Source organism: Homalodisca vitripennis, chromosome 3, assembly GCF_021130785.1.
Source record: "Homalodisca vitripennis isolate AUS2020 chromosome 3, UT_GWSS_2.1, whole genome shotgun sequence".
In the NCBI taxonomy this organism is placed as follows: Eukaryota; Metazoa; Arthropoda; class Insecta; order Hemiptera; family Cicadellidae; genus Homalodisca; species Homalodisca vitripennis.
The window spans coordinates 17,215,112-17,359,290 of record NC_060209.1 but is presented as its reverse complement, the minus strand read 5'-3'; the positions used below and the strand labels follow the sequence as shown (position 1 = coordinate 17,359,290).

General features: G+C 33.4%; 5 protein-coding genes across 6 annotated transcripts in view; 3 read left to right on the top strand and 2 right to left on the bottom strand.

Moving 5' to 3' along the window:
- Positions 1-7,685, top strand: part of LOC124356647 (juvenile hormone acid O-methyltransferase-like) — a 9,892-nt gene extending 2,207 nt beyond the window's left edge. The window contains exons 1-6 of one of the 2 annotated variants that reach the window (XM_046807773.1): positions 592-741; positions 1,556-1,758; positions 3,831-4,006; positions 5,163-5,295; positions 5,561-5,708; positions 7,108-7,685. In XM_046807773.1, the coding sequence (XP_046663729.1) occupies positions 1,573-1,758; positions 3,831-4,006; positions 5,163-5,295; positions 5,561-5,708; positions 7,108-7,307 (843 nt within the window). In that variant the 5' untranslated portion in view covers positions 592-741; positions 1,556-1,572 and the 3' untranslated portion in view covers positions 7,308-7,685. Of the gene's footprint in view, positions 1-591; positions 742-1,555; positions 1,759-3,830; positions 4,007-5,162; positions 5,296-5,560; positions 5,709-7,107 lie in introns of those variants that run through there. The other variant, XM_046807774.1, reaches the window with a different exon arrangement.
- Positions 7,686-14,066: 6,381 nt separating this feature from the next.
- LOC124358613 (transmembrane protein 138-like) lies at positions 14,067-19,906 on the top strand. Its single transcript, XM_046810917.1, has 4 exons — positions 14,067-14,341; positions 16,817-16,889; positions 17,008-17,182; positions 19,619-19,906. The coding sequence occupies exons 1-4, from the start codon at positions 14,211-14,213 to the stop codon at positions 19,723-19,725; spliced, it is 486 nt and encodes a 161-aa protein (XP_046666873.1). The 5' UTR covers positions 14,067-14,210; the 3' UTR covers positions 19,726-19,906.
- A 4,417-nt stretch (positions 19,907-24,323) lies between these two features.
- On the bottom strand, positions 24,324-52,319 carry LOC124356646 (equilibrative nucleoside transporter 1). The gene is made up of 11 exons (XM_046807772.1): positions 51,705-52,319; positions 46,999-47,080; positions 45,898-46,058; positions 45,084-45,178; positions 39,773-39,823; positions 36,621-36,853; positions 35,584-35,682; positions 34,066-34,180; positions 31,383-31,468; positions 28,846-29,042; positions 24,324-27,277 (listed from the first exon to the last, which is right to left on the bottom strand). The coding sequence occupies exons 1-11, from the start codon at positions 51,869-51,871 to the stop codon at positions 27,166-27,168; spliced, it is 1,398 nt and encodes a 465-aa protein (XP_046663728.1). The 5' UTR covers positions 51,872-52,319; the 3' UTR covers positions 24,324-27,165.
- Positions 52,320-54,111: 1,792 nt separating this feature from the next.
- LOC124358099 lies at positions 54,112-57,322 on the top strand. Its single transcript, XM_046810393.1, has 3 exons — positions 54,112-54,277; positions 54,593-54,828; positions 57,179-57,322. Exons 1-3 carry the CDS (start codon positions 54,112-54,114, stop codon positions 57,320-57,322), a joined length of 546 nt encoding a protein of 181 aa, XP_046666349.1.
- Positions 57,323-69,010: 11,688 nt separating this feature from the next.
- On the bottom strand, positions 69,011-126,134 carry LOC124356645 (nose resistant to fluoxetine protein 6-like). The gene is made up of 14 exons (XM_046807771.1): positions 126,045-126,134; positions 117,947-118,136; positions 112,037-112,197; positions 104,481-104,662; positions 89,291-89,382; positions 86,140-86,333; positions 85,474-85,634; positions 83,735-83,903; positions 83,288-83,481; positions 82,039-82,174; positions 80,202-80,391; positions 73,071-73,213; positions 72,025-72,130; positions 69,011-69,792 (listed from the first exon to the last, which is right to left on the bottom strand). Exons 2-14 carry the CDS (start codon positions 118,119-118,121, stop codon positions 69,707-69,709), a joined length of 1,989 nt encoding a protein of 662 aa, XP_046663727.1. The 5' UTR covers positions 118,122-118,136; positions 126,045-126,134; the 3' UTR covers positions 69,011-69,706.
- Between the last annotated feature and the right edge of the window lie 18,045 nt (positions 126,135-144,179).

The window sequence follows — 144,179 nt, the reverse complement described above, 5'->3', positions numbered from 1 at the left end:
GTATGAAAGTCAATAATGTGTTGCTATGATTTTAGATAGTACAACGGTTTAGTATCTTTTACATAACTTTAATATTATTTAAATCACTCAATTGTGAAACAAACTATAATTTAATCATTCTAAAGACTCCCACAGAGTTGAATGAGTATAAATATTATAAATTGTACATTAAAATAAGATATTGTGACCACAAATGAGAGAATAAATTATTTTAAGGTTTAATATTGCTCTTACAAAGCAGAACTGAAGGTTGCTTCAGTACAGCTAAAGTTGATCTTAAAAACCTTTAATCAATCAATGTGCAGTAGAAAAGTATCAATTTGGGTACACTAAGTAAAATAAGAATTAAGCACCTAATACAAATTTTAACAAGGATATGAACTGTGTATACCTATGAACCTTTATGTTGTAAAACAAACTCAAATCAAATAAAAACTATCCAAAATTAGAAATATTCTGTGTAAGTTTATGCACTGTACTTCCAACTTGAAGAAACTTAACACGCTGATTGCAATGCAACAGACGCCATAGTGCACCATATCTTGTTACAAGTAGTCAAGGTCATTCTATTTACAGATGCAGTAACTGCAGTTGTGTAATATAGGTATTGCAGAAAAGACCAATACGCGTTTTGTCTTGTTTTTGTGATGTGCCGTTCTGCTCGCCAGCAGTTTGTGTTTTGTTAAATGTAATGTTTTGATATTTTTTGTCACAATATTTCCACTGACGTTTTATTTTTGTGTAAGTATTTTAACATGATGTCTAGACATTGTAAGGAAACTAGTAACACAAAGGTTTTCTATAACAGAATTTTCAGGATAGTTAATCTCCTTGTTTAATTCATTCTACTGGTTTTTGGAATTCAAACTCGTGTATACATTCACTCCCAGAGCGTACATGAACTTATAGTGCTGCTTAACCTATCAGTAGACACTGGGGCTTGTAAGTCAACTTGTTACCAATTATAGCTAGATCAGTGTCAATATGTAACGCTGTGTGAACTTTGATTGTGTGAACACACGCTCAAACACTCCAATAGATTTGTTTATAATAGTGCTGAGTAGACTATTTTCACTGAATATTGTCCATAGTGAATGTCCAATGGGGAACATATGAAAACAACGCCACAAATAAATGAAGTTTTATTGCATATCAACTGTTATCTACAGTGTACAACTCCTGTAAGCTAATTTCTCAAGTTATTCAATATTTAGGTTTAATTCGTTTTATCAGTTCTGGGGGTTCAAAAGTGAATCAATATATTCGTATAATAGGTTCATCCACAGAGCTTATACAAACTTAAAATGCCACTTAATCTAAAAGTAGACATTGAGACACTTGTGAGCTAAGTTGTGAATATATATGTATTATGGCTAGATTAGTGTTAAAATAATTAACAATATAGAGGTAATGTGAACTTAAATTGAAACAACAGTAGGATTGTGAAAAAATATTTTATAGTTTTGTAAAATTATCACAACAATGATTCAAATACATTTTTTTACTAATGACAAATAACTATTGCTTTAAATTTATTACTTTTTGTTGTTAACAGTGCTGTATCATTCAGAAATGGACAATGCTGAGTTGTATGCAGTGTATAATTCAATGCAGAAGAAGGATACACAGAAAGCTCTTGCAGAGTTTATGCCCAGATTCTCCTGGTCTGAAGATGAAATGATCCTTGATGTTGGATGTGGACCAGGAGATGTTACTGCAGAAGTACTCTATCCTTATTTGCCATCTTCAGCCAGACTGGTGAGTTCCTTTGCTAACCTCAGATAGTCTGGTCAGTTCCTTTGCTATTCTTAAGTAGTCGAGTGAGTTCCCTTACCATCCTAAGCAAGTCTGGTGAGTTCCCTTGCCATCCTCAGCTAGTCTGGTGAGTTCCCTTGCCATCCTCAGCTAGTCTGTTGAGTTCCCTTGCCATCTTCAGCATACCTGGTGAGTTCCTTTGCTATTCTCAGGTAGTCTGGTGAGTTTTCTTGCCATCCTCAGCTAGTCTGGTGAGTTTCCATGCCATCCTCAGCATACCTGGTGAGTTCCTTTGCCATCCTACACTAGTCTGTTGAGTTTCCTTGCCATCCTCAACAAGCCTGGTGAGTTCCTTTGCTATCCTCAGGTAGTCTGGTGAGTTTTCTTGCCATCCTAAGCAAGTCTGGTGAGTTCCTTTTTCCATCCTCAGCTAGTCTGGTGAGTTCCGTCATAAATTCCCTCCAATCAGTGTAATTATGGAAAATTAAATGTGTTTCATCAAGTAAGAAAAGTAAACGTTTTAAATGAAATACTGTTTACCAGGTTTTTAGAGAGCAAAGGATAAAAAACCTGTAACGATTTTGATAACAATTTAATCATTTAGAATAGTAGCTATTGTAATAATGGTACAACTGAGTATACAAATTTAGGTTTAATTCATCAAGGTTAAATCCATTAAATTTCTTGAATATCTTGGTATAAAAGAGTGAATTACATTTTTCTTATGTTGGTAAAAATCAGTAATTAAGACTATAATCAGATGCTATCTCTGTGATAACTGAGATAATACTGATGGTCTGATTTTTTAAAAGATATTTGGAACATATTAAGTCAAAATATTTTACAATTTACATGTTTACAAAACACTTTACATGTACTTTTGACTATATAAAATGTTACATTTATTAAATTTTCCTCTTCTTATGACATTATATTAGTATAAAATCAGAGAAAAATTATACAAAAAGTGTAAATGTTGATCGGGTTATAAAAGAGTTAAATATTATGCACTATAACTAAACAATGTAAGCATGTGAAGAAACATATTCTTCAATAAATATACACTGCAAACAGTTTGATGTCTCTACTAACATAACTTATGCTCTAACATAACCATTGTAAGGGCATGGGAATAAAAATTATTCTCCTTGGAATATACTTAAAGGATTGGATTTCTTTACTAAGAACATAACCAATATCCAGAATCTGACAATAAAAGGTACTCTTCTAAGAATATACACTTAAGATTGTGGATTCCATGAACATATACTTCAAACAGTTGAATTTCTCAAATAATAACATAACCATTGTCAGAGTTCTTGATTGAGGAAAAGTACTTATTCAATAATATATATTATGTAACTCAAAACTTAACCAATGTCTTTTACAAAGGGACATCTTCTAAACTGATTTCATTTTACTGAGTCTGTTACATCCAAAATCGATTTATTATCACGTTCACGACAACAGCTAAATTCCGAACTTTTTTATATGCCATTGAATTTTTCAATAATAATGGCAAAAAACCATAATTGTTCTTTAAATTAAATGTCTAAGTAGAACAAGGTAAGTATGTAGGCTTCACAGTTTTTAACAAACTAATTATTTCAATATGTTTTTTCAATGTGTTTCCGTGCACCTCAAGAGGTACCTAAAAATTAAGTAATTGTGCGCCCAATAGAGTACACGATAGTCTGAGGTATTTTTAAGAGCAGAAACGAATTTAACAAACCACCAATACAGGCAAACAATAAAAACGTAATAAAGAAATACATAGTGACATGTACCTCATCGGGAGCACGACACGCTTTACGAAAGCCTGGAGTGTACCCAACCGGTTACACAATCAGCAGTTGTGAAAGATCGCATGTACCCAATGGGGCATACATCGTCGTGAATGTGTTATGGAGTTAAATTTTGAATCAGACATTCATTTCATCATTCTATGCATTTAGCATATATAAGATCATACAAAACATTATTATTTGGAGTATTTTCTTGAAAGTTAAATATTACAATTGTGTACTTTTTACAAGATGTGTTCAATTGTTGTAACAAAGCACTTGTGTTTATAGGTTGGTGTGGATATCAATCCTAAGATGGTGGAGTATGCAAACAAAAAGTATTCATCAAGGAGTATAAACTTTAAACAGTTGGATTTTTCAACGAAGAATATAACTGAAGTCTTTCATGAAAGGACATTTTCTAAACTGTTTTCTTTTTACTGCCTACACTGGATTCAGGATCAACAGTAAGTCTATTATGTTTACGTCTAGTTTCATCAAACTAACTGGATTCAGAAAAGCAAAGGAAAATTTTACTGAAATAAAATTCTCTTTTGAGGAAAAGAGATTCATTGAAGGGGAAATGTTCTATTTATCTAAATCGCTGATTTAAAACACAGGTGGTAGACCAAGAAACTAAACAAACTTATCTAACGTATTCTGAGAGCAAAGAAAAACTTTTTTGTTCCTTGTCACTTATTTGGAGGCACAGTATATATATATATGTGTGTGTGTGTGTGTGTGTGTGTGTGTGTGTGTGTTTTGTTACACTGTTTAGTTATTATTATCTTCTATAAATAATAATATAATTATTTTACTAAATGATTTTTATCCTCCTATTTTAAAGGTTAAAACACACACACACTCTAGAGAGAAAGAAATTTGTTCAGTTTTGTTCTTATTTATAAGAGAATTGGCCTTTTAGCATTCTTTAGCTTTTTGTACTCCCTACTCTGATCTGACATTAAATGGTCCATTAATTTATTACTATTCTGAAGAGTGGTGTCATTAGCATAGAGTGCCGATTTATATGACATGCCGTGTGCAGTCATTTATTGCCACAGTGAACAAGAAAGGCCCAAACACTGATCCTTGTGGCACACCCAATATAACATTACAAAGATCAGATTTATCCATCCTCTGTACCTCTAACTTATCTGCTTCCCAACAGTAAGATATGATGTAACAATTTTTAATTCAATACCTTTTACACCATAGCAGTCAAGCTTTTTCATCAGCAAGTTGTGCGGAATGCAGTCAAAAGCTAGTGAAAAATCTACTAGTGCAGCAGAAAGTATGGTTTTACTCTCAACACTTTTTAGAACTTTACTAACTACCATAGGGATTGATCTTGGGGCCACTGACGTTTTTGTGTTAATTGATGTTTTAGGCTTATTGAATTAATATAACCTAGGCTATATACCACTGAAAGCATTGACTGCAATTATATTACTAACTCATTTCTGAAAAGTCCTTATATGACTTTTTGAAAGTACAATAATAATAATAATCTTGAAATATAATAATAATCACTAGAAATTTAATTTAATTTCTGTAAATTAATTTTAAAATTTACTAATGTAGTTAAGTATTGTTATGATGTAATCACAATCAATATTCCAGACAGACCGCAAAGAACATTTGGAGCGTGTTGCAGCCTGGTGGACAATTTTTAATATTGATGTCACCTAAAAACGCAGTGTTCAAAGTGTACCAAATTATGAGTCAAATGGACAAATGGAAATCTTATATGAAGGTAATGCTGTAGAATGCAAATTCTCTAGAATTAGCATTGGTTTATTCTCTATTCATAAAGAAGATTGTGTAATTATTGTAAGTTTCTAATTTTGTGTATTTTATCAAACCATATCAATCTCATCTTTTCTTATGTTTTCCTTACACACAATTAAGGTAGATCAAAACAAAAATTTTTTAATTATAGAGGATTTGTTACACAAACATTTCTTAATTTTTGATTTTTAATAATGTAAATAAATTCAGTTTAATATTCATTTTTCCAGGACTTGGACGACTTTATCCCTTATTTCTACAATTCAGCTGACCCTTGTGAGGAGATCAAACACGTGCTGACAAGTCAGGGGCTGGATGTTCATGTGTGCGAGGAGAGATTAGGCACAGTTTCTTTTCCCAACAGGAAAATACATATGCGTAAGTTCATTCTTAATGCTTGAATAAAATATAGTTTTAAAATGTTGGTTGAGAGTTATTATATAACAACTAATTCAGATGGTCCATAAACAGTTGAGCCTTTCTGTATGCGTGTCTGAAGTATGTCTGTCCTCATGTATTTCAAGAACCATTTCAGGCAGAATTTTTTAACTTTAAAGGCATGCATGTCTTTCAAAAGGATAATTGCTAGTTATTAATGACACTATAGCATTTCAGAGAGACAGCTCATGAAAAATTTCAAATAAACTTAAAATAAAAATAAAAATAAAATAAATAATAATACAAGTGTAAAATAACAGAAAGGAACAGAAGGCTGCAAATCATGCTAAATTCTTGGGCATCTTTATTGGCAGAGATTTAAATTGGGATGCCCATATTAATTATCTTTCAACTAAGTTGTCTAGAGTAATTTATCTTCTCAGATGGCTTACATTTTGTGTTAATACAAATTATGCGACTTATTTTGCCTTTTTTCAATCCTTTATAAGGTATGGAAAATTGTAATGTGGGGCAATTTAAGTAAGATTAATTTAACATTCTTTTCCTTCAAAAAAAAGGTCTATAAGAAAATAATTACTAACTCACAGCCATTTGAACATTGTAAACCTCTTTTTACTATTTGTAAAATTCAGACCATAATAAACGTGTATCTCTTTGATCTTATGAAATACATCTTTCAAAATCCTCAATTAGTAAAGCCTAGCAGTATAAAACACTCCCACAACACCAGGAATAAAAATGCTGCATCTTATTAATTTTAATAGATTGAGCAAAACTCTTGAAAGCTATTCTGTTATTACACTAAGGGTATACAACCATTTGTGTTACACTACGTCCTAAAGTACAATAAAAAATATTTATAAATAAATATTACTTATGGCTGTTAGATAACCAATTTTATGCACTGAACGAGTTCTTCCCATTAAAAAACCTTTTATTTTAAATTCCTCAATGCCACTGGCATTAGTATTGTACTGTATTTGAGTATTGTAGTTTATGTTTGTGTAACATAAGATTTAGATAATATGAGATTTATAAGTATTTATAATGCTATATTTATAATGAAAGCTGTAATGAGACCTTTGTCAAAGATCTTTATTTTATGGCAATAAAAAATGTTGATTGATTGAACAAATAAACATCACCATTAAGACTAAATCTTTCATGATCTGAAATACTATGCCTAAATAAAATTAAATTATGAAGTAATGGTAATATAAGAAATTATAAAATAAATTTGGAATGAAATAACTTGGAATTGGAAGTTGTACTTTCGTTTATGAAAAATAAAAAATATCAGATGGCACTTTTGTAAAGTTTATCGTGATTAATAATATATTTTTTAAAGGTTACACTAATCTTTCATGATGGTTTTTAGGATCAAACGAAGCAGTGAACCCCTTTGTCAAAAGAATGAACCAAGACACTCGGGAACAGTTCATGGCAAGTTTCGAACAGGTGGTGGAAGAGAACCAACTCTTCAAGGAAACCATCTCGGGAGAGATACTGGCCGAAAATCATCTAATAGTTGTATATGGAAGGCGCCCGCTCGTGGAAACATATGCTGAACCTTTATAGCAAGAAAATGTCTTAGTTTAAGAGAAGTACTTTAGGAATTTTGTTATTAAAAGTTATTCATTTTGTTTATATTCAATTTAAAAAGCAGCCAATCTCTTGTGTGCATATTTTGTTTAACATTATATGCACTGTGATTGAGATATAATGTGATATCAATACAAATAATATTTGTTCAAGACTGATAGAATCAATTTGCCAAAGACGTATTATACTATTTACATTAACTTCAAAAGTAATCTATAGTTAATCAGTATCTAATTATTATACATGGTGTTAGTTACATTAATCTCTGTTACGATAATCTCATTATAAGCAGCAAAAACTTAAAATTACACAACATTCATATTCACTACTCAATAGATGAATGAATTATAAATGAAAAATAGTATATATATATATATATATATATATATATATATATATATATATATATATATATATATATATATATATATATATAGTTTAGCAATAAATAAACTATAAAAACACAACTTATATTGTTAATAGAATATGATTGATCATAATCATTAATTAATATAATGCATGAAAACTAATGAGAGGGGAAAAGAGCTTTATTTTCCTAACAATTGAAAATCAAAGTATTAGCCTATAGAATCTTGAGAACAAAAATAATAGAGGGAATTAAATATGAATACACCTAAGTAGCCATGGTCACAATGGACTGTTGCCTGAGTTGGCTACCTTCCAAAGATAACTGCAACATTTACTTTTTTTATTTTAATAATTCAATTCTCTATTATTTTCCGTCCATACGTCCTCACCTTTTTTAAGAATCTTCTTAGCCCACGCAATCCCTGTTCATAATATATGATAGGCATTTATAGAAATTAATAGTGTTCTTTGAAAAGATTTATATTCCAATGGATCTGCACAAGTCAGTGAAAAGTGTCCTTCAATTTTCTGAATCTGCACAGAGAACACAGTTAACTAATTCAGTGCACGCCTAAAACCCTGTAATGGACTGTAAATATATCGCAATTGTTTGATAAATATAAAGTGTGGTGAAGTTTAAGATTTTATAAGGCATACAGACTGTGATGTTGAGCATTTCTTGTTCTCTTTTCCTTGAAAAAATAAAGGAAGTGAAAACAACTGTTAGTTTGTTTTGATAAAACGATTTTGTCAATTTTCATTAAATTTTGTTATTATATATTTATAATATTTGACAGTATAATTTTAAATTTCCACCACTACAGACAGTTTATTCCAATTTATTTACAATGAATCTTTTAGTAATGTATCTATACCATTGTTAATTATTTTTGTTCATTTCTTTCTTTGTTATTATTTATCTTGTTACTTATTTTATGTTTAGTTTTATACTTCTCTTTCTTTGTTAATTCAATGCAGTTACCTTGCTAGTAGAAATAATCTTTGTTTATAATTCTCTAACAAGTAGTTTTTAAGACTAAAATAGACTACCATTATTCGTAGTAACATAACCTATACTTGATCATTAGTTATGATTTTTGGACCATACTGATTTTAAATATAATGATTTTATACTTGTTTAAAATTTAATCTGTGATTTTCTCCCTCTTTTACACTCCTTTCCACCTTCCTTTTCTCCTTTCTCTCCTACTCCCACCCAACTACCATCCCAATGGTGGCAGTGGCCAGAAGATATCCATCAAATTAAGGTCATTGTTCAAGTGGCATAAACGGATATGTAAACCACCAACTTGTCTTTTACCTCATATTACGTACCTTGTTTTGCTATTATAGTAAAATTCACATGTTTATAAAAGAGAAACAAATGTTTCAATATATCTTTTAAGTGGGACAACACAATTACATGGCTGCTGATGTTGAAATGCTGAGAGCTTAGTGTTAGGTGATTTTATCATGTAATATTAACCAGAAATGGATTTTGGTGAGGAAATAACCAGCCTTCTCGTCATTCATCAAGAATAGATTCATAAAAAAAATAAACAATAGAGAATTACCGATCTCAGGTTACATAAACATTAAATATTTATTCTAGAATCTAACCCATACTGAAGGTAGTCAAACACCCTTCCCTGATTTTCCAAAACCGACTCACATATGTTAATAAGGTTACATATTAACACACATCCACATCCACATGGACTAGCATAGGTAGTAGTTACTGCACAATCAAACTTGTCTACAATTCTAGACCTTAACTCCTGACCAATCCTGTCACGACGTTTCTCCTCTGTTAATTATGCAGATCCTACAATTGGGTGGCCTTTGCCTAGCTCCTCTTTTTCTGTCTCTAACTCATACTAACTAATCATTTGGCCTGGCTTACTCACTGGGGACTTTGACAATCAAAATGATCAGTTATGAATATCACATCTCTCTTTGTTAAATCCTTGTCTCACTTCTGAAATAAATTTTCTATACAGGAACTAGTAACTTCTTCCCCGGTAGGGTTCACTTCTGGTTGGTTTTTATCTGCCAGTTGAACCCACAGTGGGTACAGCAAAAAGCAATGTGTCACTTAAATCTGGGCAAACCTTATGGATGTCCAGGAGCGGCAGGTCTAATCTACTGCAGGAGGACTGTTGGAGTTGGTGAAGTTTATTCCCTAAGAGTCAATGGTTCTTGCCAGCCTAAACATAGGGGCATGATTTGACTGGAGAGGCTTGTTCTGAGCTGGCTTCTCCTTCTTCCGAAGGTACATGAGTTGACATTAGTGCCCTAAACTTTTCCTCATGAATCTTGACAGAAGGTGGCCCCTAATCTTTCCCATCAAAAATATCCTGTCACTCCAGAAGCAGCGCAAAGGTCCTTATAGCTCAGGTGCAATTTTCTACGCTTGTTGTCCTAAGAGAACAAAAAAACACTAGTAACGTCATAGGGGATGTTAAAATGTTCTTTGCTTCACATCATCCATCTGGCACGTCACGGTGAGGAACCAATGTTCATGCGGGAACTTGAAAGCAGCCCAATTCAACAGTACCCATCCTTATTATCTTCCATTGTTACTATCAAACCTTTCCCGAACCGAAAATCTTGCCACATTATTTCATTACAATGTAGGTTTTATGTAATGTGTCAATACGGTTACATAAGCAATAGTACAACAGTGATATACTTCTCTCTCTCTGTCTCTTCTCTCCTGATTAATAAAGCACTGTGGTACCTTAGTACCTTATTTTATCATTTATATATTTTGGTGGTCACTCCCAATAACAGTATTGACTCCTTTTTTTGATTCAGGGAAAGTTTGGTGTAGGAATACAGCCTGAATTTATGTTTTACTGTACGTTTCTACTTTACTGTCTGCATGGTGTTTAAAATGTCTACTAGTGTGTAAAGTTGCCAATACTTGTTGTAACTATCAGTGCATAAGTGGTATTTACACTGCAGGGTGTATTAAAACACTAACTGAAAAGGTCAATGGTTTCTTTAGATTCCAAATCACAAATAAATTTTACAGGCTCAAATAGATGTTATGTCCATCCATAATATCTGATGGAGAAGGTGCATTTATATTCTCATCAATAGAATCTAGGCAAGAGTTCTTACGTTTATGTATTTTACTTATCTTAGGGGTATTGGAAGGAGATGATTAATTTATATCCTCTCTGATAGGGAGGGTGAGTGTGTATCATTTGTTTCAATCTTTTGTTTAGACACTCGTTTGCTGGATGACAAGGGTGCTTTTTGTAGATAATTGTTTCCATCATTAGCAATCATTCACATTAGCAATGTGCTTACTTGAGGACTGAACTAAGATGTTATGTCACATCGCAATGGGGTGGTTGATGTTAGGTGTATGAAGAATGTCCAAGGGAACTTGACCTATTAGATCAATGATTGCTTCAAATGCTCGTGACGAACTTGGTGGAACATCAGTTACAATGTTTCCATCAAAGTAAGTAAAACCATTTAAGTATAATCCTAGATTTGTGAACAATAAATTTATACATAATCCTAGCCTCTAAAAACTATAATAAATATAACTATCGTGTCTTTGTGCTTAGAGAATAGTAATGAAAATTTGGCTTGCATTGTTGTTTCAGGTTATCATAGGTCACTAATAGATAAATCGTAATCAATGTTAAATTTCATAGGAATTCACACTTTTAGTACATGGCACCTCTCATTATATGGAATGTGTTTTAAAAATAAGAGGCAGACAAATTTGAATACCCTAAGGCAAAGGTAAGAGAACACAAACAGCATACTACGTGCAAAAATAGGTAATGAAAATAAGTATTTTTTGGCACAATTTCTCAACCAACCAAAATAAAGTTTTTTGTCTTCACTTTAAAATACAAAAATGTTTAGTTTTCTCAAGCTATTAATAGATATCATACCTTGCTATTTGATATGTTTGTTAGTTTTTAAGACTGAAATATCCTATATTTGAACTATTAAAAAAATTTTTAAATGTGCTTTTTATAAAGAGTACTTCTTGTATCCTTGGATAAAACTTGGATTTGCTAAAATGTTCAACAAGGTAATAGTAAAAAAAACCTGTGAAACATTACAACTTTGACATTTTGGACCATTCCGTATGTAAGAAGCAAAATGAATTCAAGGCTCAACCTACATACCTTTACATTAGAAAATATTTAAAAAATGATCCCTACTCCACAAATTTGGCATTATGGGGTATTCTTTGTGTTAAAAACTACTTTTCTGAATTCTTTAGGGTCAAAATATGGGGGTTTTCATTAAAAAAAGAAGGTAGGTTTCTCAGTTCAACCACTATACATCACGGACGGCTGGTCTGCTTCAATCTCTCTCTCTCTCTCACTCTCTCTCTCTCTCACTCACTCTCTCACTCTCTCTCTCTCACTCTCACTCTCTCACTCTCTCACTCTCACTCTCACTCTCTCACTCTCACTCTCTCACTCTCTCACTCACTCTCTCACTCACTCTCTCACTCTCACTCTCTCACTCTCTCACTCTCACTCCCTCTCTCTCTCTCACTCCCTCTCTCTCTCTCACTCTCTCACTCTCACTCTCTCACTCTCTCACTCACTCTCTCACTCACTCACTCTCACTCTCTCACTCTCTCTCACTCTCACTCTCTCTCTCACTCTCACTCCCCCTCTCTCTCTCACTCCCTCTCTCTCTCTCTCTCACTCCCTCTCTCTCTCTCTCACTCCCTCTCTCTCTCTCACTCTCACTCTCACTCCCTCTCTCTCACTCCCTCTCTCTCTCACTCCCCCTCTCTCTCTCACTCCCTCTCTCTCTCACTCCCTCTCTCTCTCTCACTCCCTCTCTCTCTCTCACTCTCACTCTCACTCCCTCTCTCTCTCTCACTCCCTCTCTCTCTCTCACTCCCTCTCTCTCTCACTCCCTCTCTCTCTCTCACTCCCTCTCTCTCTCTCTCTCATATATATTTGAGCCTTGATAACATGATCGAATAACTCAAAATCTTTGATAAATCAAACTATTTCAAATCCTCTTGAACTTCTCATAACAGTTACTTTTAATACCACATCCACAATTCCAATATTTTGATATAAATAACTTGACAATTAATAATTGCCACTGTCTGGAGTATTACGTTAAAACTCTGGGACTTCTAGCCATGTAAACCTCTATAAGTTTAAAATGAGAGACCTCAATAAATTGAAGTTCAGCAATTATACAAGAAGCATGCCAAACAACCTTCCATGTTGTAACACAATCTCCCACATCCTTTGCCACTGATGTAAATTCACTTGTTTACTACAGTGCTCTGTACCATGCTTTGAGATTTGCTAGTGTAATCTAATATAATTTCTCTATTTAAATCTGAGATAACTTCTTAATTTTTAATGTTGTATTTATTCTTAAAGTACTTGTTAGTGAATATATTTAATATTCTTCATTTTGATCAAAATGAATGAATGTTGAAATCAATAATAAATCTTTTATTTAATTTGTTATTGAGAGTGAAAATGTTATTCTTCTATTGACTTTTTAAAAGATAGATTATAAATTTAACCATGACAAACGATAAAAACATAAGTACAATGAGACATGGAACAACAACAGATGCTGTGTTTACAAGACATTTTGCATAATTTTATTCCAGAATTTTTATTTATTATTTGAGTTATTATAGACCTATAATTTCATGTTTATAATGACAATGAAAATGAAGTAATTATTTCGGAAATACAAGATTTTAGTTTAAATGATACTATCCAAATTATAGAAACTAATGAATGGTAATAATAAGAATGTATAAATATTGATCACTTTAATATTTACAGGTCAGTGATCATTGTAATATATGAAATTTAAAATATATTCCAAAAAATGTATTTAAAACTAATAGAAAATATAACAATTTTTCATGATAAAGAATTTCCAAAATATTATTATTTTATTAATTCACAGCCCGTTATAAGAAGTATAGTCACTTCTGTTGGCCAGTCCTGTGACTGCCTTTCCATTTTTCGTTAAATAAAAAAATCAAATTTTGTTCTTAATTACTCCTAAAACCATAATACAGTTTTGGTTTTCTCTTCAGTATAGTGATCTGTAGACTTAATTTTACTTTGTGAAAACTTTTTTTAAAGTGTGAACCCTGAGTTTGCAAAAAACTTTGATATTTTATAAAGTTAACATGGTACATAAAAATGTACTTTCAAAGATAATTTTGTAGTATACTTTTTATTCTTAGAAGGAAAAGGAACAACACAAGCATGTAATAATCAATAAAAACAACAGGAAAGAAGGTAGGAGGAAGTACAAGATGCTAATTAGCTAACAGCTGCCTGTAAACTTGCATACAATTGGTTAGGTTGGTTTCCATGACAACGCCAAACAAAAATGTAAACATAACCTCAAGTAACCCCTGGCTATTTCAGTCCCTGTTTTGTTACTAACAGTTGTTCATCCCCTTGTATATATTACTTACACTTTACTGACACACACATACTTCCAAGATGTTTGATAATCAAAATGCTAGTGACACAAATAAAATATAGTGTAGTTTTATTTTTCCAATTATCTCTTTTAGTTGCTGATCTAGTAATTAATGCTTTTGGTGATAAAATTAGATACAACAGTGGGTTACTTCTTTTACTATACATGTAAGTATAATTTTCTAAACTTACTTTAATAACTTAGAGTAAGGAATCATTAATTTTTTTATTAAAAATACCCTTAAGATAATAAAGCAGTGCAAATTTTAATTTTTTCTTATAAAACATAAGATAGGGATATTGTGTATTACCTTAAATATTCTAGAAATATACATAAAAATACATGTTGAACTTGCAATTTAAATAATACAGTGTAGGAATATAATTAAAATTAAAGTTTTGTGGTACCTGAATTGAAATTTTAAAATTTTAAACGGTGTTTAAATTAATTTAAAATGTAATAGTACTGTTACATAAGCACATTATCTTTTTACTATGAGATGTGGTTAAGGGTGAATAGTGTTAATATTAAATGTAACATGCTTTTCTATATAATACTAACATTAACTTGTTCACCACGTAAGTCGACTGCAGTCAATGATATCTTCCAATGTCCATTTAAATCGACTGTAGTCCACGACAAAATCTTTCATTGTCCATGTAAATCGACTGTAGTCCACGACAATATCTTTCATTGTCCATGTAAATCAACTGTAGTCCACGACAATATCTTTCATTGTCCACGTAAATCGACTGTAGTCCACGACAATATCTTTCATTGCCCACGTAAATCGACTGTAGTTCACAACAATATAAAAACTTTTCTGTAAGCTGGATTAGTAAACTTAAGTTCCAAGAGAGCAAAAACCCTTTTACATTAAAAATGATTTTAATTTAAATAAATATAAATATTGTTTGTATAATGTGTATAAAGTCAACTAAATCCCTTAAAAAAATGTATTTTATTGCCATGCACGTGTTTCGGTATTCAACCATCATCAGTGTACATGAACATCTAAATAAATAATAAACAACTAAATATACACATGTGGACAATTTAAACAGATCTGAAATTTATATGACACAGTTGTAATTTTGATTAGTATTCTATATTTAATATTTTAATTTTTTCAATAATTGGGTTTGTCTTATTGTACAGATTGCTATTTAAAATGTTACAAGGAACAGTTATTATAATTTAGATAGATATGTAATTCTTCTTTTGTGTTTAAGTTTTCTCCTTTCCATTTGATATCTAATATTTACATGTTCTTTTCAACATTTGTGTAGTTATGGTCAGTTTCTAATAAATGTTCAGCTAAAATTTGATTTTATTGTAGACATGTTATTTGTTTTCAAAGCTTGTATATGTACTTTAAACCTTTTATTAAAATTTCTGCCATTTCGTCCAATGTAATAGCTTTCACAGTCACTACAGTTAATTTTGTATACTCCAGATTTTTTGTATAATTCTTGTTTGTTATCATTTTGGTTCACTTTGTTTTCAATAAGTTTAAATGTATTATTTCTTGTTTGGTAACTAATGGAAAATTTTTAATTTTGAAAGGTTTTTACACATGTATATTTAGAATTTCTTTAATATTAGGATTTCTTGTTGTCTTCTTAATTCTTTATTTAGAGGTTAATATACACTGATGATTGTTGAATACCGAACATGTGTATGGCAGTAAAATAATTAAAAAAAGGGTTTTAGTTGACTATTCATTATACTAATATAAAGATAACCCGGTAATGTGGGGTTAATAACATAATAAACTGTGTGATTACTAAAGGATTTTTATTCACAGCGAAATGTTTAACACTGCACATGTTTAGTAGATTCAGTACTATCGGACGTGATAGTGAATGGGTTGAATATAACATTAGAGATATAATTAGCTATACAGTTTAATCCTTACTTTACCACAATTGGTCTGGAGGTGGATTACAGATAAATACATATTGAATTACCGGATATATCATGACCTAAAAGAAGGCTACTACGAAGGGTTATCATATCTATAATTTAAAAAGGCTAAATGACTCGATATACAACCAGAAATTCCAGAGCCTGAGAGAGTTGCAATTGAACAAAATATTCCTGAAATGTCTCGTTAACTAAAAGCCTTAATTAACCCTTGGTAAGAACAGTTAGAAATGATTTATCTGTGCAGAAAACTCTTGTATATGTGATATAAACACGATATATTGATTTCGTTGAACCAGAGTGTTTAAACTGTGTTCCACTTATATGTTTTTACTACTTTATAGGACTTTATCTGTATGGAAGATCATACATAAAGGTAGATATGATTAACAATTATATTTTCCTTTTGAGTATCACCAAATGCAATATTTTTCCCTGGCAGGTCTCAAAGACGTGATAAAAAACGTATCTGTGAGAAGGAGAACCTTCTAAAAATAATTAAAATTAACTACAGGAGCATAACAATTGTTATAAATATTGAACTGTATGTAGGTCTACAGTGATTAAAATTATTAAAAAATAGAAATAGATGCCACAATTTAAACTTTCTTTTTTAAAAGACATTTTTGGGATCTAAAATTTTAAAAAAAATTGATCTTAGTGTAGTATTAAATTATACCATGGGCATTTTCTGATTGACACATCCTCTTTTGCAGCATCCAGGACAGTCTGCAAGTTCTGTCGTTGACCGTTTTGTTTATCAGTATTTTCCAAACCAATGTCTTTCAGGTAAGTTGATGTGAGGAGTTTTTTAACGAATAACAGGAGTATTTACAAATAAAGAGTAGATATTGTTATACTCTTTTGGAATAATCAATATTTCACGTAATTTTTTAATTGGTAACAGGCAGGGTTTGTGGAGCTGTTGTACGCCCGGTTCCGAGGGGCTGTGATTACCGCAATGGTATATCTACTACTGACGATCTGTCTCCAGACCTGGGCACTGTCCGAACGATGGGACATGCCTCTTGCCTACAACTGGCCGACCTTCATGGGTGTGCTCTACACGCTACAGCGAGCCGGTATAACCTATAATTCTATCATTTGGCTTAATTCCTTACTGTTATGTACGTTCCATACTGACTCAACGTTACAAAAACACGGAAGGTCAAACAAAATAACATTTTTGCCAGATAAAATATTTGAGCTATTGACATAATGTTAAATGAAACGTTTTCAAACAATGGAAATAACAAGAAATGGTAAAAATTTTTAATTTGATTTCTTGGGAAGACAGGGTATGAACTTTTATTTCAATATACCATGTAGCATCCTCTCAAGTTCATTACATTTTGAGTACCTGGTGACTTTTTAATATTTCCTCCGTCAAAGAAATCTGCCATTTCTTGCAACCAGTCATATTCTTCCAATTTATTGTTGCAAATTATGATTCCAACTAAAAATTTTCTAGTGGAAACTCCCTCCAAGATGGTACATTCTAAGAAAGAAAAGAAAAATTCTGGGTTAAAACCGGAGATCTTCTTCTTTGTTTCTGGATATTTAAGATGAAAAATTAAATTTCTGGTACATTAAAATTTTCAACCCCCAACAGATTGAAACAAATTTAAAAACAACTTGTAAATGCCTCTTACTCAATCTGTATTTTTAAATTTAACTCTTAGTCAGCTATAAGCATTCTCCTCCACATTCACACTATAAGGACCTACAACTGTTGGGAATGGAAGAGGATTAAACTGCTATATCAACTGTTTACAGGGTGAAAAATCAGGACGCCCCCTCTATTTTTTCTAAAGTTAATATAAGAAGATATCCTTTGGTAGTGGTACAATGTAGGAAGAAAGTTTCATTTGACAATTTTTAAAAATTTTTGTCCCCCCAAAAATGCAGGATTTTGGGGGCAACTCGAAAATTTCAAATGTAAACCCCTTTCAAGTGTCCCCTCATTTTAAAGAGCATAAAGAAACAAATAAAGGTGAAAACCAGAGATCACTATCTCTTTTCCATCCAAAATAATAGCCAGTGTTACCAGAATATTATTTGTAATAACTCACCACATTTCTAAGTCAAATCAAATGTTCAAACTGAAGTCCTCCTACTATTTGAGACAAGCGTACGATGAGCTCCTCTCTCATGTTTTGAAAAATCTGAAGCGGTATTTAGTTGCAGGCCTGAACAATCCTGTTTCTGAAATCTTCAACATTTTCTTCTGGTATTTTGTAAATTATGGATTTAATTATGACCTCATAGAAAATGTCCATGGGTGTAAGGTCCTCAGACTGCGCAGGCCACTCTATTAGACTGCCTACCAATCCACTGACCACATAATTGAGTTTCCAGGAAATGTCGTACATCACGGTGATAATATGCTAGCACACCATCCTGCTAGAAGTGAACAATGTATTCATCAAATTTATGTTCATTTTCCCCTAATAACAGTAAGATTCCCATTAATAAAAAATTGGTCCTAAAATGTGATTCCTAATATCCTGGCCCAAACATTTACTTTTTTGGGGTATTGGGTGCTGGAATCACAGAAAACATGGGGATTTTCTATGCCCCAGTACCTGCAGTTGTGTTTGTTTACAGCCCCATTGACAAAAAAATTGCTTTCGTCACTGAACACGTTCAAACAACCATTCCGTAGCCATTTTTAGGCATTTATTTTAATTTAAAATTTGTTATTAGTTAAGAGGTTGAGTGGTAGAGAGGGCTAAATAGCCCTAACTCCGCCTCTTAAATAAAGGATTATTTTTTTTTTCCAACAAACAGTGGGTGAGCAGAAATTAGTGCTTCCATTACCTCACAAAATTGTAGACGATGGTCTGGATCATCTTCATTTAACTCATATACAAGCTGAATTTTATAAGGGTGAAATTTATTTTTCTTCAGTAGCTTACCATAGGCCCTTGTGAATCTTCACAAAGATTTGCTACTGATCTGGTGGACTGCTGCGGATAAACTTGTGCTAGAATTTTAAACTGTTCGTCTTTGCCTTAAGGAGGCCGACCTGAGTGTGGAGCATCTGAGATGGATCTGGATACTCAAAACTTGTTTACTAAAGTTTTTAATTATTTTCTTGTCACAGGTCTATCAGGCTTTGCAACACTTTCTTGCAACACTTTGCACTGCCTGATAGTTTTTATTCAAAGCCCCAAAAATAAATATCATTTCTACTTTATCATCGTGACTACGGGGTATTATTCCTAGTCAGTAATAATTAGCCAATAATATCAAAAAGTAAGAATGGCAAAGCAGTTAAAAATCATTAACTGTAATAATACTAAAACACAAAAATTTCTCAAAACACTTCACGAAACAGTAACTACACAATAATGATGCTACTGAAGGCCCAGATCTCGGTAAAATTATCCAAAAAAAAAAAAAAAAAAAAAACTGGTCTGAGTACAGGCCTGTACACATTGACTTACATGCAAAAATTAAATGACTAATATGACGTAAATTGTTATGCAAGAAACTTAACTGATTTGACTTTTCAGCTTCCTGCCTTCACTACTACTGCTACAAAAGATCTGTTCTGTGCCTGACTGATCCGAGGTTCTACGATGACAACTGGATCACCCAGCAGATCAGCGAGAGCAGATGAGCTTCTCAGTCAAAGAAACGAAAATCAAAACCAACCTTTGCCTCAGTGCCATTTCAATCAGAATCAAAAATATATAATAAGGTGTGATATGCAACAAGTTTGTATATGAGGATGTTACATATGGATAGTTTTATTTGCTTGTATAATAGTTGAATAAATGTTTTCCAATAGATTTACTTAACTGATATCGCTTTATTTCCAACATCGTTTTGCCTCTGTGTCAGTGCCCTTTTTAAAGTGAACCTTCAATCACTTTTGTGAGATATTAATGAATGATTTTTTAGAAAAATAAGGAAATTAGACATAACTCTTTATTGACATGATCTTATAGAACAGTAATGGCATCAAGTATTAAAGTTTTTGGTTTTGATAAAATTTAACAAACAATGAGTTAAGGTCGTGAATCGTAGAATTCTTTCTCCGTGTAGAAGAATCCCTCCTGTAGCTATTCAGTCAGTTTACAATTCTTTGTTACACCTTTAAAGTAGATTTTGTAAATCTACTATATAGTCATAAAAATCTAATTTAAGACAATGAAGAAATGAGATAGTTACGTTAACAGTTTGCACATATATTTATTGATACACAAATCTAACATACGTTTACAATAAATATCTCTGACAACCTTCAACATTTTGAGCTACAGACAAAGCGTTTGTGTCACCGTTGCACATCACAGTCTTTCATACCCTCTAACAGCCTTGTACTCGAATGGTAGTCTTGCATTCTACCAATGCATGCAAAGTAATCTACACACTAGTTTTCTAATCATGAAAATATAATGATGTTAAATTAGTAATATATTATACGAAATAAATGGTACTCAAAAAGAGTTCAGTTAACAGAAATGCTGCATCATGAAAATTATTTGACTATAATAATGAACACATTTTTAATCTAATACTTATCTATTGTTTTCCAAGAAATAATATCTCATATTTAATTGAAAAAGAACAATTAAACATTTATCTTAACACCACATTAATTAATTATTGATCCACATGCATTGATTATATTTTATAATAATTAATAACATTATGGTATGAAACAAACAATAAATATTATGGTACAAAAATTCTAAAATAATTAAATATTAATCAATTAACTAAATCTTAAACTTGTTGGTTGTTTATCTTTGTGTGCCAGATTATTTTATAATTTGAATCTCAAAAGGTTTTTCTGTACACAACTCCTCTACAGTATCAGAGTGAAATTATACTGTTTGCAATGGGTTCTTCCAAACAACTTTTAGAATCTGTAATAAAATTTTTATTTTTATTACTATAAAAATTATGCACAATTTTAATGATTGAAAAAGTTGTTTTTTTTTTAAATATATTTTTAGTTTGTATTTGTAATTTTTCATTTCCTTAAAAACTTGTAATTGTTTTCATAATCTAACAAAAGTGTACATATTAAAATAATTTTATAGTCTTACAATTTAGAGTCTTAACATTTATAAAATATTGGCAATTACACAACTTAGAATATAAACATTTCACTAACAATGTGAAGCTTACTACATTTTGTTATTTATCAATCCCAAATAAAAATAAAGATAAAATATTATATTCAACATTTTTTGGCAAAAACACCACCGAATATTTTTACTGACTCGTGAAACACTTCTTATTAAACTATGTGAAAAAATTTAAAATCAACTGACACTGTTAAAATTATATGAAAACACTACTAATAACCAAAAAAACTAACAATTATAAACAAACAAAAAAATCCCTGTGCACTATACATTTATTGTAGCAATCTAGTTACTGCGTAGTACATCAGCTGATTTTACACCCTTACAAATTAAGTTATGTCTATCAGTATATGTAAATTATGTAAAACCAATATGAGACCTATTTAAAATATCAAAAATACTGTATATCATTGCATGGCAAAGTGTTAACCCTAAAACTGGCATGCAGTTTAGCCTTAACTGTCACTGCTCCCCCACCCAGCAAACCCTCACCCCCCACCCCCCTCCCATTGCTCTGTCACCCTGTGCAGAGTCAAACAATAAATGCACTGCAAAACCGGTTACATTGCAATCTGGGAATTACAATGATTGTTGGAAAGATACCATAATTAGCTGATGATATAATTAGCAGATGATGTATAAAGCATCGCAAATTACGACTTCGCCAGTTCATGGTGGGAAAAAATGTGTTGTAAATTACGACTTTGCCAGTTCCAGTGTTAACAATTAAATACTTTTTTGTTCATGAATTTAGATTGAATCAAGCAGCAGCACTTGTATGAAGTAATAGAACATAAGCAATACATTCTATTTTAACTATAACTGGTAACATTACAAGACGATACGTTTCACTCTCGTTGAATGCTCAGGCATAATACCTTGTTTCTCAATATAACTATAAATCGGTACTTTGGGATTATACCGACCACACCCAGACATGAATCGTAATTTGACATTTTGCTTCTACTGATTACTAGATTAGCGTAGAACAATATTTCGTCAATATAAAACAGGTATCGTCTTATCGCAAACCCCTCCCCATCCTCAGACAGAGGTCAAAGTCGAGCGGTCTAGTAGATAACGTGATTGCAGAGTCTCGCCGCCCGTTCAGCTGGTGCGTCGCTTTGTTGTATTTCCGTGTTTTACCCCTACATTTCTCCAAACACAAAAATTCAACAAAAACAAACATTACCAAACAAAAACTAAACTCTTTATTGAAAAACTCACAAAACTTGTTTTTATTTTTGATTACACTCCGCCGCCCAAAATGCGAGTGCCTCCGGCCATCAGCGCGGGCTTCAGCAGCACCACCTTTGGTGCTGCTGAAGCCCGCGCTGATGTCAACGACAGAAAAACATCCCTCGAGATAGTACCTATCAATAAAATATCAAATTCTAGAGGGGCTAATCAGAAATATAAGTTGAATTGTAATGGAAAGGCAATTATGTACCGTGAAAAAACTTAAATAATCATGTGATGCCGCCCTGCCGTAATCGGGATTCTCGAGGAAGATAACAGTGAGAAAGATAAGATAACAGTGACAACAATACCCCGATCACAATACCTGGAAATGCTTGTTGATTGATGAAATGTTAGTTCTGTTACTCAACTACATCGTTTTATAACGTTGTAAGTTCATTGAAAAAAGTTTAAGCATTGGGGGTATATAACGGAATCTGACCCCATTAACAATTGATAATCGTTGTAAGTTTGTAATTAAAGAGTTGTTTTTTTCGTTCTATCATGTTTGTTTCTATAAATTTATATTTTTGTGTTCTTCATACTGGTGTGGTCGGTATAATCCCAAAGTACCTATAAATCTTCCTCTATTCCAGCGCTCAACCAGCAAACCTACTCTAATTGTAGTATAACATTTACGACAGCAATCACACAAAGTAACATCAATTTAACATCAGGAATGAATGACAGTTACTTAAGAGATCTGACTATCCAAAACAAAGTTCCAGCTCTTACTTTACCAGAGAATAGACTTCATATCTATGTGCGGCAGAATTCTTGTGCAGTAATATCAAATTTGTATATAACACCATCTTTTGGTTAGAGTTAAAATCCAGTTGAATCTTCTAGTGTTTACCTCATTTTGATTAATTAAATTTAAATACTATTTAATTTAATATTTAATACTATTTAATTAAATTTAAATAAACAAAAATACTGGGTATTTTTGTTTTGTCAAAGTTTACTCATTATACTATTTGTAATACTTAATGTATGTTTCAGCTGTTTGCTGATAAATAGCGCACAAATAGAACGTTCAACAGACTTTGAGGTTGGATAAGATTTCTTTTAATAGACTGTTACATAATAAAAGTTCCCTATTTATTATAAGTAAATTAAGAAAATTACTTTGTGCGCTGATAATTTAAATAGGTGAATAATGCCAAACAGTCTTCTATTCGACAGCTGTTTGTTGCAACGTCCATACTTCACTGAATGTGTTATATGCCTATTCTTTTTTCATTTAGCAGTTATAATAAATAGCAACTGCAGTAACATAAATACAACTGCAAAAAGTAGGCCTACACTAGAGCTGTCCACCCAAAATGTCTGTCTACTTGTTGTTGCGTAGTTGTTCTTCGTTGCTATTGTCTATAGATTTTATTTACATAATGGATCCTTTAGTCAAGTGAGATTGGTAGAGCGTAAGAAGATTTAATGTGTAGTGATGAGAAAGATGGGATATTGAAGCTGAAGATATTGAGCCGTCAGACAATATTTTAAACAACTCATCAGGAAGGACTTTTTTTTATTCTCTTAGGACAAGAAGCTTATAAACTGCATTTAGTCCTGTAAGAACCTTCACGCTGCTTCCGGAGTGATAGGATATTCAGGATGGGTAAGGTTAGGGAGTAGGGGCCGCCTCCTATCGAGATCCATGAGGAAGAATTAGGGCACTACATCTCAAAGTCATCCCGGAAGAAGTGGAGGCCAGCTCTGAACCAGCCTCTCCAGTCAAAGCAGGCAGGGGGTGGCACAACCTTGTTGAGGTTAACAAGAACCTCTGAGGTAAGGGAACAAACCCCACCAACTCCAACAGTCATCTCCCAAAGTAGATTAGACCTATCGAATTGCTCATGAACCCCAGAATCACAACATTTGCGGTTAGTGATGTGCCGCTACTGGACATCCATAAGGTTGCCCAGATTAAAGTGGCACATCGGTTTTTGCTGTGCCCAGTGGTAGGTTCAACTGGTATGTATAAACCAGCCAGAAGTGATCCCAGCTGGGTCAGGAAGGATTTTACTGTATACACATTGTATCGGCTTTCGGCAAAACAGTTTTGTAAAATTTATTTGAATGAAGGAAATGCACATGAAATGTGAAAGTGGTTTGTTATCACTAGCACACATTAACACGAGGCAGTAGGTTTCTGGATTTTGAAATTTAAGTCTCCAAAAGAGATTTGTTCCCCTCATGTTTGGATAATCAGATCTCTAGTGTATTAAGCAAAAATAACATTTGTACTAGTAAGATATATGATCAAATAAAAAATGAACACCAACATTAAAAAACTAACCATATTTTCAACTAATAAGTACACAACTCAGATGAATATTATATGAAAAAATTGTATAACACAATATTTGATGCACAGTCTATTCAATCAAAATGAAGAGTTTGATTAACAATATAGAAATTAGACTAAGTGAACATTTGTATACCATAAGTTTAAAAATGTACAACTCAAGAAATAAATGATTTCCAACAAGAAAAAGATTAAAGAGCAAAATGTTTCACTTTTTAAACATTTATTTTTAAAGATTTTTCTGTTCATAAATAATTTTTCCTGTTAAAATCTGTTTTGTAATCTTTATAATTTTAGTACTTCTTAATAGTACGTAAACGTTCTAATCTATTCCAAAATATATATAAAAAAATGTTTAATTATTGTAAAGAATAAAAATAAATTAATTACAAAACATCTTTGCACATTGATACAGTATATTAATACAATACAAGTAAAATTTTCACCGTTTGTAATCATTTTACATAAATTAAAATTGTAGTATCCAAATAATATAGCAGAAAACAATATTACACTGATAAAAAAATTAAACATACCGTACATAAAATAAAAAAATGAACACAATCATAATATAATGAAAATGGCAGGAATTAAATGAACACGACATGGAAATAATAATTAAATGCCACTTTGGACAGAAAATACATCAATTGTTAAAAACATTTACAAAATAATGGATTATCTATGATAAAATGGTGAAATGAATGATAAATTGAAAGGAGTGTGTTAGCTACACAAGAAACAACACTGGAAATGGAAAGCCTAATACACAGGCAATTTGTTCAATGAAGATTAGTACAGTGAAACCCACATATTACGTTTTCCCACTTTGACAGCCTGCATCACCGCTATAAGCGGGAATCTTTATATGCGACAGAGAGTTTTTCCAGATTAGTTTCCCATCCTGCTCCCCTGATGTAACCCCGGCGGTGGTCATGGCACCCTCGGGGGTGGGCGGCATGCTGCCATGTAACCTTCTACGTAAAACATATATAACACATAACATGCAGAGCTAAAACCAGTGATTTGCGGGAAAACATTACAGTCTTTTTTTGCACTAACATTGCCTGATTTTATCCAGTGAAACAACAAATGGACATTATAGGCAGGAAAATATTGTATGCGGAAAACTTAAGCTGGTTCCATTGTGTAGAGAATATTATCAGAAAGAATTAAGAAAAAATATAAAATTAAGGATAAATCTTACGTAAAATTGAATTGAAAAAAAATCCTTGTCATTCAGAAAATGGTAACCATTTATACTTGAAATTAAAATTGATTGAAAATTGAAGTGACGTAATAAAAACTTTGTACCCAAAACCGCTTGTAATGGAATATAACATATACAGTGAGTGGTACATATTTGATGACAACATGAAAACAGCAACAATTATTATTACAACTATAAAATAATAATTGTTTACATTCATCTTGACGGATATTATTCAATTATATAGACCTAATAAAAATATAAAATACACATGCATAAACGTTATAAAATAATATAAAAGTAACTAAGTTGTTATTTAAATTATTGATAGTGAGTAATAAATATTTGTCTTAGGAAATTACAACAATAAACATTGAACACTTAGAGCACCCTACACCAAAATAGTTTTATGGTCACCTGTGCCCGACACTGATTAATATTTATTATTGTATGATAAATTACTGATACATCTCAACATATATTGCAAACAAATATACGTACATTGGATTACGTTCAGAAAACATACAGTAAATCACACAAAGAGTATGTGACTGTACCCACATCATGGTGGGAAGATCTGGTGATCATCTGGGATATTGCAACCCAACATCGAATATCATCAGAATATTATTGTGCAGGTTAGACTGACTGATAATTCACTCTTTTAAAATAATAGAACCTTTTGTTTCTTTTAAAACAAAATAATGCAACATAAAAATTACCTTTCTGAACAGATAAGTATTAAATATTAGATTATAAAACCTAAACAATTCTGGTACAAATTATAATGAAGTATGACTGTCCTATGTTCAATATTAAAACATTTCTGCAACCAAATTAAACTACAATCACAAATCTACAGTGATTTTCAGATCTTTCTTTATAGTAAAATCAGCACTTTTCCATCAAACTCAATAAATGGCAAAAAAATTCTAAACTATATCAAGTAAATACGACTTAAATATTATTTACCTAGTTAATAACTTAAAAAATTGTACTTCTGTATAGACAGGGTGAAATATTTAACTGTTAAATATTATTTTACCTTAAAAATAAATGACAAAATTATTCCAAAAATTAAGTCAACATAAAAATTAGAATAGTCCTACAGTAATAAAATATCACAAGCATTTCAATAACATTGAAGATGAATTGAGTAGAGTAGAGATCATCTGACATGATACGTGACAATGACACATCTTCTTAGAGTAGCTTGACAAGAAACAGGCTGAGGAATGAGCCACAGGCCAGGCCCACTCCCAGGAATGCAGCCATCATCGACGATGCAGTCTCCTGCTCATATGCCTCCACAAGTCTGTAAAAATGGAGATACAATAAGACATATTATATGATGTGCTATCCTTCAACTGTCTGATCACAAATAAGAGATCAAGGCAGATAAATTAACGCTTTTAACTCCGACGTCTGTATTATACGGACGTTGTAAAAATGGTGTCAACTCCCGGCATTTGTATAGTTGCGGACATGCACTTTTTATTATTTTACTGACCACCTGTTTTACCAAATGCTTTAAAATTCTGTGCACAAAGATGTATTGCATCGAAATACATTAGTTTGTAAGGCTTTGACTTGGAATTTGTCAGTCTATGACTCAGAAATTGCAGTTCAGCTCGACTGACTGCTCACGCTTGTTGCAGACAGCTGTATTTCACATGTTGTGAATATTCTGTTTTCTTCACGGTTTTAGGTTAAAACGGTGTAACGTAGGAAGAACATCTGCCAGGAAGAAAGGAAAGGAATTGTTGTGTGTAGCATTCAAAGCACACAGTGTGGGGATAAAAGAAAAAAAGCAAGGTATTTTTGTGTACGTTACCAAAAAGGAATTCACCCCAGTTGTTTCGGTGACCACAAGTGCTAAAACATTTTGTAGTGGTGTAAATATTGTTCAAACTTTTTAAAAAATTTAGGTTACAAATAGTTTTAATTATATTGCCAGAAGTAATTTGGTTCTATGTTTATTTTAAGTACTGTGAATTTCAAAGCTTGTATTACATTGACTTGGCCAGAAATTACAAAAAGGAAAAATGACATGTCTTTACAAAAATGGATTGTTACTCCACTTGTAAATAAAGTGGCCTATAATTTTTGTTTCCTTATATTAAGGATTAAATTTAACATAAAATAAATGGGTATTTTTGTGTCAAATATTTTTTGGCTATACGGTTTTCATCCTCAAACTTGAAATTAAATTTTTTTAGAATATTTTATTTATGTATATGTATTTAAAAAATGTAATTTTCAAGATATTACTCGTATTTTTATATTTCTGTAAACTATATTTATTAAGAAGTAAAACATAAAAATAGAACTAGCTTGATATCTTAAAATATAGCTGAGATGAGTTTTTAAAAAACCTTACATTTTGTCTAAAATGGCTTGGAATCTCTGGCACCTTACTTGATATAATAGCCAGGGTTAAAAGGATTAATCATACTGTAAATGACCCGAACACAGTATTAATGCGTAATGTGTACACTCTTGCTTCCCAATTTGCTTTTGAAATGGTAGAAGTTATAGATAGCAATTAGAAACATCTTTGTAGTTTGGCATATTCATCTCTTTTTGAGTTTTTAATGAGTATTAACTTCCAAACAATATTTTAAAAGAATGTCTTCTTGTCTAACAATTTTTGGCAGGACTGCATAAAGTTTCTTGAAACTTAAATTTTCACAGTCATTAAAAATGGTTCAGGCATCTTGAAATGAATTTTGTAAAAAAAAATTGTATTCCTTATTTTAAAAATAGGCAATTTCAGTACTGTGCAATCGATCAACTACAGTTACATTCACTGGGATGATGGATTCCATGCCTCTTTAACCATGATTTTACAATTACCATAAGAATATGAGCACTGATACTTACTTTGGTGCACTGATCATGGTGGTGTTGACCATGTAGCCGTTTGTGAATCCAAAGACAACCACGATCAAGATGAACCAGTAGTCTGCGTGTATGAGGACAGGGAGGTGATGCCTGGGCTGTGCGTTACACAGCAAGAGCAGAGGGAAGAAAATGATCCGCAAGAAACTGAGCAAGCTCACCAACCACCCTTGTTTTGGCTGAAAAACCACCCACAAATACATTGAACTCTACGTATAACATTGTCTTGGATGAAACAGAAGATGTGGATAAGCCATTTCTATTTTGTGGTTAGTTTCTTCTTCATTTTTATAAACAATATAACACATAAAAAAGGGTGTCTAACTTTGCCTTTAAACCCTAGTAGTGGCAGTGATTCAATTGTAATGGCAGGCCGGTTTTGTGTATTTTCCTTTTTATTAAAAAAAAAATACATATATAACAGCAAATATGATGTATTATACATTGTTTTTCTTTTTTTGCTGATAAGAGTGGAGAATAACATTCTGTTCAGATAACTTGAATTTATAATGGGTGTATTTTTGTAATATATTATAATTTACCTTAATTTTTGGATTTTTTTACATTAATTGCATGGGATCATGGTTTGAAAATATTTTAAATCCCAGAACTTATAACTTCAAGATAGTCAAAAGTTGTAAAACATTATATGCGTATATTTATGTTTTTTTTTTAATATAGGTTTTTTGGAATATATACAAAGAAACTGAAAATATATGTGTGAAAATTTGAAAACCTGTCTAAAACCCAACTATACAAAACAGCAACTATCAATTTGAAATGTAGTAACCAAAAGCGTAATTGTTTTGAACCATAGTAAAAAGAAACTTATTAGAAAGGAAGAATAAAGTAAAAAAAATTATATTTACCCTGAGAAAATAAGTCAATTGTTAGATTGTTTATTGTTTGTAATGGTTCTATTTATGACTTGGGCTAAAACAAAACTAGATATGCATCTAAATTTAGTAAACAAGTATATTATTGTTAGTATTATTTATTAAAACTAGTAACAAAAAACATTACAGCATCATAATAAGCGCCAAGAGCCAATATATAGGCTCACCTGTTAAGTCACAAGACGCCAAGAGCCTTTATTTAGGCTCTCAACACTTTCATGCAGTACACAACCATTTATTGACTAATATCAATAAAATTAGTACTGATTTATGCATTTTATGTAAAACGTACAATAGCAAGTAGCACTGCATTCATAGATATTCATATAATATTCAAACAAAATACACATGAGACACATGCGTTTTTAAGGTAAAGGTCAGTTTTGTATTTTGTTTACTAATAAATATAAAAATTTGTAAATTGTGAGTATTAGTTTACCAATTTTTCACAGGTCTTTCTCATTTAAATATATTACACTATAATACAGAGGTTTGTTGAGTAAATATTTTTGTTAGGCATTTATTGAGCTCTTAATTTACACAAAAAAAGTATCAAACTTTTAACCCATTACGGATCGTATTGTTTTGGCGCGCGGGCACCAGCGGGCGCGAATTAATTCACGGGCAGCGGCCGCACGAACAGCAATGGTGCGCCACATCGTTTCGCTCGCTATTGTATACTAGATAATTCAGCTGCGAAGGTATTCGTTCAGATGGAACATGGGCCTGCTGGTGTATCCGTGATGTAGGAACGATAACACGCGAGCAAGGTTACGGCGTGGCAGGGATGATGTCTGAATCATAGTCTAAATAAAGCGGCTCGGGCGAATCGATTGCAACATCCGGGCCATTGTCTAGACTAAACCCACCAACATGAACATTTGCGTCGTTTAGTTGTGTCACTATCCTCAAAAGTATTATAATAACAAATGAGGAAAACACCCGATCAGAAGCGCTAAAAAGCAGAGAGTAAACTCATATGAATGATTTTTCAACTTCAACATACAACTGCGATCTGTAGGATATTTATAAAACTTTTGAAAACTCTAAACGTAGACCGTTGTTAAACACTCTTAGTAGACAAGTGAAGACGGTCGCCCGATCTATCAGACATTAACAGAACTATTTGGAGGGAAATTTAAAAGCAGACCGCTTTTGCGACCTGAGCTCGTCACCGTGCCGTTAGGCCCGGCCGCTGCGTGACGAGCCCAGCTCGTCAGTGATCCGCAATGGATTAAAGGTATACAATTTTAACAGATCAACATTTCATAAATTCCATTATACGTCATTGTTCTCCTATTAGTAACAAAAAAATGAGATAAAAATCATTAGTTTATCAGAAAATTTAGCGAAATGAGAACAATTTATATGTATGTATGCCATAATTCGTAAAATTGCTCTGGCGTGACGGTGAAACACCCAGCAGCTATGCCGCAGCGCCCGATGGGACAGCCCACACCAGTAACTAACTCTGGCGTTATGTGACGCGACCTGCCCAATATGCTTGGTGCTAAAAGGGTTAAATTATTAGCACATTTAAACAAGTAGACGAAATAAAAAATAAAAAGCAATAGGCCTACTTCATTCCAGCTACCCGATTATTTATTTGTTGTAATCACTCACCCATTCCAAGAGCCCAGAAAAGATTCTGCCCAAATAGTCCATGACGCTCAGCAACAGGTACGCCACTACAGGCACAAAATAGATCTCTGGGAACATACAACATGGACCCATGTAACTAATTGAGAAATAGTGCAGTATAATATTATTAATATAGACGCTTATTGTGATTGTTCAAATTCTGTTATAACGTCAATATTACTTTACCAAGTTTTGATTATATTTCTATGTGTCATCATGGAAACAATTATTAAAAACCTATAAACTATTTCCAAGCTATACTTTATTTATGTATTAACTAAATATTACAAGTATAAAAATCTCCCAGCAGAGATTAACTGAATGTAGGTCGATGTGAACAGTTGTTGATATCATGTATAACAAGTTTGACTATAACATAATTACTTTTTCTCCTAAAGTATGATAGTAAGAATAGTTGAAATTTTTCTTTTATCCATTAATATCATAATACTTTTATTTCGTTAGTTAATAGAGAAGAAAAAAAAATAATTAGTGAGTAAATATGCACATCTTAAATTGATATTATACTTGAGTTACAAATAATTTTCATCAAAAATATATAACAGTATATGTGATGTAGATAAAAATTTAAATACGTACTTAGATAATTAATAATACAATTCACTATCAAAGGCTAAGTTAGTTTATTGAGGAAAAATGCAGTACTTTGCGATTTTAAAAATGTATTGTTATTTACAAATTTAATAATATATTTAGTAATGGCCATTTGATATGAGAAAACCAATTTAAATTTAGATACTGAAATTATTGATTAAACCAATGGTATCAAACAACTTGAAATTTATTTATCAAAACATATGTTGCCACTTTAATCTAAATGCTTTAAGAAATGCTTTGTAATAAATAATATTTAAAAACTATCAATTATATTAAGTGTAACTAAGAACAACAGTTCCATTCGTTTGGCTTGTATTGTGTTATGTTAATTTAATTCACACCCATGGAAATGTCAACTGTTACCACATATATTATTTTATCAAATACAAGGGTTATCTAGGAAAAAATTCTCCATTTAAAAATAAAAAGTATTCAGTAATGACACAACAATTTTATTATACACATCTGAAAATCTCTGAATCTTGTGGCCCAAACTGGCCATATATTTATACAACAATCTGTCATAACTGTACAGCTACCATAACTATTTATAATTGAGTCTTCAGCTCTCACAAAGATTAACAAGCCACACGAATGTCAGGCCAAGTTTTATTGCAATTAAGTCAAGCTCTATTTTTGTTAATTTAAAGTTGGGTCACATTTTGTTTCCATCATGTTTTACAACTTTTTATTTTGGTTACTGGCTGGAATTCTAGATTACTGTTAAGTTCGACCACAAATTAGCTAGTACCATGTCCGAAAATATTTATTTAGTAATACATTCCACTCAAAAATAATGCCTGCACAAAGAATTATTTTAAGTTAACACTGTGTTAACCCATTGGCTTATACATATTTTTACTATCAGCTCAACTGGAGTTATCCTATTAAAAATGCTAAAAACGTAAGAGTTTTGTTATATGTTTATAAAAAATTTATTTTTCAAGTTATTTGGTTATATTTTATATCTTTTTGGATTAACATGAAATGGGCTTTAATAATAAATAGATAGTAATATATTTGGTTCATAATTTAAAAATAATAATGCTGTACAAACTAAATAGTTTTAGAATTTTTTAAATTAAAAAATTTATTTTTTTTTTTACTCAAATAATATAAAATTAAAATACCCCATTGTTGCTTTTATTTTATTTGAAATGTATTTCTCTACCTAGCAATACTAGAATATGTGTTATATATATATATATATATAGTTTGTCAGAATAAATGTTTTTTCTAAATACTGAAAATTCCAAGAATATTGATTTTTTTCTCTTGTGGTACACTAATATGCTTATAGTAACTTATCATTCATTTAAATTTCAATTAATTGTAGTATTGCAATTTTTCTTATGTGTTACAACAATATTAGTCTAATTTATACTAACATTTGGTTGAAAAAGTAGTAAAAAAAATTATTTAGATGGCGCTGTACTTGTCACGGAACGGTTCCGTGATATAAATTTTGAGCCCAGACTAGCTGTCACGGAACCGTTCCGTGATACAAGGCCAATGGGTTAAGTTACATTTCTCTATAGTTTTAAGATCTATATTTACTATGCTAAAAATTCAAATTGCCAATACCTAATGTCAATAGTGTCATTACATTCCTAGACAAATTTAGAGTTTTGTTATTTATAACATTAGTCACATTCTGATGTGAACCTACGTTTATTTTAAACAGATTTATTATAATTTATAGTGTCTTGTACATGCAAGAAAAATGTTTGCCTAGACATCCAAAAAACATTGGAAATATAAAAGTTAATTTCAATGAAAAACCTTCAGTACAACATACAAAATTTGTTAAAAAAAAAAATACTTTTTGAAAACCAACCACAATAATAATACATTTCTAAAATTCCATAAATATTATGAAAATCTTTGTATTTATGACAAACATAGTTCATTATGTTATGTGGGCTATTCATAATTTATCCTCGTTTTGGGGAAAAAAAACACTGCCTATTCAATTGACATTTGGTTGACAATGCCCTACACCTGGATAGTTGATATTCAGTAAAAACAAAACAATAAAGTAACTTACGATTCCAATCAGAGTTGCAGTCCTCAAACTCGGGGGTGACTAGAGCAGTGATGGCCGGGTAGAGCGAGAGAGTCACCACGAAACAGAACCACACCGACATGCCTTGCACCCAGATCTGGAACACGTAGCGTAAGCTAAACTTAAAAAAAACAAGTTAATGGGATTTTTCTTCCTATATTATTTGAAGCAAATATAAATCTGTAATAAAAAGTGATTTGCTTGATATTGCGATCAGCTCTGAAACGGCAAGCTATTGACCACATAATTTTCCTAACATTTGAAAGCACTGAATTCTGAGTCAGGGAAAAGTTGTGTGACTGTTTGAAAATTCGGAAAACACGTACACGTTTTTATAGTTTAACTAAGAATTAAGTGCACAGATTTCCAATGTTTATTAGCATTGTATAGCTTATCTTTTAAATGTTTATTACCACCTTGATCCGTTTAAGTGGTGGATTTAAAACAATTAATTCCGATTTTCCTTCTATAGGACAGCCAGCACTCCCATGAGTACCAGTGTTTTATGGAATTTTGTTAATTATGGTGGTTTGATACACTAACATAAATTGTTATTATAGTATTATATTATAGTATATTATACTATACTATATTATAGTATACAGAAATGTGTGATGAGAGAGTCCTTTGGCCTTTAGTTTATTGGTCTGTGGGCAATCATCTTGCCCTTTAAGTAGGCCTATCAAACTGGACATACTGGTAGAATATACAATCCATCTGGTTCTCGAACATTGTTTATTTATATATTTGTTTATTTTCACATTGTAACTAACAATAAATTAATTATATCCAGTAATTTGAATAATCTTTACTAGTGGTTATTATTCAATGTTATTACCATAAAGTAAATTTATAGTTTTAACTGTGGATTTTTAACTTCTTTTATTAAAATTGAATTTTGTGACATTTTTTACTTGATTTCTTTGAATAACAAATTATAAAAAAGTGAAAAAAATTATATTGGAACTACTCAGAATTCAACGTTTTAACACTTTCATAGAATAATACATTAATGGTACACAACAGACATTCTGCATTGTTTATCTCAAATGCTTCCAGTTTTAGACAGAACTTGCAAGCATTTCGAGCATGTTACATTTGGAAACAAACAATATTATGATGTTGAAGGAGAAACAGTGTCTTCTTATTAGAAAATCTACTGTAATAAAATAAAAACACAACTGTCCAATCATTTTTAACTTTAACCATGAGGTCCTTTCAACATAAAAAAATGCCAAATTGTAAGAATTTTTATAACTTTTCAAATTGTTTGAATTAGCACCTGACTATAGCATCTTTGAATTTTGAAAGGCCTCATGGATTAAAAATTATTGGATAATTTTGTGTGTGTGTGTGTGTGTGTTTTTATTTTACTACAATGGTACTAGGATGGTTCAAAAATATTTTGTCATGATGGAATTTGTTTTACATATACTCTATGTGTATATATAGTTTTGAACATCTTCTGGTTGAATATAAGAAAATATTGTAGTCAGTTACCTTTTTGAGTATAGCCCCATAGTTGAGTTGTCTAACAATTGGAGGTTCATTGACAGGACCATAGTCCACAGAGTCCATAAGATAATACTTGAAGAATACCTGGAAACAAAATTTAAATGTCAGTTTCAACAAACTAAAACAAAAATTACAACAATACAGTTTACACGAAACTCTACAAACATTCTTAAACTTACTTATTCCACTAGGCTACATGTTTACAGGGCCAATGTATATGTTTGAGTTTTTATTTTTGAAAAATTTTATTTTACAGCACTTTTTATATGTAACCTAATAACTTAAAGAATCATCTCTGATTGGTTCAGCTTCTTAAAAGTTTAAAACCAAGTTTCTTTTCCTAATATAAGGGGCACAATCATAATTCCACAGTAAAAGTGTACAGTGTCTTGCAGAATCTCCTTGTAGAATCTCCCACCAGATGGTGTAAGCATCAAGTTTGGCTCAACACTATTAACTACTGACATGTCCATTTCAAAAATTAAATGATCTAAAACTGGACACACTGAATCTAGGTCAATGAGAAAAACAAACAACAATAATAGATATTACACTCCACTCATAGTAATATAGAAGCAGAGGATTTGCTCAGTTGTCACTGTCAATTTTTACAACTGTTTTTACTGAGTCTAAGAAGATGGCACAGGTACTATTAGTCAGATGTATATCTACCGTGGTGTCAGAGTGTATAAATCTTCAACATTTCATCTCTTCAATATTTCATCTTTGATGTGCTGTATGAATCAAGATTTAACAAATAACACACTTTTAAAATGATTGCTCATAAATGTTTTGATAACTAATTAAATAACTAAGAGTGATCTGATAAAGGAAAAGTTTTATTTATTTTTATTTCACCTACTTAGTTGTTTTCTACCACTGCACATAAATTTGCTGATAACTATTTGACTTTTAAATAAATACGAGTGATCTAAAATAGGAAAAATTGCATTTAGGTTTTTATATTGGATTTTCACCTATTTGGATGTTTTCTACCAATCACCAGCTGACTGAGGACTTACTGTCTTAGAGACGAGCAGGTAGCCAAACATAGCGATAAGGATGAACGTGTCAGCCATGACGAAGTAGACTAGAGCACTTCTGACGGGCGAAGCGCCCACCCAGAGCGACACGATCTCAGCCAGTGCTGCCAACACGCCACCCAGTGCCTGTCCACTCACAGTGGCAGTGATGTAGCGTGCGGGGAACCGTCCCACGATGCCGAACAGTGCACTTTGTAGGATGGCACTGGCAACTGTAACATTCATCAGATATTAATTAACTGCGGTTGTTCAGTGTTCCTATAACAAGTATGAATTAAAAACGCATTAATCCTTCTCACTCTGCAGACGCGTATATTAGAATGGTAGACTTTGACCAAAACAACAAATACAGTTATAACCGATATTATAGATTATGTCTCATGGAGAGATTTTAGTTAAAAAAAAGGCTTTCGAAATGACCAGTGCATGCTTCGCTTTGTGCTTATCGTGGTTGCCAAGGAAGTATTTATAAATGACCTTCACTCTGCGGCAGGGGGAGGGGAGTGCCCTTTGTCTACTTCCGACCACCTGCTTGTCAGTTCTGTGTCTCCTACAAAGCCATAACCAAACATATCCGTGGCGTGTATTACTGCTTTCATGGTTGTCACGAGAGCGCATCTACTACATATAAGTGCATCTCTCGTTATAGTTCTTCATTGTGTGGTAGTGTTGTGATTAGTTTGAAATATTTATCTTGTTTTATTGTAAAATGTAATTAAACTTTTAAACATTTTACAATGAAATTAAAATTTATTTGAAATAAATGGTTCTTTTTTACTTTTATCAATAAATACACTAATTTTAAGTAAAATACCCTGTTTATACTTTTTTAGCTTTTATATTTTATAGTTTACAGTAGTTATAAGAAATATTAGCTTTGAACTTAAAGAAATACAATTTTTTTGCTTGTCTTGGCGTTATAGAAAAGTTAATGGATTTATTAGTGGCGTGCGAAGGGTTAATATACTTCAGTATTTGCAATAAAACATTTATCCTTCCAAGCACGCAATCAGAAGCCTCATGCTTCTCATCAATAGAATCCAATGAAGTTTTGAATTTTCCATGAGTCATTTAATGTTAATAGCTACACTTCAAAAATAGTAAGAATTAGTCTCTAAAATCAGGTTAAGTCAAGGCATGTCATCACACAACCCCATTTGTACTATATATATTGTATATAATATGTAATATATTCATAATTATATTTATTTAATTATAACACTCACAAACAATACATTAATCCACGTTGGTTTGGAACATTCACTGGCTGAAAAAATCTCACACATCGCACAGCAAAAACACAAACTCACACATGGACATAAAGTTTTAAAACTGTTTCTTGCACTAACATAAAATTATAAACTTGAAAAAAAAACACCATATTTTGAAGTACCAAATATTATGAACTAGTGACAGATATCATTAGAGACTGACACAGCTGGTCCTTCTTTTACTGGTGATGGGGGTGTGAAAAGTTTTTTTTTTTGTAAAAGCTAAAATATTTTAATTTTCATTAATCAACCATTTTTTTTAATTTCCAAGCCATAAGATCAAACATTAATTAGAATGTTGGTATTATTTAACAGGTGCCAGTATGTTATTAATTAATTATTGTTTTAAACTACTTGTGCAACAGCGTACTTTCCTCTCATTAATTTTAATATTACAACTAATCTGTAACACATGCTTATCTCTGTAAAATCAATAATTTTTCGTATTTTATATGTTTTTAATGAGTGAAAACCCATCTATTGGAACTATACATCTAAATGTTTTCCAAAAAAACAAACCAAAAGAGATTTTCATTGTCTAACTTATGCAGGGTTATGGTTTCATGATTAATACTGAATTCAATTGAATTTATTCCAACAGCAACATGTTCAGTTATTATCAAGATACAATCTTTAAAAAGGTTGACCACTTTTACAAGTAGTGTGGCCAGTGAGAGTACTTAAATCACAAGTATCTTATCTGTGTTCAGATAAAGGTTCCATTGTTTCAGCTGGGCTGCTCTTTCTGTGGCTTGTCCACATCAGGCACATCTGATAAGGCTTACCACTACTATTGCTCTAAAACACTACTAACTTAAACTTAAAACTGAACTAAACTCTTCTTGAAGTACAACTTACTACCTTTCATTCTAAAAATACTTTTATTTATTTACACACTACTAAATTTCCTTTATATGTAACAAAAAATATGTTTCTCTGTTGAAAATAAACTAAAAATAAAACATGGTTAGCATTTTAAATGTAATTAAAATAAACTTTATACACAAAAATAATTAGTACAAGATTAAAAATAATAATACTAAAATAAATTACACAACACTACAACAAACTTAAAATATAACACTTGTTTATTTACATGGTTTTAGTTAGTTTTACTTATTTATTCTTTATTTTTACAAGTAATTTGAGTTGAAAAAGAACAAACAATCCTCTATTGACAGTAAAAACTCTCTTAATTTCCTATAACAAAACTCAACGCAACGGCAATTTTCAAATCATATGGCAATTTATTGAGAAGTTTCAGACTATTATACATAAAAGACTGCTTTAGGATTGATTTATTCACTTTTGGCAGTCGAAACATTCTCTGGACTATACTACTAGTACCGTAATTTAGGCCTGTTGTTCTTAAATTACCACTTTTAATGTAAAAATAGCCTAAGTACCTTAAATATGAATAGATGCTGCAAAGGTAGTATTTTAAGTTTGGCAAAAATTGGCAAAGAACTGTCACGTCTTATTGTTTGTGAGAAATAATTCTTATAAAATGGTTTTGTACAACTTTTAATTTCTCTTATCTAGCCACTTTTACATAATTTTGATGTAGACGGCACAATATATTCTGCTTCCTGAAAATAAGCATTGATAGGCAACAATGTGAGATTTCTCAAAAACTTATTCTTTTCTGCCTTTGGGAAATATCTAATAAGTGAACATCAGTATTTAAACAGCACCATCTCTTCAGCCAATACTGATACCTCTCTTCTTAACCACGATATAACACCGAAGTGACAATGACATGCAACATTATTTTATGTACATTTTTATACAAAGACCACCAAAATTATAAGCACATCAGTTTGTTAACACTTGAGTTGGTTAGTTAACTTGGGTACTTACTATTAAGAAGAACCACAATAACAATGGTCAGCAAGAAAAACGTGTCTTGCCCTGAAACAGAAAATATCATCTTAACATTGTTTTTTAAGACGAATAACAGTCTTAACAATCTTGTTTAGAGCCTTCTACATGGCCAATGTTAGTGGTTCGGAAACTATGCTTAACCTTGACCAGCTGTAAAACAATCCAATTGCTGTTGGATCAAGTCTTGTTACTAATCAGCATTTTACTATGAAATATTGCTCCAAATTCATATAAACACGCAATAGAAGGACAAAGAAACCAATTTCGTATTTTGTGAATGATTAATTCTAGAGTCGTATTATAAATAATTGTAACAAAAACTTTTTACTCAATTTCTATAGGACGGTAGGTGTACAAGCAACTGTCGTCTATGTCTTTTCTCTTAGCAAAATAGGCTATGTGTTTTGGTTATGACATTATTCCAGTGGCTGTAGTACTAAAATGGTTTATAATTAAGTTAATATAATTATGTAACAGTAATTTTATGACCAAATCATCCATCTTTTATCTAACCTATCTTTTTTAGGCATACCACTGATAAATTATCTGCTTGAGATATCAAAATAAAGATGAATCTCAAGGCATATAAATGAATAAACGATGAAAGAGTGATGGGTAAATGACATGCAACTTAGATACTAGTCAAGATATCTCTTTCTTAGATATATGTTTCTACCAAATATTGTTGATATAATAGTTCAGTAAACAACAGCAGTTAAGGAAATCCTACAGTAGTAAATATATTATAAACTAGGGAGATCAACAATGGTAAATAACATACAACTTAGATACTAGCCAAGATCTACTGTTTCTACCAAATATTTAGTGCAGTCATTGAAGCATTATTGCTCCGAATTTTTTTTACTGTGAACCGAATTGCAAACAAGTTTGGAATTAGGTCAATCTTACCCTTAACTTCAAAAGTGAAAATGATTTGAACTCCGCAACCACCCTGGAGGGTGGTTGCCACCCCTTCTCGGGGGTGAATTTATTTTTTAAAAAATAACCTCGGATATCGATATAAGGCCTAATTTTAAGCAAAAAATTCATCTATAATGTTTTTCGAAAAATCCAATATTTTTCAAGTTATTGGCAATTGAAAATGCGCAATTTTTTCACGTTTTTCATCGGTTTTTTCCAAATATCTCCAAAAATATACGTTTTATCGAAAATTTTTATAAAGAACATAATTGTAGCAGGTAAAACAATGAAACCATTTGGTTTTTTATAAAGTACTGTAAGTGCAATATTAAGCTAGATATTAAAAATCAAAGCCGTTTTTTATTTTGTTTGAAATTTAATCGATGTGGTGAATGCCATCTAGCGGCGAGCAGATGCATTTTAGGCATTCTAATAAAAAAGATTTTTATAGTGCTTGAAATAAGCTTTAAAATGAGCACTATTATAAGTCTTTTGCACGTAAAATAAGTGAGCTGTATTGCAAATAAGAAGAGCATCTAATGTTTTTTCTTTTAAATCAATGGGTTTCATAAGTGCCATTTCCACCAAAATTAAAATTAATAGTATTCCGCCAAGAATCAACTTTATTAAGAAGAGTTTGATAGATTGTATCAGTTTGGCTGCTTCAGGACACATATTTTTCAAAAAAAGTCACGATTAAAAAAAAATTCAAATTAAAAAAAAAACCACACTTTTTTCATAGTATCTCAGAAATGACGACATATACGTATAAAAGTGTAGGGATAAAAAATTTAGGTATATTTCTGACAAACAATTTGGATTTTTTGATTTTTCTTTCAAACGAAAATTGACGGATATATGATTGTTTACAGAGCGCGTGGCAGCGCAATCGCAGCCTCTCTAAGCCCTTTTAACCCTTCACCGTTTGAGAAAAAGGTTTTTTACTATGTATTGCAAATAAAGGATGTTGTAGCTCTCTTAATTACCTTTACAATGGTTTTTGATAAATTGTGATAGCATGAAAATTGAAGGAGTTATGGTCAAAAAAAACTTATCATATTTTTTCTGCTTAGTAACTGAAAATTTCGGACTGTGAATATTTGGAGCAATGTGAAAAGTACGCAGTATAATAGAGATTCCAAAACTATTGTAATGTGTATATATATATACATAATATGGCTCATATATTTTTGAAACGTAGGCATGAATACATACCAACGTTCCTATATGTAATATATAACACATTTGAGTGAATTTTATATAATTTGTAACTATTTTATTCAATAAATGGACATTTTTTACTCTAAATTAAATTATTTTTAAATATGTAAATCATATATATTTACTGTTTTAATTTAGAGGTAGTTTTAAAGGTAGAAAAGCTTAAGAATATGATAATCATTTTCGAGAGTGTGTAATAATATTTAAATCCCTTTTCATTTTATCAAAACAATTTTTTAACAATTTTTTTTATCAAGAGGTAGATTTAAAGGGTTGAAGGGGGGTTAAAAATTTGATAATTATTATAGAGAATACAAAATATTACTTACTCTATTACTTACATCTTTTTATGTCATACCAAAGTATTTTTTGTGATTTTTTTCATGTTAGGGGTTGTTTGCAGGGGTTGTAAGATTTTCAAGGGTTGAAAATGATTTTAATATGAGGTAATTGTGTTAGAAAACACTTTACAATTTCACCACTTATAAAAAAAAAAAACGTTATAAAAAACGTTATAGTACTATTAAACAAGTTTTCTAGCGATAAAATGGCTCAATGTCGATTTTTCCATTAACCCATTGCGGATCGTGAAAACGGCGCGCGCGCGGGCCTTAGAGTACGAATTAATCCGTATTACAACGCAGCACCCGCAGTGTTTGCACGTCTACCTGCCTGCTTAGCGCGCTCGCTAATTATACATGTTTTGTTTGTTTATGTTGTTATTTATGTTATATAAAAATTATACAGATCATATTATACTAGAATAAAAATGTAAAAAAAATACAGGTACGTAACATTTTTACTAACGTTTTTTGCGTGTTGTAGCTGCTTGATGTAGGACGGATCAAATGTTTTACACAATAAAAAAATGTTCTAATAAAACTGTCACTTCAAGAAACAACTAATCTAATATTTACTAAATATTTACACTGTACTGAGACTGTCTTTTGTCTTAGTAGTGGATTTTGGTGTGATAGTCAATATTAGTATCCGCGTATTTATGAAAACGTGGACAAATACGCGTGATAGAAACCGTCTCCATCCTCAATAACATTATCGGTATCACTTTCATCACTTCCATTTTCTAATAATAGTCTATCTAATTCAGATGATCGTAAATTGTCACCTATTTTATTTACGTACACGCACACGAGGCAAAGGAAAATCGAACGCCACGACTGTAAACTTTAGACAAAAAACAATTTGTCGCAAATAATAACGTTATTGACGATAACGAGGGGGAGTATTTGTGGACGGTTACCAGAGATAAGATAGGAAGCCAGTCCAGGAAAACGGACTATAAATATCTCCGAGGCTTATAACAGCGATAAGCGCTCAAAACAAATGAGTCATCCGTACCATGTCATCCGCGTGAGGGTCACGTCATTGTGCTTTTGGTCCACGCCTCGCTCCGCGTCACCCTCACGTCGTTGATCCCGCAATGGGTTAAGGGGTAGTTTAACACACCTTAAAAATATAGGCGGAGTTCAGATCATTTTCACTTTAGAAGTTAAGGGGTAAGATGAGCCTAATTCCAAAATTTCATGCAAATCGGTTCACAGTAAAAAAAATTCGGAGGTAAGACCGTATTTTTCGCTTCAATGACTGCACTAATTGTTGATTTAATGGTTCAGTAAACAAAAGTTCAATTAAGGAACTCCTACAGTTTGTAGTATATATTATAAAACATGGATGTGAATATATTGGTTATATTGGTGAATTGATTAAATCAAATTTTCAAACGCTAAATTCCAATTCAACAATATTCATGAGTGTCCGGTCAACTATGCAATATTCCATGTCATTGAACTGTTCAACTCGCACAGAAAACCTGCTTCTTATTGAGACTAAGAAACATTTTTCCTAATCTGAGACCATATTCAAAACCCAAACTTCAAGTATTTGAAAAATAGGACCTTTCAGAATCTGGATTAGAGACACTTCGTGTCATAAGACTTTCAAGTATATTATAGGACCTCCAAGTAAGTATCTAGTAAGTTCTTCAAAAGTATGTGAATTGTAGAACCTTAAAGTACCTGCATTATAGGACCCTATAGCAACTTTATTATAAGTCAGGTATTTAAATTAGAGAACCATAAATTATCTGTATACAACGGTTGTTTTTTGCAACCTCCAATCTCACGCCATGACGGCCAGACACATGGCAGGACTGCGGTGTGGGCAGTAGTCGATTGTGCATCTTCCCCGCTACAACACTTTGTCACTACCGAGTTCAAGAAGCTAGTTTGCGCAGAGCTGCAGTCACATAAACATGGCTACCTCTACTGATTCTCCCGCCAAATTTGAATTGAGGAGCTTTTTTTTGCAAGCAGAAGGGAATAGTGCAGCGGAAATTCATCGGAGAATGTTCTGTGTTTTACGAAGAAAACATTATGAGTAATATTGTACGTGATTGGTGTAGAAAGCCAAAGATGTTGACTGACACCCACAAAAATCACCAAATGGCTTCTTCAGCTTTGACATTTCTCGAATTGATCCTTGAATTTGACATTCGGCCATCTTTAAACTTTTCACATGATTCAGAATCAGAAATCTTTATTGTCATTGACATTTTACAAAATGCATGACAGTCGTCAATTTGCAACTTAAATATAAACTTAAGGAAATAGTGCAAACCATGCACAGCGGCCATGTTCATGGGCCTGCAGCTCATTGCAAACTGACTACTTGAATTCAACAGTGACAAATGTAGTGGGGAAGACGCATGATCAATTACTGCGTACACCGCAGATCTTTCACGTGTCTGGTTGTCATGGCGTGAGATCGAAGGCTGAATTAAAAACCAACCCTCGTGTATTACATAAAATTCAGGAACAAGTTTCAGTTGATGAACTAAATACAAGATCATCTCATTTTCCTTCAATTTTTTGTTTGCGTTCTCAAAATACTAAAAAAATGATTGGCATGGTAACCCATGTAGCATACTTTTTGCTATTAAAAAACCTCACAACACTCAACAACTGTAAGGCACCGTAGCGAATGAATTACACAATTCTGAAAGCAAAATCACACAAAATATTGTTTACAATCTCTAGATAAAGCAGGAGAGGATGATAACTTTGATTCATTCAAGAGCTTGTTTTAGAGCCAAAAAAGTATCGTGAAAAATGGATGTACGACTTACATTGGTCAGTGTTGATTTCCACAAAAACTGTGGTCACGATGAAGAAAACCAACAAAGAGGCGAATGACCCAACCATCCGTACATTCAATGGAATTCTGAAACAGTATGAAATTATATATACAACTATCTATATCTATGCAGGTTTTCAAACTTCAACTATTTATTATTTCTCATACAGTACTTTCTTATTGTAGTAGTAAGACAATCATTGAATTAGATGAAATATTAAATTGATCTCAATACTTTCCATTCTACTTTTTATTTTCTGATTTTCATTATCATTTTGTCTCAATGTGTATATAAAAATTAAGACAACAGTTCTGAAAAAAATGTCACAGTACTATTTTTCCAGTACCTAAATTAACTTTGTTAGCTTTATTTGTGTTATATTTTATATAATATATGACTTGTATTTAATAACTGATGTTGTTTTTTAAACTCCCATAATAAGCACAACATAAGTCCACCTCTGATAAAAAAAATTTAATGTAAGTAACAAGGTTTCCAACATAATAATTAATTTAATATAATTTAGTTTTTGTACATAACATTTTTATTGTGAAAGACACAGTTTATATCACACGAAAAACTACAATTTCCTTATTTTAACCTTTATTTCTATAACTGTACAAATTATACAAAACTCCTTCCATTTTCTAATGTAATCACTGGCCTTTCGTCAGTAATTCAAGGCTTTCCAGATTACACAACCACTTTTATATAACAACATTTTTCTATAATTAATTCATGACTCATAATCACATGAGCTATGATTTGCCTATAAAGTGCACTTAGCTATAATCGGTTCACTAACTTGTGACTGCACATCGGGTAAATGATGAGAAATATTGTGCTCGGCACTGTAGAAGCTATGCTGATATAGGAGTTGAAGGATGCTTGGAGGTCGGTTTTTTCTTCTGTTCCTATGATTGATGTAAGATTTCCTGGTAATTTGCGGAATTTGTACATCCAGTACTAAAACAAAAACAATGAATTATTTACTCTCTTTGCTTTCTCTCTATGAATACACAAATACCATCAATCTTGAAATGCAATATTTACAGAAACCTATGAATTTCATATCTCGTGGATTCAAATAAAGTGTCTAATACATTTCTGATTCAGTAATTAATATTTGATTAGGCTATATTTATTATAATCACAGATCACCCAGCTTTTTACAAGTTTTATTTCTTTTCTATACCACAGTCATTCAGACATAGCCACCAGTGGAGCTTGATAAGATAGTGATCAAAAAGTGTTTGGATAGTTAATTTCAATCCAAGTTCTAAAAGAGTAATAAAATAAATTAGTGTATATCCACTGAAAAGTTCTGTAATTGATTTTATGTCTGATAAACAGATTTTATTATAATTCATTGTTAAAACCCATTATTAATTTAGAAAAATGCTGTAACATAACACCTCAATATAACAGTAAGATCAAAAATAAGATTCCCTATGTACAAAGCTTGTTTGTAGTATTGATGCTTTACCTTTATACTATAATCTGGTTCTGCTAATTACTGTTCTTGCATATAAAGAATTTTCATTGATAACTTTAAAATCTATTTTCAGTGAATGTAACTATCAAATAAATAATTATTGTATTTTGCTGGAGTTCTTAAGCACTGTTTGTTAAAAGTGCTTTTCCTTGACCTACCACAAAAAAACTCAATCCTATGAGTGAGATCTTTAATGCCAGAGTACCAGACCTCAAACTAGATGAGATTAGCAAACTAATGAATAAAAAATGCTTTCTTAATTAGAAATATATGTGAAATTTATTTGCTCATGCAATTTTATATTATCAACAGCAACTTTACTAGCAGTTTGATCAATATTTCTGTAACGAGTAGTAATGTTATAGAATTATGTGTTAAATACAATAAATATAACCAATACTCATAACTTACCTCTTCTGCTGTAATAAAGAAAAACCATGGCAATAAAACTGTAGTCCCAAGTAGATAAAATGTTATGTAGACTGCATTGAATCTGAAAACAGAAAAGTTTAAATCACCTTTAATATTAAAAAGCACAATTTATTTCTTACTGCTGTGTAGTGATTTCAAAATAAAAACGTTCTTTGTGTTTTGACATCACCATTAGCCATTTCGTATTTGGGTTTTCTTCAGTTTGGAAGATTCTATATAGAACAATGGAGTTACCTTCTACAAGTAGTGAAAAGGTACAACCTGTGAATTATATGTGCAGTGGTTGTTCCGTCAAGTATTAGATTGCGTTCCAATGAACAATTTGGAAATTGTGTCTTTTTAAGACCTAAATGGAGTTTTAAACGCGTTTTCCTTCTTTGTTCTAGCTGAGGATAAACTGTTGTTTTATTGTTTTAGGCGGGTCGGCCTCTTCATTAAATATTCTGTAAGTTTCTGTTATTTTTATTTCTTTATTATTTTCTTAAAATCTAAATATGATTGAAATATTATGACTTTAATTCTTGTGTTGGCTGGTTGGCCCATGGGTGGGTCACTTTTTTGACATATAATCACGTTGAACAAACTTTGGGTAGGGTGGAAACGAGCATTCACGGGATCTGAGCTCGAATTTAGGTACCATCTCGAGTATGTTTTGGTAATTCTAAGCAATATATGGGTCAACCTCGATTTTTCACATATTACAATATAATGTTACAATAGTCAATTAGAAAAGGAAATGACTAGAATTTCTTGCCGGAAAGCAGTTATAGGGAGCAGGCAACTCATATTACAATATAATGTTCCAATAGTCAATTAGAAAAGGAAATGACTAGAATTTCTTGCTGGACAGCAGTTATAAGGAGCAGGCAACCGCGAGAATTACCTATTAGTGATCAGGGGCACTGACGTGATCTGGGCTTCAAATTTGGAACTACTCGAGTTAATTTTTTTTCTAGAAGAGCAAGCAGCGCGAAGCGCTGCGCAGCGGGCAAGCATCGTGCGTGATCTTCGTATATACTGAATTGATTCAGGCCAAAGGAATGACACAGATTCCTTTACCAGATTTTTACGGAGATTTTGTATTGGGCGGATTATATTGGTTTACTTTGCTTTCCAGCATGTAATTATGTGTTTAAAATTGTTTTACATACATTACCAGCATTATATTGTAATATGTAATAACAATGTATCAGACATTTTTAATAAAAATAAGGATCACTCACGATGCCTGCCCGCTGCGCAGCACTTCGCGCTGCTTGCTCTTTTAGAAAAAAAAATTAACTCGAGTAGTTCCAAATTTGAAGCCCAGATCACGTCAGTGCCCCTGATCACTAATAGGTAACTCTAAGCAATATATGACCGTCTGGCGGTTGCCTGCTCCCTATAACTGCTTTCCGGCAAGAAATTCTAGTCATTTCCTTTTCTAATTGACTATTGTAACATTATATTGTAATATGAGAAAAATCGAGGTTGACCCATATATTGCTTAGAATTACCGATGTTTTTTTGCTAGGAGTGCGGGGTGAAAGGTTCTACTGAAGCCCACACTTATAGCCAGAGGCATTTCTAATATAATTTCAGTTATTATTTATTTAGTCTTTCCTCCCTTTTATGGTTAATATTTACTTTAGCCACTTCACACTATTTGTTAAAATTTCAACTCAAAATAAGAAAATAAAATATGTAAAAGAGAGTAGTGCAATAGATACAAAAGGGAGGAAAGTCTAAATAATAACTGAAATTATGTCGGAAATGCCCCTGGCCATCAGTGCGAGCTTCGGTGGTGTCTGGCACCACCCTACACTTCTGGCAAAAATAAAGAATAACATTCTCGAGATAGTACTTAAATTCAAGTTCAAATCACGTTAGAAAGCCTAAACCGAAATGCCCCTGGTTATCAGACAGGGATCAGCGCCACCCTGCACTCCTGGTAAAAAAAATGTCCCCATAGATAGCCTCAGGGTGCACATACTGGACACAGGTCTATCAGACCATAAAACATAACTCTGTGTGCTGGACAGTCTGTACTTCGGAGCAATCTAGACAGATATCCCAAATCAGAAGACAAATAAATGTTAACAATCTCGACGTGGATTGAAGTCTACTCAAAAATGTCAGCTGATGGGGCTTATACAATTTTTGAAATCCCCTGACAATGGAAATAAATGCTGCATGCCCATTAAAGAAAATTAGGCAGAGAAAAAAACAAAAGCCTTACAAACTACAATGACAGGAAGTTAACCAACTAAAGCAATACTCTCTACAGTTGCTTCAGAGGTATGAATTAGAGCTTAAGAGAGACAGGTTCATTAATAAAAAAAAGAAGCAATATGGCCTAATATTGAGAAAATTAAGACAAGAGAGTGCTGAAAAAGATATACAGCAATCCAGCAACAAATCAAAAGCAGATTGGGAGATAGTGAACAGCAAGAAGGCTATAAAAAGAGGGGAGAATAAGAATCCATCCATAATATCAATTACTGAAAGAAAACCTATATAGGAACCTGAAGACATTGCCGAAGAATTCAACAACTATTTTTCAAATATAGCAGGGGACACATTAAGAGCAGCTAGCAACCTAAACCCACAAACTAATAGTCACAAAACCCAGACTAACACAGACTGATAAAGCTTATCTTAACAAATACAATTGTGCAGGAAGTTGAAGAGATTATCTCCTCCTTTAAGAGTACAGCCTCCAGTGGTCTAGATGAAATCTCTGCTAAGCTAGTAAAACACTGTGCTGAAACTATCATTGCTCCTCTTGTGGATATTATCAATAAATACATCAGAATCAGCATCTTCCCATCCGCACTCAAAGTATCAATAGTATACCCAAACTGACGAAAGGTGTCTCCACCAAACTCAGTAACTATCATCCCATTTCCTTCATTCTCACCTGTTCCAAAATCTTTGAGAAAATTATACTTAAAAGGCTCATAGACCACTTAACTCAACTCTACCTTCTCACTGACTGCCAACATGGTTGTCTAAAAGGTAGATTTACAGCTACAGCTCTAAAAGACCTGGTGGAATTTATTATTGATCACATTGGCAAAGACAAATACACCACTGCTGTTCTCTTTGACAGCGTTTTATTGCCTTAGCGATGATATTATTCTTGACAAGTTAGAGGCACTAGAAGTCCCGCAAACCGCTAACTGGTCTGAAAGCTATCTCAAAGGACGGAGTCAACTGGTAGAGCTCAATTATATTGAAAATGGTGTTACTCAAACAGTAAAGTCAAAATTACATTCAACTGTAATAGGAGTACCACAAGGATTGGTGCTTGGGCCTGTACATCATACACAAGTCAGCTATAAGATCATTAAAGTACGAAACAGTTGCAAAGAAGAATGTAAAACCTCAAAATTAAAACAGTAATATCAATTCACGTACAGGCAGTCATACTCCATGTTGATAAATTAGGACTCCAAAAAGAAACAAGACTACATAGACACACATCAAGAATTCCCGTTGCAAAATACTACTAAGCTTTACAACCATCTCCCTGCTGACTTCCAACGTGATCTGATGTCGGAGAAGTTGGGATACTCTGGGACGTGATCTGAAGTCGGAAAAATACCGATCAGAAATGCCCCTGGCCATCAGTGCGGGCTTCGATGGTGCCCTGCACTTCTGGAGAAACAAGAAACACATCCCTCGAGATAATACTTTCAGATCAGGTGAATGCTTGTTAAGGTTATCTTAAACTTTTTATATTTATAATACATACAGCCTAATAACCTATGTATAGCCTAATAACAAATAGTAGAGGGACATCTTAGTACCCAATAATTGTGTCGTATAGGCCCTAGTCAAAATTAAATTTATTAGTTTATCAGTCTATGTTACATTGTAGAGAGTTAGTTCAAGTTTTGTAAACTAACATGCTACCACGGTAACAGGTCACAGGAATGTAATACCTCAACATGTTATTTTGTAAAGTATTGACAAATAATAGTATATCCCGTCTTTAGCAGCCAATACTCAAATACTACACACATGGTTTAACTTTGTTTCACTTACTTTGGAACAATAATGCTGAACTGAATTACGTTATTGACTTTTAAAATTGTAATATAGTGAAGCTATAGTTTTATATGTTCCAGAAATATATTCATTTTAGATTATATAAAACAATACAACTTTCTTTAGAATAAGTTTGGTCAGTTACAATTACTTACCAGGGTAAACAAACATGTCTGACAGCATTTAAATCGTTCTAATTGATGATTCGATATTATCAATCACTTGAGTGTTGAACGCTTATTATACTGCAGCCTCCTAATCGATATTTGATTCCATTCAAGTGTTGGACACTTATCATACTGCAGCCATTGTTTTCTTCAGGAGGATTATAGCAATAGGTTAACAACGCGGAACTTGTCTTTTGCCACATTAAGCACACAATTATTAAATTAGGTATTACCAGCCATTAAGCACACAATTGTTAAATTAGGTAGCCTATTAAAAATAAACTGCTAGGGCAGAATAAAATTTATGTGTAGCCTAATCAATGCTTGTTTTTATAAATAAAACAAAAGTAGGCGCTACGCTAATACATAAAAGAACATTGACATAGAACACCAGCAATTGATAATTAAGTTTGCAACTCCACCTTACATTGCTATTTTTAAAACTAAACCAAAATCCATTTCAATTTAGTATTGTTGCCAGCTTACCTGTCATTTGGTTCCCTTGATTTGAATAAAGGCTTTGTATCCTTTGTAACTACAACCACTTCACTGTCTAAATTTTCAAGAGACCTGTCAACTTGTAAATCATCTTCAAAATCACTGTCCGTTTCACTTTGTTGAAGTAAAGGCCTAGTATTTGTTGCAGTGTCCATTGTGCTTCCTGAATAAATGTCAACCAAGTTTATAATACAACCGTTGGGAGTATGACCTTGTAAAGAAAAATGTGTGACTAACAACAAGATTGACTGGTTTTTCTCTCTACACCTATCTTTACTTGTGTATTTGTTACGTAACTAAAAAGGCATCTCCATACTCTCTTAATAAAGAATACAATGCATATTAATGAATGAATAAGACTCTTGAATCATCAAATGCTTCCTCGAGTTACTCAAAGCTTCATTATTTTACTTTCACGGAACATAAATTCAGACATGACATGAACCACAAACTCATTCTTTGTGTTTACAGTACTTTGTTTGACAACAGGAGCTAGTCGATTCGTAAAATTGAACTACACTGCTGTCTGCTAACAAAAGAAGACGAGATTCAGAGACAAACAAGACATTCAGAGAATTAATCCATCTGTTCGTCAACAGCGTACTCAATCGTTGCTAAAACAGCTGATTGAGAATTAGCATAATTACCATAGAGTAAACGTGAAAAGTCGCTCAGTGAACCATGTGAATAATATTGTAGATGTAGACATCTTATTTTGTATTATTTGAAACGTATAAAGAAGAAATGAGAAAAGATAGTTTATTAATTTCATATAATATATATGTACAAAAAACAGTACATCTAAGTTATACTTTGTTCCATTTTTTTCTTTGTACACTTACAAAATAATTTATTGAGGTGCCTAGATTCAAACCCTGCCACATCTTCTGTTTGTCAAAATTGAGTTATACATCCTATCCTATGGTAGTTGCAAACACACCAAATTCAAATAAACCATTATTTTGTGGCTAAACCCACCTCATCCCACTTTAAAATAATGTTGAAAATGTGGCTTAATTTCAAACCCATCACATCCATTGCCGCAACGAGAGTACTCGGTTTAGTTATGTGACTTACCAGCAGGTGGATGGTAAATTGAACCCTGTATAAGTCCCTCACATTTTTGAATGAGATTTTTCAGCTGTGATTGCGACGGATACTAGTGTTTTATGACTGTTTTGTAATGGAGGATACTGTACGAACCAATCTCACCCCTGGACCTGGAAAGCAAGCAAGAAAGAAAACCCCAAACAAGCAGGAATTGAAACGTAAGAAAAAAAATGCAAACTTCAAAGTATTTTGCATGTATTGCTTTTCTAAATTATCTCACATTCTTAATGCCCGGTTTATTAATACATGTTTAATTTCGGAGCCAAATGCTTCAAAGGGGCCTTAGGTTTTAATGAATCCTGACTCTTATACATTCACTGTTTTACAGAATGATATTTGGTCACTTAATCTCCTGGGATGCCATGTAGCAACCATAAAAAAGAAAATGCATACAGATGTAACAGTCTCTCTCTGATGGACATTTTGAAGTTTAATTATGTATTTTACTTATCTAAGGATCAAATACAACAAGATCTCATTATTCTCAAACATACTTGGTCAGATCCAGAGAAAAATACACACTTTTTAAAACGAAGCTTTTTTGAAAACTCTAGGTTTGAATAAAGACATCATAGAAGTGGGGAGAAACTCGCCAACCAAACTAAATGAGGAGACAGAAAATTGGAATAGTTTACTGAAAAAAGCTAGCTTTATGGCTTATGTTCAAAACTGAAGGTACTTGAATCATATTACAATAGACATAGAGCAACTTCACAGAAAATACCTGTCGTCTGGCTTAAGCATTAAGATGTTATGTGAAATGCTCACAGATCACAGTGCTCTTTTGACTACTGTACTCTTGCCTGACTCCTGTACCAGTGCGCAGAATGTGCGTTTGTTGAGGAATTTTAATAACCATAACCTTGACATTTTTGAACAATCTCTTGGACGCATAAACTGGGAAGAAGAATTTCAGCAAAATTTCAGTAAGTTTGATATTTTTTTCTACTTATTCATAGAAAAAATGGACAAATGTTTTCCTTTTAAGACTGTTAAATTCAGTGGTCATACGCATAAGAAATCGGTTCCTAAAATTTGGTATACTGTTGAACTCTTTATGAAGAAAAGACATGTAGAAATGTGCTATGACATCTACTTATGGGCCCAACGTTACAATATTTACATTGAAGCTACAAGACGTTCGTATCTCAATGCGAAGAATGACTATAAAAAATGTGTTCTTCAGACAAAGTTTAAGGCAAATGCAGATTCTATCGCTGCTGCTCCAAATCAGTGTAAAAGAGCTTGGGAATTAATATCCAATTCTCAACATAGAAGAAAGCCAATGTCGCCTGAAGTCGACCAGCTAACTCCTGAGATCTTCAGCAATTTCTTTGCGTCTTCGGTGGAAGAGGTCCGCAGCTCCACTGGTTCATCTGTTACAACTGCTATGCTCTACCTACCTCGAACTGTTTCAGCTAATTTCAAGCTAAAGAAAGTGTCTTGTGATGGTGTGATAAAAATAGTAAAAAATCTTAAGCCTAGCAAGTGTAGAGATATCTTTGATATCAGCTGTGATCTTGTAAAAAAAGTACTGTTAGTAATAGTACAGCCTTTGACAGTCTGTATAAACGATTGTCTAGATAAGGGATTATTCCCCGATGTACTTAAGTTATCCAGAGTTGTCCCTATTTTTAAGAAAGGCGACCCGTCTAGTCCTTCCAGTTATCGACCGATCTCTGTGGTGTCTGTTTTCTCCAAAATTATTGAGAAAGTGGTGATACACCAGGTTAATCACTATTTTGAGTCTAACCGATTGTTTTCAGAATCTCAATTTGGCTTCAGGGGTGGCTTGTCGACAGTGGATGCGGTCGGGGGTCTGATGGAGGCCGTCCTTGGTGGATTTGAAAATCGCGCGGGTACGGTCGCCACCATGTGTGATCTGACAAAGGCCTTCGATTGTGTTCCGCATGACATTCTTCTCATGAAGCTAGAACATTATGGGGTTGATGGTGCCGAGCTTAACTTATTTCGTAGCTACATTAAAAATCGCACTCAGCAAGTTAGCTTTGGAAACAAACTTTCTGAGGTGGCAGGCGTAGTGAGTGGAGTACCACAGGGCTCGGTCCTGGGCCCTTTTCTCTTTCTAGTCGTGATAAACGACCTCCCAAAAAACATTTCTATATGTAAGTCAATTATGTATGCTAACGATACAACATTGTTTTGTAGTAATTCTAATGTAAGTACTCTTTTTAACCAAATTGACAACAGTCTTAAGGAATGTGAAAACTGGTTTGATAGTAATGGCCTTTTGTTAAATGGTAATAAAACGCAATCTGTTCTTTTCACTCTTAGCTCTCTAGAACTTGGTTCACAAGATATAGGCTTTAGCGATAATGTCAAGCTATTAGGAATCAACATTGATTCAAAACTCTCATGGGGTACTCACATTCAGGGTGTGTGTAGCAGGCTTTCTAGAGTAATATATATCTTTTGCGTAATTTGAAAAAGTATATCCCAAAAATATATTTGAGAATGGCCTATTTTTCCTTTTTTCATTGTATAATCTCTTATGGTATACTGCTCTGGGGTTGTAGTACCAGTACAAAAAACATTCTATTACTCCAAAAAAAAGGAATCAGAATAATTACTTACTCTAATTATAGAGCTCACTGTAGACCATTGTTTATAAGTGAACAAATACCCACAGTCTTTAATTTGTACATATTTCATTGTCTAGTTAGAGTTAAGTTGAGGATTGATTCTTCCTTGTGTAGGAATGACATTCACAACTACAACACCAGATACAGAGATTTACTTGATTTACCTCATGTAAGGCTTAGCAAGACACAAAACTCTTATTCTTACGTAGGCTTAAATATGTTCAACAAACTTCCTAGAAATGCTTGTGATATTGATTTTAAATGTTTTAAACCAAAATTGTACAGTTGGCTACTGAGGAATCCTTTTTACAGTGTAAATGAGTTTTTAGATCCTTCAACCATTGACATTAGCTTTAATTGATGACCTTGCCTTATCTGTGATATTACTGTTTTAACTATTTTGAATTCTGTGTATATAACTCTTTTTTACTTTTTATTATCATTGTGTAATTAGTTTTATCCTTCAAATATTGACTAACTTCAATTGTTGTACTCCGCTTTATCTATGCTACCATTTGTTTATTGTTAGTTTTAATTTTATGTGAAGAATTGATTTTATTACTTGAACTCTATTCTAAATCTAAGTGACGACGTACCAGTAAAGAAATAAGTAGTATTAACTATTATTTGTTGTGTAATGCCTTGTGGCAACTTGACGTCAACTGTATGAGTTACCAACTTGTTTTTTGTTGCCATAAAGACTTTGACTTTGACTTGGAATGTTGACCTGGAAGTCAAAATGAAAACACCATTTTCAAGTAATCAATACACACTTTAACTTTGGTTTTGGTTCACTAAGAACAAATTCTTCAGTTTGTATCTGGGCGAACAGTTAATAATCGAAAAAGGCGAGAAAAAGCAAATGTTGGAAACTCTAAAACAAGTACACAAGTTAAAAGCTAATGCCTGTTATGGAATTTTTAGACTACTGATGACATTGCCATAGTTTTAAAATTTGACTGGCAAAATAATTTACTAAATTGTCTAAAGTACCATATCAACTGGCTTATTCTAGAAGGCAATATTCATTTTACAACTTCACTGCTGTTCTCAATGGCCACTATAAAACCAATTCAACAACAGAAAATGTCCACTGCTACACGTAGTGTGAGAGTGAGTTCCCCATAAACTCCACTTCAATCAACTCATGTCTCTATCACCACTTGTTACAAGAACATTTTGATAGAGAAACAAACGTTAAATGTTTTGCGGATGGTTATGGTTATGGTGGCCAAAATAAAACACCATTCTTATTGTTATTCTAGTGAAATGGTTGATGTCTGATTCCCGTGAATAAATTTCAAGCATCGAGATAACCTTCCCTATGGTGGGGCACTGTTTTCTTCCACCTGATAGGGTGTTTGGGTTTATTGAAAATCATTGAAATAAGGATAATATTTTGAAACCTGAGTATGATAGGATCCTAGCAGAACATGGAACTGTTTACAAAGTAGGAGTGACAGTCTGTGATTTTAAAAGAGAATCTGAAAAAGCACCAAGGAAAACCAGGCAGTTAACACTTTAGGTTCAATACCTGCAAACGAATGATTTAAAAAAATACATAACTGCTGCTCTGGTAAAAAGCGAAGTCGCTTATAGGACAGCCACCATAACATGACAGACACCGTTCAGGCAAGTAACTAAACCAAATTACATGTATAAAAATATGATGTTGATTGAGATGGAAAAGATAGTGAGTCTAAAGGCCTTGAAAATTAGCGATACTGTAACTGCTCTCAAAACACTTAGGAGATGATTGGAGAAAACTCGAGTCTTCAATTTTACTTCCAAATGGAGAAAAATCAAAATGGAAATACAGAAGAAACTCTAGAAGAGGACGATGATGGTGAATTAGAAGAGAACATTGAAGACGAAAATCTTGAAGTAGTTTAGTGAAAAACAGTAATCAGAGTTTGTACTAAGAAATGTTAAAATTTTGGAATTTATTGGTAAAAAAGTATGTTTGTAATGTGGAGGGTCTGTTTGTTATAGTTTTAGCCTCTTTGCCAAAAAATGCAAGTTGATGCGGCGGCGTTTGATTCCACGCGTCTCAATTACACCATTTTCAAATGGTATGCGAGTTTAAAACAAGTAGCACTTTTTGTATTTTTGATAATTCTGTTTTACTTTCTACGGAGTCAATCAATATACAACAAACATAAATTAAAGCAAAAGTAAAAAGACCATTAAACTATGGCATTACCATATTGATGAAAGAAACATTTTTAATACTGATACAAATTTTGCAGCACAAGATATTACGATTAACCTAAGTACAATAACACTAAACCAAGTTGAGCGTAGTCCAACAAAACAATAAAAACAGCATAATAAAACTAAAAAAATAAATATATCATATTTTACCATTATTTCAACATTGTATAGCTGATACTTTAATAATATAACAATGATTAAAAATATTAGTATAACAGTAATACAACCGAAAAATTCGTGCTACAGACAATTTGCAAGAAATCACAAAGGACACGACAGTGCAACAAATAACAAATTAGCAATAACAGAAAATACAATACCAGTCTGAGACATGTTAATTATCTCCAAGGTAACATAGGTGTATATTTTAATGTGGAAAACATTTTATATACATTATATATAAAATGAACGCTAAGTGAATTTTTAGCGTGTGAGAGGTTGCTGAGAACCGGCACCGGCAGGAATCTTCTTTAGAAAAACAAACTGTAACTAAATAAATCTAACACATTTCTCTTGAGCAGTGAGTCGGATAGACAGAAAATGTCAACAAAATCAGTGGTTAGAGCATTTTCAAGGCGTTGGAGGAATTGCACCGTGATACACATACTGAGTACTTTTGACCCTCCTCCCGAAGAAAAGGAAAGATCTAATTGATTAGGCACACCGACGATCAATATGACCTTGCAACTCCAATGGATGAGGTCGACACAGTTTTAAGAAATAAAACGACAGCAACATGTCGTCTAGACATAACGTAGCTCTGGTAGGAAGGGTTAATTCAATTTGAATGTTGAGTTTAGCTCCAGTTCACCTTTCTTTTTATTGCAGTGTCTTGTATCTGATGCTCTCTCAGACTTGACTCCTGGAATCTGGAGTCATGTTCGTCTGAAGAGATCAAAGGAAGTCAGCGGCGAAGAAGCTCAAAGCGAACCTTAACATCACTTCGACATCAGAGACACCTATGAATATGTGAAGTGGCAGTCTCATTGTGTCATCAGGTGCATAATTGGGTACACTTCGATGTTCTGACACGATCTCTAAGCACAGTGTATCAACCGAGTTTACTACACATAACGTAGTTATGGTAAAAAGGGTCAATTCAATTTGTCAATTCAATGTTGAGTTTAAGTCCAGTTCATACCAACCATTGCAAACCGTTCACCACAACTCAACTTTGAAGATGAAAGCTCAGAACGGTCACAGCAGTACACTTTATAATTATGAAATCCAAATTCCGCATACTAAATATCCGCCGTTAAGTTGATTTCCACCCGAACAACTTCATCAAAATCATTTATAGAGAGGGAGTTTCTCATTACATGCAGCTTACTTCTCATAGCATTCAAAATTTTCAAATATATACAATAGGCTGGAACCCTTCTCTACAGCTACTCGATTTTTGGATTGCGCTTGACAATAGAAGAGACACCGTATATGTACTTTATAGTCAAGCTCTTTTCAACGTTCTCAGCACGTCCTCTAACTCGCTTGTGAACTGAAATAAGTATTGTCTTTCTTTCGGGTTCCTACCTCATGAGATGGAAACATTGTGCAATGAAGCATCAACTTCGAGGCAACTAACTCTTTAGATAGCCTACTTGCAAATAATCTTGCTTCATCAACGGAATTATAAATACAACTTTCAGAGGACAGGTTTTCCCCTCAAAGCCTTGCCAATCCTGAGTAATTTTGGATTGACAATTTAGATACTGCCATCAACTGCAAAGCCATGTTATGTTTAAGTCATATTTGAGTCATACGCCTATCTTTCTTTTAGAATTATATGTTGGCTTTCATTAAAGTTATACGTTATAATATTAGTGGGACGCGGTGTACGGTCGTTTATCTCACTAATTATAACCTCAAGTAAACAAACCCCTCATCTGATACATTATTAATTTCAAAGAGTTGATTCTCTAACGCAGATATTTTAACTTCCGTTGCAGCCACATTTGGTTCAAAAGAAGACATTCCACTCTATATCGTTAATTCTAATTTGATTTGAATAATACCGTTAGAAGTCTCCTCAATCTTATTCACTATGACAAGCAACGCATCGAGCTTAGACAACATGGACGTAATCTGGTAAGAAATCAATGGAATTTGATGTTGCTTGGAAGTAGGGCAGTCAGTTCTTCCACGATGTCATTTGTGATTGTTATTTCCACTAATCAGGGGTTCATAACGCATGCCGGGGGAGGTGGACGAACGGGCCCTATCCTCCCCCCAAAAGTATTTTATTTAAAACAAAATCAGTTGCCTAACTGTCAACTTTAAAATCAATTATAATGAAATATAACTTTGTAACTATTTCAATTTACTAAAAACACGAAATTTATGACATAATAGTTAATTTTTTTTTCAAAACGCTATATATTTTAATTTCACCGCCACGCAGCGACTACGAAAGTGAGGTTAGTTCTTACTATTTCTTGCGACTACTACCTATACCCGGTACTTTTAGTTTCCGAGTACACAATTTACCCTTACTGATATAAAATCATGCGTTTCAAAATACTCCTAAATCGGTACAGGTACACATGTTCCATCTCCTGTTACTCCAGTAATGGCGGTATAAAGTTATCTGTATCGTAAAAGTATCTGTAAATAACCTGTACTGGATACTTTTGGTTTGCGGTAATTTATATTCACAGGGTAGGCGAGTACCCGGTACAAAGTACCTGTTACAGTAGTCCCGACGTGAGCAGTTGTCACATTAGTGAGTGAGTTGCCAGGCTCTTAAGTAGTTCTGTACTGTGTTAGTTTGTTGTCACCACGAAGCAACACCGCCCTGGGCATTCTGGCGATTTGCGCGTTAAAACGAACAGTTCTCGGTTACGTAAACTAACAAAACCTGATCAATGTACCTGTTATAAAAATTAAACGTTTTAAATAGTGTTGTACAAAATTACTTGCTCAAGATAGAGCTCAAAATTACACCAAGAGCTCCATAACATGATCATGCCGAATTTTGTGACTACCCGGTCAAGATAAGAATTTATTAACAACTTTATTTTCGTAATATTTTAAAATCCAAAAACTGCATACTCCATTACAGTACACAAGTGACTGTCTTGTATAAAACATTAGGTCTAAACTGGATCAGAAGGTTCTGAGTTATAATTGAAATCTGCAGTTTGGTTGAAAAGCACCAAAAACCGGTACTTTTCGTTGATAACGATATACGAGTAAACAATGGAAGTTAATTTAAGTAAACAGTTTTATATGTAGAACCGTAGAAATAAACGAGCTAAATTTTAATATAATTCCCGTTATTGTGGCTCTATTACTTAGATTTTGGTCAACTTTCAAATTTGGACATCTATATATTTTTAACCCAAAGTAGATATCAAGATTTAGCGTTGGTCTTCATTTGTGATTAAAACTTAACTATTTTGTTCAATGTTTTGTTATAGTTGTGATTAAATTCGAAATCGACAGAAAGTGGCGAGAACAATGTGAGACAACAGATTCTCCAAGTGTTTTGGCTTGGTTTCATGACTTTTCAGCATTTGAAGCCTTTGAATGTAACCTATTTTTTGAAATGTGAAATTTTACATTGGTATCCCTTAAAGTTCGAGTGATGTATTAATAAATAAATAAATACATTTTGCATCTAAATCTGCATTTTACCTTTGATTTCAATGCAATCGCAGTCTATTTTTGGTAGACTATACATCAAGAAGAAAAATTATAATAATTAAAAAATCTTAAATTATTTCTTAGTGGATTTCGATTTTAACTTGAATAACCTGCATGCGACCACATCCTATAATAATATGAATGTGAAAGTGCCTTTGTTTGTTTGTTTTGTTTTCACGAGTGTTTTCAACATGGGCATTCTTACGGTCCCTGGTAACAATACAGACCTATTCTTATTTAGAAAATCACTCCGAGCCTTTAAAGTAGTAAATAATCCCATCTTGGTCTCTAAAGTTGCAAAATATTAATTGAAAGAGCCTTTAAAATGTAATCAACTGTTCTGTGTAAACATTATATTATGACATCATAACCATATGTTTAAGTAATTTAACCACTATTTTCAATTTGTTTACAATTATAGTGTGTATTCTCTAAGGAGTAACATTATTTTCCTTGCCGTTTTTAAATTACAGCGATTAGGTAAGTACTCTACCCTAGAAATCTACCATCGAAAATTTCATAAGACATTAGAGGTCAGAATTTGACTCCGATGTCTATGCTAGATGCAAGTTCGGTGGTCTGTGCGTTTGAATTAACGTAAACGTACTGATTCCAGCTCTAAATGTTGTAAAATATTAATAATATTTCTCAGTTTTGTAAAGAAAAAAACACGTAAATAATGTCATTGTTACTGTTTTGAACTGCACATTTTTAGCAAGTAGGCTATTAAGTATTATATATAAAAGACAAAGTTAATATTTTTTACTATAAATTTAAAGACTGTTATAAAAACCAACTTAGTTGTATTTTGACAGAAGCAGGCTTCTTTGATCTGTGGTATATACTTTTTTTGGCCGGGAAACAAGGCAAAATAAACTATCGAACAAAAAATACTGAGAACGAAATAAATTGCAATGGCTAATAATATAGCTCGTACATCATTTTTCGTGTTTTCTTGATTGTGGCAACAAGGCAAACTCAACATTAGCGTCCGAAATATAATTCACTCGAATCAGCAGTGATCATACATAATAAATTGCGTACAAAGCAGAGGGTAACTGCTAGCAGTTATGAAGACAAAGTAGTGTATTACTATACATAATATAAAAACTGTTATGAAATGTATCTTAGTTGTCTTTTAAATGAAGTAAGCTTCTCAGAACTGTGTATGTATATACAGGGTGAGGCAGACCACCCGTACAGTACGTATAGCGGCCAGACCAAACGAGGTAGATTATTCGTAACAACTTAAACCCCCCTATTTCCACCCCAAAGAATTTGGAGAAATTATTTTGAAATCTCTAAAACTCCCCAAAAGGGTAGTTTTTGGGTGGTAGGGGTGGTTTTTGGAAAATTTTCAAATGTAAAGATATGTTGAGTTATACCTCATCTTAAAGGTATTTCTTCACTGATTATTTTCATGCAAAATGTTTGAACCTATCTTGCCGCTTATGTACAGGGTACACCAAAACGTTAAAAAATCAGGGGTTTGTGGGTAAATTTATTGCAACTACCTGCACAAATGTAGAGAGACGATATTTTTATTCAAAACTAATGATGAGATGGCTTATCAAAATATATCATCAAATGCCACCCTACCCCAAAATTTACACATTTTAAAAATACATAGAATTTTGAAATACTTAACAGCCCCAATCTAAAAAAACTCAAATAGCAACCTAGGTTGTGTTGTACATCATTAGAAAGGTATTTAAAAAAGAAACATTTTCTACATTTAAAGTTTGTCTCTATCTCCAATGGTTTCAAAACTGTAGTACAAAAATAGATTTTTAAATAATTTTACTAAGTTAGTTTGAATTTTGTTATTAAAACCCAATGAAAAAATGGAAAAAAGTTGGACTTTTAAGTTTAATTTGTTTTTAAATAATGTAATAAAAAACAGGATTTCTATCAGTGTAACATGTTTCAAAAGCAATCTAACCATGGTGTTCATGTTTTAATAATCGCAAATACACGAGTTGCCCCTGGAAGAATTTTGGAACCAATTCCTTGGTCTCTTATCTAATCTCTGTTATTATCGTCTCCCTATTCAGTTGTTCTTGTGACCACGTGGTATGAGGTAGATATTAGTTAAAAAATCTTTAAAGTACGTAGTGTAAGTTTTGTTTGTTGTAATATGCCATTCTCAAATGAGGAGGGATTCCAGATGCTTATGGTATTAGGGGGATGTTTCCAAAATTACTCAGCTGCCGCTCTTCTTTATACCCAACGTTACCCAGACCGCGAACATCACTCCAGGAACGTTTTTCAAAGACTTGCTAGTCGAGTTCGTGAAACAGGTCATGTTCAACCTGACCACAACAAAGGAAAGGAACTCGCTAGACCCGTGAGAAGTGATAGGGCACCCGAAGTTTTGGCAGCCTTTGAACTGAATCCGCATGATTCTACACGAAGAGTAGTTCTTGATTCTGGTATGAGTCAAAGATCCGTTTTAAGAATTGTTCACGATCATAAAATGCACCCATATAGGATGTCATTACATCAAGAACTCCATGGAGATGACTTCCTTCATAGAATGAACTTTTGTTTGTGGGCTCGAGAAAAACTACAACAAAATCAAAACTTTCACCGTAACATTCTGTGGTGTGACGAGGCTACGTTTAGGAGTAATCGAGAAGTGAACCGTCACAATATGAGATACTGGGTGTTTGAAAACCCACACTGGATGCAAGAAGTGGACAACCAAAGGTACTGGACCCTAAATACCTGGTGCGGTATTATCGGTGACAAAATTGTAGGGCCAGTCTTCTTTGACGATCGCCTAGACCGAGTAGTTTATATCAACTTTCTAATCGAAATCCCTGAGAAAGTCTTACAACGTATGTGGTTTATGCACGATGGGGCACCAGCACACTACGCCGAAGATTCTCGATTAATTCTAAACGAGCAATACCATGACAGATGGATTGGAAGAGGCGGCCCTGTGAACTACCCAGCGAGATCTCCTGATTTATCGTGTATGGACTTTTACTTGTGGGGTAGACTAAAAGACGACCTAGTGTATAAACGAAGACCAACAACTAGAGAGGACATGATGTGGCAGATAAGGGAGGCTATAAACACGATCAGTAGAGAAGAGATAATGAGAGCTGTAGATAGCTTCACCTCAAGGATTGAACTCTGTCTGGAAAACAATGGGTTGCAGTTTGAGCACCGGTTTTAACTCTTCTTGAGGTCAGTTACTAGGTTATTGTTAGTTTTAGTTTGATAATTGATAATTATTGTCATATTGATAATTTACCATGATGCTGCTGTAACATGGTAGATTTGTTTTCAAAACCAGTTTTAAGTGTTTATCTTTTTTAATAATGACAGGATACTCCCTCCTTCCATGGCACTCACATCAATGAATTAATAACAACAGGTTTTCTCCTATAGATTTTGAGTAATTTAAGTGTAAAACTTTTTATAATTCAAAATGTACTAATTTAATAACTGGGTAATTTTTCTGTTTCATGAGAGAACTCAGCACTTATCGTAAGACATTTTAGTTTACGGTGTTCCAATACCTTTTTAAATTTTAAAAGACTTTTAAAAATTGGGTACAGTACTTTTTTTCAATCATAAACATAAGAGACCAGTTTACTGTTGGAACTTTTTTTTACTTGCACATTGCACTGACTTTTATAATAAATACATTGAGTAAAATTATTAAAAAATCTATTTTTGTACTACAGTTTTGAAACCATTGGAGATAGAGACAAACTTTAAATGTAGAAAATCGCAATACGGTTTTAGCTTATGAATATGTTTGAATTACACTAGAAAATATCAGTTTGAAACTCCAAGAACTGAAACTGTCGCAAAAGTTAGTTTTACGCTTTCGACTCGTGAGATATAATATTCATTAACTAAGAGATTAGAGATTTGGTACCATTGAAACTACCTAGGGTAGCGTGGTACGGCAAAGTAGCTAAGTCCGGAGTTGACATCATATCCTGGGCTAATACACACAAACTGACTTGCTAACTTTCCTGGTTGGAGAGAGGGCAAACTCAGTGGGCCCCACATTCCCGACTCTGATCAAAGCAAAGTTAGCGGGAAATTGCTACAACTTGGTTGGATATTAACTGTCTATTAACCGTAAATAGTTAATAACACGACTGGCTCCTACTATTTTGTTGGCTACTCCCGTATGAACACAAGGTCCCAATATAACCACTTTACGTTCTCGTGCAATCAAAGTTGCTTGGTTTTAATCGAAATTCAAACACAAATAAAAATGTTACTTCAACTTAGAAACTAAAAAGCAACAATATCTTTATTTTGAAAAACGAAACGTTATTCAAAGCCAATATCATCAAACCTTAATACCTTTGCAGAAATTATGTAGCAAATTTAATGCTGTTTTTACTAGGTATGCGTGAATGGATGTGGATATGTATGTATATGTATGTGTATATACATGTATATGTATATATATATATATATATATATATATATGTATATTTCATCTATTTATTCATTATATTGATTTATTTATGTAACATAAGTCTTTTTTATATTATTTAACGTTAATTATTTAATTTTAGTTTTTGAATTGTATTACTAGAATACTTTTGTATGTTTTATATGAATTAGATAATATACAAATGCTACATTTGTTATCATTTCAATGTAAAGATTTATTTTGTATTTCATCTCTTTTTGTGTGTGGAAATAAACGTGATTTGATTTTTTTTGACCTTTGAAGGCGGCTCCAAATTTTAAGAAAAATATATTACAGAAAATTAATTCCAAAGTTATTATTACTTTAAATGTTTGTAGGCCTTATGATTATACAGGCTGTTCAGTAATGATGTTCCAACACTTTGGGATATTGTTATACACATACAAATGAGTAAAACAGTTCATATGAAGGTATGTTCTAAAACCTTTTTTCGTCTTCTGTCTGTATGTGTTGTTTATAAAAACATTATATATTTTGAACCAGTTAAGATAAAGTTATGAAACCTGAGAATTGTATTAACCTTTGGTAAAAGTTTTTGAAAATGAAATATTAACAACATCCTATGACCTGTTTCAAAATGGCGTACGTTTAAATTATTCCATCAAAATAACTCAAAACCGATTAACGTTCGCCATTTTGAAACGGATAAAACGATTTTGTTAAATTTTATTTTCAAAAAGGTTCACCAAAGGTTAATACAATTCTCAAGTTTTATAGCTTTACCTTGACCGGTTCAAAAGATATAATTTTGTTTATAAAAACGCGTACAGACAGATAGCCGGAAAACTAAAGGTTTTAGGACATACCTTCATATGAAATGTTTTGTTCATTTTTATGTGTAGAACACAATCCCGAAGTGTTGGAACACTTTTATTGAACACCCTGAATATAACTCGACAATGCCGGCGGTTTCGTTCTCGTTGATGCCCTTAAATGACTGTCAATGACCATTAAAAAGTAATTGAAGTAATGAAGTTCAAATACATAGGTAATCTAGTGTGACATCTCTGTACGAAAAATTAATAATATAAATAACCAACAATCTTAATTTAACACTGATTTATTTATTTTCAATTATAGTTTTATTTCAAACAGTCAAAAGCAATAAAAACAGGAATTTGGGATTGCGCACTAAAAATGTTTAAAGTATGGACATAAATGGATTAATCTTTAAAAAAACTCAAGGCAGAATATTATTCTAGGATGCTACTGTATAGTATATTATATGTTTTTCTTTCCGGTGCAAATATCTAAAGATTTTCGGGCATTGGAAATGCAAACAGGTCACACAAAGTTGGCCATGAGAAAAGCATAGCTTTTTCAAATGCACTCCTGCTACGTTAACAAGTACACTGTTTACGTTTTTGTTTCTTTATAAACTGAAAAATATGTTTAATATTTCAGAACATTTAGAGCTGGAATTGGTACATTAGTTCGAAAGCACAGCCCAGCGAACATTCTTCTAGCGTAGTTTTTGCCGACTGCTTCAAAGGGAGACTTTGGAGTCAAATTCTGACCATCTTGTGTTTTAGGACATTCCTAAGGTAGATGAGTACTTTTAACTAATCGCTAAAATCTAAACATGGCGTGAAAACTAATGGTTACTCTTAGAGAATTTACACACTAAAAACAGATTGAAAATAATGTTTAATTAATTAAACATATGGTTGTGCTGCCATAAAAAAATTTACGCATAACAATGTTTTTGGAGATCTTTAGTGTCGTAATAAGATATATATATATTATGTAAAGTTATTACGTAATGCAACGTACTACTTTAAAATTGTGTCTAATAGTTGTTTTAGGTTTTAGTTCAGTTTAAATATGGCACCGCCATAAAATATTTTATCAAATTTGGTATCGGCTTTGAATGACGTACATATTCTTAGACTAAATTTTTAACAGTTTATTTTCCCGCTTTGGTACAACACTAATGCAAGGTTTTCAAGCTCTTTTAATGTTTAATTTCATTTTATTTTTTCTATTTTATTTTGCTTTAAAGTGATAAATGTTTTATATACTGTAATTATAAAAGCAGATGAGGATGTACAGGTATTATTATATGACATTTATACACTCCGATCAGTATAGATATCGACATTTATTATACTGTTGGATAACACATCCATTCAGATCATTTTTTCGAAACAACAAATTAACGTTAACCTAATCTGAATTGTTCCTTCACGTCATAATAAAGACGTTTTATTGTAATAAAACCTTTTTATAATAATAAAAAACCCCGATACCTAAAATCCTGAAATAAAGAGAAAAACTTCCTTAACCATGTGTGTGTTATTTCATGGCAATTTAGAGGCATCTCTGCACTGTATCTTCTCCCATCGTTCGGTATTATATATTTCACATATACTCATATTAGGCTCGCATTAAAAAATGTAATATTTTCCTTTGTGCTTTTTGGAAAACCTCCTCAGCGGGATAATCTGTAAGGGAGGGCTCTTCACAATTTGACCTTATATGCTTTCCAAAGCAAAGATTCTTTTTTAATTTTTAACATTTTTTAATATTTAGGGTTTTTAACACCTACCTCAGTTGTTCCTACTAGTCGTACCTGGTTTCACTAGATGAGAACAATTTAGTTGGTAGATGTTTGATGTAGGTTCAATACAAAGAGATTCCTTGCCCTAAATATGATAGTAATTAGGATTATATAACAATTTCTGAAGCAAACCTTCAAAAATTTGAGATGTTTTTATTTGTTTTACTTATCCTCCAGACCAAATATCTTTGAATTTAAAAAACCAGAGAAACAAACGTTTGTATAAAATCATACATATTATATAAAATAATATACAGAGTATAACAAAAAGGTTGGGCTAGCTGTGCATTTTCAGATTCTACGTGTGATTCTAAGCTAAAAGTGAATAATAAATTTAAAATAATATACAGAGTATAACAAAAAGGTTGGGCTAGCTGTGCATTTTCAGATTCTACGTGTGATTCTAAGCTAAAAGTGAATAATAAATTTTCCAATTTTCACTTCGTTTAGCAGCTATAGGCCTACGCATTTTTTATTTTTACTAAAGCAATTTTATCTTTGCGGTTGTTACAAAACTTGATAAATGGGTAAGAACAAATTCCAATTTGCAGCCAAAAAGGTTTTATTTTACATAACAATAAATTAAGACACATTATTTTGGGAGACTTTAATAAGCGGCCGACACTCGTTATTCGATTTATATCGAACAATTCGATATACTATCCAACTTCGATATGTAAATCTCATATACAATAAGAGTTATAAATAACCGTAACAAGAAGAATCTCGTACATTACAATTAAAAAAATTACAATAACATTACAAAACAACAAAACCAACTATGGTATGGACTTAGATATCAAAGAAACCTTACAATCAGGAGCGGCGTTAGGGTAAGGGCGCGGTTGGGCGACCGCCCAGGGGCGCCGGACGTAAAGGGGCGCCATTGCCTTTTTTCGTATGTAATTTGATTGCAGTTAGGGGGTGCCGAAGAAATCTCACCCAGGGCGTTAGTAGTGCTAAAACCGGTACTGCTTACAATATTACAACTTGCACATACTCATTTTCAAAGTTTAGAAATATTAGTTACTTCTTGCTGTTTATTGTTTACAAATTTACTATAACTAATAAGTTAAAATCATATGCTAAGTTAAATAAATTGTATCGAATTATTCCTTTGGATAAAAACAATTGAACCATTCGATACTCTAGCCAATCGAATAACGAGTGTAGACCGCTTATTATAGTCTACCCCATTATTTTCTTTACAAACATAAAAAATAAGTTTATAAATGTTCCCATACAAGTATTTATGATAGTTTAGAGTTTAATGACCACACATTAAATTCAAAGTCAATATATCCTACACAACTGTTCATGAGCGTAGTAAAGATTTATACACAATTAAACAAGAAACAGGCCAATGTTCTGTTTAGTTTAACATGTACATCTATCTCTTTTCTAAGTCACATGTGTCTTGAGTATCGTACTTTTCTTGTGCTTGGACCGTAAGAGGTATTGTTGTTGACAGAGAGCCTGAAAAATATAGAACACACTTAAATCATAGTAAAAAAAAAAACACTAAATCTGTTAATTTGTAATATGCATACTATTAAAACATTTTAGGTAAAAAAGGGTGCAATTTTAATGGATTGTTCCACTGGAAAGATTACATTTTTGCAAATGCTATAATTAAACTATATTATTTTGGATAAGCTACTATCAGATATCCTAAACATAAAGGAGAAATTCAGTTTAAATTCTATTGCTGTACTGTTTGATGGGTAGCATAAATTATGAACTTGAGGTGATGATAAATTAAGGAAGGACGTGGTGAAAACGAACAAATAAATATTTAATTTTAATTGAATCAATTTTTACGAGGCATACTCAGTTTTTTATTATTGAGACTCTATAAAAATTAAGTAAAAGTTACAAAATTCTTTTCCACATACAACCCTGAAGAACTTGGTTGGCTCTAGTTTGGTCAAAGGGTGCTGATGTGTTGATGAAGTTGTTTACTTTATAAAATCTGTAGCTCAACGATTTACAATAGAATCACACTACAAGCATAAAATTTAGCTTTTTGGTATCCCACCCAGGAATTCCACTTCTGGCTGGTTTATACCTTCCAGTGAAACCCACAATAAGCACAGCAAATTCCGATGTGTCACTTAAATCTGGACAACCTTATGGGTGACTGACAAAGTTTATAACAAATGTTAGTAGCGCTTTATACTTACCAGAAACGAAGTATTTGACCAGGTACCGGACCGGGGTCTCGATCACGAGACACAAGATCACAGAAATATCCAGACTTGTGTTTTATCATTAGCAGACTAACAAAGTTTACAACAAAAGTTAGAACTGCTGTATACTTACCAGAGACTAAGTATTTGACCAGGTACCTGACCGGGGTCTCGATCACGAGACACAAGATCACAGAAATACCCAGACTTGTGTTTTATCATTAGCAGACTAACAAAGTTTACAACAAAAGTTAGAACTGCTGTATACTTACCAGAGACTAAGTATTTGACCAGGTACCGGACCGGGGTCTCGATCACGAGACACAAGATCACAGAAATACCCAGACTTGTGTTTTATCATTAGCAGACTAACAAAGTTTACAACAAAAGTTAGAACTGCTGTATACTTACCAGAGACTAAGTATTTGACCAGGTACCTAACCGGGGTCTCGATCACGAGACACAAGATCACAGAAATACCCAGACTTGTGTTTTATCATTAGCAGACTAACAAAGTTTACAACAAAAGTTAGAACTGCTGTATACTTACCAGAGACTAAGTATTTGACCAGGTACCTGACCGGGGTCTCGATCACGAGACACAAGATCACAGAAATACCCAGACTTGTGTTTATCATTAGCAGACTAACAAAGTTTACAACAAATGTTAGAACTGCTGTATACTTACCAGAGACTAAGTATTTGACCAGGTACCTAACCGGGGTCTCGATCACGAGACACAAGATCACAGAAATACCCAGACTTGTGTTTATCATTAGCAGACTAACAAAGTTTACAACAAAAGTTAGAACTGCTGTATACTTACCAGAGACTAAGTATTTGACCAGGTACCTGACCGGGGTCTCGATCACGAGACACAAGATCACAGAAATACCCAGACTTGTGTTTATCATTAGCAGACTAACAAAGTTTACAACAAATGTTAGAACTGCTGTATACTTACCAGAGACTAAGTATTTGACCAGGTACCGGACCGGGGTCTCGATCACGAGACACAAGATCACAGAAATATCCAGACTTGTGTTTTATCATTAGCAGACTAACAAAGTTTACAACAAAAGTTAGAACTGCTGTATACTTACCAGAGACTAAGTATTTGACCAGGTACCGGACCGGGGTCTCGATCACGAGACACAAGATCACAGAAATACCCAGACTTGTGTTTATCATTAGCAGACTAACAAAGTTTACAACAAATGTTAGAACTGCTGTATACTTACCAGAGACTAAGTATTTGACCAGGTACCTAACCGGGGTCTCGATCACGAGACACAAGATCACAGAAATACCCAGACTTGTGTTTTATCATTAGCAGACTAACAAAGTTTACAACAAAAGTTAGAACTGCTGTATACTTACCAGAGACTAAGTATTTGACCAGGTACCTAACCGGGGTCTCGATCACGAGACACAAGATCACAGAAATACCCAGACTTGTGTTTTATCATTAGCAGACTAACAAAGTTTACAACAAATGTTAGAACTGCTGTATACTTACCAGAGACTAAGTATTTGACCAGGTACCGGACCGGGGTCTCGATCACGAGACACAAGATCACAGAAATACCCAGACTTACGACCAGGTCAGCTATGGTCCAGCTTACCTGGGAACAACAATAGTAAGTTATCATAGCAATATTTTCTTTTTTGTCTAGGGAAGAAAACAATAAAAGTAAATGACGTATTGTTTTACTAGCTGAAAGGGACATTTTACAAACTGCACTATGATTTTTATTTATGATTTAAAAAAATATTGAATTGGGAAGTTGGAAATTATGGAGAGCTGGGGATACAACACCCAGAATCGTGATTGATACAGTATAAAAATACTCTCATGAAGCCTATCTTTCACAAAACCATGATTTATGCATAGAAAGGTGAAAGTGGTATTTGATCATTGGAACCAAGTAATGCTTATATAAGAATATTTAGTATCTTGTTTGTTTTAGGAGTATAATACAATTTAAAAAACCTCTATAAAAGTCCATTTGTAACTTCATTTGAAGTCAAATAACAATGTTTCAAATTTAGTACAAAGTATTAATTTAAAATAATGTTCAATTTTAAAATCATAACTCAAATTTGAACTGTTTATAAGCACTGAAATTTAAATAAAAAATGCAATTATTTACGAGCTTTTAAAAATCTCACCTTTAAAATATTTCATGATGGAACTTCACTAATCCTCAATAATTATAACGGGACATTCCGTATAAGGTTTATAAGGGTAGATATATTACATTAACAAGTAAACATAATTGCTATAGAAACTCATGTAATTTCCATGATCCTATTCAGGGAAATAATTAAAGTACATAAATAAATCATGACAATAGAGCTTAAGTTTCAATATTTATTCTTTACCACATACTACCGTATAGTTTATTTGATCATACCAAAATGTTGAATTTATAATTTATTCCAACAATATCCTACATCTGGATGAAAGTGTTTTCGAGTACTGTTTTATTTTGTCTTCATCCGCCTTTACTATGTATAGTCATGTGTAGTAATTACTATGCTGATTGATGGGTATCAACTCACCAGCTCCAAGATGTTCAAGTAAGCGGGGGTGCGAGAGGAGGCAACCCACAGGAACTGGGGGATGTTATGTACCAAGTACACGCAGTACGAGAGCTTGCTCAGTGGAATAAACCCTTCCCAGGAAAACATCTGGGTCAGCCAGTCTGTAGAACAATATAGAATAAAGTAAAATAAAGATGTATTTTTTTAACATGCAAAGTTAGGGCTAAGAAGCCCTCTCTAACGCTCTTAACTTGGGGACCAACGGCTTAGAGGTGACTTCCAAACAACCACCAATGGCTGGGCAGGCGGACTGCTTGCAAGGACAGGATCGCTCATCGGTCACCCATCCAAGCAGCGGCCACGCTCGACGATGCATGATCTGGTTATCTTGCGATAACCATTGTACCAATAAAAACAATAAAAATATCGTGCCCGTATGTGTCCATCAGGAATAAATCTTTTGCTGTTTCATCATACATATAGCTACCACACATTTTGCCTTTATAATTTAAGAAAACGTTATTACCTACAAATATTTATATATTATTCACTTCTAATAGTGTTGAGTTTAATTTTTTTATTAAGTGCATGTTTTAGAGTTAGTGAAATTGACACACAACATGGTGGTTGTGATTCCTGACTTATGCGTGTCACAACGCTCTGGTATGATTTGTTTATTTTAACCTAGTTTGTAATTATGTGTTAGGTTAGTTATTTACCTGAAACAAGAGATCAGATTGCAGATCTCGAAACGTAGTGTTACTGATTTTTTTTATCACTGAACGATGGCAAATGCCCGGAAAAATCCTGTTCCCTTCAAATCCCTCCATCGTCAAAAACAAACTTCAAGCAAAGATATTTATAATTTATCATAATATTCATAAATGATTAGAATATTTCAGACATTTGTCATCGCTGTGTGTGTTTCAAAAATATAATACCACGTTTAGAGAACTGGAACAGAATCTCTTCTCCAGGAGTAAAATGGTATGTACAGTACTCATCGGGGAAAAAATCAACAATGAACTTGTTATATTCAGACTAGACAAAAAAAGGATGGTAGACATTTCCTACCATATAAATACAATACTACATTTCTAGGATTGGAACATATCCTCTCCTTCAGATGTGAAAAAATTAATAAATGTATTAGGTTTAAAGAAAGCACAAACCGCTTATTAAAAAAGGTTTGTTCTTGCCTCTGTTGTATTAAGTTTATCACACCCAAAAAAGGGTTAGAATCCCACCTTTGTGATTCAGTGTTCTATTTTTGTAGCATTTAACGATGACAAATTTCCGAAATCCTGACATCTTTCCGAATCATCAATCGTCATTAATACTCATTTAAGCAACAAGCAGTTACCCGCGGCTTCGCACGCAATGTCGTAGGTTTTCTACCTGTAGGAACACTTCTGGTGCGAGTGAATTATATTTCTGACGCCAATGTCGAGTTTGCCTTTTTCCCACGACCATGAAAATATGTTAAATAGTGCATATTTGTGGTCATTGAAATTTAATCCAATGTTAGTATTTTTGGTTCCATATGTTTTTTTGTATCTTTCGTGATGTCAAAAGACAACTTAGATAGGTTTCATATCAGTCTTTAAATGTAAATTGAACGTTAGACTACATCGTCTCTTATATCTGCACTGCTAACAGTTACCCGCTACTTTGCACGCAATTTAGGCGTTGAACGTGTATGACCATTGCTGGTTATTTCCGACGCCTATGTTGGGTTTGCCTTGTTGCCACTATCAAGAAAATACGTCAAATGTTTATAATTATGGTAATTTTAATTTATTTTGTTTCAGAGTGATTTTGATTTGTTTCCCGACCAGGAAAATATATATCACAGACCAGAGAAGCCTACTTCTGTCATAAATCAAACTAAGATGGGTTTTATACCAGTCTTTAAATTTATAGTAAACGTTTTTTTTTATTTTAGAACATTTAGAGCTGAAGATTGTACATGAGTTAAAAAGAAAAGCGCAGCGAAATTTCATCCAGCATAGTTCTTGTGGACTGCTTCAAAGGGAGTCTTCGGAGTCAAATTTTGACATTCTTATGTTTTAGGATCTTTTCTAAGGTAGATTAGTATACTTACCGAAATCGCTGAAATCTAAATTGGTTTGAAGATTATCGTTACTCTTTTGACAATTTGAACACTATAAATGTAACAAATTTAAAACAAATAAACAATGTTGATTACATTTTACAGGCTCATTCGTTTAATATTACACAACTTTAGAGACCAAGATGGGAGTTTTCGCTGCTTTAAAGACCAGTGGGGCGTAGTCCGGATGGATTTTCGAAATAAGAATAGGCCGGTATTCATTCAAAGAACGGTAAAAATGTCTATTTAAAATTTCAGTACAATCGGTTGAGTAGTTTACGTGTAAGAAAATAAATAAAAAGGCACTTTTGAATTTATAATTTTATTACGATGAACGGAAAACAGCGATGGTTCTTATTTATGCCTGGTATAAATGTTTCAAGTTTGGCAAATGTCCAATTACCTTTCTTCAATAATGGATGTTGAATCAAGAATAGTATTTACATAAAGAGAGATACGGTAGCTTAATACGTCAAGCAATTTAATATTTTATACAATTTTGGTAGTTAATTCTATAAACAAGTTTAAATGTCTCCATTTCACAAATATGTTTGTCGAGTTGACATGAGAGAGAAAGATTGCTAAAAGTTTTACAACTTCCTCAAGCAATTTTGAGTGACTTACAACTGGTATAGCGGCTTTATTACTGTCAGTTTCCTGAGAAAACTGTTTAGCGCAGGATTTTCCGCCTCAAGAGGGTTAGCAAACACTTTAGAGTCTCAGGTCGCTAACATAAGTTTATTTTCAGAAACTATGTTAAGAGATTGTCATAAGAGATTGAAACAATCGTGTTCGTTTGTACGCGTGATATTCCGCCTGAAGGAGTTAGCAAACACTTTAGAGTCTCAGGTCGGTAACATAAGTTTATTTTCAGAAACTATGTTAAGAGATTGTCATAAGAGATTGAAACAATCGTGTTCGTTTGTACGCGTGATATTCCGAGAATCGTTTAGTAGCTTACGTGTTTGTAGTACTCATTTATCTCACGAAACGATCAGCAAAGAATGAGCAAACCTAATCACGAGACGATCAGCAAAGAATGAGCAAACCTAATCACGAGACGATCAGCAAAGAATGAGCAAACCTAATCACGAGACGATCAGCAAAGAATGAGCAAACCTAATAACGAGGAGATCAGCAAAGAATGATCAAACCTAATCTCGAGATGATTAGCAAAGAGTGAGCAAACCTACTCACGAGCCGATCAGCAAAGAATGAGCAAAACTAATCACGAGACTATTAACAAAGAAATGAGCAAACCTAATCACGAGACGATCAGCAAAGAATGAGCAAACCTAATCACGATACGTTCAGCAAAGAATGAGCAAACCTAATCACGAGACGATCAGCAAAGAATGAGCAAACCTAATCACGAGACGATCAGCAAAGAATGAGCAAACCTAATCACGAGACGATCAGCAAAGAATGAGCAAACCTAATCACGAGACGATCAGCAAAGAATGAGCAAACCTAATCACGAGACGATCAGCAAAGAATGAGCAAACCTAATCACGAGACGATCAGCAAAGAATGAGCAAACCTAATCACGAGACGATCAGCAAAGAATGAGCAAACCTAATCACGAGATGATCAGCAAAGAATGAGCAAACCTAATCACGAGCCGATCAGCAAAGAATGAGCAAACCTAATCACGAGACGATCAGCAAAGAAATGAGCAAACCTAATCACGAGACGATCAGTAAAGAATGAGCAAACCTAATCACGATACGATCAGCAAAAACATTAGCAAACCTAATCACGAGACGATCAGCAAAGAATGAACAAACCTAATCACAAGAGGATCAGCAAAGAATGAGCAAACCTAATCACGAGACGATCAGCAAAGAGTGAGCAAACCTAATCACGAGACGATCAGCAAAGAATGAGAAAACCTAATTACGAGACGATCAGCAAAGAATGAGCAAACCTACTCACGAGACGATCAGCAAAGAAGGGGCAAACCTACTCACGAGACGATCAGCAAAGAAGGGGCAAACCTACTCACGAGACGATCAGCAAAGAAGGGGGAAACCTACTCACGAGACGACAGCAACGAATGAGCAAACCTACTCACGAGACGATCAGCAAAGTATGGGCAAACGTAATTATATGTACTGTTTTCCTTTCATCCCCTTCCATCAACTTTAAGCACAGAAAAAATTTGATTCTTAATAACATCCCGTCATTTAACTAGCGCAGTTGAACATTGTACTGAACACATAATATGACCACACTACAGTAGGGACCACTAAAGAGTACATTTGAGGGAGGAGCCTATTTGGCGCGTGACCTTGAAATAGCCAATGAGGACTGGACTAAGTACACTAGTTTGAGGTTTGTACAGTACAACACTGTGTCAACGGTCTGTGTCGACCACAGTGCGCTGTGTCATGGGGCAGTTGATGTGTTGCCCCAACTGCACCCTTTCGTGGCCCCTACTGTAATTATATTGCCACTCACTGTTTCTGTGAGCATTTCAACATTTCGGATTTAAACAAAACTTAGGTCTACTTCATTTTTGGAAGAGAGGAAAACGTGTTCTAGGTAGAGTCTTGGAGGTAACGAGAAAAGAGTCTTAATTTTTCCTTAAAGTAGAGTTGGTTGAAATTGACTTTTCGAATCTCCATTTTGGTTGTGTACAAGTTCAGAATATCAATTCATATTAATATTCAAACACTTTATCAGCTTCTGTACTCAAATGACGTTTATGAATAGATCGCGGTCAGTACTTTAGAGTGTAGATAGTAGCAGCAATACACAATCGTAATCTCTGTATGTTACAATCTATAGATATATATTACCGGTCGATACGCGGATAGTATTTCATATCCTTCGCAAGCCTTATATGATTACTTCCGTCTCCAGTTAAATAACACTTATAGTTTGTTTAGAACGTAAATTATGTTTAACAGCTGTGTGTGTGTGTGTGTGTGTGTGTGTGTGTGTGTGTGTGTGTGTGTGTGTGTGTGTAAAACAGTTACTACTACGTTAGATTCCATGTTTATTGTACAGAACAGAGTGTCCGTAAAAACGTGGAAAACGTAACATTTTTACCAATTGGCTGTAAGAAAACTGTTCACAATATTCTTATTAAATTTATGTATTTAGTTGGAAATCATCGCAATTGATTTTAATGCTAGTTTAGGTTTTCTTAGTTACTGATATTTTTGGGCCAAGTCGTGTTTGAAAATTAGGGAGGGGAATAATGATAATAACAAAAATGAATACCTTCTTTTAAGGAACAAGTAATTGAACACGTTTTTTATAAAAGTAACTTACTGTTTATATGTTTAGTAGAAAGAATTTTGTAATAGTCGAGGCTAAATAAAATTAAAATTAAAAACAAATTAATTTAATTTTTAACTTTAAATAATAATTACATATAAGGTTTAATTTATTATTACAATAATGAATAAATTTTTCGAGTATAAAACTAGACAAAAAGGTAGGTTAAAGCCTATTTTTTTAATGATTTACCATGGATAAATTAGAATAACCTATGCAATTTGAATGAGAATCAAAATGAACTATTCGATTATAACTCCCCAACTAACAGTGCAAGCAAAAGGTTGTTTAGCATTTGCATACACCTATTGTGAACCGTTCTTTTTAAAACATTATAAATAACTTCGTGATTAAATTTATTTACGTTAGGATTCAGAATTTATTCAAAATATCGTAATATTTATAGTTGTACTGTCCGTTATAATGGGCAGTATCAGTGAGGTGGTCAGGATTGTTCGACAAGACTTGTGAGTTAGATCCAACTGTCATACAACTTTAACCCAACTTTGACCAAGAAATTAAAGTTATAATCACTGTTATCTAGTAAATTTGTGACTAACCCATATTAATTATAAATTTGTTGCTCACTAGAAACCAACAGGTTGAAAAACAAGATTTATTTTTCAGTAAGATATTTTTCTAGATATTTGCATAAATTTCAGTTAGAGATCTGTAGAGATTGCGAGACTGACAGTTTGATGAGATCATAGCACACTACGGGTGAGATTCGGCACAAAGTAATCAACCTTTACCAGCAGATTATCGATTGGACTCTTGTCTATCAGTGAAAGCCAGTTCTACTCCTACCGCTAGAATATTTGTTTTCATGAAATATTTTGCCAATGCTGTTCAGATGATCTTGAAATGAGGCAAGTTGTTTATGCCTGAAACGTTGTAATGGTTTGTTGATTCCAGATTTGATATTGTTGGATGGATTTTTTTTTGGATTTCAATTATTAAGTTTGTTTTCAAAAACTGCTACTAACTGCTCAACCTTGACTGTCCAACAATGAACCTGGAGTTCAAAGCGAGACAAGAGTAGAGCTGAGCGAAGACTAAGAACCAAAGATGGTGCAGTGTGTTATTTACTCTCTGTTTTCGAACTATCCTATTTTCTCATCACACAACTAATAATGAAAATAATAACAATTTATATATTGCGTACAAAATAAAAACAATGTTATAAGAATCGTTAATTTGCTTTAGCTAAATTTTCAATTCATTCTAGCGTTAATGTCTCTTTTAAACGTACAATTCACTCTCTCTCATTCATTCAAATTTATCCACCACTTCCCCGGCCAGTCAACCAATTGAGAGGTCTCCCCATCGTGTGCCATAAACTCCTGTATGACACTAAAAACGCGTGTGTAGTCAGTGTTGTTTTTCAACGAGTTTTAAATGTTTTTATGGGACACTTTTGATCGAGTTCGGCAAGTTGTTGACAATTCGAACTCCTGCCTGAGAAGGTGCTACCGCTCATGAGCTACCGTCCTGTGTCTCCCACCGATTTTGTGTTTCACTGATTGATGTCAAATTTCCGGAAATTTTCTTCACAATCCTTCCATCGTCAAATACATACTTTAAACGAAGATTTCTTCTTGTGATTTTGAGTTGAGACAGAGAGTCGTGTCATCTGCGTACTGGACGAGTCGCCCTTGTTGTGCCGATGAACCAACATTATTTACGTACATTAAGAGGAGTAATGAAAATAAAGTTTCAGCATCAAAAAGTATTCATGACTATGTACTCACTGGTGTGACCCACAGTGCACGCAACGATCAGGAGTGCGAGACCGAGTCCGAAGAGAGAGTGGAAGGTCGCAGCGTACAGAGCATCCAAGAGTCGACTGTGGGCCTCGGAACGGTCATGGAACAGTGAGCCACTCCAGTAAACCACCAAGCAACAGATAAACCCTGTCAGCTGGAGTGTCCAGGTCCACCGCTGGAGACAGACAACATGGAAGCGTTAGAGAAGAAAATCTTGAGTTGGCTTGTAAAATTTAAATGCAGTCCATCCGGTAGATCTTGAGTGAGCATTATTTTTTACGATAGGCTAAGCTATTCAAATATGTTGGTCGTGTGCATTCAACTGTCCTAGAAGGTCTCTTGTCAAGCATGAATGGCTTCAGGGTGTGGCATTTGACCCGTTTATCAATAAAAGCAAGGTGATCATATAACCAAAACTGAATGATTTGGAGTTTACGTAAACATAAACACTACACTGTACCGGATTACTCATTTATCCACATCACAATTTGATGATATTATGTTATAATAAGATTGTTTTTTTATCCAATAAAAGGAGTATTAGTCGAATTAATACAAAGAACCTGAATTGGACATTCACCTTCTCTCTTCAGACAGAAAACACATTTTATAAGTAAGCAATATGAGTAGGTTCTAAAAACATTGTGAATTTCGGAAAGAAACAATTATGACACATGTTGGTAAAAATCATGTTATTCTGCCAAATAATTATTTGTTAGTTATTTTTTAACAAAGCTTGGACCAAATAAATCGAAACTATTTTGTTGTTCTCTTAGGACAAGAAGTTTAGAAATTTCACTTTGTCCTAAAAGGACCTCTGCGCTGATTCCGAAGTGACAGGATATTTCGCATGGAAGGGGGGGGGGTTGTGGCCGCCTCCTGTCGAGATCCACGTGGAGGGATTTTGGGCGTTAATCTCAGTCTTGTCTCCTTAGAAGGAGAGGCCAGCTCTGTACACGACTCTCTATATGGACAGGAGCTCCACGCCCTTATGTTTAGGCTAGCAAATCCCTTATTTTAGGGAGCCTCACCAATTTCAACAGTCATCTTCTGCAGTAGAATAGATCTATCGATTTACCCTTGCACCCCAACATCTTGAAATTTGCGGTTAGTAATGTTCCGTTCCTGTATATCCCTAGGGTTGCCCAGATTCAAGTGACACAGCGGTTTTTTTCTGTACCCCATTTAGGTTCAACTGGAAGGTATATAAACCAACTACAGGTAAACCGCTTACAAAAAGACACTAGGCGATTTGAGTTCACGCAGGGTGGGGTAAATAACCCTCCGCCACTGTGATGCCGCCTTCTCCCAGTATCCCCACCACTGCTCGGCACTCACCCGCTTGCTCTATCCCCTGACCTGGCCAATGCCAAATAGCGGCTAACCTCTCACCAAAATGCAAGCTCCCTGGATTCGCCAATGGCTGCTTTAGTCTGTTCGATTAATATTTAAAGCTATACACTAAAATACAATATACTTATAGAATAGGTAAATAGCTGCAGTGTAAACAAAATGGCGAGACACGACCCTCACAGCTGAAAATCAGACACTACTGCGCGTGGCTGCTCAGATATATGCTTCTGCGCAGGTTTCTTTGCGGTTTATTTATAGCAGTCAACTCTCCTATGTAATCGAAATTATTTACTTAGATTCCTAAAATTATTTACTATCTTCTTGTGGAAACACTCTTGAAGTCGTTGGTACGTTGTCAATCAATAGAAGTTTTATTTTTTTCAACTAAGCGAATTAAGTCGCCTCAAATAATAGCTAGCTAATTACACTTAAAACTAACTGATCTTGTTAATTTAAAAGCACCAATCACCTTATTGATCGGATGGTTCCTGTGTTCATAAGCGTAGCAGCCCGCTAGTAGACCCATGACGTAGGATGTGCCGCGGTAGTGACCTTGGGAGTACACAGAGGTGAAAAGGTCGTGGTGCCGTGGATTAGTCCAAAAACTAAAAAAGTAAACTAACAACTCTAAATAAATTTGTATTAATAAGACAAAACAGCATTTTTACTAAAGTTTATTACAATTTAAATAAGTTTTCCAACGTAATATTAACTCAAAGAAATTATATTTTTTATTACATAATTTCTTGTAATTGTTCATTTGTAAGGGAATATCGCTTATACATAACTATATTTTTCATCAATCACGCATGTATTTTGATAACGAAAAACGTATTTAACTAATTTCTGATTTGTACTATTTATGTAGGAATTTAGAAACTGCAATAAATCAGCATTAAAATAATTTAAGAATTAACATATATTCCTCGTCTGTGTAAAATATAAATTTATTAATTGAAAGGGCTGGTACAGCAAAAAGGCAAAAATATTGGTTTTTTTCTACGGTTATTTCTAAACACAACTTTACATAGATTACTGTGGTAATCCCATTGTTTACACACACATTTATTAGTAAAAAACGGAAATAATTTATTATTAATTGTTTTAGTCAAACGAGAATGGGTCCACAAGATAGAGTCCATGGAAAGAAGTTAAATTACAAAAGAATAATTTATTGAACATGGGCAAAAGCGGTTATTAATTAGACTTAAAATGTTGAAAAAGAAAAACAAATTTCGAGTAACGGCTGATCTTTTGTAGAAAAAAACCAATTAATTGACAGCTCGTGATTAGCTTGAGTTTGTTACTTAAATGCAATTAATCAGAGAGAAAAGTGGTGATCTAAAATAACATGATAAAGGATGTTTAGCCAGTTTAGAATCACAAGCCAAATTAATAGATGTTATAACAATTAACTATTAAAAGAAATTAATAATATATAGGATAATATACATATGGATATTTTAACAAGTTATACAATTTTATAATCAGACAATCAACCCAAAATCACTTCAGAGATTCCTTCGAAATACAGGATATCGTTATGCATAAACTGAACTAAAAATCCGAAATAAAAAAAAAACATTATGAAATACTCTATTGTTGTACTCTATTAGAATAAATGTATAGTTATCTTATGAAAAATGCCTTGAGTTTTCATTACGAGTTTCTCGTCTTTTAAGTACTAATATGGATTATTTGAGGAACTTAATTCTTACTCTTTGAAGAAGAGCAAAGTAGGCGCCCGATCGTAGAGGTAAGTACCAAAGAAGGCAGCGAGAGTGGATGCTACGAACACAACTGCTATTACAAAAAGACCCAGGCGCTTCTGTCTCTGCAGCAGGAACACGAGCAAAGTCGCAACCACGAAGAGCTGGAAGTCACATGAGATGTACCACGACTGGAGAAGGCACTGGAACACGAAGGTCAATTATACATAAAGGGTTTTCTGAGACATGCATTGAAACATCAAGATAGTGGTATTGAAGGTCAAGATAGTGGTATTGAAGGTGAAGACAGTGGTATTCAAGGTCAAGATAGTGGTATTGAAGGTCAAGATAGTGGTATTCAAGGTCAAGATAGTGGTGTTGAAGGTCAAGATAGTGGTATTCAAGGTCAAGATAGTGGTGTTGAAGGTCAACTAATTGATTGTTGGTCGTAGTTACCATGTTGTCTGTGTTGACGTAAGTGTTGATGAAGAGAAGGTTGGCCCACCAATTCTGCCTGCAAGCCCCTTGCTCCACATCCATGAACATGTTCCAGATAGGGCCATTTCCTAGTTGCCGCAGGAGGGTGGCGTAGAAGAACACTACCACTGCGTACGTAGGCACCAGCCTGCACAATTTTTAGTTACTTACGGAAAAGTTCTTGCAGTGTAAAGTTTGGGGTATATGCTTCTAGGACTTTTCAGTAGATTTTTGTATATAAATATTGAAATTAATAAAATAAGAAACACAGAACCCTTAAACAATTCTGAAATCTGGAGTCATTTTCGTCTAAAGGAATCCAAAAATAGTCTGTGACAAAGGAGCTCAAAACGAACTCTTTGCATCGTTTCGACATCAGATACACCTAGACTACAGAGAGTCAAGTCAATCAAGTCTGCAACAGTATCAGGTTTCAGATGTTGCACGTAAGAAGAAGATGAACTGGAGCGATAACGAACACTCGCATTGAACGAACCTTTCCTGTGTTATGTAAACGACTCTGTTGCTCCACTGTGCTTTGGGATCGAGTCAGTTAACATCATAGTGCACTCATTTGTGCACCTGATGAGACAATGAGAATACCTATCCACTTAGACTCCACTACATTCTGTAGTCTAGGTGTTTCTTATGTCGAAACGATGGAAGGAGTTTATTTTGAGCTTCTTCGTTCTTAGTCACCAAATATTTTGTGATCCCTTTAGACGAACATGACTCCAGATTTAAGGAGTCAAGTCTACGATAGCATCACATTTCAGATGCTGCACATAAGAGAAAGGTGAACTGAAGCTAGATTCAACATTCAAATTAAATCAACTGTTTCTACCATAGCTGCGTTATGTATATTAGAACACTAATAATTAATCACTAATGCCAGGGAATTTAAAACATTGTCTAACAAAACAAATACGGTAACTAATGAGCAATTGGTATTTTCTTTTATTTCTCTTTTAATTGAAAAACGTACAGTAGTGGAATAATTATTCTACCATAAAGTATTTTATACATTATCTTTGGTTAAATTTGGGAAATCGTTCATATAGGTTTCTTAATTTGAGAAGCGATTAGATTAAAATACCACATATCGTGCATTATTCTTAAAAATTGATGAGGCACTTGCGGACCCCATTACACATGGAGATGGAATCCCTAAATGCAAGCTACTACTTGTGCACAAGCATTGGATTTCAGATGCTGCACGTAAGAGAAAGGTGAACTCAACATTTGCAGCATAGGATTGTTAGACCAAAATTACAACAAGATGCTACTAAAGTAAAATCTTTATACAAAAAACTTCTTTTTACAGGAAAAAGGATTTTTTCCGGACATTTTTCATCGTTCAGTGATACAATGATTTTTTGTAAATGTCCGAAATAATCATCTTTTATTCACACTCCTTCCATCGTCAAAAGCAAACTTCAAATAAAGAATTGTTTTTGCAGGTTAATATAATTTCCTAGTATTGGGAGGAATCTTGCGGCCATCAGCAGATAAAAATTAGGTTTTGTTAAAAATAAAATAACTCGATGGTATTAAAATCACAAAATATTTACTTGGGTTTCACAAGTTGTTCGATTCAATAAATCTTGTTCAAGTGAAATAAATAACCACCATGCACTAGAATAAGCGATATTGTATAATACATTTTAATTATTCCAAACAATTATTACATCACGTTCGATACGGAGCAGTTTACTAACCTGCAAAGTCTGTAGAAGTAAACCTTCAATGGGCTTACGTAACGTTTGTGGAGCTGCGCATAGTAGAGGATCGATACTAAGAATGCCGACATAAAGAAGAAGATGTCAACAAACAGGTCCACGTGATCAGCCCATATCGAGAACCAGGAGTCGACAAACATCTGTAGAAATAGAACAAATGGTATACTTTAACTTTATATTTGATCCTTAGTGTAAATTACTTTATTCTACTTATACTAATAACACACTATACAGTACTCTACTCTTCAAAAGTGTTGTATGTATTATTAGTAATGTACTTAGTTTGAACAAGACATGCTGTAGGAGGACGCCAAATTGCGTGCAAAATCTCATGTTTATGGGTAGCTAGTTCAATTCTCCTGATATTCCATGGGCAGATAGACAAACAGACAGGCAAAATATAAATCCTTTACACCCCCAGACTGACCGTTAATCGGCCAAGTACTATATGAAGGAACACCGTCTTCAAAATGGATGTTGGGAATGTTGGATATATAAAACTATGCACACTTAACATGCAACATTTGAAGTCAATACGTCAATTAATTTTGGAGATATAGAGAGACACATTTTTCCAACACACCAAGTGACAGGCTTAGGTGATCCAGTTATCACAACTATTCTTACAGATGAATTGTTACTCACCTTCTCAACACTTCGGTAATTGGTAACATGCATGAGCATGAAGTGGGAGCCAAAACGGTGGCCCATGACGACAAAGAAGAATGCGAAGCAATGAAGACCGTATAGAGCACTCAAGTCAACCCCTAGCACAGGCTGATCTGCACGCAGGAGACTGTACCAGCCTTGGCGGGCAGAGAGGCATTGGCTTATTGAACCTGCAATTGGAATACGGTTAACATTGTAGAACAAGAACAAAAAGGTCTATGTTACTGATATACATAAGGTAGCTATGGTAGGGAGGGTTGATCCAATTGTACTTTGAGTTTAGCTCCAGTTCACCTTCCTGTTATTGCAGCGTCTGGTATCTGAAGCTCTCTCAAACTTGACTCCTGGAATTTGGAGTCATGTTGGTCTGAAGACATGCAAAGAAAGTCGACGACGAAGAAGCTCAAAATGAAACATTTACATTTACAGAGACACATATAAAGTTGTACATCAGTGCACTCAGTTGTGTACCTGATGAGACAATGAGACTGCCACTTCATCTATTTATATGTGTCTCTGATGTCTAAACGATGTAAATGTTTCATTTTGAGCTTCTTCGTCGTCGACTTTCTTTGGATCTCTTCAGACGAACATGACTCCAGATTCCAGGAGTCAAGTCTGAGACAGCGTCAGATACCAGACGCAGCAATAAAAAGAAAGGTGAACTGGAGCTAAACTCTAAATTAAATTACTAATATAGTTTAAAAGAAATTTTAATAACGATTAAAAGAAGTAAGATTGCGGTGATTAAAGCAGTTTTCGATTGGAATTTTATTTTAAAGAAAATTTTGGTCCCCACCCTTTAAAATAAAATTTCTGAAGACATAAAAATTTAATTTTGTACTATTCCACAAGGAGTAGTAAGAATTTGATCAGAATTTTATTTTTAATCATATCATAATCAGTCTTAACGAAAAACAGTTGCGGATAAGAATATTGATTTTTCTCAATGTGTACATGAAATGACTAGATGGAATGACGATTTTATGTATAAAACACTTCATTTACTTAGGACAATGATTATCGAAAATTTAGTTTAAACAAACCATCCCTAATTAAGAATATAACTTTATAAAATAAAAATCCTTACCGGAGGTTTCTTGTACATACTCTAAATGTGTCTGGCCATTTTTATTTAGACGTCATTAAAGATTGTCTAAATTGTCTATTTTATATGCCTACAAATCTCGTAGAGAGATCAAGAAAGGGATCTGTACATTTTTTGTCTACAGGAATCCTAAAGGGGATTATACCAATATTTCCCAACAAATTCACATTTCTGTTGGGAATTATTTTCACATGTTCCACCTTAATTTCTGTTCTCTTAAGGTCTTTCTCTAGAGTAGTTTCCTTCTTCAAAGACATTGCAGTCATCATTGATTTCCAAAATTTATCACTCTGATTTTATTAGACATTTTACTTCAAAAGAGTTAGATAACAGCAGTATTTTAAACATCCCTTAATTAATCTTCAACTCCTCTGCTTTGCAGATTAACCCGTGACTTGTGCTCCATTTGACCATCGTTTTGCAATCTTAAACCTTTTAAAAGTTTTAAGTCGTACAAAAAAATTACTCTTTTTTATATTTGGGTAACACAATTTCATTGAGTCAAACACACATCGCTTGTATTACCATCGTGAATACAAATCAAATCAAATCAAATCAGATTTTTATTGCCGGAACATTCTATAATGCATGGCAAAAGTCAACTTTTTACTTGCTAGAATTTTGTCATACACCCCACAATAGATCTCATTCAGACATACAATTTACAAATTTACATACATCAATTCATTCGCCAATGATTCCCACTTCCAGCGACGGATTCAGTCAGTCTTTTTAATTGGTGGTCTCCCAATCAAATGCTAAAAAACTCGTCTACATTATAAAATGCTTGTGACACTAAAAAGCGTTTCAAACGAGTCTTTAACACCTTGGGCGTTGGAGCGTTTTTTATTGAATTTGGTAATTTGTTGACGAAATGAACACCTGCCTGTGAAGGCAAGCGTTCATAAACCACCGTTCTGTGTCTACCAGTTCGGTAGTTATCTCTGCCTCTAGTCTCATACGCATGTATGTCCCGGCCATTCGTCATGGTACATTTAGACATACAAAACAGAGTTGTTTCCAAGATGTAGAGACTGGGCAGCGTCAACAGTTGTAAATTTTTGAAGGCTTCCTTGCACGACTCTCCAAATTTCAACAGAGCGATAATGCGGATCGCTTGTTTTTGCAGCTTGAACACTCTCATAAATTGGTTGGTACCTCAAAAACCTGCGATCATTATCCTGAATTTTACATGATCTCAGCGCGTTTGGAAGTCAGTTAGTAAGAATAATCAGGAAAATTAGGAGGATCAATGTTTTGATTAGTAAAGTACAAAGTCGTAACCAGCGAGAGGATCCAAGGGGTCCGGACCCCGAAATATTTAATTTTTTTCAATTACTTTTTTTAACAAAATATTATTATTATTTAATGATTCAGTATTACTGACATGTACTGCTGAAAGATCGTTCTCAACATTGTCACGGGTGAAGTAAGTTTTAAAGAACAAAATGGGGAATAAGCGGTTGACTGCAATTGCTATAATTCTGTCCACTACAAAAAATATCAGTAGTCAATTGACCCCCTCTCCTCAATTTGTTACCTTTCTACGTGGTAACGTGGATCAAAACAATCATTGTAGATTTCTATTCAAGTATTTAGATACAATATTATAGTTGTATTTATGAATATTTAATATATAATAAACATAATTTTAAAAGAATTTCGGTAAGGAACATGCATATCATGCAATTAAATTATAACACCAAATATAAAAAACTAAAAGCTTTAAAACATTTCAAATATATTCTATAACTGTTTACCCTTGTCAGTAGGACAACGTTCAGCAAGAAATTTATTAATGAAGAATATTTTCCAAATTGAAGAAAGAATGACTAATTGAAATGGAAAAGTAATAAATAAGATTTGCTGACTTATCTGACTTTAAAATTATGCATACATTACGTTGGTTTTATTGAGAAAGAAACATTTTAATACGTAAACTCGTAATATATGTTTTAAAGTAGGCTAATTAATAGATAATTGTCAGTGTAGTGTAAAACTAAGTGTTCTTGAACTTACTTGGAGGAGACACGCGATCGTAGTCAAGCCTCGTGGTCAGGTCGTGTACGGTAGCTGCAATTACGACTACGACAGCAGTAACCATCATCGCACTGCAACGTCGTAAATTAACATTATAGTAGCTATATACATGAATATTGTCAATGAGAAGTGAGACTCCATTCAAACAACTGTTTGATGTCATCGCACTGCAACATTGTAAATTAACATTATAGTAGCTATATACATGAATATTGACAATGAGAAGTGAGACTCCACTCAAACAGCTGTTTGATTTCAACGCACTACAACGTCGTAAATTAACATTGTAGTGGGTATATACATGAATATTGACAATGAGAAGTGAGACTCCACTCAAACAGCTGTTTGATGTCGTCGCACTACAACGTCGTAAATTAACATTGTAGTGGGTATATACATGAATATTGACAATGAGAAGTGAGAGCTCTTTGATGTTGTAACTATTACACTGTGAAACAGAGAATTGAACGTTATTTACTTGACGTTGTAATATTGGTAAGAGTACCTGAATATTCTAGTTGTTGAGAGGTGGGGAATATTGAAACTACACAATATGTGTCTTGAAAACAACTGGAATATTAATAAAATAAGACAGTCTTCCAATGTCTATATTGTACTTACTACAAACAATACGCCAGATTTGATACTGAACAACATACTTAATGTTACCGCTTGTAGGAAAAACATCATGGCAAGTTATCTCTAATAAAGAAAAACAGTTTGGATACCGTCTAAAAACGGTTTGACCTCAACACCTCCCTCGATCTTAGACCTATTTGCTTCGCTCACTGTCCCATACACATGGGCATACCGATGTAAATTAGAACACTTCTTCACCTACCACCACTATATCTTGTGGTCTAGATTTCTTTGATGTAAAAACGGTGTAAAGAGTTCGTTTTGAGCTTCTTTATCAACGACTCTTTTTGGATCTCTTCAGACAAACATGACTCTAGATTTCAGGAGTCAAGACTGTAACAGCGTCAGATCCTAGACGATGCACTAAGAGGAGCTTAAATCAAAATTCACATGTAATCAATCCATCCCCCCGTAGCTACTGCATGTATAGAAAACTCCACCGTGCTTATAGATCTATCACATCGTAGTGCACTTATGATGAGACTATGAGAATACCTCTTCACCTAAATATAACATCACATTAAATCTTGTGGTCTAGATTGCTCTGACGTCAAAACGATGTAACGAGTTCATTTTGAGCTTCTTCGTCGCGCGGAATGTTTTGGACCTCTTCAGACTAACATGACTCCAGATTTCAGGAGTCAAGTCTGTAACAGAGTCAGATCCCAGATGGTGCACTAAGAGGAAGTTGAACTGGAGCTTAACTCAACATTCACATGAAAACATTCACTGATATCTCCCCAAATTGGCAATGGGGTTATAGAAGATATCCTGCCTTTTGCAAGCTAACTCAACCCTCATGTACATAAGAAAAAAATAACACATAATTATAATTTAGGAGCACTTGAAAAAATTACACTACTATATATCGAACCTGTTTTCCAATGTTTTATGTTTACTGGTCTCCCAAACTCCCCGAGCTCCGTCTGAAATTATGTAAATTAAATCTCTGACAGGGACAGTTATTTTCCACAGCCTAAGAAACAGGATAATGCAAATACTATGTAATTTATTAGAAGACAAGGATGGGATCTCTACACACGTATGCTAAAGATAACAAACACTTGTGTTTCACTGCTCTCAACACTGCATACTAAAATGACCTTCATCTGAATGAATCATTCTACTTGGTATACAACTATACACTTGCTACATCAATATAATGTGAGTGTACGTTCAGACCCATCATTACAGAGCAGTAGATTATGCATAGTATACGTCAATATTATTACATAACGATCATTCATGCGTTCAGCCAACACTATCTTGACCTTGGCTTCCCTGAAGGTTACCTAACAATTTGATCTCATAAGAACAGCTGATGCCTGCCTTAGATAGCTTTTATGGTTAAATAACATGGATATCCTGGCACTTGTATGAAACTCATGTCACAAAGCGAATGGATAAAAGTGTACGGTGTATTTTGTGTTGCTCTAATGTGTACTTTGTGCCATTCGATTTTAGTTCAGCCTTGTTATGTAAGTAAACTTGCTTTTCGAGATCCAGACACTTCTCTTCAGGTTAGTTATTTTTAGCCTAACGGGATTGAAAAACAGTTGTAAATGTAACTTTAGTTCGTTACGAAATTAACTTTATGGTGCAATATAGCAACAAACACTATTGTATAATGTTTACTGACACACAATAAAATCGTGTGAGCTCTTCGTTTGAAGTTTGTTTTTGAGGATGGAAGTATTGTGAAGAAACAGAATTTTCTGGATATCAGTTTAGTGATACAATATAATCAGTAACACAACGTTTCGGGATCTGCAATCTGATCTCTTCTTCAGGTAAATGACTAAATTAATGCATGACCATAATCTTGTGAGGGCACGCAGTGGTAGGACAGGAAAGAGATAATGAACGATGAGGAAAAAAGAAGTCATCTTAAGTAGAAAAAGAGATGATTGTAATGGGTAAACCTAAACTCCAAATAATGATGAATCTTCCACAATGGATGTGCGTAAAAAGTTGTTATTTCCAGCGTTTGTCGGTGAACATTACGGAAAATTGAGGAAAGTGCACGATAATGTTGATGTCACTTTAAGGATTATTTTTTCGAAACACTTAGAACCCACTTTGATTACAAAATTGTATGTTCTTATAGAGTGTTTAAAGTGACACATCCTGTGAGCGTTTAGTTAGGTTACGCTGAATGTAACGTTGCGTAGAAGTTTGATTATTTATTATTTGCATTATTACTTAATTCCCATATCCGTCGGATCAATATAGGTTTGTTATATAGATGTTAGAATATCTTTAATATATAACATAGTTTTTTTTAATACGGTTCAAAATGTTTTCTGAAAAGGTAATGATTAATGTGTTTAATACACAGAGTATTGGTATTTGAATTTAGTCATGTCTAATTAAGTGCCCCCGTCAAGTGCAGTTTTAAATGTAAAAGTATTTAAAAGATGTTGTTTTAATGAAATCTTAAATAATTAATTAGAGCTGCATACTCTCGCAGAAAATACCATACTTATGAACATCAATTAACTAAAAGTTACTTATTGAAACATTTAATGAATATGTAGTTAATGCTAAATACTTAAATTTACAAGTATTTTATTTTTATTTTATTTATTTATACTACACGGTATATATATATATATATATAAATATATATATATATATTAAATATAATTTCAATTAACATTGAATCGCAAAAAGTACTTGCTCCGCCGGGAGTCGAACCCGGATCTCTCATTTGCCGGGTGAATGTGCTACCATTACACCACAGAGCGCTTACTTTTTCCGATTCAATTATTTTGTAGTTTGGCCGTATCTGTCACATATGCGTTTTAATAAGCAAACTAACATATGATCGGAAGACCAAATACCTGTCAAACGACTTTTATTTGCATTAAATTATATAAATGGCAATAGCCTTATTTAATTTCAATTAACATTGAATCGCAAAAAGTACGAGTACTTGCTCCGCCGGGAGTCGAACCCGGATCTCTCACTTGCCGGGTGAATGTGCTACCATTACACCACAGAGCGCTTACTTTTTCCGATTCAATTATTTTGCATTTGTATATATATATATATATATATATATATATATATATATATATATATATATATATATATATCGTGTAGTATGTATTTATATATATTTGAATTCCGTTTATAAATGATTAGAACAAATCAATTTATTGTTTTAAATACAGGATCTGAAAGAAGTTTAATGTTTAAGTCATGATGTTTCGCAATACTTAGTATTTATTGAATACGAGTCTATCAACATATCTATTCATAATACAGTCATATGTGAAATAAAAATATAATACACATAGTGGCAATTTCATAAATAATAAAGGAGCGATAACGTTCAATGAAACAATTAAAACTGAAAATTGAAAGAACTCATATATAATAACGAAATTACAGCAATAAAAGAATTATAACAGAAAATACGAAATATGTATACGTAACTATTTGCATGTTTTCTCATGGGGAGCAATGATTAACCGCTTTTAAGAAGGTTTTGAAAGCATCTTCTCTAGAAAACCGTACTTCTCCTTCTACACAAATATGCAGATGATCTGCAAGCAGGTCAGCTGATATCCTACTTTTTAAACCTAGTTTCACGGTCCTCCACGAGCTTTCGACTGTCTTTTATTGTGTATAAAAGACAATACGTTTATTATGTTAAAAGTTTTTAAAGTTTATACAAGTTAGTTATTGTTCAAAAATCAGTATCGGTTGGTTATATCGATAGTCAAGTAATATCGGTTGGTTATATCGATAGTCAATTAATATCGGTTGGTTATATCGATTGTCAAGTAATATCGGTTGGTTATATCGATAGTTAAGTAAATCGTTTATCAATATCGATATAAAAAAACAGGGTCCACTTATAGTACTCTGTCCCTGAATTACAGTATATTATTTCTCGTCGAAGTCACGAAGTTGGACATGCGGATAATTATACACCTTCTCTCCTAAGGAAATAGTTCGCGGTAAAATAATAATAAATGAAATATTTTCGTGGAAATGTATAATATGTCAGATATAAATAGTAAGTTGGGTGAGAGATGAAATATTTATTTTCTAAAACATTCTCCTATGTCAGGAGTTTTATAGTAGTCATTAACATAGGTCAGTGGTCATTAATCATTTGATGGTCTAATGATAATGTATTCCAACTTTTTCTACCCCAAATTAACTATTGTAAGTCATTGTTAATAAGATGAAAATGACATTGACTTGTCCAGAAAAAAATCAATAACACGTAAACGTGTTAATTGAGACTTCCGGTCACTGATTAATTCTCAACGTCTTTAAAAATACTTCAACCAACACATATTGAAAACAATGTTCCAGTTCAATCTTCTTCGTTACTATTGTGTTCTGGTGTTGCAAAACATAATGAAGGCGAACAGTGATTTAAATTATTACACTGGATTTTTCCTAGTTGCGCGATCCACACTCTCGGAAAAGTACTACATCCATCTAACATGCATAGATAATAAAAAAGTACAAGAGCTGTAGTATTTCTTACGACAGACAATAAAATGGTGGTATGCGAGAATGTACCTTTATCCGTGAATGGCACTTTTCGTGTAACTTCCCATGAAACCTGTTCTATCCTACAGCTATAGTCAAAGGCATTGTTGAATAAATCATTACTCGTCTAGTGGTCTAGGAGTACAATTAACTCCTGGTTCATGCTTTCAAAGAAATACAATAAGGAAAACAAAGCGAATAAGTGCTATTAAGTGAACGTTGCATTTACTAAATATGAATCGTAATAGTATCATTTACGAAACTGCCTTTCAGAAAGTACGAAAAATATGTGTTACGTCTACTTCAACTGAAAAATTTTTTTAGTAAGAATGGTGACCATTCTATCTCATATTAATTATTGTTTTGTATTTTAGTTTGTGAAGCTGAAGCCCTATATCGTTTATATAAACCAGTTACTTCACTATTTATTTCACTATTGTACTCGAACAGAATTTTAAACCCGAAAACTGGGACGCTCAGAAATCATGTTACTAGAAAATTCTGGAACCGTTTACTTTTTAACAAAATTAAAAGTTTTTAGTTAAAAAAATATTTTAAAACTTACCTATTTATTCGTAAGCGTTTTAAAGTGTAACATATAAAATTGAACGTCGTATTTTATCTGTTTTATAACAATCAAACGCGTTAAACCGTGGAAAGAACTCTCCATCACAATTACCTACCTGGCCAAACAAGAAGACGATTTCAACAAACGAGATTTAAAACGAACAGCCCCTTTCCTTTTTTAAGTTATGTGTATAATTTTTCTTGAACATATTCTATTCCTGAGATTATATTTTGTGTAAAGATTTGTCATATTTATAATTAGAATGTATAGAATGAAAAAACTCCAAAGACTTCATTTCATATACATTATTTTGCTTAATCACAATAATATAGAATATTCTATACATGCATATTAGATAACTTGGGAAGGTTAGTCAAAATAATAAGAAAATGAAGAGGTTATCTAAAAACATTCTGATTTGTTCAGTAATGTGATGAGGTTCTGATTTGTAACGTAAAAGTAAAGTCAATATGTATTATTTTACCAGGCGAAATTAGGGCTAATAAGCCCTCTCTAACACTTAACCTGAGGAGTAACGGCTTAAAAATTACTTCCGAACCACCACCAATAGCCGGGTAGGCGGGCTGCTTGCAAGGTCAGGATCGTTCAGCGGTCACTCACACTCATCCAAGCAGCAGCCACACTCGTCGTCGTTGCCTGCTTGAGGTAACCGTTGTACCCGCTATACTGCGCTTTGGTCATTGTACTGTATTTGTATAGTTTTTCAGTGATTAAATCGTTGAGTTTACTTATTTCTTTTAATCTTATTCTGTCTTTCTTCCGTAAAAAACATTTTGGAATCAATTGAGCGATAGATTTGACATTTTCTATGAAATTTATTTGGCTTATCGTTTGAGAAGCTGAACCGTCTGCAGTATATCTCAAGAAGGGTTGGGTTACAGACCAGTTTTTACTAAGCTGAACTGTCTGCAGTATATCTCAAGAAAGGTTGGGTTATATACCAGTATTTACGAAAGTGAACTGTCTGCAGTATATCTCAATAAGGGTTGGGTTACAGACCAGTATTTACGAAACTGAATTGTCTGCAGTATATCTCAAGAAGGGTTGGGTTACAGACCAGTATTTACGAAGCTGAACTGTCTGCAGTATATGTCAAGAAGGGTTGGGTTACAGACCAGTATTTACGAAGCTGAACTGTCTGCAGTATATCTCAAGAAAGGTTGGGTTATATACCAGTATTTACGAAAGTGAACTGTCTGCAGTATATCTCAAGAAGGGTTGGGTTACAGACCAGTATTTACGAAGCTGAACTGTCTGCAGTATATCTCAAGAAGGGTTGGGTTACAGACCAGTATTTACGAAACTGAACTGTCTGCAGTATATGTCAAGAAGGGTTGGGTTACAGACCAGTATTTACGAAGCTGAATTGTCTGCAGTATATCTCAAGAAGAGTTGGGTTACAGACCAGTATTTACGAAACTGAATTGTCTGCAGTATATCTCAATAAGGTTGGGTTACAGACCAGTATTTACGAAACTGAATTGTCTGCAGTATATCTCAAGAAGGGTTAGGTTACAGACCAGTATTTACGAAACTGAACTGTCTGCAGTATATCTCAATAAGGGTTGGGTTACAGACCAGTATTTACGAAACTGAATTGTCTGCAGTATATCTCAAGAAGGGTTGGGTTACAGACCAGTATTTACGAAGCTGAACTGTCTGCAGTATATCTCAAGAAGGGTTGGGTTACAGACCAGTATTTACGAAGCTGAACTGTCTGCAGTATATCTCAAGAAGGGTTGGGTTACAGACCAGTATTTACGAAGCTGAACTGTCTGCAGTATATGTCAAGAAGGGTTGGGTTACAGACCAGTATTTACGAAGCTGAACTGTCTGCAGTATATCTCAAGAAAGGGTTGGGTTATATACCAGTATTTACGAAAGTGAACTGTCTGCAGTATATCTCAAGAAGGGTTGGGTTACAGACCAGTATTTACGAGCTGTCTGCAGTATATCTCAAGAAGGGTTGGGTTACAGACCAGTATTTACGAAGCTGAACTGTCTGCAGTATATCTCAAGAAGGGTTGGGTTACAGACCAGTATTTACGAAACTGAACTGTCTGCAGTATATCTCAAGAAGGGTTGGGTTACAGACCAGTATTTACGAAACTGAACTGTCTGCAGTATATGTCAAGAAGGGTTGGGTTACAGACCAGTATTTACGAAGCTGAATTGTCTGCAGTATATCTCAAGAAGAGTTGGGTTACAGACCAGTATTTACGAAACTGAATTGTCTGCAGTATATCTCAATAAGGGTTGGGTTACAGACCAGTATTTACGAAACTGAATTGTCTGCAGTATATCTCAAGAAGGGTTGGGTTACAGACCAGTATTTACGAAACTGAACTGTCTGCAGTATATCTCAATAAGGGTTGGGTTACAGACCAGTATTTACGAAACTGAATTGTCTGCAGTATATCTCAAGAAGGGTTGGGTTACAGACCAGTATTTACGAAGCTGAACTGTCTGCAGTATATCTCAAGAAGGGTTGGGTTACAGACCAGTATTTACGAAGCTGAACTGTCTGCAGTATATCTCAAGAAGGGTTGGGTTACAGACCAGTATTTACGAAGCTGAACTGTCTGCAGTATATGTCAAGAAGGGTTGGGTTACAGACCAGTATTTACGAAGCTGAACTGTCTGCAGTATATCTCAAGAAAGGTTGGGTTATATACCAGTATTTACGAAAGTGAACTGTCTGCAGTATATCTCAAGAAGGGTTGGGTTACAGACCAGTATTTACGAAGCTGAACTGTCTGCAGTATATCTCAAGAAGGGTTGGGTTACAGACCAGTATTTACGAAACTGAACTGTCTGCAGTATATGTCAAGAAGGGTTGGGTTACAGACCAGTATTTACGAAGCTGAATTGTCTGCAGTATATCTCAAGAAGAGTTGGGTTACAGACCAGTATTTACGAAACTGAATTGTCTGCAGTATATCTCAATCAGGGTTGGGTTACAGACCAGTATTTACGAAACTGAATTGTCTGCAGTATATCTCAAGAAGGGTTGGGTTACAGACCAGTATTTACGAAACTGAACTGTCTGCAGTATATCTCAATAAGGGTTGGGTTACAGACCAGTATTTACGAAACTGAATTGTCTGCAGTATATCTCAAGAAGGGTTGGGTTACAGACCAGTATTTACGAAGCTGAACTGTCTGCAGTATATCTCAAGAAGGGTTGGGTTACAGACCAGTATTTACGAAGCTGAACTGTCTGCAGTATATGTCAAGAAGGGTTGGGTTACAGACCAGTATTTACGAAACTGAACTGTCTGCAGTATATCTCAAGAAGGGTTGGGTTACAGACCAGTATTTACGAAGCTGAACTGTCTGCAGTATATGTCAAGAAGGGTTGGGTTACAGACCAGTATTTACGAAACTGAACTGTCTGCAGTATATGTCAAGAAGGGTTGGGTTACAGACCAGTATTTACGAAGCTGAACTGTCTGCACCAGTATTTACAAGAAAGGTTGCAGTATACCAGTTTACTGCAGTAATCTCAAGAACTGTTGGGTTACAGACCAGTATTTACGAAGCTGAACTGTTACAGACCAGTATTTACGAAGCTGAACTGTCTGCAGTATATCTCAAGAAGGGTTGGGTTACAGACCAGTATTTACGAAACTGAACTGTCTGCAGTATATGTCAAGAAGGGTTGGGTTACAGACCAGTATTTACGAAACTGAATTGTCTGCAGTATATCTCAAGAAGGGTTGGGTTACAGACCAGTATTTACGAAACTGAACTGTCTGCAGTATATCTCAAGAAGGGTTGGGTTACAGACCAGTATTTACGAAACTGAACTGTCTGCAGTATATCTCAAGAAGGGTTGGGTTACAGACCAGTATTTACGAAACTGAACTTGTCTGCAGTATATCTCAAGAAGGGTTGGGTTACAGACCAGTATTTACGAAGCTGAACTGTCTGCAGTATATCTCAAGAAGGGTTGGGTTACAGACCAGTATTTACGAAGCTGAACTGTCTGCAGTATATCTCAAGAAGGGTTGGGTTACAGACCAGTATTTACGAAGCTGAACTGTCTGCAGTATATCTCAAGAAGGGTTGGGTTACAGACCAGTATTTACGAAGCTGAACTGTCTGCAGTATATCTCAAGAAAGGTTGGGTTATATACCAGTATTTACGAAAGTGAACTGTCTGCAGTATATCTCAAGAAGGGTTGGGTTACAGACCAGTATTTACGAAGCTGAACTGTCTGCAGTATATCTCAAGAAGGGTTGGGTTACAGACCAGTATTTACGAAACTGAACTGTCTGCAGTATATGTCAAGAAGGGTTGGGTTACAGACCAGTATTTACGAAGCTGAATTGTCTGCAGTATATCTCAAGAAGGGTTGGGTTACAGACCAGTATTTACGAAACTGAATTGTCTGCAGTATATCTCAAGAAGGGTTGGGTTACAGACCAGTATTTACGAAACTGAATTGTCTGCAGTATATCTCAAGAAGGGTTGGGTTACAGACCAGTATTTACGAAACTGAACTGTCTGCAGTATATCTCAAGAAGGGTTGGGTTACAGACCAGTATTTACGAAACTGAATTGTCTGCAGTATATCTCAAGAAGGGTTGGGTTACAGACCAGTATTTACGAAGCTGAACTGTCTGCAGTATATCTCAAGAAGGGTTGGGTTACAGACCAGTATTTACGAAACTGAACTGTCTGCAGTATATGTCAAGAAGGGTTGGGTTACAGACCAGTATTTACGAAACTGAACTGTCTGCAGTATATGTCAAGAAGGGTTGGGTTACAGACCAGTATTTACGAAGCTGAACTGTCTGCAGTATATGTCAAGAAGGGTTGGGTTACAGACCAGTATTTACGAAACTGAATTGTCTGCAGTATATCTCAAGAAGGGTTGGGTTACAGACCAGTATTTACGAAGCTGAACTGTCTGCAGTATATCTCAAGAAGGGTTGGGTTACAGACCAGTATTTACGAAGCTGAACTGTCTGCAGTATATCAAGAATGTCTGCAGTATATCTCAAGAAGGGTTGGGTTACAGACCAGTATTTACGAAACTGAACTGTCTGCAGTATATCTCAAGAAGGGTTGGGTTACAGACCAGTATTTACGAAACTGAATTGTCTGCAGTATATCTCAAGAAGGGTTGGGTTACAGACCAGTATTTACGAAAGTGAACTGTCTGCAGTATATCTCAAGAAGGGTTGGGTTACAGACCAGTATTTACGAAACTGAACTGTCTGCAGTATATCTCAAGAAGGGTTGGGTTACAGACCAGTATTTACGAAACTGAACTGTCTGCAGTATATCTCAAGAAGGGTTGGGTTACAGACCAGTATTTACGAAAGTGAACTGTCTGCAGTATATCTCAAGAAGGGTTGGGTTACAGACCAGTATTTACGAAACTGAATTGTCTGCAGTATATCTCAAGAAGGGTTGGGTTACAGACCAGTATTTACGAAACTGAATTGTCTGCAGTATATCTCAAGAAGGGTTGGGTTACAGACCAGTATTTACGAAAGTGAACTGTCTGCAGTATATCTCAAGAAGGGTTGGGTTACAGACCAGTATTTACGAAGCTGAACTGTCTGCAGTATATCTCAAGAAGGGTTGGGTTACAGACCAGTATTTACGAAGCTGAACTGTCTGCAGTATATGTCAAGAAGGGTTGGGTTACAGACCAGTATTTACGAAGCTGAACTGTCTGCAGTATATCTCAAGAAGGGTTGGGTTATAGACCAGGGTAGTCATGAATGTGCATGTTCGACGGTGGTGCATCTCTCCATGGGATTTGGTTGAGCGTTAGTGAAGTCCATCACTGAAAGGGATTGCAAATTTTACTTCCGTCTCTATAGGACACCCCTATTCTACCATTAGAAAAGCAGATTAATCACGTGAAATATAACCTGATGTAATTTGTCAAATTAAAATAAAATATCATACCTTAGCAACGATGTAAAGTGTGATATTTTCAGAGTTTGCAGTCCGTCCAAGAATTTCAGCTTATCCCACTTCGTCCAGGCCTTATTTTCAAATTTTTAATGAATTAATTGCTGACCCACAGTCCTTAATTAATTAAAAACAGCTGTTTTTGGAAAATATAGTACATACGTAAACCATACATTTTATCTGGACACGTTTAATTAAATTTAGCAGTATTTCTCCTTGCACAATGTTTTACAGATTCATAAATCCTACAATTTGAAAGTTATCAACTATTTTTACCTGCTTCAACGAACAAGGAAAATGCAGACAGTTTCTTTCACAAACAAATCACAACTTAGTAAACCAGTTATACAAATAGCTCTTTCTCTTTCCTTTAGGGCTTCCCAACAAAGAATGAAAGGACAAAACAACAAAACTTTCAATACTTTGGGCATTATTATGGTATATAACTGGAGATAATATTACAGCTAGAATAAAAATACATGTACCTTTAGATGCAACAAAACTAAAGTCACATTTTACATGCACTGTTCAACGGGATATATATATATATATTATATATATATATATATTATCCCGTATAATATATATATATATATTATATATAGTTATAATATATATATATTATATATATATATTATAATATATATATATATAATATATATAATTATATATATATATATATATATATATATATATATAATGTTTTGAATTAATAGACTTGCAACTGATGAAACTTGATTTATTTCATGTAAAGGTAAAAATTATACTTCGTGCTATTTTATAATCTTTAGTTATAATAAAAAGGATCTAAAGATAAGATGGTTTTAGTATTTTAGAACAATAAGTTTATTGTTCACATCACAACTTGACTTAGGTTATCAAGGCAGAAAGGTTTGTATTATAACTAGTTTCATACATGAATAATAAACAATAAAGATTATTTATTACTGACCAAATGATATGGGTTTGCAGCAAATAAGCCATTACTGGAAAGACAGAAAAACTCTTTACAACCAAACGAACTGACGGATTTAAGAAGTGTTTTAGTATTAAATATTCGGCATATTAATGTGTGGAACACAAACAAATCCATTACAATGCACACATGATAGGAACACAAACGTAAAACATGATAGATGCAAAAATGTAAGCGCAAATACAAAGCAATATTGGATAGAAATAGCCAAATCGTAAAAACGGGACTTGAAAGGAGCCATGAACTGAAACAAGTTTACAAATGGGATATCAATGAGTTGGGACTTCGTATTCGACTAGCTTTCTCATGAAAACTCATGTCTTAGGTGACATAATGGATGTTATTCTAATCCGGTGTCAGGAAGCATGAGGATATCACAAGGGACACAAAGAATTCCTTATTTTGTAAAGTGGTATTCTGTAGAAGCAAGGGTAGAACTTGGTAAGCGCACAAAGACTTTTGGACCCGACGATACATAACTAGTGACACAGGCAGAACAGTCCACAGCCGCTGCTATAATTGACAGAATTTGATGAAAGGTTTAACTCTATCTTTGATAACAAAGGACCTCATCAGGTTTTCCCGGATTTTGCAGCTCAACACCAAGGTGGTTTTTGGAACAGATTCTGATGCGGCAGACAAAGCTTTGTTTCCCCAAAAGTATTTTCAGCAAAAACGCCACTGGTAAATACATGATGCTGGAAGTGCTAAAAAAGGATTTTCTGAAGAGCCAGTAAAACTTTATTTCCATAATTCAACAGAAAGGGAGATTGCTAAGGGAAATATGTCTACCGGAGCTTGAACACGCAAAGGGGAAGACTAAGACTGCTAGGAATGACTGTGGGTATACAGTAGATATAATTAAGAACAGCCAAATTGGCGATAAGAATTTCCAAGGTTACCATTCGAGGAAAAAGAAGAGATAGGAAAGTTAGAGTCGGCCATTGAACAACTCTTGCCTGACTATTCGGTCTGGAAAATAGTCTCTGATCTGCAAGGTTGAATTAGTATCTCTGCGTATTAATTTAGTAAGAGTGCTGAAAAACAAGCATTCTGAGGAATGATGATGCAATGACCATGGTGTGCAGCATATATGTTATTATCCTGTTTAGTAGAAGAATCGCATTATGGTCTTCTGACAACATAATAGACACTCATTGTAGTGCGCCGGAAGTGTTCCTGAGAGCGGCAGCGTACCAGTTTAGTACCAGTAAGTGAGTGAGTCACACTTACTGGTACTAAATTATGCACTTACTGTGTTGATGAATATAATGCATTACCATAAGTATGGATAATAACTACTCAACGGTTTTGTAGGAACGATTTCAAAGTTATGTGTATAATTCTAGAAACCTATAAGATTTTATAAAATGCAAAGACCACTCTCGAAGAAATAAATAACGCTTAGTATATGTCTCTACTATTCTCGAAATCATAGGCGTATCTAGGAAGACCTAATTGGTGGAGAGGGGGATTTTACAACTACAGAAAAATCTAGGAATTGTCCATGCCTCTCAGTTAATCTGCGATCCAACTGTATCCGGAATATGTCTTAATGCAATAATATTCAAAAATTGGAAATTTTACAGCCTTCTGAGAGTATATTATTCTTATTTATGCTTCCCAAAATGGTTACAACTCGTCAAAATTATTGGTGACGACGCGATAACATATAAAGGTAAGAAACCAACGTTATATTAAAGGGATTTATAGGGGCTCTGGAAAATTCCTAATTCTAAGGCAAGTCACACCCTCTATTTTTTACCTTGAATTTATAGATTATAAAATGGCCTCCAGAATACACGAGAATTGGAATTTTTTTTATTGAAATAATATGTATTATGCATTTATATATTTTTTCATTTCAAACCATGTAATCTATGTTAAAAATCTATTGGAATTCAAACCGATATATGTTCGATTATATACAGAGATAAAATTACATATTTAATCATAACACATGAAATACGTAACCATGTTTTTAATAGGTGAGTGGTTGACGTCCACTCATAGACGCATTAGACCGGGATAAATTGCGGGTATAAACTAACTTATAAACAAAAAATACGAACTTATAGTTAACTATTTACAAAACACAATATTTTGCTGTATTGTGGATATTCGATTTTATCTTAATTAATTTCATGATTAATCATAATCCTTGCGTTTTAATAAATTTAAAATCTAAATACAGTAGCACTTTGTATCTGAGACTCTCAGGACATAAAACATAACAAACAGAAATATGTTTCATTACATAAAAAAAGTTTGGCAATTCAAATGTTTTAGTTTATCACTGATGCGATTAGAGTACTAAAGTATGTGCGTATGCACGTTTGCGTGTGGTACGAGTTATAAAAATTAGGCACTTAAATCGAATAAAACAGAGTACGTAAACATATTGAAAGTTGTAAATACAAATGTACTCCATGGGTGAAATTAATTCCGACTGCCTTCATTCAGTCTTGTCAACCTTGATATTTATCGAATTATCTCCTACCCTAAACAAACTTACATAAAGACACCGTCAGCGACCGTAAGACTGCTGGAGGCGGTCTCCTTGGTAGTGCAGGCGGCTGGGAGCACTTCTACACTGACCCGAGCCTCCCGCTTGTCCATGTACGTCTGCAAGGAGCTCTGGAGTCCAGGGTTCGAGCATGAGGCAGGCACACAGATTCCCCATCGCGTCAGGCTCCACTGCAACACACAGCATTGGATTGTACTGGGTTCAGTTAAATAGGAAAATAACAGTGAAGGTGTTGTTCTATTTTAGTATAATATTTTTTTGTTATCTAGTGAACAACATAAAGGAATTCCAAAAAACCCAAAATTTCAAAAACTTCTACACACTCGTATCCCAGACCTTAAGTACTTTTGATTCCCACAAACATTTTTTTATCCTCCCAGTTCAATAGTGAATCCCAAACATAAATAAATCTCGCTTTACTGTATTAAGTATCCTAACCTGATAAATAATTGAATACTCAAGCGTTAGAAAGTTCTGTTAAGTATTATTGTGTAATTAATTTTTTGTTAGTTTTTTTTTGTTTCAGAAGCTAGAAAAAAATATATAATATAATTTGTGTGAAATTGATTCCTTGAGTAACAACAACAATTTCTTGAATTAATTTACAACACACAGCATTGGATTGTAATGGGTTCAGAAAAATAGGAAGATAATAGTGAAGGCGTTATTCTATTTTAGTACAGTCATTTTGTGCTTATCTATAAAAAAAGGTAAAGGAGTTCCAAAAAAATCCAAAATTTCAAAAAATCTCATAACTCGTACCTTTGACATTTAGCACTTTTGATTCCCATAAATATTTTTTATTCTCACATTTCAACAGTAAATCCCAAACATAAATAAATATCACTTAGCTGTATTGAGTATCCAAACCTGATAAATAAATAAATTGTCAAGAGTTAAAAAAATTGCTTTGAGGGTTTTGTGTAACCCATTTTTCGTTAGTTAATTTTGCTTCAAAAGCTGGGCTTAACTATTTAATTTAAATTGTGTGAAATTGATTCCTTGAGTAATTACAACAATTTCTTGCATGAATTTACTTAAAATTAATACGTTGAGGTTAGTGTAGTTTCAGTGCAGTAAAAAAATACTTATATTTAAGATATCTTATTTTAATCTTAAAAACAATTAAAATGCCTTTCTCGAAAATAGGTACACTACATACTGGGCAGTAAGAAGTGGTAGATTACATAGTATATACACCAACGCCATGTTCTCAGACAGGATTTTGAAAAACATGCATCTATAAAGATAAAATATATTCCTCGGTTTTAAAGTGTTATATATTTAAGAAGTTCACATTTCTTCAAAATCTGTAGCCTTTCCAATTATACATGATAACATGATTAAATTTTAAATCAAATTAAATAAACCCGTACAATATGTCAGCAATACCAGAATACACTGTTAAAATCAATCTACTCTATTAAATATCGTTTCATTTAAGAATTTAAATATACAAAGCCTTTAATTTATAAGAATTTAATTAGTTTAATGGGTCATTTACAAAGTTATTATCAGTAAAATGTAAAAGGCGTGTTGTACTGTTATGAATAAAAATTCATTTTATGACAAATCTATTCGCTTTCTGTGAACTTTATTTACACAGTTTTGTTCAAAATAAAATGTTCTACAAGTTTTAATTTTGATATGTTTCTTTGTGAAATAACAAAGTTATAAGTGCCCAAAGATGAAAAATTATCTTTTTACACTCCATTTTTGAAGTTGACACTGGTTTTTATAGAAAACTACTTAACTTACAGTTCTAGAACTTGTTTTATTTTAATATACCAGATCAAAAACCACAGGAAACAACAGAATTTTCCTTTTAAACTGCTTTACCAGAATATCAGGAAGACCTCGTTTTACATGTTGAACTGAAATCCGGACGAAATTTTTCGCTAGCCAGAACTCACTAACTAATCTTTTCCGGACCTATAATACATTTTTTTATTCATTTTTTTACATGTACAATGAGCTTCCACAGTTTATGCTTATTGTGAATCATCCTGTATACATAATAGGTCAACGAATAATACATAAAAGTTCAAATATAATTGTTATGGTTAAATAAAAACATGCATGTTTGCTTTTGTCACAGAAAAGGCTCGTTATATTTAATACCTATACCTTAGGGAATTTACGTTTGTTCTCTTCTCTAGTAAATACACTTAAGAAAACAGTGTTTAACGCGTAAATGATAGATTTACCAGTATACATAATAGGTCAACGAATAATACATAAAAGTTCAAATATAATTGTTATGGTTAAATAAAAACATGCATGTTTGCTTTTGTCACAGAAAAGGCTCGTTTATATTTAATATCTATACCTTAGGGAAATTGCGTTTGTTCTCTAGTAAATACACTTTAAGAAAACAGTGTTTAACGCGTAAATTATAGATTTACCTGAACGGTAATAATATATACTTGTGAAACGCGAGATTATACATGAAATTTTAACCTACAGTGTCTATTCCTTTTCATAGGTTACAAGGAGTGGAACAACAAGTTACAAAGAACCTCGAACAAGAAGTAGCAGGTTACCTAACTAATTTCTAGAGATTACCGACGTTTAACCATTGTTTCCTCAAACTGCATCCACGGATAGGTTGTGCAACACTCTGGGTAAACTGTATTCGATGTCTTCAAGGTCGTAAAAGTACGTCTTGAAGTAAAAAATCGAACCACGTCCAGATATGGTGTGGATTCTCCTTGTTGATTCGGTATGTTATCACTGTGAGAACCAAATACAAAAAAGTTTAGCATTTCTTTATCAAAAGGCTAAGTAAGTTGTTTACCTTGAAATAAACTAAGAAAGCTCTGTGAATTCTATTATGAAGTTTGGCTTGGCGAATACATTAGGTTGATGATCCTAAGAATGTCTCTGACTTTAATAAATAAATCCTAATTCGTTTCTTTAAAAACTTTTGTATTGAGAGATTTTAACCTCAATTTTACATTCCGCTTAATGTAGCGACTGAAATCCGACATTGTCTCAAAATTCGAATTGGAACAATCCTTCTCACCTGTGGAGACTCTAAGGTTATATCAAGCTACATCTGTAAACTGAATACTTCAAATTCTTGAGTCACAAATTTAGGATCACATTAAAATACCTTGAAGTTTAATCTCCGTTTTCCAGACGTTTTTACACTTAATAATAAACATGGTCTTCCAATTTTTAGGGTAAATGGTGTTCAAGTTCAGAAAACAGTTGAATATATTTAAAAACAAATAAAAAGTTGAGATAAATGCATGTTCTAAAATTAAAAATTCTTCTGTCTCTCTGTTTATGCTTTTTAGATTAGCATTTTTATGCTAAAGCTAACGTATACAGTCTGAATTTTGAACACATCTTGTGCTTACATCTGTAGTTTTGTTACTGGAAAAACTAAATTATTTCTATACAAAGCCAAAGTAGACGCTTGTTGAAAACGTTTATTAAAAATTATATACAAAATTTACAAAAATTATTTTTTAAAGTTGTATGTTGAAACTTAAAATATTCAATTTATTAAAAACGAACAAAACCCAAACAAAGTGAAAAATATTAATGATTTTCAAAATTGGGCTAACAAAACACATGAAAGCAAAAAATGAACGCATGGTAAACTAAATATATTTAATAAAAATGTTTAAACTTCCGTTGCAGAAAATGAAATTTACCTACAAATTTTAATTCTTTTTGGAAATAAATAGTATTAGCTGTTGCAAAAGTAGGTGGACGAGAAAAAGTTCTTCCAGGTTGTGACAACATTACACATCATCAAATGTTTTAAAAAAGGCAAATGTTGAAATTTTTTAGTCACGATATTTTTTAGGTATCTTAGTGTATGATATTTAATTTTTAAAAGTATAAAAAAGGTTTGTTTGTGCATAACCGCTATTTTGTAGCAACATAATAAACTAAAGTTTTTTAACATAGAATTTATCAATTTTTTTATTTTGTGATTTTTTTTATACAGAGCGCGGCTTTTCTAAAATTAAGTTGTTGCCATTTTGACTTTGTTTATTTTTAACCATGGGATATATTTAAAATTTCAGCGTTATAACTTTTATGTTAATTACAACAACACTATAAAGAATAAAAAAAAACAAATATAGACAGAAAACTAAGCATTGTTAGGACGTATTTTTATAGGAACACTTTAAAAAATTTTAAAACGTTTATCTTTTTCCCGAAGTTTAGGAGCCTATTTTAGAATCATCGTATATAGAATGTGACAACGATGGCTGCGGGAAACAAGAGAAACACGACAATTGGTAGTCGTTAAAACGTACAAGAATATAATTATATAATATTGTATTTTGTATTTCATTATGGTTACATATTTGATTTGCTCGAGCAATGAATCTTAAAATTATGTATGTCACCAAACTGATTAAAAACTCAAGGTCGACAGTTGGGAAATGTCTCTAAAAGATATGTTCAGCATTGTTTGTATTTCCAAAGAATGTCTCCATGGCAAATTAATAATGATATTAAAATCGCGTCTATGGAGACCATTTTAATATCATTGAATGGTCAATAACCTTTTCAACCTTGTTCTCTTGATGTTTATCGAACTATGTTGTGTGTGGAAAATTCATTGGGTGTTTTCAAGGGAAATTATTTTATTACAATAAGTCACCAATTAGAGATTTTATACATGGGAGTTCATACGTTTACAAGTCTTGTATCTTATACACGTGGGAAAATTGAAACACTGAGAAAATTAATCGTAATTTCTTATAATTTGCAATCTCCTATCCATATAAATTAATATGAAGAGAATACTGATCGTATGAATATTTTATATATGTGGTCATTTTTTATAATTTACTTTCTAAGCTTTTATAATTTATAAAATTATTTAAATACATTACACTCTCCTTGGTCGTTTTAACAGAGTTTACGAAGTTATAGTGCGTATTTTTGATCTGGGATCAAGTTATACAAAAATTGTATAGTGTTATTATGTCTTGTACTTTAAAATTTTATTTATTTGGCATTTAAACACCTATCAAAATCACAAAATCACAATTTTTTTTTTGTTGTTTACTGAAACAAATTCAAGAATTTGGAAATTTTACAGCGAATCCTTATTTTTTTGAGTAACATGAGAATAAAGCCGTAATAATGTTTCGCATATTTCACCTTATTACTGCGACTATTAAAATACTTCAGTGAAATCTCCTTTTTGTATAATCTATACGTTTCAGAACTTGAGAGTTGTAGCTATCATAGTTCCAACAGACACTGTGCAAACTTGATGAAAGTTTGCAGGTAAAATACACACTTGGGAATATTTATCAGCAAAACGGTTCTGGGTTAAAACTGTACCACTGAAGTACCTTTGTTGCCATTCGTCATTTGCAGTTTTCCCCAAAACTCAAAACTTAACTTGTGGCTCATAGTTTTAACAGAATACACACTATATAACTATACCATTAAGCGGGGCACGTTTTTCCTGTTGAATTGCCATGTAGCCATTGGAAGTGTAGTATATTGGAAGTGAAAATATTATTAACCAACATGTTAAATTCACACCAGTAAAGAACGAAATTTTGAAACTTGAACGTTAAGTAACTCAAAATTTAAGTCAGCAATTGGTGTCACAGTATTGTGAGTTTACAAGTATTTTATTATTAACAACCACACCTCAAAAGTCGAGAGCTAACTTACATCCCAAAGGCACACAACCTGGGGTTTCTTGAAAATCGAGAGAGGAATTTTCTCTAAAAAAGAAATCTATATCAGATCGCGCTAAGTGCGGTGTATGTCAAAACGGCAGGGTGCCAAAATTGTTAAATATATGAAATTATATTTTCCACTAATCTTAATTTTCTTAGCGGGTAGGGTACGATAAGCGGACCCGGTTTTTTATATCGAAGAATGTAATCATCGATACCTAATATTCGCATCTCAAATCCTAGACGATATAAAATCAATCGATATAAAAACATCTATAGTCCTCAATAACAATCATATGTTTAAAATTAAAATATGGATTTAATATTTACAGTGATGAAACAAATTATTATAAGCAAAATTAGGGAAACTGAATTTTGGGAAAAAGAAGAATGGAGACGACCATATTTGCTCCTCTCACAGTTACAGTTGTTTCTTTTCCACAAATTTCACATAATGGATTTTTCGGTACGAGTGCAACATGTTGAAGTCACGTAAAACTTGTCTTATAGTCTTTTAAAATAATGTCGTTTAGTTTTCTAAAATTGACTGAAAATTTTAATAATCAAACGTTACTTATATGCAAAATTGAAATATTACCGTACGTGTATTATTTGAAAGTGTTTACAGCTGTTGATATAGATTATTTAAGTTATTTATCCAAAATAATTAATCAGTATCGATTGATTATATCGGTGGTTATGATTAAGTGATATCGTTTGCAAATTTCGATATAAAAAACCGGCCCGCTTATCGTACCCTACCCTTCTTAGCTTATCAGAAAGAAACCCTACAGTCACACACGTAAATGAACGTATATTAATGGTTTAATATATATAAAACCATATATCCGTCACATAACCTTTAAAGAGGCGACTTTCAGTCGCTTTATATAGTTGTATACAAATTTTCAAAAAATATTCAGTTTCAACCCTTTTAAATTTCCTTACATTATGATCTCCACCAAAAATACCGTGGTTTCGACCAATTTCTTTTTTATAGGAAAAAACGTCCATTTATTTTAATAAAACCCAATTTGTGTTCTTATACAATGTATATTAGGTCTCAATCCCAACACTATAGTCATGTCTTAATGTACTTTCCTTGTATACTGCTTTTAAAGCGAATTATACACTAAAGTCTAACCTGAATGGTTTATGATGAACATGGGCTCTTTGCGGAGTTTTATAAACCTACAGTTGCTATTCGTTTATTGTTTACTATTATCGAATATTATCTTTATTTTTAACTTTTGATGCTGACACATTTGTATTTAAGTTGACACATCAAGTAGGCATTTCAAGGTCAGCTCACATATCCAGTAAGTATCTCAAGGTCAACATGATCGGAGTATGAGAATGACAAGTGTAATGCGTGAGTAACGCAGCCGAAAAAACCGCTTTTAGGAAAGAATGTTGTTCGGACCTATTAACGGCAAAAAAACTAATGAATCTTAACAGTTTACGTGGAGTTCGAACTACAAGTTTGCGATCTTGGGTATGCTAGTAAACACAGCAGAAATTTAGCTCCCGAAATCAAATTTCACCTCCTCACTACTAAGGATGGCCTAACAACATTTGTTCCATGAAACGTTTACTGTGACTATATTTTATATTCACATATAAAATAACAAAAAAATAAGGGAAAAAAAGAAAAGAAAAAAAGAAAAAAAAATTACATAATAAAAGAATAAAATATTTAAAAAAGAATACAAAAGAAAAAATATAGAAAAAAGAAGAAAATAAATATAAAAGAATACCTCTATAAATTTAAGAGACTTATTTTAAACTACTCCACATATCGCAAAGTTGTAAGTTCAAACCAATATAAACGTTCAGCACAGAAAATTAAATAGAAGATAATTTTGAACACACCAACAGCTGAGAGGAGTTTCCAGCTGGGGAGACGTTGACCAGGCAGAACTGAGACGACACTGGGGAATCTCTGGGGAGACTGAGACACTCGTCAAAGTCCCCGAATTGTATAGCGGTCTGCGAAAAGAGACCAACTGGAGACTTCACACTAGCGTCCACCACTGTAACATACATCAGAATACAAGATTTAGCTCGTATTGCATTTCAGTAGTTAAACAGCTTAGAAATCGTAGAAATCAGGAAGGTGAATATCTACACTGAATTAATTCATTAGTCCGACTTTCTCCATCCATAGTAAGAAGTCAGAAATCCTTTATTCGGTTATATACAATATCTTTACATGCAAAAATAACCAAGGTGCCAAAAAATGGCGTGTGTAGGCATTAAAGTTACTCTATAATTTAATTATTTCTCATTTGATGTGTGCCTTCTTCCTAAGTGCAGTTCTTTAGCCCTTTTATTGCATATTGCAACTTCCACATTACATGCCATTATCAATAATATCATAATATCCTAATATATACAACCAATACATCTAAACACATTCTCCCTATCTTACATTACATCTATCACTTATAAATATATGGAGAAACAGTATGTAAGTAAAAAGTATATAATCAGCAATAACAATAAACAGAATATTACATCTCATAACAGTAACAATAAATCAAAACAGAAAAGTAACAAAGCTTAATGAACTCATCATGCAAAAAATGTTATAATTGACAAATAAATTATTAAAAAAATAAATAGAAAACAAGAATATTACCCCCACAGCACATAACAGCTTATCACACAGTCAAGACCATGCACCGATTTTCTTCTAGGTATACCTTACTTTTTGTTTGAAAGTAAAAATATTTTCGGCTAAACTATTGCTAAACATATTGCTCTGTGCATTTTAATAAAGTACTTCACAATTTAGAGTCATAGTATTTTAAATACCAAAACTGTGTTCTGTTAGTTAAATAATATTTCCTGCCACCGATACATTCATAACATTTAAAGGTTACTTAAAATATCGTCACCATAACGAGATATTTTAGATATATATATATATATATATATATATATATATATATATATATATATATATATATAAAATAAACATTGAATCGCAAGTGAGAGATCCGGGTTCGAGTCCCGGCGGAGCAAGTACTTTTTGCGATTCAATGTTTATTGAAATAAATTAAATTCGGCTATTGCCATTTATACAAATTTAATTAATGTAAATAAAAGTCATTTGACAGGTATTTGGTCTTCCGATCATATGTTAGTTTGGTTATTTAAACACATATGTGAAAGAAACGGCCAAATACAAAATAATTGAATCGTAAAAAGTGAGGGCTCTGTGGTGTAATGGTAGCACATTCACCCGGCAAGTGAGAGATCCGGGTTCGAGTCCCGGCGGAGCAAGTACTTTTTGCGATTCAATGTTTATTGAAATAAATTAAATTCGGCTATTGCCATTTATACAAATTTAATTAATATATATATATATATATATATATATATATATTTATTTATTTAAATTTATATTTAAATATATATTTAAAATTTCTTGGAGGACACACAACTTAAAATCATCTTACGGTTCTCTATGTAGCTGGGATGCTTTATAACCCATAAAAACGGTTATAGTAAAATTATGTATTTTTCAAAAGTATTTTAAAATTGGAGAAAAAAGTAATATACAAAATAGTTGGGATAGTAAAGTTTTTGAGAAGGATTTGCTATCATGTTGGGAACTACAACGGTCGGTATTATTGGTGCACCAACAGTCCGGGTACGAACTGCGCCAACTAGAATGGATGAAGCTTTCTCTCTCATTTAACCTGTCCAGAGTGTGGTACGATCTCCATTTACCAGACGTCCATTATTTGGCGTAACTTACAGTGTGCCTAAGACGCCTTTCAAGACTTGAAATGCCAAAGGAAGTTTGCGGTTCCTCACCCTTAGATATCAAATATGCCTCATTTTATATTTTATGATAAATTCTGGATTCACCATATTTGGAGCTAGTCATCCCACTTAGAAACATTTTGCGTTTTCTTGTAACATTAGAAATACCAATCAACGACTTGGAAACAGTCTTTGTAGCAATAAGACATTTGTTGTATTATTATTGATACTATATACAATTAGCTTTGTAACCAAGCTCTGCGAAAAGATTATGGAGCATGAGGGGAACTGGGATTGTTTGTCACAGTTCGTCCGGGGCATCCTCCTGGAAAAGAAATCCAATCTGGACCGCGAAATGTGCCAGATCCCTTGACCGAGCGGCTGGGTAAGGAGCGAGCCCCACGGGCTTAATTTAGGCCTAGCCTGAAGTAATGTGATAAACAATCCCAGGTTAGAATCCTAAAGAGTAGAGGAGGTTTTTTTTAGTGGGTAAACCCGTTTTTAGGGGAGTCCCACACTACAGGCTGGCTACCTGCGTGCGTAATTTCATTTTTCCTGCCTCTCCCTCCCCAAAAAAAAGCTTTGTAACAATATATTATTGGGTACTACTCATATTTGATGTTTTAGTTATTATTCAGTTCAGAATAAATTAAAAACGTAGTACACATTTTTTTCATTTCGTACGGTATTCAATTCATGGTCTTTTTACTCACTAAGACACTTCACTGAAAAAAATAAAAACATACTAACTAATACATATCAAAGAAGTATCTAATGCTAGCGCTAAATATTATAATTTTAATTAACTTAGTCTTCTAATTATTGAAATCCAAGACAAGCTATTGAGACATAAATTCTATTTAAGGTACAAAGAAGACAGAAGGGATCCAAATTATCATAAGTTGCACAAATAATAATGTTTCGAGACATCTTTTCTGCAAAATAATAGTGTTGAATAAATTTTATTTCTTGCAAACGGTGTCCAATTAGATGGGGGTTATTAGAAAATATGTTTTATAATATATTTAATATATATTTTAATGCATATAAATGTATTAAATATTTTAGAAAATATTCCCATGGAGGGTTGAATATAGACAAAATGTAAACAATAATGAAAATAAGTACATTTTCACACATAGTGTTTAATTTTTTAAGTAGATTATATCTTTTAATTCTACAATAATATACCCTCTTTGGTGAACCTTTAGAACAAAATAGGCAAATTTTAGTAGACATTATAACTATTTTCATCTAAGTTCGAGTCCCGGCGGAGCAAGTACTTTTTGCGATTCAATGTTTATTGAAATAAATTAAATTCGGCTATTGCCATTTATACAAATTTAATGAATTTAAATAGAAGTCATTTGACAGGTATTTGGTCTTCCGATCATATGTTAGTTTGGTTATTTAAACACATATGTGAAAGAAACAGCCAAATACAAAATAATTGAATCGTAAAAAGTGGGGGCTCTGTGGTGTAATAGTAGCACATTCACTCGGCAAGTGAGAGATCCGGGTTCGAGTCCCGGCGGAGCAAGTGCTTTTTGCGATTCAATTTTTATTGAAATAAATTAAATTCGGCTATTGCCGTTTATACAAATTTAATGAAATTAAATAGAAGTCATTTGACAGGTATTTGGTCTTCCGATCATATGTTAGTTTGGTTATTTAAACACATATGTGAAAGAAACAGCCAAATACAAAATAATTGAATCGTAAAAAAGTGGGGGCTCTGTGGTGTAATAGTAGCACATTCACCCGGCAAGTGAGAGATCCGGGTTCGAGTCCCGGCGGAGCAAGTGCTTTTTGCGATTCAATTTTTATTGAAATAAATTAAATTCGGCTATTGCCGTTTATACAAATTTAATGAAATTTAAATAGAAGTCATTTGACAGGTATTTGGTCTTCCGATCATATGTTAGTTTGGTTATTTAAACACATATGTGAAAGAAACAGCCAAATACAAAATAATTGAATCGTAAAAAGTGGGGGCTCTGTGGTGTAATAGTAGCACATTCACCCGGCAAGTGAGAGATCCGGGTTCGAGTCCCGGCGGAGCAAGTGCTTTTTGCGATTCAATTTTTATTGAAATAAATTAAATTCGGCTATTGCCGTTTATACAAATTTAATGAAATTTAAATAGAAGTCATTTGACAGGTATTTGGTCTTCCGATCATATGTTAGTTTGGTTATTTAAACACATATGTGAAAGAAACAGCCAAATACAAAATAATTGAATCGTAAAAAGTGGGGGCTCTGTGGTGTAATAGTAGCACATTCACTCGGCAAGTGAGAGATCCGTGATTCGAGTCCCGGCGGAGCAAGTACTTTTTGCGATTCAATGTTTATTGAAATAAATTATTTTCATCTATAGTTGCATTCCATATGATAGGAAAATTAACCAAATGCCATAATCCTTCTGAGAAACAATTTAACCCAATAAGAATTTCAAAAAAGCTGAAACGGTGAGGACGATGGGATGATAAGTCTTCATTTAAGTACACCACAAGATTAAGGGTGAAATCAACAAACACTGGTTAAGTATTGAATCAGAAACACTGGTTTCTTCAACATTCTTTATCTTACGACGTTTTTTTAAAAAAAAACTGGATTTTCCCAATATAAAGAATTTTTATCTGGTGCATTTATATCTGACAGAATAATCATCTTGTAGATTATTACGAAGAAGATTCACAACCCTTGAGATAGTACGATGAGAAAGCGCTGGCCAACAATAGAGTCAACGGAAAGTGAATGTTTGGTTCTTTCTACTGCCGTAAATATCGGTCAATTCTGAAATAGCTCACAGCCAACGAAAGTCGCTGATGGATATCAAGGTCTTTCGTAGTCGAACTTGAAGATACTCGGCCCGTTTCTTCACAAACAGTTCATCCCGTTATTTTACGCTTAGGCTGTCGAGCCGGTCATTAACGCATCTTTATATATCTGATAACTTTAACGACTTTTCGTGTTTACTCTCTTTGTTTTGTTTGATGGTAAACAAACATCGTTTGTTGGGCAACAGTAGTTTGGAAATACTTATATCTAAAACATAAAAGCTTAAGTCTGATGGTGTACTGCATGCAAATCAGGGTATTCAAAGACTGTTAATTTAACACTAAACTAGTTTGTTTTATGTTATGTTATGGTCTCGAGTATAAACATAAACACCATTACTACATTTCTGAATTAATTGTGTTTGAGAGACATCACAAACTAGTATGTAAATTTTATTATATAAAATTATCCAATGCTGGTTTTTTGCGTTTTTGCTTGAAAACTAATTTAAGTTACATTCTATTACATTTAATGATACTGTAAATTAAGAAATTCATAATCCTATTTAGATAAAAAAAAGCATTTTTACGTTAACTAGTTAGGTAAAATTAACCCATGAAATCAGGTAATGTATACAGCTATTTCTGCCAGTAAAGAAATGACAATTTTATATATTCAAGGCATTTTATACATATTTATGAGTGTTACAGTTGTTTAAACGTTAATTTAAACTGTTTACTTTAAAATTGTAAATTAATAGTGTAATTTGTAGTATTGCCACATTATATAGAAATTAAATTTAAATAATGCCTTTTAATTTCAGAAGTTGCTCCAGATTATCTCTTAATTACGGAATAGACATGTGTGGTAGGATCTATTAGATAGACATCAAGTTTTTTATGCAGCAAAAGTGTTCAGGAATGTCTCCAATGCGTTTGGAATTGTGAATAAAACCTGCACACTGTCAGGTTTTTTTTAATTTAATTTTTTTGGGCTGGGGGAGTAAACGGCTACTGCTATAATCGGGACTATTTTTTTCGGTGAAATTACGTTAACTTGTGTTAGAATGCAAAAAATTACGGCGATTGGAGTGGTAGTCGCTGATCTTAAAATTTACCAAACCTGCAACCAGTCCGAAAAAACTGCGCAAGCTGGTTTAAGCCAAAAAACTGGCGTCTAACCTAAAAGTGACATCTTACGAACTATACTTTCACCACGGAAACTGACTGGTCTGGGCCCAGATCTGGCCGGTGTCGAGACCGCCCCTGAGGGCAGCGAAGTCGGCGGCACACCCGGGCTCTGGAGACTCCAGCAGGGTGAGGTCCAGCGCTGGAAGTAGTTGACTGGAGCTGGAGATAGCAAGGACACTCAGCAGTGCCAGGACAATCCTTCTTATATCCATAGCTGTGACTCGCAACTAAAATAAGTGTAAAATGGTTTTAACAGAAAAAGAAATAGTATGATTTTTTTAAATTAAAATTGGACAAAGAAAAATTATTATTTATATACAAGTGGCATGGATGCAACAAAACAGTTAAAACAAGTAGATGCGGTACAGTTTTGAAATAACAAACCTACAAATGAGTGACCTATATTCATATTTTAAGCTTTTATTATTTTTTTAGTTTATAAACCTATTCTACTATATTAATTGCGGTGCTAATAATTTTGGGAGAAACCAATATTCTTGGTTGATAAAAGTATTTTAAAATTTAAAAAAAGTTAAGAAAAGTTTTAAATAAAAAAAAATCCAAATCAAGAAAAAAAATTAAAAAATCAAATTTGGTAAAAATTTGATACTTTAAAAACTACACTCACATCGGTAATGTTTTAATAAATTAATAAGGGTATAAATATAAACTGATTAGCATTTTGATAGTAAACATTTTTGTACCAGATGGCATACGTCATCTGTAACAAAACTTTGGTATATTTGCTACATTAAGCTGCTGTAGTTTTTACTATAATAAGGACACAAGCTTCAATATTTATCGTACTGCATTTTATATCCTTATAATAAAATTAATCACTGTTTACAATGATAAAAGTCAACGTATATGAGCACAGAACACAGTTATTTTAGTTAGATTAGTTACCCTATCTTGCAGAACAAAATCTTAAATTTCTTCGTGTTTAGACGATCATTATGAATTTGGTACATGTTATATGATTGTATACAACATAAAAAATAACATAACATAATAACGTAACATAATACATAAATATACGATCAGCTCCATTCAATGTAAGTCGTTAAATGACCAAACCACACGTTACAGCTGTTCCAGAAAGTCTATTCATATTACACATCAACAATTTTTTTTTAAATTTGTATTTCAATTTTAGCTTGAATAAACTTCATCTTTATAGCAAATAAATTTTATGACTGTATAAAAAATACACATTAAATACTAATTTTGGGCAGCCTCTCTGTGGATTTAGGTTTTTGCACAACAGTCAGAGCAAATCCAAGGTTTATCTCCTTTAAGTCTGGTCCTTATCAACAATTGGAACAATCACAAATCAAAGGTTTATCTCCATTAGCGTCTGGTCCTTATGAACAATTAGAACAATCTCAAATCCAAGGTTTATCTCTTTTAGCATCTGGTCCTTATCAAAAATTGGAACAATCACAAATTCTACGTTTATCTCAATTGGCGTCTGGTTCTTTTCAGCAATTGGAACAATCTCAAAACCTAGGTTTATCTCCAGTACCGTCTGGTTCTTTTCAGCAATTGGAACAATCTCAAAACCTAGGTTTATCTCCAGTACAGTCTGGTCCTTATCAACGATTGGAACAATAAAAAATCCAAGGTTTATCTCCTTTAGCATCTGATCCTTATCAAGAATTGGAACAATCACAAATTTTACGTTTATCTCAATTGGCGTCTGGTTCTTTTCAGCAATTGGAACAATCTCAAAACCTAGGTTTATCTCCAGTACCGTCTGGTTCTTTTCAGCAATTGGAACAATCTCAAAACCTAGGTTTATCTCCAGTACAGTCTGGTCCTTATCAACGATTGGAACAATAAAAAAATCCAAGGTTTATCTCCTTTAGCATCTGATCCTTATCAAGAATTGGAACAATCACAAATTTTACGTTTATCTCAATTGGCGTCTGGTTCTTTTCAGCAATTGGAACAATCTCAAAACCTAGGTTTATTTCCAGTAACGTCTGGTCCTTATCAACAATTTGAACAATCCCAAATCCAAGGTTTATCTCCTTTAGCATCTGGTCCTTATCAACAATTGGAACAATCACAAATTTTACGTTTATCTCAATTGGCGTCTGGTTCTTTTCAACAATTGAAACAATCTCAAAACCTAGGTTTATCTCCAGTACCGTCTGGTCCTTGTCAACAATTGGAACAATAAAAAAATCCAAGGTTTATCTCATTTAGCATCTGGTCCTTATCAAGAATTGGAACAATCACAAATTCTACGTTTATCTCAATTGGCGTCTGGTTCTTTTCAGCAATTGGAACAATCTCAAAACCTAGATTTATATCCAGTACCGTCTGGTCCTTATCAACAATTGGAACAATTACAAATCCAAGGTTTATCTCCTTTAACATCTGGTCCTTATCAACAATTGGAATAATCACAAATTCTACGTTTATCTCAATTGGCGTTTGGTTCTTTTCAGCAATTGGAACAATCTCAAAACCTAGGTTTATCTCCAGTACCGTCTGGTCCTTATCAACAATTGGAACAACCACAAATCCAAGGTGTATCTCCTTTAGCATCTGGTCCTTTAGCATCTGATAAACTTTTTAACAAGGTATTAATGTATATTTAACACACTTGGTTAATATCTATGGTTGTATTCTCGGGGTTTTGTTGGGAGATGCTAGCACTTTGCACATTACAATAACGAGTTACCATCTCTACACAGCAATATGCTAAAGAAGTGGATATCCACTATGTGTGAATAACATTATATTACTTTGTCATACAACATCGTTCTGCATGAGAGTGTGTTGTGTTTTAGTACCTTACGTATGATTGTTAATAATGTATGTACATTTTGGCAATAAAGTATCTGTTTATATATTAACTTTCCCCATTAAGTCATGAAGCGGTACTATAACATAATTTGCGTTAATTATGTATGTACATTTCGGAAATAAAGTATCTTTTTATTTATTAACTTCTCCCATTAAGTCATGAAGCGGTTCTATAACACAATTTGAGAATATAACATATTAATGATATATCAATATTCAATGACAAACAGGTAGAATGTGTTTTACGACATATTAGTAGTATTTTCAGCAAAGAATTCGAAATAAATGTTACCATTCAAAAGGCTGACATTGTAGTCAGAACTTGATATTTAGTAATTTCACTTTAGACACTTAGGACAGTTTCAATTACTGTCCAAAACTCAAGTATATGCTACAACAAACAGTATACTAAACTAATTATTTCACTATTCGAACACGTCGGTCAAAACTGAGTAGCTACAGTTTCTAGGTTTGTAGCTTCAGCTCACGACAACGCAAGAACCGCTTATTAGTATTACTCAGAATGGTACGTGACTCTTATATAAGACCCATCATAGTAGACTTTGAAATATTGTGGCATGCGCTGTATAATCACTGGTGTGACGACATTGCTTCACTTCCGTTTGTAGCATGTGCTCTCAGGACTTGCTTGATTTTAAAATATTAACTACAGTTAAAATAAATTACCCCACACACATAATTATATATTTACACATAATATCGTTTGTAAATCAATTTTGACTGTTCAGGAAGTGGAATTAGAACAGTCAAAAATCATCTTTGCCATCTATGCTGAAAAAACTAAGAAATATTACAGCAACTGAGGTAGCATAGTTATTCTACATACATTACTGTAGTTTTTTCTTAAAAAAAAAAAAATAAATAAACGAGAGACCGATCCCCTTTTAAGCCTTATTCTGTCCGTCCTCATGGGCCACTGGCCTGTGCCAGGACCTTATCAAACAGAATAAGGGGGAGTGTCGATACAGTACGAGGTCAATGGTACTGATAAAAAGTGCAACAGTCACAGACAGTATTTGAACCAGCGCTATCTCTAACTCAGACCCAAAGTCCAACGACTTAGACCGCTCGGCCATCGGCTCAGGTTAGCAGTAGTTAGCCTAGTAGTAGTAGCAGTTAGTCCTACATAGCGATCTTAGCCCATTATATGGCTTTGCATTCACGCTCCACCACATTGCGTGTACACTAGAATAAGGAATAAACTGCGGCCTACTGCAGTATCAATGCTTTATATCCGGATTTTTCTGAAAGTAGTAGATTACCAAATAGTATATTTACTTATGGAAACCCAGATAGCACTAACTACACCTAATAGATGGAAGTATATTCATTAGTACACTCTTATCAAATACACTTAATCGAATCGACGTTTATATTCTCAAAACCTGATGACTCTACCTAAACCAAATGGAAGTTTATTCTTTTCCGAACGCCAATGACACTACTTGCACCGTATATATCAAGTGATTCAAGTAGTGATTTTAAATCATCTTTCAAACTTTGATGTTCTATAATTTTACTTAAATCACACTACTTCTAACATTGTAATGTTGTATTTGCCTTTAGAAATAGAACTATGCACAGCTCTCATTTTCACGCACCCTCAATTGTGCAACTGATGAGACAATGAGAAAACCTCTTTTCTGGATCTTTTCAAACGAAGATTCTAGATGCTGCACGAAGAGGAAGGTGAACTGGAGCTAAACCCAATATTCACATTGTTTTTATGGGACTAAAGTTAAGATGACCACCAATACAGCAGACTTCTAAAGTGCCCTTTTGGATCAAATTTATCGTCTTAACTCTAGAATAACATTAGCAACGACAAGAGGCTCACGTTGTGAAAAGCCTTTAAGATACAATGGAAGCTGATGCAATTTCAAAATCACTTTGACAAGATAAACACATGTCAGATTAGATTGAGACATTCCTATTACAGTAATTTGAATAACAATGCTTTCACAATGATTTGTGCTACAACGGATGGTGGAGCAGCATCGCACTGTATTGGAACAACGCCAACGAACGAACGAGTCAGCCCTGAGACATCAATAGTCCTAGCAAGAATATGATAGAAACCACCCAACAGGACGTTCGTATCCAATAAGGGCTACAAGAGATAGTGGAACTGCATCCCACCGTCTTGGAACTACGCCAACGAACAAACGAGTGAAACATTGCTGCCCTGAGACAACAATAGTCCTAGCAAGAATATGATAGAAACTACCCAAGAGGACGGTCGTATCCAATAACGGCTATAAGAGATAGTGGAACTGCATCCCACCGTCTTGGAACTACGCCAACGAAACAAACGAGTCAGCCCTGAGACAACAATAGTCCTAGCAAGAATATGATAGCTACCCAAGAGGACGGTCGTATCCAATAACGGCTATAAGAGATAGTGGAACTGCATCCCACCGTCTTGGAACTACGCCAACGAACAAACGAGTCAGCCCTGAGACAACAATAGTCCTAGCAAGAATATGATAGAAACTACCCAAGAGGACGGTCGTATCCAATAACGGCTATAAGAGATAGTGGAACTGCATCCCACCGTCTTGGAACTACGCCAACGAACAAACGAGTGAAACATTGCTGCCCTGAGGCAATAAATAATTCCATTAGTTTCCTATAAAATTTTTCTTCACTTGCATATAATCATGCCTTTGATCGTTCATCGTCATATGAATCATTTACCTACAAACATTCTCTCATCTTACCATCCTCAGATCACCGGATAGCTACTTCAACCAAGTCAATAAAGACTACTGTGATCTTCAATTTATTCTTTTCAAAACACAACCACTTCTCATTTTATTAGTGTTACAACGTAATACAAGTAAGGATGATGACACAGTAGTAAAGAGTGCAATGTAGAAATTTAAGTAACACATTTTGTGAGTGCCGATGGCCGAGCGGTCTAAGACGTTTGACATTGAGTCTGATTTAGAGATAGTGTAGGTTCGAATTCTGTCTGTGACCGTTGCACTTTCTATCAGTACCATCGACCTTGTACTGTACCGACTCTCCCCCTTATTCTGTTTGATAAGATCCTTGCACAGGCCTTGCACAGACCCGAACGCCCATGAGGACGGACAGAATAAGGCTTAAAAGGGGATCGACTCCTACTTAACAAAATTCTAATGCAGTAAACATGGAAGACTTAATGCCGCTTTAGCACATTCTGTCCGACCTATGGGTCTCTTGGCCTGTGCGAGGACCAAGGAAAATGATCATGAGAGTCGGAACAGTAAGTACAAGGTCTACAGTACTGATAAAAAGTGCTAAGGTCACAGACAGGACTTGAAACCTACGTTATCTCAGACCTGAGGTCTTACGCATCAGACCGTGCCATCATTGGTTTTTCAGGTATAAATTACATGTCAGGGACCTTATATGTAAGAAATTACTTTAAATAGGTTTTTTCACAAATATTAAAAAAATGAAAATGTATTCGTAAATTAAATTAATATAAATGTTGCGTGTGATTTTTTGCATATTTCCTAAAATAAGCAAAAAACTCCTTTCTTTATTATATTTAGCGTTGAACACACAATATACGTATATGAGACAAACACCACCACCTTTCAAATTTCGGAAGTCTAGTTGATATTGCTCAAAATAAACGCGTATATTTCCATTTATTCTGTGCATTTTTTCTAGGCACGGTAAGTGCTAAATTGTAAATCTTAACTATGTTGAAAAATAGTTTAAGAATAGTTTGTAACATTTACGTTTGAATTTAATTTTCTAAAGCAACCCACTTTTTGAACGACATTACTTTTTTTAGATTTACAATTATCACATTACATTATTACTACATAATTAAAATAACTGATTACTAGGCACAATGATACTAATTTTCTAATTTCGCGTCAATTTTTAGAGATGAGATTTTATTTAAGTATAAATTAAGGCCGTACATAAAGAAATATGACATCTATTATTTATTATATATGATATATATATATATATATATATATCATAATAATATATAGTATACGAGTACACACACAAAATATATATTTGTATATAATTTTGATGAATACAATCTAGTGTTTTTGACCTGGGCCTAATAGAAAAATAAGAAGAGGATAAAGACAATGTGTAAACACATATTACTTAAAGACCGTTCTTGTAGTAAATATAAATGCAATAAGAAACATTATAGCGTTACTAAAATTTATGTGAATACAAGATATAAACTTACTAATAGATTACGGTGGTTAGTAAAATAGACTTGTTCTTTCCGTATTTTGGTTACCTGAGAACTATTGAGAAAAATACTAAAGTTTTGTATGTATTTAAATACTATAAATAATCATTAAGTATTTGACCTGAGCAACAATCATTCTCAATTTACTTTGGTTAAAAATAACTTTTTCTAAATGATCAAAACTTCGAAATTCATAAAACTTTTTATTAAATTTAAAAAAAGTATTATTGATAAATAAAAAACAAATATACATGTTTGGCTTTAAAATCTCTTTTGCTAAAAGGGGAAATAAATTAAAACCAAAACATGATGTCATATTATAAAATATATTAATTCGCATTCACCAACAAATAATGAATATACAAGAAGGATCCATTCTTCCCCTCTCCTCCAAAGCTTGGAATTTAGGAAAACTAAATCACTGTGTTTTTGTCTAGTTAGGAATATGCTGAATAAATAGTGTTATTTCTGTATTTAAAATATTTGTTATACATTCTAAAGATTATGTTATTACCATAGCTGTGCTCATTCCTAGAGCAGAGTTTGAGGATCTACCACTTAAAAATTTCAATAAATAATCAAAATGTTATGATTATTGCATCCACATTCGTTCACTCAGCTTATAATGATGGCACTGGTTAGGAAAGGTTTCACAACAGTTCACATTATATAAACAATATGAATTTGTTATACTTAATAAAATTATTTAATAAAGTAGTAGCCAGAATTAAAGGTAAACATAAAAATATTAAAGATATCCTAAATGTTAGTTTTGGACAGATTGCAAAAAGGGTTAAACTCTAAAATAAAACAATTTTAAATTTGTGCACTTTCTTTGTAAAAGGACTGACATAAATGTGAAATGCCTGTGCATATACTTTAAACTGATTTGTTTACAATTTATGTTCTTCATGAGGGGAGGGAACATAAAATTTCTTTGGGATTCCATCAAAACATAATAAAACAATGAGATACAATTATATAAAGGAATATAAATTATTGATAAATAATAGCCACATTTTTATTGTGAGATGACCTTATAAATTAATGACAGGTAAGTATCGTATAAGCTGGGACTGACCTCAAGTACGCCGGTAGAACGTCAGCTACAGACTGTGGACTACCGGTCCACTGAACATCCGCCACTGGTACGACAAACTTTACTGCGGAGTATCTCAGAGACAGGCTCTGCGTCATAGTCGTAATGGGAGGGGTTTCTAACTCATTGTTATTGTTGTCCTACTCGCTGGAAGGGGTATTCCCTCGTGAGGGATGACAGAGTATAGGACTGTAAATTTTATTGCTTAACAAAATAAGGACAAAAATTATGCAGAAAATATTTTGGTAGGCTTTTATTTACAGCCTTGTGCCTGTGCTATGACCACTACCAAAACAAAATTTATAGCAAAAAAATAACTTTCTTTCCACAATTTCTTTATCATAAAAATTGTTTCATGGTGTACGTATCCACATATAATAAAATATTAGTTTTAGTCTCTGTAAGCAGGAATTGCAAGGATAATCTTGATATTTACGTATTTATCTGAAGATTAATTCGAATTGATATGAAAGTTTCGTTTCGTACATGACATTTCTGGTGGTTTTGTTACTGAGAATAAACATTCTGTAGGTTCAAATTATATAGGTTAACAGAAAACTATTAGTGAATTTAGTACCCGGTAATCAGTTAAATGTTAATATTGAGAGAATATTATTGAGAGAAAAAAATTGAGATTTAGATTATTGAAATTATTGAGATTGAGAGAAAAAGTAGTATAAGAAAAGAAAATATAAATTAACGAATACAATTTGTAATTCAAAGTATGAAAATAAATTTATTTAAAGCACAAATTATTCTACAAGCAAGGTGAACTCATACTGGATATATATATATATATATAATCTCTTAGAGCAGTTTCAAAAGAAAACTACAATTGTTTAATGTACAATATTTCGTTGTATTACAACTTTGTCAAGTGTAAAACATACACGGAATAAAATAAAATTAACAAACCTCTATACGTGTGTGTGTGTGCGTGCGTGCGTGCGTGTGCGTGTGTGTGTGTGCGCGCGTGTGTGTGTGTATGTATGTGTGGTGCGTGTGTCATTGAATCACAAAAAGTACTTGCTCCGCCGAGACTCTAAACCGGATCTCTCACTTGCCGGGTGGCTGCGCTACCACTTCACCACAGAGACCTTACTTTTTACAATTGTTCTATTTTGTATTGGAGCGTTTCTGTCTCATATATATATATATAATACAAAAGTTATAAGTTATAAGTTTTAGTAATATATATATATATATATATATATATATATATATATATATATATATATATATATATAAAATAGTAATAAATAATCACACACACACACACACACACACACACACACACACACACACACACACACACACACACACACACACACACACACACACACACACACACACACACACACACACACACACACACACACACACACACACACACACACACACACACACACACACACACACACACACACACACACACAGTTGGCTGCTGGACTTGGTGCTGTGCAGACGTCTGCTGTTCATACTTAACCTCAATCATGAGTGATAATTGTGTTATTTGTCAAGATCCTGTTTCTGGAAATGAGGGTGAATATGCATTGTGTGCGCTAAGTCATTGTAAATTACACTTTGATTGTGCTGGAATTTCTGAGCAAACTTGGACAAGAATGGGTCAGAAGAGAAGATCTGAATGGAAATGTAAGAATTGTCCTACTGCAAAGTCCACATCAGGTAACCTAATAGATATGATTAAAAAAATGCACGAGGAATGCTTACAGAAAATTGAAAGCACAATTAAGGAACACTTTGTATTGCATACTAAGGAAGTCAAACGGGAAATTGAGGAAATTAAAACTTCAATTCAATTTTTCTCTGATAAATTAGATGAATATGAGCAGACTATTGTTAGTTTTACCTCTAAAGTTAAAGAAGTAGAAAAAATGTAATGAAGCAGTTGTGTTGGAAAATAGTACACTTAAAAATGAACTAACTTTTATGAAACTTAGATTCGAGGAGCTTGAACAGTACAATAGAAACCACAATGTACAAATTGATGGAGTTCCAGAAACTAAAGGCGAGGCAATGTCTAACATTGTAAAAAAGGTGTCCGAAATTCTTGATGTGCCTATCGATTATGAGTTAGACATTCAGGCAGGGTACAGGGTTCCTACTCAACGTAAGTCGGGGCAAAAACCTATTATTTTGCAATTTTCTAACCGCCAAAAGCGAAACCTTGTGCTTGCAAAGGCTAAAGAAAAAAAGGATTTGCTTAAATCTACCAATTTTGTTGCTGATGCGCCTGAAACGAAAGTTTACATCAATGAACATCTGACTGCATACAATAAAGAACTCTTGTACTATACTAAGAAGCTAAAAGATGTTGGATATCAATATGTATGGTTTAAGGAAGGAAAGGTTCTGATTAGAAAATCTGGCAATGAAAAAAAATTGTTCATATCCGCTCCCGTTAGCTGATCTAGATAAATTATTGCAGAAGACAAAATTAAGATTTTTTACAGACAGGGACGAACGAATTTTTGTTTTTCAAATATAATATAGAACCATATATGCCTACACACCAATTTTTGGAACTGTTTAAAAATATTTCATAATAAAAAAGAAGTGTCCGTCTTTAAAAACTTTAATGTAATTTTCTGGTGTTTCTGGAACTTCGACGGGTATAAGCTATAATGTGATTATTTTAAACTGAAATTATGGGGACTAAGTGCTGGTCTAGAGGAAAAGTATTACATCCCAGGTTACAACTGATCAATGGAAACCAGGGACAGAGAACCGGCTGGGGGAGTACTAGTGTACATTGATTCTCAACTCACCTTTGACCACAGCTTTTTGTCTCCGCCTGGGCTGCTCTACTGCTGAAATCATAAAACTAGAATGTCTGTCTGTAGTAGGTTTAGACATAAACAATTTTGGGCAATTTATTGGTCCTGTAAGTTCCATTTTCAAGTTTAAAAGAAAATTTTGAAAAACTTCTAGATATGCCAAATGATCAATGTTAATTATTAGGGAGATATTCAACATTTGTACTTTAAAGGGACTCTGGGTCTGGGCAAAACTATATTGATATGTATTCGTCGTATGGTTTTGAGAATTATGTTTAAATGAACCAACCAGAGTATTTAAAAATAGTTACTCATGTCTTGATTATGTATTGGTTCGTAATTCTAAGCCGATTGATATTAATTGCCTGTTTTGAAGACAAACTATTTATGACCATTAGGGCTTTAAAAATAGAAATTTTAGAATTACAAACATAAAAAAATAATGCAACCAATAGATTTTGTTTAGGGTAGTATTGATTACAACCTGCTGCGGAAGAAAATTGATTCAGGTGGATTGGGCTTGTATGTTTATGAACATACTGATATAAATGCTGCTGTTGCTTCATTCTATGGTATTTATAATTTGTGTTACAATGATTCATGTAAATTATATATATACTATATATATTATATTATTAATATATATATATATATATTCGTGGGAGGTGGGGGGGTCGCATGGGGTGACAAACACACAACAACAAAAAAAAAATACAAAAAACATAAACACCCCCAAAAACAAACACAATAACCCAAAAACTACAGAACACACACAAACACACACAACCAACACAACCACACTCAACAAACTACAAAAAAAAACAAAATCAAACAACATACCAAACACAACACAACACAAACCAAAAGGATCAAAACTAGACCACAACACAAAAGAAACCACAAACAAACCCAAAACACAACACCAAAAAAACTACCACAACGAAACAAAACAACAAAACACACACCAACAAAACAAAACAAAACAAACAACAACCAACAACAAACAAAAATATACAAACAGAACACAACACAAGAATACGAAAAAAAAACAAACACCCAAAAAAGAAACATAAACAAACAAAAAAAAAACACAAAACAAAACCACACTGTCAAGACACCACACACAAACGAAGAAACAACAAAGGCAGCTATATAAATAAAAAATTAAAAATTACAATTATTAAAAAGTACCGTAAGAACCAAGTTCTTGAGTCATAAATTAAAAATATATTAAAAATCTCCCGTCACAAAGCTCTAAATCCAAATTATGAGCCAGTTTATGTAAAATTCATGTAAATTACAAAAAATTAAATAGTTAAAACAGAAAAGCGTTTGTGTCCTTGGATAAATGATTACTTGATTGGCTTAGTTAACAGAAAGTATTATTTGACCTTTATAAATTGTGTTTGGTAACGGGAATGTACTATGTTTTACTACAATATAAAGAATTTTCAAAATTTGTCGTATTAATAAATTAAGAAAAGCCAAAAATTAGATTATTATTTCATCTTTGATTGACGGAAACACAGGTAACACAAAGAAATATTGGCAAATTGTTAGAAATAGTATGAAGAAAATAAATCCGAGGTATAAACATGTGTCAATGTGAAGGATTCAGATGGTTAGGGTAAGTGGTAATGAGAGATTTGTGGTGACAGTTTCAATGTTATTATGTGAAATGTTTTTTTCTACAAATTTGAGGGAGCAGGAATTTTGGGCTTGTGTTATGTTTGTATGTGATAAGCCTGATAAATTGTGATAATAGTATTGTACTGCAATCGTTTTCTGTAAATTATGACTGCATTCTTGAAGTTTTATAATAAAAATGCAGAAAAAAAAAGTTGTGGCGTGGATGGAATAAGTATATAAACTATTAAAAAATATAGATATATTTCTCACTTTCTTTTTAATATTTTACAGCAAGTCACTAGAACAGGGTGTATTTCAGAAGTATTTAAAAATTGCTTGTTGTTTTCCCATTTTTAATCAGGGAATCCTCCCCAAATTTCCTTCGTATAGCGATCTCATTTGATAATACAGTGCAAAGATTTTTGAAGTAATAGTTAAAGACCAGATTCTGGATTATTTTTTATGTAGAAATTTGTTTTAGAGTCAAACAATTGGATTTTTACAGGCCGAGGAGGGAACAGACTTAGCCATTGAAAATCATGTTAAATGTATACGCGGATTCAATTATAAAAATAAAAAGGTTTTATATATTATTTAGATTTTCAGGAAGGGCTTTTGGACTGAGAGGATATTGATATACTGTTAAATTAAATTAAATGTATGGAATCGGTGGCGATGCATTCAAGTGGCTTAAAATCTTTTTGTAATAAATGTAGGCGCAGGTAGTGAAAGTTGGTGGTGTGCATAGTGGTAAATTAAATTTAAGACACGGAATAAACATGGGGGAGTATTGGGCCCCCTCATGTTTATTATATTTATAAATGAGTTACTATGTATTCGTAAACTCCTCAATATTTGCATATGCTGATGACACGGCCATAGTTTGCTCTGCTTATGACAGAAGCACCCTGAAACATAAAGTATCTCAGGACTTGTCTGTTATTTCCAGGTGGCTAGCTCAGAATAAGTTAATTATAAACAGTAGCAAGTCCAAATGTTTATTATTTTATGACAGAGATACAAAGTGTGAGGAATTGCAAACAGAGAATGATTTTTGTTGTCATAAGCATTTGTGTCTGTATGGGTGTGTGTGTGAGAGGATTGAAGTTGTAAATAGTGTGAAATACCTAGGATTAGTAATTGATAGAAATTTAAAATGGGACTGTTATGCAAATTATCTTATCGGCAAACTAAGAAAAATTAATTACTCACTGTATCATATGAGGGGATTTCTAAAACCACAGCATTTGAAGAATCTATACTTCTCATGGTTTGAAAGTACGATGAAATACGGGATTATCCATTATGGTGCTACTTATGAAAAAATTTTGAAACAGGTAATATTTATTACAAAGGTTTGCAGTACGTAATGTGTACCATCTAAAAAAAATTTGATAGCATTTCACATCTCTTCAAACAAGAACATATTCTGACCTTTCCTCAGTTATACAAATTGAGCTCAATTATGTATATTAGAAAGAATATGGAGAGATATAAGTTGAGAACATGTCCTGTGAGTACTCGCTTATCTAATGTGATTGCTATTGAGACTCCCATTTATTTCAAAGAGATAGGAAGGAAACAGTTTTGTTATTCAGGAATAAAATGTTTTAATGAATTCGTATCACATTTTGGAAATTATATATTAATGGAACGGAAACCTAAATTCAAAATGAAAGTTTTAGAATATATTAACATTGGATCATAATGGACTGACTGTGTATATGTATGTATGTATATATGTGATATGATATATATATATATATATATATATATATATATATATATATATATATGTATGTTGTGTGTGTATATGTATATAATTTATATTTATTTTATATAATATGATTTGTACTATCTAATAATTGTTTTTATATTTGTTAAATATAGATTTATAGATTGTTAAATATGTATTGCTTTATAGATTTTTATATAGATTTAATATTAACAGAAAATCATGTTTCCTGAATGTATTTATATAGAATTATATGTGTTTTTCCTGTTTATTTATTTATTATTTTATTTATGTGTTATTTATAATGTTGATTATGTTGTTTATGTCATTATAGATTTTTTTCTGGTTTTGTTAAAGAAAGTATTTGTTGTTATTGTAATGGAATTGGAGGTTGTGGAAATCTGTTAGTATTGATAATATTCACTGTTATTTAGTTTGTAAGGTTGTAATTGTGGGTTTGAGTTGTGGAATGGTAGCTGCACCAGTAAATAAAGGACTGTAAAGGACTAATTGCCAACGATGCAAAAGACAATATAAAATTAAATGAAACAATGTTTTTCATTTCGCACGTGATATACATAGCACATGAAATGTATGTATTGTACTGTAACTGAATACAAATAAAGAATTTTTGAACTTGAACTTGAACTTGAACACACACACACACACACACACACACACACACACACACACACACACACACACACACACACACACACACACACACACACACATATATATATATATATATATAAAACTAACTAGGTTTTAAAATATATTTAAGCGTAGTTAGCTGAATTAGACTTAGGGTGTAAGTCTACATTGAGCTCTGTTTATCATCACATATCTATTTTCTCCTAATATCCTCGACAATTATCTGATAACGTTGTTGGGAAAATTTAAATATAATATTGAGGACTTATAGTGCAGGGCTATGACCGAGATGTTGAGACTTTTACATGTACGAATGTGTGCAGTTTTTATTCCAAAGCTAGAATATTTCTCTTTTAAGATTCTTGGACTATTAAAATTTGTTCCAACTGTATTACAGTCAGATTGTACCAGACTTTATTCACATAAAATACGGTCAAATCGAGGTTACTGAGACTATCCTCCTCTGAGGTCTGCATCCATTGTCTCAGTTGGCTGAAACTTTCTCCTGTCTTAAGACTTCCACTGTTGCAGCTTGTATCTTATTACGTACTGATATGCTTCAACTGCTTCACTCGTTAATGCAGCTGATATTTTGTAACAATACGGTTTGTTATTGCATCTGTAAGTGATAAATACATCTATGAAACAGGGAAACCTTTAAGAAACTGGCGGTCTTCAGTTAGCTGACCACTTTGTTCAACGGAAGTGTCTTGCTCATAGAAAATTTAACTAAGTGGTCTGGAATTGCAGGTATTCAGGCTTGAGAAGAGTGATATTAGTGGAACTGGATCCATGCAGTTGGTAGCTCTATATGAGTTTCGAAAATGGCTTGAAGGCTTCTGAAAACCTATCAAATTCTGAAAACAAAAACAAGTTTCCATTTTCTGAAAAATATTTATTCTCTGTTCAGCTGTAAGTATTTGATGACAGTGTTATATTATAACTAACGAAACAATACTTGACATAAAATTTAAAATGTATCTCGCGTCTATGTATCAATCCTTCGATGAAAAACAGTAGTTAAATGAACCGCCTGCACCAAGCGTCTGGCGCTGACACCAAACCGGTTGACTCTGTCCAATCTAAATACTCGCTTCGCCGGTCAGATTTGACGGTAATCCTTTGTTTTTTATTTAATTTCATATTCAAATCTTTTATTGCCAAGACATTAAAAAATGTATAGCAATAGTTATATTTTTTCTAAAATTTTTAACAAGCACTTCACATTAGGACGCGGTCAAGCATACAGTATTTTCAGCCACACCTTCATTCATGCCAGTTTGACAATTTTCCAACGCCATCTTCCAAGTTTTGCAGTCACCCTGTCGAATGCCATAAACTCGTCAGCACTATAAAATGCTTGAGACGCTAGAAAGCGCTTTACGAGCTTTTAACGCCTTATGTGTTGGGGCATTTTTGATTGAATGTAGCAATTTATTGATGAAACAAATTCTTGCCTGCGAGGGCAAGTGTTCGTAAATCCCTGTCCTGTGACATCCAGTTCGGCATGCCTCATGTCTCAAAGAAATATATTTCTTGCCTAAGTGTCATAGCACATTTAGACATACAAAATAAGATGTAGAGCTATCTACTCCAAAATGTAGAGCCTCGGTAGAGCAACAGTTACGGGTTTTTAAAAGCTTCTTTGCATGTTTCTCTGAACCTTGACTGTGCGATTATGCGAATCGTTTGCTTCTGCAATTTGAATGGTCTGAAGAACTGGTAGTTTGCGCTGGCTCCCCACAGCACCAAACCGTAGGTGAGGTATAGGTAGATCAAGCCATAATACGCCGTCATCAGTACCTGAATGGGGCAGTATTTACCTAAAGACCTCAAAACATAAATGCCCGAGGACAGTTTTGAGCAAAGGTGATCAATGTGATAGTTCCAAGTAAATTCCCTATTCAGGAATATTCCGAGGAATTTTGAACAGTCGACTTCCTCCAGAAAAGAGTCATCCAATAAAACGACTGGTATTGGAGTTTCATGATCGTAACGCGAAAGACAAAAAATTTGATTTTAAAGAATTCATTAAGTTATATCCTACATCTTTGTCTTGTAGTTTTATGTTAATGTGGATTTTATTCATAGGACACCTTTTTTCATCTGGAAAACAGTGGCAAATAGTTGAGCCGATTTCCAAAAAGAGCCCGCAAACCATTTCTAATATAGGATCATTGAAGAATCAAACACATTTAAAAAGGTTTCTTGCAATGTTCTTCAGTATGGACTTCTCCGCCTTATTTCTCCACTTGAGTACGACTCCATGAGAGTCGTTTCGTCGCCAAAACTTGTCGCCGTTTTTTGCCGTGGCTGGTTCTACGGTTGGGCGTCCAGATCAGGTTTAGACTGTCTAGCCAAAGCCGTTTGGCAAGCTTCCGCACATTCTCCTTCTGAGGAATCTCCTGGCTCTTATGTGATCGGTGAATCGATCTACGTTTTGACCAGAACATATATGCGTTTTACAGATCAATTTGGTTTCATACAATACTGTGAAGCAGGAGTGCCACAAGGCTTCGATTAGGACCCATGTTGTTATTTATAAATAATGCCGATCCTAAAATGTGACATAGAGATTTATGTTGAATGTATTAAGATAAATGTAATCGCTCATGGAATATTTTATATCTGCAACTAAGCCAATTATATTTTGTTGTTGAATAGGCTGAAATAAATCAATTTTTCAGAACATCAATTTACAAGGTGTCAAAAAAGTCCCGCACTGGCTTGGTTATTCCCGAACGATTAAAGGTAAAGCAATAAAACTTGGCACATCATTACTGCACATATAAATCTACTTTATGAAGAAACTATCATTTTTATGTCATGTCAAAGGGATTGCCAGCAAGGAGTCAGAATAAAATATCAAATGAGGGGATAGGTCGAGTAGTACATCAAATTAAAAGTTATTAGTAAAGTACAATGCCGCAAATCCGACTCAAAGGGTTCGGATCGCTCTTTACACAATTACGCTGGTTTAAAGTTTCAAACATTTGCAATATAGGCCCTGTTCTAGATAGTTTAATATTCTTGTTCAAGTAAAAGTTGTGAAAGTTATATTTAGTACATGAATATTAGGCTTAAGAAATAGTTTTTAAGGTAGTAGACATTCAATGGAGAATGGTCTTCAAGGAGTTTTTACCGTAAGCTTAGCTCAAGATGAATATCATTATAAAGGCGTTGTTTATCAGACATGATTCTAAAGGGAAAAACCTGGTATCTGTTATTATAATAGAAAATTCTTATTTATAGGTTAGACTTTGGACTTCATTTGATGTACATCTTACATTACAATGTACATCTTGAGCTATGCTTACGTTAAATTTTTTGCCGAACTCCTTGTATACCATCCTCAATTGGATGTGAAGAGTCACTAACTACCTTAAAAATTATTTCATAAGTTGGAAATTTATTGGAAGTTTCATAAACTGTTCTAGGACATGTAAGAAAGTCGTAATCGTAATCGTAATAGAGTTCTGCACCATCAGGACCTATCAGTGAAAACCCTTTAGAGTTTTGGAGATGACCTTTTGCATGAGATTTGTAGAGTTTTTTAGTCCCTATTTTAGAATATATACTCCGACAATAAGATGAGCTGGAAGAATTCCAATTCTTCATCAATTCAAATGTTTCCCAAATTTGAAATTTTCGTCCTGCATAGAACAGGTCTTAACGCATTTTATAAACGTCATTTTCTAATTATTTTTAAATAGTTTACGCTTAGCCAAACCTAAAAAAGATTTAAAACGAAATGTTAGAATACCTCTGACATTCACACAGTTTGTATCCAGAAAACATAGATTGTTTATAAAGATTATAATATAATATATTCAGCAATAGTATACCTGTTGCTAGACATTCTTTGATTGAGACACGATCACAAATTGTCGAAAATAAATCTGATTTACTGTACCTATTTACTATTATAACCTTTAATGCATCATGTTATAATTTAGATTATTTCTCTTGCATGCATCATTAGGTTGTTCAACTGCTTAATATGGTTTTAATATGTTAATTCTTTCGATTATTAAAGCTAATTATTAATTTATTTTGATCAATAGCACCTACGCAAGTTTATCCTTGATAGAACAAATTCTGAGGTACTGCAAATACCATCTAGTGATTTACTACATGGAATTTCTACACAAGTAAACTTTAAAAGTAAATAAGTAAACTAAATGTAAGTTATTGATGTATGAAAATTCAGTGCGCATAGATTAAAACATTTTCACACGCAAATGAACGCTGATATCTATATATATAAAAATGAATGTTTGTATGTTTGTCCTTTATGGAATCGTGAACTATTGGACCGATCATGATGAAAATTTGTACGTATATGTATTTTTCCACGGAGAAGGTTTATAAGCTATGCCCATCCCTTTCCCGATTCAGGATTCCGCCCCACTGGTTACAGAAATACCCATAAGAAATGCATTGCAGCAAACATATGTTAACGTCTTTTCAAATTTTTAATCAGCTGTTCTTTGTAAACATATATTACACTTATAGTTTTAAAGCATAGAGTAAGCTTAAGAGAAACGACAAATTTTGTTTAAATTGTTTCTGCAATCACTGTTAAACATAGACTTTACTATCCAGATAATACAATTCAAATTTGACGTAAAAATTCACCTTTAACTGCAATATTTATTTAATATAAACCATGCTCATGCTTGATCAGAAGAGCAATGCAGATATCATAATTACTATCTTACGTTGGCTACAAATATAAAGAATGTTATAAAATCAACCTTAGTTGTTTTTTTTGACAGAAGTATGGTTCTCAAAACTCCGTGTGTACATATTCTCTCGATCGAGACAACAAAGCAAGCTCAATCGTGGCATCGGAGATATAACTAATTTAATCTAAAATTTATTATAGTAAAAAAAAAATTTACTAAGTAATATAAGGACTTCGGTTCTTAAGATTTGCGTGCGAAGCCGTGGGTAACAGCTAGATAGAGGCAGGAATATGGTACATACCTTCATAATACGCCCAAGAGGCTCACGATGGAACGACTATCAATTATCTCAGCAATGTTTAGAATGTGATAGAAAAAGAATAAGTGAATATAGTGTACTGTTTTCAACGGGAAATTGCGTGCGAAGCCGCGGGCAACTTTTGCAAAAAATTATTGAAATGCGCAGCAAAGCGCGCCGGGCCCGCTAGTAATAATATATTTTTTACATTAATCAATTCAACTTTACACGGGATGACAATTAAAATATTTAACCCAAATGATTTTTAATCTGGAATGCAGTCAGTTTGGAGTCAGTCTGGAATACAGCCAGTGAACTTAGTGTATCGTTAACGTACACATTTTATCGTTGGTGGTTCGCACTCACTATGAACCTGAAAGTAAAGTGATACAATTATTATTTGATACTGAAAGCGAATGAAGCGACCCAACAATCATGAACATTTCGTATAAATCAACACAGTGTGTCAATACAAAGTCTTTATACAGACATTTGCAATCGTTCAGTGATACAATACAATCAGTAACACTACGCTTTGAGATCTGCAATCTGATCTCTTCTTCAGATGAACGACAAAACTAATGCATGACTAAAAACTAGGTTAACGTAAACCAAAACATACCAGAGCGTTGTGACACACATAAGTAAGAAACAAAAACAGCCATGCACACTAACTCTAAAACATGCACTTAATAAAAACTAAACACTACTTATTAAAACTGAACTACAGAATACAGGTCACAATAGGTCTGCACTCACCGGTCAACCAAATAGAACTGAGATCGGATTGAAGATCTCGAAACGTATTGCTGATTTTATTTTGTTACTGAACAATGGCAAATGTCCGGAAAATCCTGTTTCCTTCACAATCCTTCCATTCTCAAAAACAAACTTCGAACAAAGAATACAAAATCAGTATGAGATTACGTTAACAAATCCATTTCCCTAATCGAGAACAGATTGAGAATTATTCAGCTTTACATTTTGTACTATTATGGGTTTATTTAACTTTCACCTAAATACGACAATTCATGCAGAGTCTGTAACGAAGATAGTTAATCATGGCCAAACCGGCTACAGTTTTTAAGGCCTAGAGTAAACAAAAAATGTTAACATGAGAAAACACAACTTGGGTGACTGTAGCTAAAATGAGAATAGTATTTGAGTGATACGTGGTACTCGCTATATCTATAGGAATTCTCACGAAATAGGTCATAACCAAAGATTAGTTCAGCAGGGAGAAGTTGGTTGCATCCGCCATGCTCCTGAAGTTACGTGTCCTCACCGGGTAGAGCGAAACGAAGAACTTTTTGTAGCTGGACATTGATCTCTTGTATCTTCCTGCTGTGTCAGTTACCAAACATAACCTAATGGCCGTTCTCAGGGCGTTACAAACACAGGTAACGCAAGTTTTGGATGTAATCCATTATACTGTAGAGGGTATGAGCAAATCTTAATGTTTCAGTCTGATTCAGATTGATGTTGTTCTTGCATTACAGGAAATCCATAACGAATAACCAGACTATAATCTAAGAGGCAATATCTCTGGTTATTGGCTCATCGAGTCAACTTTATAGAGTTTACACTGTGGCAACCTACCTCAGACAGGATATTACCAGCGTGTTAATTGCCCACAAAAGGTCTGATATTTTAAGACGGCAGTTAAAGTGTCTGGTTTAGTCATGGTGAACAAAGCATCCAACATCCAATAGCTACGAAAAAATTCCAGTCAACTCCAGCTCATACTGTCCATCCTGAGGGAGACAATTAGTCATAAGTGGGGTTAAGCGTTTGATGACAGAAACGGCACAAGGTCTTCCAAATTGGTGCGGGCCAAACAATATATAATTACGTAAACAATATATAAACAATGCATAATACATAAACAATCTTTACTTGCTAGGAAATTGGCAGCAAGTTATGTTTTTACTCCGTTTATCAATTTTTAAGATTAACGACTGTAGGGAAAGATCTTGGTGTATTTCTCCACTCTCAGCATTGGCCTATTCTGATTGTCTGTGGAGATTCAGATCCCTTTAATAAACTCCGTTGGCCGAGATGGAATTTAAATAATACTGATACTGGAGAGACTTTTACATCCAAGACGAACATTTTTAAGTGCTCTTTTCTTTCTAGCGTAAAGAATTACGATTGTTTTACGGGTGCTTCTTCTGTATACGATCAAAAAGTGCGTTTAAAGGGGTTTTAGGAGAAAATATATTCAGGGTTTTAAGGAGGACCTTTACCGTGATTTTAGTAAAACTGGAGGGCTTGCTCCGCTGATCTTGCTAATCCACTCCCTCGATAATGTTAGAAGATAAAAGAGGGTAAACACTGTAGAATCTTTGAACTTTACCCAGAGCAGTCGAAAAGCTTGTTGCCTTAAAATATTCCAACCAAAGTGCATATGTTCAACAAAACCTTTTGGAAATAGCAAAAATGATTGTTAGTTTATTTAAATCTTCCTCCTAATATTATATAAACTTATTTTGTATAGATTGGCTTAAAGAGATACAAAGGGGAACAAGCACTGCTGTTAGTTTCGACACTTTTCAATCTGGGAGAGTTTGAAGAGTCTGTTCTGCAACAAACGAAAACTTGCCTCAGTGTACGAAATATTTTCAGAGATTTAAAAACATAACTGAATAAAAGTAAAACTATTCAATGACTATATTAGACAACTGCAAACTACCAAGTATATATACTTTACTTTACATTTAATTTCTTTATACTTGGTGTAAACTAGGGAAAGTGTTATCTATACTGCATACAGTCAACTAATATAGAAGTATTATAATATTTCTCAAAACTTCAGATCATAAATGTGACATTAACAAAAAGGGTGATATTTAATTGAGACATCAGGAAGATACTTGTCGTAGTGTAAAATAATTCAAAGACATCAAAAAAACTAATTATACCAGTAGTTTAATTTCCGATTTTGTAACTGATAAATACGACAGAAGTTGTTTGTTTTATTACTGGTTTCCTAAACAGTTTTGCAAGATTTTTCATCTTAAGGTTACAAAAAATAATAAAATGGTTACATGATCATTTATAAAAAAACATTTAAGTCTTGAAATGTTTGTACTGTTCGGTATATAAGAATGTCTTGTTATAAATTTAAGTGACTAAAACAATTTTTACTTTCAATAACATAAACAAATAAATGCATTTCAAAAACATATGTTTAGATTCATTAGTTGTCAGGGTTACCTGACCAGTGTAATGGCTAACAGTATTATCTGAAGTTTTCGGTCAGAACGTCACTAACTCGATAAAATTGCTGAAAAACGACTCACTCTCACACGCCTATTTGCGTCTCTTGTTTGAACACCTGACGAAATTAGTCGACATATGTTCAAACAAACACATGGACTTTTATTTGTTTAGCAATTTTACGATGCGGAGTTAACCAGGATGCTCATGAGCTAGAACACATTTTATGCTCACTTGTGGTGTGCCGCAAGGTTAAATACTGGGACCTCTTTGATTTTTACTTTACGTAACTGACATTTGTACAGCACTTGCATTCACTAAATATCACATGTACGCTGACGATTACAAATTTTCGCTCACTGTGGGGTCCGTGATATACACACGACAATACGCAACATAAACGTTGACATTCAAAAACTTATGGAATGGACAACGAAACACGGACTCAAGTTTAACGAAAACAAAACCCAAACGATTGTCATCTCTCACGAATTAAAAACTATATAGATACAGATAGTTAGATATATAGTTAGATAGATATGTAGATATAGATACTATATAGATACAGATATTTTTATACAGATATGCCCAAAATTACAGTAAACAACGTTTCTCTTCCGTACTGTGACAAAGTGACAAATTTTGGTCTAACTATGAACTCGACTCTTGGATGGTGTGATGCTGTTGTGGCCATCTGTAAGAAGGTGTTTGCTTTTCAGTACACTCACTAAAGAAGAACTTTTTGCCAGATCGTGTGAAACTTTTATTGTTAAAAACACGGATTTTTCCTCATTTTTCATATTGTAACTCTGTAATCAATGATATGACTGTGGATCTGGCTAACAAATTGCAGCGATGCCAAAACTACTGTTTACGTTTTGTATTTGATCTAATACGTACCAACCATATAACGCTTATTTTTATTCAAAATTTAATTCTAAAATTGGCTGATATTATTAAAAGTTTTTAATTTGGATGTATTCTAGTCTTAACTTTGGAGAGACTACATATCTGGCTGACAAATTCAAATTGATCTCTGAAACAAGCGCAAGAGAGACAAGAATGGCCTCATCAATGCTTCTTATCCCTCGCCACTGAACCTTCACTTACAATAAATCATTTGTCGTCACTGCTTGACGAGCATGGAATTCCCTTCCTAATCATATTAAGTCAGTAGGCAGTCGAAACCGGTTTGCAGCCTTACTGAAAGCTCAATATTATTGCTAGAAACGATATCGGCGATGGGTAAGTTGGGGTAGGTCTTAGTGGACTGATAGGGTGCTAATGAATGAGCGTATGAATGTATGTGTATTAAATTCTTAAAGAGAACTTTACCATATCATTTTGTTTTATTTTAAATGTAGTAGTTTTATTTGCCTTAAGTATGATTGTATTAGGGTTAATTGTAAGACGGGGCCTTATGGCCCTAAATTCGCCTTTTTGTATGCATATATAATATAAATAAAGTCATTTGAATTTGAATTAGATAGTAGGTTCTAGCAATATCAACAACGTGAGTTTTGGTGTAGCCTGGCAAGCACGGTTGGGCCACTCCTATTATTTACAGAAAAACATCAGTGAAAAACGACGAAAAAAGGCAACCTGTTTTGATTTGCAAATTGCATGGTCTCGGTTAGTAATCTTGAGGATTTATGATCTTGGGTCTCACGAAGTTTAAAAACCGGTTGGACTATTACATTTTGACCGCTATTGTCGACATAACTTAACAATTCACAATCTTCAACAACATTTGTGACCTTTTTACCGTTTGGTAGATTAGTCCAGATGCCTTTTAGCCAGCATTGCAGAATGGTATTCTGGAATGGGGAAGTGTCTTTTCTGTATCCGCTTGTGGTTACTCAGATGTTAAATATAACAGTTACTCCCAAGAAAAATTATATACATTTCTATAGCGTGTTATTTAAAGCATATCTTACGATTTTTTACGTTTAATATGGTTTTTATGGTTATCAACTGTTCAGGCATGTCGCCTCTGGAACTCTCTTCCTGATGATATCCGTATTATAGAAGGTCGGGCTCGTTTTGGGGCGGGGGTCAGGGACTTGTTGCTGGGCGGTCTGTAGGGGTGGCGGATGGCGGTGCTCGTGGCGTGCTTGTGGTCAGGCTGTGTGTTTGAGAGAATGAATGTAGCAATAACAAGAAATTATTTAAAAAGTAAATTGTTAATTTAAGTTTTAATTTATCTTTGTTTGAAAATTTTCTACATATTCAGCTGATAAAAATTGATTTTTAATTATTACATAGTAGTATATATTTTGGTTAAATTTAAATTTAAAATGGAATTTGTTATAGTTTTAAGGTCATTAAATGTAAATATGTATATATATATATATATATATATATATATATATATATATATATATATATCTGTATATTATGTGAGGTTGAGTGGTAGAGAGGGCTAAATAGCCCTAACTCCGCCTCTTGAATAAAGGCATATTTCATTTCATTTCATTTAAAAGAAATAAATATTTATTTTCCTTAAATCTCCACACATTTGGAAACTACTAATGCAGTTTATTTGTGCTTCGCTTTTGTAGAAACCTCATTTACAAAAACATTTAAAAAGTCTGATTTAGCCACGAGGAAGTTAGTAATTTATATTATTTTTGTTACTAGACTCAAATGACTGAAGATAATGGTGTACCTTTTTGTTTGTATATGAAACACTCCTAAGAAATATCTTTAAAAAGTCACCTTTTTAGAAGAAAGAACACGACAGTCATTATTTCATGAACGAATTTGCCCTAACTCTCATTTGAAAGCTTGCATATTCCTATTTTTAATGCGTTAAGAAATAATAAATAAAGCTGTTATTTTTTAGATATCTTCTGGGAAAGCAGTTAAAGTGTTCTGCAAAATAGGTAAAACATGCGGTTGGCTGTTCATTTTAACGTATTTTGTAGACAAAATGTAAGCAAAATCAAAGTAAAGCGCGTACATATTTATTTTTGTTACATATTGTTTTACCTAAAATATTTGAAATTAAATTTTAGTTTCATAATTTATTATTTTATCATAAGAACATCTATATAGAGAATCAAAATGTCAATAGTAAAACTAGTGAAATAACAC

What these genes read in the sequence shown, in the direction of transcription:
- LOC124358099 (XM_046810393.1), top strand. Translation starts at nt 54,112, where the DNA reads ATGTCGCCTGAAGTCGACCAGCTAACTCCTGAGATCTTCAGCAATTTC. An exon ending in AAAGAAAGTGTCTTGTGATG is followed by an intron (nt 54,278 to 54,592) that starts GTGTGATAAAAA and finishes GATTGTTTTCAG; the next exon opens with AATCTCAATTTGGCTTCAGG. An exon ending in TTAAAAATCGCACTCAGCAA is followed by an intron (nt 54,829 to 57,178) that starts GTTAGCTTTGGA and finishes CAAAACACTTAG; the next exon opens with GAGATGATTGGAGAAAACTC.
- LOC124356646 (XM_046807772.1), bottom strand. Translation starts at nt 51,871, where the DNA reads ATGGACACTGCAACAAATACTAGGCCTTTACTTCAACAAAGTGAAACG. An exon ending in TACCCGATGTGCAGTCACAA is followed by an intron (nt 45,179 to 45,897) that starts GTTAGTGAACCG and finishes ATACTGTTTCAG; the next exon opens with AATTCCATTGAATGTACGGA. An exon ending in CTGCAACTCTGATTGGAATC is followed by an intron (nt 31,469 to 34,065) that starts GTAAGTTACTTT and finishes GTATGTTCCCAG; the next exon opens with AGATCTATTTTGTGCCTGTA.
- LOC124358613 (XM_046810917.1), top strand. Translation starts at nt 14,211, where the DNA reads ATGCTAGTGACACAAATAAAATATAGTGTAGTTTTATTTTTCCAATTA. An exon ending in TCCAAACCAATGTCTTTCAG is followed by an intron (nt 16,890 to 17,007) that starts GTAAGTTGATGT and finishes AATTGGTAACAG; the next exon opens with GCAGGGTTTGTGGAGCTGTT. An exon ending in CTACACGCTACAGCGAGCCG is followed by an intron (nt 17,183 to 19,618) that starts GTATAACCTATA and finishes TTGACTTTTCAG; the next exon opens with CTTCCTGCCTTCACTACTAC.
- LOC124356645 (XM_046807771.1), bottom strand. Translation starts at nt 118,121, where the DNA reads ATGGATATAAGAAGGATTGTCCTGGCACTGCTGAGTGTCCTTGCTATC. An exon ending in ACTTTGCTCTTCTTCAAAGA is followed by an intron (nt 82,175 to 83,287) that starts GTAAGAATTAAG and finishes TTACTTTTTTAG; the next exon opens with TTTTTGGACTAATCCACGGC. An exon ending in GTGCACTGTGGGTCACACCA is followed by an intron (nt 73,214 to 80,201) that starts GTGAGTACATAG and finishes ATTGTTCTACAG; the next exon opens with ACTGGCTGACCCAGATGTTT.